The 143383-nt window shown below is 45.5% G+C and overlaps 3 protein-coding genes across 7 annotated transcripts in view; 1 reads left to right on the forward strand and 2 right to left on the reverse strand.

The window, feature by feature from the left end:
- Positions 1 to 23130: 23130 nt before the first annotated feature.
- Positions 23131 to 70518, forward strand: PLCD1 (phospholipase C, delta 1). The gene is made up of 15 exons (XM_010561133.1): positions 23131 to 23230; positions 28041 to 28205; positions 39057 to 39285; positions 44156 to 44285; positions 48618 to 48846; positions 49978 to 50179; positions 51935 to 52079; positions 53139 to 53288; positions 61059 to 61226; positions 63010 to 63166; positions 63486 to 63602; positions 65477 to 65655; positions 66195 to 66327; positions 69440 to 69589; positions 69971 to 70518. The coding sequence occupies exons 1-15, from the start codon at positions 23131 to 23133 to the stop codon at positions 70060 to 70062; spliced, it is 2346 nt and encodes a 781-aa protein (XP_010559435.1). The 3' UTR covers positions 70063 to 70518.
- A 3621-nt stretch (positions 70519 to 74139) lies between these two features.
- Positions 74140 to 111952, reverse strand: VILL (villin-like). Its single transcript, XM_010561146.1, has 20 exons — positions 111921 to 111952; positions 98822 to 98903; positions 97236 to 97310; positions 94387 to 94583; positions 92383 to 92491; positions 91946 to 92056; positions 90264 to 90463; positions 90099 to 90177; positions 88634 to 88732; positions 85578 to 85731; positions 84434 to 84534; positions 83615 to 83752; positions 82937 to 83095; positions 81888 to 82067; positions 80995 to 81140; positions 80136 to 80280; positions 79285 to 79473; positions 76929 to 76997; positions 75761 to 76012; positions 74140 to 74413 (listed from the first exon to the last, which is right to left on the reverse strand). The coding sequence occupies exons 2-20, from the start codon at positions 98888 to 98890 to the stop codon at positions 74300 to 74302; spliced, it is 2586 nt and encodes an 861-aa protein (XP_010559448.1). The 5' UTR covers positions 98891 to 98903; positions 111921 to 111952; the 3' UTR covers positions 74140 to 74299.
- A 19088-nt stretch (positions 111953 to 131040) lies between these two features.
- Positions 131041 to 143383, reverse strand: part of CTDSPL (CTD (carboxy-terminal domain, RNA polymerase II, polypeptide A) small phosphatase-like) — an 85647-nt gene continuing 73304 nt past the window's right edge. For 3 of the 5 annotated variants that reach the window (XM_010561176.1, XM_010561193.1, XM_010561185.1), the window contains 3 exons: positions 141092 to 141184; positions 139264 to 139449; positions 136907 to 137346 (listed from right to left, as the gene is read on the reverse strand). In XM_010561176.1, the coding sequence (XP_010559478.1) occupies positions 137221 to 137346; positions 139264 to 139449; positions 141092 to 141184 (405 nt within the window). In that variant the 3' untranslated portion in view covers positions 136907 to 137220. Of the gene's footprint in view, positions 131935 to 132947; positions 133046 to 136906; positions 137347 to 139263; positions 139450 to 141091; positions 141185 to 143383 lie in introns of those variants that run through there. The other 2 variants (XM_010561158.1, XM_010561168.1) reach the window with 2 other exon arrangements.

The raw sequence follows: 143383 nt of genomic DNA on the forward strand, positions 1-143383 counted from the left end.
CTTAGAAAATCTCCAGTTCTCTTGGAGACAGTTTGAAATAACCTGTGACTGGCAGTTCCACCTGGATATTCTTCGTTATTTTCTCTCTTACCATCTCGTGTGGTGTTATTTTGTAGCCGTGTCCTGATGTGAGTCAACCCTTTCACTTGCTTCCAGTTTACCCTTCCTGACTTTAGGCTTTTCTTTGTTTCTCACACATCTCTCCTGTATCCACAAATCTGTCCCTCACTAAAACATGTCAGTGGGTATTACCGTACTTCTGCAGAAATACTTACACTGTAATTTCACTCAAGCCGCATGGGATCCTACGAAGCAGACACACCCAACATGTAGGAGAAGCATGTGGGAAATGCATACACAAAGGAGCCAGTCATTCCTTTCCGACAGTGTCTGGGCAGATACATCGCTCTCTAATTAAGCTGGAAACAGGCTACGCCTCCACGCAGCGATCCAGCTGGAGGGTGCAGTGCTGGTGTGACACTGGGACTTTCAAGCAGAGCAGAACAAGGGGCTCATCCTCCACATTCACCAACATGTTCACAGGTCCCTGGGTCAGGGAGGGTTATTGGACTACAGAGTTTGACCTCCTTTTGTCAAAACCTATTACATTTAGCCTAAACCAGTTTACCCAGGAAAATGTTTTGTTAAAATTAGTGGGTTTCATTCTGTGCTCCATGACGAGCTGGGGATCCACCAATTATTTATAAGGAATCTATGAAAGCTAACAAGGAAAGCAGCCTCTGGTTAGATTCACAACCCAGTATTTGGCTTCTGCTTCTGGATATGTCTTTGTCCCCCAAATTAAAGAATATGGTTAGCATTTTCACACTCTGGATTTTTTTTTTCCTGTGGTCATAAAGGCTCTTCTCAGTGCTATTTTTGGTAAATGAATCCATTTCTTGGCACATCATCTGCATGGTGGTGGACCGCAGCTTTCATCTCTCCAGATCTTAAAGACTCTGCAGTCACAAAAAGATTTAACTGATGCTTGATAGTGTTATTCTACCCTTTAGGGACATCCCTGGGGAGATGTCTGTCCCCCATACCTACACTGCAGATTCCGGGTTTGCACAGATATATATATATACATGGACGAAGTTTGTGTGAGCCCTTTCTGTCCTGGAAGCAATCTAGCATGGCGTGGCAGAACTCCACAATAGCTAATTTATGCTGCTGCGAATAACTCACTGATTGACTCTTTTTTAGTAGGAAATACAGTTCTCTCTTCCCTTGATTCCCTTCTGGGGTTTCAGTTTCTTTTGGAAGTTCTTCTCCTTACACAGCAGCCAAGATTCCTATAAATGCAAAGAAACCTTGCAAGAGGAGAAACTTTCAGTCTGTTCCTCCTACTTTTCTCCCTACTCTTGGGAGCTCCTGTCTGAGATCACCCTACTACTTACTTTTTCCCCATTGTGACTGATCTGGCTGGGCTCATTCAGCCAAGCCATGGCTGTCAGAAAACCATGGCTTGGGCCTGTCTTGTGCTGTCCCAGTGCCTCAGTACTTTACCAGGCTTTCCCTCCTTGTCTTGAAATCTTTTGCAGAAGAAATTAAACACCTTTTTTTCTTGCCTTTATCTGGTAAGTTTTTTTCTCAGCCTCCTGTCAGCAAACTTTCAGACACATTTGTTTGCAGCTATTCCCCTGCTCTCCTGGTTTGTGCATTGGGTGAGTAAGTTAAAGGGAAAATGCAAATCATTCTTCCATGCCTGTCTGTGCTCTAGATGTCTGTAATGTGAAGATGTGCTGAGCAAAGCCCTTGCCTGGTAGAGGATGGGGCGAGGCCTGAATCTTTGGAGTAGAAGACGGAAAAGACCCACCATACACTTCCTGTATGGTGCAGTGCAATGAGGAACTGCCACCTAATTTGGAAGAAAAAGGAATCCGAACACCCCTACATTTAGGATTTTTCATCTGGATTTGTCCCCAGCTCTTGGTTCTGCTTTAATAAGAGCATGACCAAAAATGTGTTTGAAGTAGATGGTGCTCCTGACAGGCCCAGATTCAGGCAGCTTACATTTAGCGTAAACTGTTGAATCCAGTGTTCCTTCTTGGTCAGCACGCTGAGGTCTAGAGGCAGCCGCTTGAGAGCACTGGGGCTGAAGCTTACAGGAATGTCAGGCCAGGTGAGAGGGAAGTTTCTAAGATGAACCTCAGGAGAAATGCTTTTTAAATTTTACGTTAGCATTGAGTTATTTCTACCTCTCTGAAAGCTGCTAATTTAGGCCAAACTCCAAACAGTATCTTTCCTGGCTACATTGGTTCAGGGTGATGAATGGGGTGGGTTTAAATGTGTTTTTATCCCTTTATGCTCAGGAACTTGGGCATAGACAAATGACCCAGAAGGCCAGCTGAGTTAGAGCTTTGTAGCTGAACAAGAACATGCTTTAGTCCCAAAAGATCATCTCAAGGAGACTGTTCATTCTGGGACAACATGAATATGGAGTGCTAGAGCTACTTCCAAAGCTCTTGCAAGGGTAGGATGGGACATAAGTAAATTGATCACAGGCAACACAATGTCATCTGTTGCAAAGAGCTGGAGTGCAAGGAGAGGACATAGGCTGTGCTGTTGGAGGAGGGGTCTCTGACTGCCGTCTTCCAGAGAAACAAGAGGGCTCACAGCTGCTGCAACCTAGTGCTGTTGGCAGAAAGGCAAAGGAAGTGGCTTGGATTTTCTAAGGACAGCCTGGCCTCCTTTTTGATTCTTGCTGCCCAAGTTAGCTCCAAACTGTGCCCTAGCTCCTGCAGACTGGGAGGAATCTCACTGGAAATAGTGTCTGTAGGAGTATGGTCAGGGGAACTTGGTATGAAAGAAAGAATATCTGTCCCACTGGGATGGGAGAGTGCTAGAGGTGGTCGTGTCCTGAGGGCATGCAGAGTCTGTCATCAGAAAAATGTACAGCTGTGTTATCACTGCACTTTCCCAGTGTATTATTCCATTTTTGCTGGTAGGGAAAGACAAGACCGGCTCAGCCAAACCAGCAGGCTTGCGTATACTTTTCCATGTGAGCCCTGCAGTGGATCAAAGAAAGCAAGGAGGCAGCCTCCTTCACCAGCCAGATGAACTGGCACCTGCCTACAAAATCAGCATCTTCTTTTCTGCCCAGGCTAGCAGGGTACATTCAGTAGTACCCTTTACTGTGCCCAGGAAATCATGAAGCAAGGGGTGTGTTGTTTCCACTTACCTTCATGTATTGCCATCTAACTGGCCTTCACCTAAGGCACTGAGACAAGGGCAAGGAATTGCCCTAGTGGAGAGGTCCCAGAATGACTGTTTTTCTCCCCATTATGCCCTGCTGTAAACTGCACCTAGTAACTCTTCTATTAAACTTATTACTTGTGTCTGTGTTATAACATATCTCTAGGCAGGCTATTCTGGGGGCTAGTTATGTGATCTTTTAATATTTCAGGGCTTGTTTCTAACACAGGAGCTTCCTTAGGGTTCTGAGCAAGCAAATGTCTCCCAAGGGAAGGTTTTGCTCTTAGGACAGTGTTACCTACAGTTGCCTACATTTAGGTGCCTGTTGTGTAAGATGCCCAAGGATACCTAATACCTTTGCCGGGGACTGGCAGACATTGGTGCAGGATCTATCGGGTACTGACAGCCTTCTGGAGCAGAAGCAGAAGACCAGCTGGCACATCCTGCAGCACTTGAAATGACATGAAGATTTCTGTGTTAAGGCAGCCAAGTACTGTTTTTAAAGTCATTAAGTTCAAGGAGCAGCACTTTTCCCCCACAGGAGCACCCAGACACTATCAGTGACAGATTAACACAGTATGGCCTCAGTGCTACAGTTTAGTATGGAATCCATTACAGTGTTAATTTTGACCTTAAAACAACAAGTTTCCTAATGCAAGAAGAAATGCTTGCATTTTGGGGGCTTGACTGTATTTTTCGTATTCAGCAGAAAGGGTGAATTATTTTTTTAATTGCTCTTGGCCTTAAAAATATACACCCTTACATCTCCAAAATGCAGCCCAGAATTATCCCTGATGCATTAGAAAGTGAGCAAACCCCTTCAAAAGCTCATTTTAACCTGGGCTGCAGCGGGCACCTTGGAATTAAAAGCATCAGGTCTGCATCCTCATTGGGGTTGAGTATAAGGCATAAACCAGTGAGAACATGTGCCATCATGTCCTACCGGTGTGTTCTTGTGCTGAGACACCACACCGTTGCAGTCCTTTTAAGTGAAACTGTTCAATAAGCAGGCAAAGCTCGTTTGTTGTGTTGTCTTCTGTTTTGGCAGAGCAGCCCTTTTTACCTTTCATCTAAAGGAGATCCACCACTGATATAAGCAAACTGTGTCAGCTACGAGCACAATTTCTGTAGAAAAATAGATGTCCATGGGGATTCTCACCTTCTGCTCCATCAAGCAAGTGGCTAGAGGGAGTGATGAGGGTGAAGTTTTCAGGATTCAGGGATCAAACTCAATGGCAAGGCCCAGACCACAGCTTCAGGGTTTTCTTCTCTGGTTCTTGTACAGCCCACAAGCTTGTAGCTGGGATCCCACTAGTATATATTAATAGCAATCGGGTAGCTCTGTGTTTTAGTTTCCAGGTATTGTTTCCACAGGCACGTCTGCACACAGTTGCACAAACCAGGTCTCCTACAATCGGAGGGGATGCACGTCTGTGCAAAGGCTTTGCTGGTTTAGGTGCCCTACAGCAGGAGCAGGAAGGAAATGAGTCATTCAACCTTTTTGCTTTGGCTGCACCAGGTTTGCAGAACTGATGAGGAGGCACCAAAAAACAATAAAATACTTCCTCAATGGGCAACTTTTATGGTTCTTTCTGCACCCTGATATCGCTTTGGTGTTTTCTTTTCAAAAATCCAAATAACACTACAGGCCAGAGGAATGTGGCTGCATTTGATTCTATCAGGAGTATAAATGCATCATTTTGGAATTAGCAGTTGCACCTTTATATATAAACTTGAGTTCTACTTTGCACTTAAAGCAAAGTTTTATTATTCACTTTGTAATGAAGATAAAGCATGTGATCTCAGACTTAAAACACTACCTCTCTGAAGGGTATTCACTCTGTCTATTTTGAGATACTTCAGTATCTTAATTTGGTCCTCTTCATTCTTTTCAATTGCTCCTCTCTCTTCAGTGACAATTTATTGAACCGTGCTCCTAACTTTCATCTTATGAAATGAAACTACATACTAAAAGAAGCTAAATTAGAGTTTATGAATACTCTTTTTGAATACATTTGATGAGATTTTACCAGTTCATCCTTTTATTAATTTAGGAAATATGTTAATCTAAAAATTAATCTAGTAATAAATTGTCACCTTGTCTGATCTTTTTTTTTTTTTTTGGCCCTAAATGATTTCAGTATGTGTCTTTCTCTTCATCTCATGTCTGGCTTTTCAAAGAGCATGGCTGATTATAAATTAACACCAAAAATGCTGGCCATTCATTAGGACTCTGGGAGACACAGGAATTCCTTGCATACTTTCTGCATAAACATCTGCTCTGGAGATGTTAGCAGTTCAAGAACATTTTTGTACTCTGCATGAATTGTTCAGATGGGAGTGGAGGGAAGTCTGATGTCACTGAGCTTGTGCAAATTGTAGTTTTAACTCTTTAGGATCAGAAATAAAAATGTCTTATTTGTAACATCACTGACTACCTGTGTTGCACGCTCTGGTATCACAAGATCCTCATGTGCGGTTTAAACTTGTGGGGCAATCTTATACATAATAGGATTTTCTAAAATGTAGGTGTAATTCAGACTTTCTGTATTTTCTGCACATTTAAAATTCATAAGAATTTGCTACACTGAAAAAACCTGCAATTAGGTAATGATATGAACAACTGCATCTAATTATTGTGATTATCCCAGTTACAGAGAATTAAGCTGACAGATGAAGTATATTAAAAGGAACCATTATGACATTAATCATCAACCCTCCTCCATACTTAACTTGTATACCCCAGTGCTATTGGCTGTAAAGAGGCAACGGTGCAAGAAAGAAGAGATGCATGTCAAGCATTCCTGACAGCAGATGACTTGGCCTAATGACTGTGGTCTTTTGAGGTTAGAAATGTGCTTGCTAACCTGGACGTTAGTGTTTGTGAAGCTCAGTGTCTCAGTTCCATTGTAATCTAGGATATATCAGAAACAGCCATTAATGGATAAAAGTGGCAGGACCTTGGGACCAGTCTGCTACTGTTCCTCTTTTCTAACAGTGATAATCATGCCAAGTAATATTTTCATACCAGTAAGTCTAGTACGTTACTAGGTTCCCCACTTAGGTTATTATTTCTCATTCATGCAATGTTAACTTCATATTAATGGTCAGATTTATTAAATCATTCACACAGTTATAAATCATATGTAGTTGTCTAGCATTGTGTGGCTGATCCATGCTGTCTACTGATGCACTGAACTGTACGTGTGATATTTTCTTTGAGCTTCTCATCCACTGTTAATAGATGAGCTTTTCATAGCTTTAAAAGAAGTATCTGGGGTCTGTGTGTTTCCCCCCCTCCCCCCCAATCTTGCTAATAAGTATTTAAGACTAAATGTACTTTTCTGTACAGCTCTCTGGTAAAGACATTTTAATTATCCCAGAATCAAAATATTTAAAGTCGGGGAATTCAACATTAGAGACCTTACTTAAACCTAAATTTGTTAAAGCATAAAAATGCACAAAAATGACTCTCAGACACTCATAAATCTATGCTGTAGTGATTTAGGTACAGAAATTAGGTAAACAAATATGAAATAAAACTTTCAACACAAATTAAAATTAGTCTGAAGACAAAATTAGTGAGATGTCTAAATCATACCTAGTACCTGACCTTTGGACAGAGGTCAAATTCTTTAAGTGTCTCCTTTATACTGAAATTCCTAGTTATAATGAACTTTTTGGAATAACTAGAGAAACCTAGGTCTTTTATTCCCAAATCTTATGCATAATCTTGCTTTTTCCTCTATTTTCATATGATTTTTCAGTCTGAAATCAACGTGAGACTTCGTGAGCTGGTAACTCTTTAAGTCTTTAATTGTGACCAATACATTGATAGATGACTCTTTTGATTGTTTTATTGCTTTATGTGGTGGTTAGAGCTGTGCTTGGTTACTTAGTATAAGTGGAGGGAAAACCCCTCCAAATACTTAAGATATACAGAGTCAGGTAGGCATATTTCTGGCTTAGTTAGTTAGTCAAATTTATCTTCTGCTCAAGCAGAAATACCTCATTAATTTTAATGGGACATGTACGGGATTATTCCTGCAGCAGGTTTAGCTTTACACATCCCAGCATCTGTCGCTTCTTTTTCCTATGGCCATGTATTAGTCTTCTGAATGGGGTAACTGTTGCAATAAATGGTTTAAATGCAGATGGACACATCAACATCATTCAGTCTGAAGATATTTTGGCACAGCTGCCAGTGGTGATAAACAAGGCATCTGGCTGCCCTACCCGTTCTCTGAACTTTATGATACTGTGTTGTGTTAATTCCACTCCAGCCTAGTTTATAAACTACAGTGAATTACTTTGTCCAGTGTTGTCCACGAACCCAATAATCTCATTATTCTTGGAGAGTCATAAATCCCATCCCTGAGCTTCTTCCACTTTATCTCCTAAGGGAACCTGATTTCCAAAGGTGCTGAGCTCTGCCAGCTCCTGCCAAGCCATGACTGCTCTTCCCCACACTGCAACGTGCTTCTTGCAGGTGAAGGACCAGCAGCTGCCAGAAACCTGGAAGTGTTGGGAAAATTCACCAATAGGTAAATGTTGGGTGGAGCAGACTCAGTGGTAGCATCAGTCCTTTGAATCCCAGATCCTGCATAGGCAGGGAGTGCAATGTGTTATCAATAAGAACTACGTTCACCTAGTGAAAGACAGTACTGATAGCAAAACAGTAATGATACCTTTACAAAAGGTAAGTCATCAGGGTGACTGGAGCTGGCCTTCTGAATTCATATATAGACTGCTTCATAAGAGCCCTGAGCAGTTCCCAAAATGTAAAAGGCAATTGAGAATTTTACATTTTGCTGTCCATCTATTATTGACTTATTTACATGACAGTTGGATGTAGAGAGACCCGATGATCTGAGGATGATAAGACACCCCATCTAAAACAGTAAACAGACTGGGAAAAGACATGAAAAAACATTTCAGTGAACAGCCAGACTATAACAGAAGTGTCTGAAAAATTCCAGTCCCGCTTCTGCATTGATGTGAACTCTATTTAATACAACATTTTCTTTTGTGCTGGTTTCAGTAATTCTCCTGCTGACAAAAAAATAACACGTGGTTACCAAAGCTCCCTACTGGCCATATAACCCCCAAATGCTTCTTACTCCTGCTGTGTCACTGCAGCAGAAATCTTGAGTCCTTTTTCCAAAGCAAACAAAGCGCTTTGCTGTTATCTTTGGGAGAGGCGGTTGGGAACATTTTTGTGATGAGGAGGGTGTGTGTGAGAGTCTGAAAGGCAGAGGGAGCCAGGAGGCATCTTCTTCATAAGAAATGGGCGGTGTAGCATTCCTCTGAGATGAAAAGCTACTCCTTCCACTACGTACAATTAAATCAACACTTTAGTCATGCTTTCAGAGTGGAGACAGGTAAACTGCTTTGCTTTGGGTTTGCTGTGATTTACGGTTCACTGTTGAATTGAAACCTGCAAACGTTTTTGGCTTTGAACTCTGCAGATGCTCTTTGCTGCCTGGGCTGGGCTGCGTGTACACAAAGGAGGAGAATACAAAGGGGTGTATGTGTATGAGAAAAGGGTGCTCTCCTTGACTTTCCAGAACTCCAGTTCTGCTGAACATCTTGGTACCTCTGCATATGGATGAGTTGGAGGGTGTGTTACAGAGGGAGGCAGGCTCCTCACCCAGCCTGGCTGACATTTAACTCCTTCCAAGCTCACTTACATGGCTAGAGAGCAAGTGGGCTGATCAAGGTGCGTCCTGGCTTTAAGGACTTGTCCCTCAGTAAAATATCATGGCGCTGACCTTGTACTCTTTAGGTGGCAGCTTTGCTTTGGGAAGGCAGTGCCAACCCTACAGCCTGTCTCCAGGCCTAGAAATGCCCTGACTCTGCTTCTTGATGAGCTCAGAAAATGATGGTATAGACGAGAAAAAAGCAGGGTGCCCAAAGCAGGCTTTGAGGTTTTCTATTCATTTCAAATGTAATTGCTTTTGTCTGATGGTGTGCACTTTGGTGTTTGAGTGTCTTTGGCTGGAAGGTGAAGTGGTGCAATGAGTGCAATGAAAAGGCCTGTCTTAAACAGCCTCAGCAAAGAGCTGAGTGTGGCTCTTTCTTGCTGTCTTTGCTGGGAGGTCTTTGAGCCCAAGTCTGGGCTGTGGCTGAGCCAAATTAAAGCAGCTGTGAAGCAAAATGGGCTTTGTGAGGCCTTTGTGCCTCTTTTAATCAGGATCTGGGGGTACCAGAGTTGTCACTGACACAAGCCTGAAGCTCCAGACTGAGAAAAGGCCTTTTGTGATGTCTGGGAGGATGATACAAGTATTGCGATATGTCCCCTCTTCCCTTCTCCACCTCCCAGGAACCTCATCTCCCCACCCTGAGAGCAACTTGGGATCAGCAGCTGCTTAGCTCCTGCTGCCACAGGCATGTTTGTGCAGCAAATCCATATGCACATAGTCTGAAGAGAAACCCCAAGGATGGTCTCACAGCACCTCTGGCCTCTTGCTGTTCAGAGATTCCTGCTCAAGAAATGCATCCTCCCTCCACCCCTCTCCAGAAATGAGAAATGGGAGTCCTGCTCCCTCCTCTAGCCCTGAGAGCCTTCTTCTGTGGCCGAGGAGAGGGGAGATCTGGGAGCAGGATGGAGGAGCTGTGTTTTCCCTCCCTCCTGGGTGCCAGAGCCTCAAGGGATAATTTTCCTGGGAGGAGAAAGACTGAGGAGAAAGAAACAAAAAATATCAGGTTGCTTATTTCTTGAGTCATTGCCATGTCTATATTTCTTTCCACACTTGAGAAAATTTTGTGATGTCGACTTTGAGTCCTCTCCTATTCTCTCCCTCCTCTACTGGCATTTCTAAATATTCCCTTTAATGCATTATTCTGCATATGAGTCCCATCCTATAGCTCCTACCCATGCAAACAAGGAGAACAAACCCTGTGCATCAAGGCCAAGAAGTCCTACAACTGCCTGCTCCTCTCCTTGATCTACATGCCCTTATCCTATAATTTTAATTTTTATTGGTATTCAACTTTCTCATCCCAACCTTGCCTTCCTTTTGGGATGGTAGTGAGGAGGAGCTTAGGTTCAGGTACAGCTGTGGGCAGCCAGGATCCTGACTCCAAGGAACACTGGAAAGGTGGAGAACAGGAGCTGAACAAGCTGAGACGCCACAGGGAATTCCTCACATTCCTCTTCAGCTGGGCAAGACGGTTTGGGGATTAAAATCCATGACAACAATAGCAGGGAAATAAAGCGGCTTCCTAAATCTGGGGGAGCCATTAAATGTAATAACCTGCAGCCTGCGGAAAGCTGGGAGACACCAAGCTGGGCTCAGCGATGAAGTCACTGCTTGTGGGTGGTGCACACAGGAGTCAGAGGGAATAAATCCAGCCCTCCTTGTAATCTATAATGTATTTGTGGAATTCAGGAAAGCAGGTTTTTCTGTTAGGTTTTATCTTCATTGCTAAAAAAGGTATGTTCCTCCTGCGAAACAATCCGTCCATGTTAACTTGCCTGCTGTAAAATCCTGGAGGAGGCAATTTTATCAAGGAGTAAATAGAGCTAAGTCAGCATGGGCAGAGAGTATGCAGTCACCTCGCTCAGTTACCTTCCAATAAAAGAAAAGATTTTACAGTCCTGTTGTTACCTCACTGTAGAAGTTAATTTTTAAAGCACAGAAGACAAACCTGCAGTGCCTAGAAAAGCTATTGAAATGCCACGTTATGGATGTCGGGACCGATCTGCTCAGAATAAATTGTATGCCTTCTTTGACCCATAGCAACAGTATTACTGCTGTGAGTAGAGACAACATGCACAAAGGAATGCTGTTTCATTTTAATCATACTGAACTCTCCCCTTCGAATCCTGGTTTGATCTCGAAGATCAAGAGCCACAAAACTGGTTTTGAGTATGATGGTGGGTAGAGCTTAGGAGCTGTATTCAGAACAGGGAAGAAGCAGTCAGAAATTCAGACAGCTTTTAAAAAATAAGCAAAGATACAGTAACAGTCGACTGCAGCTACACATTAACTACACATTTGATTATAAAATTAATTGCTCTTTTAGGGCTTCCAGATGAACGCTGACTTTTTGCAGTTCTGTCACCAGTTTTAAACTTACCACTCAGCTGTGATGCTGGTTTAACTAGTTAGAGAGCAATCCCCCTTCACACCTTGCACCTTCTGGATCTTCTAAAATCCAGACCAGGATGGAATACAATAAGTGCAGTGCTCCAAAATGGGGCTCAGAGCCTTGATTCATATGACATTCTTAAACTGCTCTATTGTTCTTAGAATACTGTTTGTAAGTAGGATTTCTGCAGCTCACAGGAGCCCCGTAGCTCCTCATGTCACTTTGGTTTCATTGTTATTCTGGACATATATTGGTTTCAGCAATGCAAAGGAAGGAAGGGGAATTCAAGCGCATATGGTGTGCATGCAGAAATATAGCTAAAAGGACAGTTGCTTTCTGAAACAAGGCTCTTATGAGATCTGTGCTGTGCGATCTCAGCTTCTGGGTGTTTGCTGCAGGATATCACCGTCTCTTATGGTGACTGCTGTACTTTCTGATGAATGCAAGAAATGCAAGGCTGCCTGTGAGTACCAGACTTGCTCTGAGCACATATGCAATATCAAGCCCCTCAAGGATTTAGTGATGACTTAGCTTAGTGTGGCAGAAAGGTCCCACAGTGCTCAAGCAGCCTAAATAGTGATCTTCTGGATGTGTACAGAAGCAAAGAGAGTACGTGTAATGGGGAAAAGTGAAAAGTTAGGCAAGGTTTTGGGAATCCTCCTAACACACACCATTTCTGCTACCACTTCTGCTACCACCATGGAGAAGGCAGCACGACAAGAAGGAAGCACAAGAAGATACAAGTGGGCTGTCATGGAGGGGTAAATGCAGGGGATCATTTTCAAATCTAAAGGGATGATGGCAGAGAAACTGTCTCGCTCACTCAGTGGTGCTCTGTCCAGCCTGAGGCAGGCAGTGCAATCACAGTGGTGCTCACAGCAGTGCAGGGAAGCGATGGTCACGTCTTGGTGCCATCGTGCCCTACACTGCTGTGATGGGGTTCTATCCAGAGTATGGTCCTCATCATTTCTGGGACTAAAGTAGCTCTCTTACGTCTTCCCCCTTTGCCGCAGAGAGCATAGGGATACTGGCTGGTGTGTCTCTAAGTGAGGGGCTTGTGTTAGGCAATGTGGTGTGACATAGAGAAGAGCAAAGGAGTTACTATAATACCATTTCAGTCAGCACTTTCAAACTGTCCTTCTCTACTTTTCCTCCCTTGTGAAAACTGTAATGTCCTCATCACCTCAGCTTTATTGGAATTTCCAGTCTGGCTGACTCATCCACCAGCCTCTTGTACACTCCCTCCAGTACTCTTCCCCATCAGCTAAAAGGGCGACAGGTTTTGGTGGTGTCCTCTGGAAATCCCCCTGCCTTGAGGCTTTTAAGGCTGTACGAGGAATCTCTTAGGTGCCTCCAGCTGCTGTCCTGCCTGCCAGCAGCCAACCTAGCAGCCAAACAGTTTGCCCCTGTCTGAGTCAATGTTTCCTTGACTGTGGGTTTGCAAAAGGGATGCTCCTTCCTGGCTCCTTTGGAAAGTGTCTAGTGGGAGATGAGCCCCCCATGCCATGCTGGTGGCTGTGAGGTAGAAGAGTAGGCTTTTGAGGAGTCACAGGGTGAAATCTCTGCTCTTTTTTTTTCTCCACTTGTTTGGTTTTGTTAGTTTTGTACTAGCACAGGAGTTTTGCTATATTAGGGCAATTTTCCTTGGGTGGTGGCAGCAGCCTTATATTTGTGGACTGTAAAACTATCTGAGAGCAGCATCTGGTCTCTCAAAGGAGCAGCCCAGTTTCTGGCAGGGAGGGACAAACAGTCCTAGTCTCAAAGTATTTTTCACCATGTGTCTCCCAGATCAGTCACCATCAGAGAGGGACTTTTCCCTTCTGTCAGTGGAGCTGCTGGGTTTACAGCTGCTGAGGAACGAGGGCTTTGAATCTGCCAACAACTCCATCAATTGTTTGCATCAAAATAAACTAAATAACCAGAAATGGAAATAAACAACAGCAAAACAAGAACTGAAAACCTCTCCCAAGCATTCAAGTAGAGGGAAACTTTATTTTCCCGCGCTGGATTCCCTTTCTTTCCCCCTCCCTGTTTGTGGGCATTGTCTTTCTACCTTTAAAAAATATCTAATTCAAGAGTAGGGGACAGAGTGGAAGAAATCAGTTCCACTCAGTAAAAGCCTCGGGACAGTGCAGTTTTTTCTGCTTTCTGTCTCGCTGTCTCAAACGCAAAGCTTGTAACTTTTCTTCTGCTTTAAGCTCATGCCTCTGTGAGAGTCTGTGGTTACAGCTTCTATTTCTACATTGGTAATTTCTGCCCTGTTTGTTGGTTTTTTTTTTTTCCCTGTGGAAAGAAATATGCCCCCACCAGTGTCTAAAAGCTCTTTAGACCTAGACTCTTATCATTGGCATCTGTTTAAGGCCCTTTCCTTGATTTGGGGACCACGAAGGGCAGATTTGCAGTACTCGGTGTCTTCTGGAAGCCTTGCCCGGAAAGGAGCGGAACATGAAAACGTGCCAGCAACAGGAAAAGAGGCATCGTTGTCAAGCTGCAGCGGTAGCAAAATGCAGGAGGCTGGGCCAGCGGTGAAGACGCCAATTTTCAGCTGGGAGGAGCCAGGGCCAGCGCGGCGCTGGGGCTCGGGCGCTTGGCCTCAGTCGATGCACTGGGCAGGCGGTGGCGTGCGGATGCGGGAGAGAAATAAATGAGGAGTCATAGCGAAGACGCATTTCCAGCCAAGGGGAAGGAGCAGGCCTCTCCGAAGGGAGCTGACGTTGGGGATTACTGGAGCAGAGAGCAGGGGGAGCCTCACGGGTCTGGCTTCCACCCCAGGCCAGTGCTAACATCTGGGCACAGCTGTTTCCTGGAGCCCTTTCTGCTGCTGCACATCAGCTTGTTTTGCAGCAATGGAATCAAATGGCACTTTCCTCGCTTGCAACAGTAAGTCTGTACAAATGTCCTTGCATTTCAGCTCTCTTATCTTGTCCAAGAGCTTTGTTTTTCTTCTCTCTTCTCCTCCCTCTTTTGCCTCCCCATTCTCTCATTTGGAAGTAATGCAGCATTTAATCAGTGTAACAGAGAGAGATGGCAGATTTTTCTCTGTTGATAGGGTTAGCTGTGCTGGTAGGAAGGGTGTCTTGGCTGGATAAGTGTCTGCAAGTCCAGAAAAGTTGATTCAAATCTCCTCCCCTTTATGGTGAAACAGAGTGGGATGGATGCTTAACTGAGTAAACTCTCTGGGCTCTGGTGAAGACAGCAGAGCAGGATAAATCACCTCAGCTCAGGGTCTGTCCCCAAGACTCTATATAAATGTTAAGTACAAAATAAGGAATGTTTCTAAAAAAGAAGAAATCCTCTCTGCCCTTCCAGCAAGTGAGGTTTAAGAAGGTTCAATTGATACTGAGACTGTGAGGCTTGTCTGATAGACAGGGTAATGAAATATCTCTTATTCCCTTGTCTGACCTTAATATATTGCTTTGTTACCCCTTCATTGCATTTTACGTACTCTGATGAGCAGAAACAACTCAGGGCTGTGATAGCTACAGATTGAAATGGGATATTGTGATCGCACAGAAATGGGAAAAGTCTACAGTGCTTATTTTTATTTCATGAGATAGGTGCTTTCTTACTATAGACGAACTATAAACAAAAATAAACTAATAGAGCAATAAGTGACTGACAATAAATATAATCAGTTTAGCATTATCAGGAGAAATGTGAAAAGATTCCCCCAGGCTCAAGAAATCTTCCCTCTGATTTTCCCAGATGCTAGAAATCTGACAGGAAGGTGAAACAGAGGTTAATGTTATACTTTTTGTAGGTATCTCATTCATTATACAACCACTGGGGAAAGAAAGCTAAGAAATACATCTGGAACTATTAAAATATCTCCTATTCTGTCCTGTGGGTCATTTTTCAGTAAATATTTTTTAGTCTTCTGGGGTTAGGAACCAAGAAGAATTCAGTGGCTGTTTGTTAATCTACACAAGTGTTGAATGAGCCAAGCTTTTACAAAAATATTTACTGAAATTCCTTGACACATATCACACACAAGTGCCAAAGTGACTCTGAATGCCAGACTACTTAGACAAGAGATGTTGCTCACATGTTCGTTTGTTAGCCGTATCACACTTGTGCTATGTAGTTTGTCAGAAATTTCTCAGATACTATGGTTTATAGATATGTTTTGTGTATGGCTGTATGTTGAAATTCAGTTTCTTTCTTTCAATTTGTCTCTTTTTTTTTCCAACATAGATACAACAACAAGCTGTATTTACCATGTCAGAATTAATCACAGGCACATGATTCAGTCTCATTAAAATATCTGACAATCAGTAGGAGACACCTGAGATACATTCTGGTAGCAGAAGCAGGTATTACTGTAAATGACAGTTTCTGAAAACTTTGTATAGTTTTGTTTACTCTGCATTTGGATGGAGAACTGAGTCCCAGGAAGAAAATTGAGCACGCTCCCTTGTCCGCAGAGCCAGAGTAGCTGCTGTGATTTAGCAGTCTATGCCTTTTATTTTGAACGTGTTTAATTTGGCTGGATGGGTTTCTCATTGCTTATTTTATAAAGGGTCATCTACATATAGTATGCAATGGATCTGCTAGACTCTGTGGGCTATTAATAATCTTTCTCTTGCCTCATGAAGTTGGTTTGTTTCTGAACTGGGAGCCCTTGTGCTCGCACAGATTATAGAATAGCTAGTTTGTACTATGCCTTATTCTTATACACTGACTTTTTCATCCAAGACACTGTGTACATTGTGCATGGAATGCCACAGCCCCGTTATGGGAATGCCTTCTGCCGCAGCCCAGGATGAGAATCAGCAGGGAAGGGTTAGTAAAATCCTACAAAATAAGCCATTTCCTTATTTCTTCTGTCAGCTAGTCCTGATGATTAACTTCTAGATTTAAACTTCCAAATGAATCATCTCCACCTGCCCTTCTTAGCTGGGAGCACTGAGGAGGCTCCTTCTGGGCTTCAGCCTCCGTGGGTGGAGATAATGCTACTTCAGATCAGCTGGGATGTGCTCTGAAGCAGTTGGTGACTTTGGTCTCCTTTCCTACAAACAAAATTCTCCTAGCACACCCCATTTGATACAGGTTGTGCCTGATGCGTTATGTGGGAGTTTTTTGAGCCATACTGTTTCTAGCAGTGCAGAAGAATTTGCAATACTGACACTTCTCAGTACATTAAACAGGCAACTTGTCCCTTTTTCACACAGGACAAGTAAAACTCTTTTTTTGTTTTGTTTTGTTTTATTTTGACGCAAAAGCTGCTATATTTCCAATCTGAGCAATGTCTTCTAGTAAAACTAAAGCCTGCAGTTGGTTTTGAGATTATTGCCGTTGTGCAAAGCCCAAACATCAGGCCCAAAAGCAGATGAGTCAGGGCAAGAAGATGCTTGGGGAAAAATAGATTTTAATGAGGAAATGAAAGAGGAGGAAGGAGGAAATGCCATCGCTTGGAAAACTGCTGTAAGTAGTAGAGATGAAAGGATACAGCCAACTACAGGGAAAAGCAAGAGGGAGAGGTGTGTGGGGAAGAGATGGTTTGTGCAATATCCAGAAACTCAGCTGACTGGATAGGCGGCTCTTGGAGCCAAAGGTGTCATGATTTGGGAGCAAAGTATAGTTTCCTTTACAGGGAGATCAAAATATATAAATGTGTATTTATGAAGGAAAGCTACAGACAAATACTTGGTGACTTGATCATCCAGGGTGGGATTCAGCTGACTAAATGTAAGTATCTGCAAGAAATTTTAGGCTTATAGGGATCTAGACAGGTGAATTGTACCCTGTCTTCTGGCTTCTCGTTCCGTGCACTGTAGATATCTAAATACTGCAAGACTAACCCCCAGTCCATGGGTCTCCTAGGTCCTTACCATAGGTGGAGGGTTTCAGTCCTTACTTGGTCAAGCCCACCAGAATGGAAGGCTGCAGACTTTGGTCAAATACAGAGGTTTCTCTTTTTCTTTATGCAGGTAGAGAAGATTTTGGCACAGTTTCTTCCAAACTGAGATACTTCCACACTTTAAATGAGCCAGTTTAGACAATCTGTGTGGGGACATTGTCACACCTTGGGCTGCCCCTCACATGGGTACCTTTTAAAGCCCTGTATTGAGATACCAAACAACAAGTCTCGTTGGCTGTTTTTGGCTAAAGTTACAGGGTGCTGAAATTTCAGATAAATCACTTAAGGGAAAAAAAAGGATTTTTTCCCCTAGTTTTGCATAATTCAGTTGTGCAATTTAATTATTGCACAAATTTTGCCCGGCTACAGAATGGTGAGAGTGACCTGCATTTTGCCTGTAGAAGAAATTTCAGCTCCTGAAAAAAATGTCGAGAAAAGCTGTTTAAGTGGCCTTAAAAAAATGAAGCTGGGACCCACCTACAATTGACTTTGGTTTTATGAAGAGAACATCTTCATCAGCATGTGCCCAGAAATGTGTCTTAGGAGTTAGGCAACTAAGCTGCATGAGTGCTCCTGGCTGTTGGTGCTGGTCCTATCCATCAAGTTGATATCCTTCTTTTCAATTACTTTCTTCTCACTCTTCACACCAGCTACTGGAAAAGCTGTAATTTACTGCAAGCCAGTGTTTGTTTTAGTGCCTCTCACTGCAGCCAAATCTCTACGGGCTTTGTGGTGGAGGGACCAGTGGAAGGATGGAACCAAATCTTCAGTCTGGTTTTCAGTTCCTGAGTGCAACGAACTTTAGTTAGGTGTTTCACCTGGATTTCATCAAGAGCACAGGGCAGTAGCTTTTGGTGGGTCACAGACAGTGCTGTGCATAGATCCAAGCTCCCTTCAAGTGACCCAGACTGGCAGAAAGATTTATGAAGGTTTTCACAAATAAAGCTCACAATTTGAACTGTCTGTGAAATGTCTAAGCAGGCAGCCTGGCTTCATCTATACAAACCAGTGCCAGGGCTCTGCACTGTTTAACTGCTAGCACATTCCCCAGCATGGTTTTGATCCACAGCAAGCTAGCACGTAGCATGATCTGTGTGATGGCATGGGCCTGCAATCCTTCCCAGTAGGCAGTCTGGTTATAGCCAGCCTGATTTGAGGAAAGATGGCTGGGCTGCATGGATTGATCAGACAGAGCTGGAGAAGGGACCATTGTCCTCCCAGAAACCTTGCAGACAAGGCGAGACAGCCAAAGGATACAGAGAGAAAGTGGGGCTGAGAAATATTGGGCAGGGTGACAGTGCTGATCTCAGTGCCCAGAAACCTGCCCATCATACAGCTTCTTGCCAGCATGCCAGCAGAGGAAGGTTTTAGGCAGTGATTTGAAGGACAGCCACAAGATGATACTTGGGGAGAACTCCGATATGAAACTTCAAGGTCACCCTGCCCCGGCTCAGCAGGACCTCTCAAGCACCCTGGAAGGGAAGTAGAGTGGGCAAAAGCCAATGTAAGGAAGAGAATGAGGTTTGCTGATACTGCCACGGGCTTTGTGGAGAAGCCCATTCTCAGTGTCACCACAAGGTGGAACTTGGTACATACCACATGCACCGGAGATGCACCCACCGTCAACAAGCAGCAGCATCTTTGGCCAGAGATGCACCGATGCTTATGGTCTCAGCACCCACTCCCTGGACCCGCTCCCCGGGAGGGAGCAAGAAGGGGAGCACTGGTGTAGAGGAGCCATTGGCATTTTTTGTTGGTGGTGAGAAACTGGCTGTTCTCAAGCTGTGCTGTGCCAACAGCAAGGCTGGTCCTCAGAGGATGTGAGGCGTGACTGGGGACAATAAAGCTGCGAGCAGTGAGTGATGTCCTGGAGGTAGCAAGGAAGGAGGAAGGAATGAGGTTTCTACAGGTGGGATGTGAGAGGGCATGAATGAAGTGAAGAATGGACTCCAGAGGGAAAGGCAGGGCAGGTGGGACCCTGCAGACATGGAAGGATCCTTGCTGTCCTGTCCTTCCCACAGGGTCTCAGCTGGAAGACTACTCGCCATTGCTGGGACCACACTGATCCCAGGGCTGCTAAAGAGCTGATATAAAAGCCATGTTGGATATAACCATGGGGTGATGGCAGATGACAAAAGGGGCCTCTGCAGATGCACTTCACAAGTAACATCAGTGATTTGCAAAAGCACTGGAGAAACCAACTAAATCCTCATCACTTGACAGGTTTTCTGCTTTTCCAAACAGCAGCCACTGCCCAGTGCTGCAGCCACTTGTGCTCATTTCCAAGCAGCCGCTGCACTGAAAATACTCATACTAGGTGTGCAAAAGTAATCTTAAAACTTTATTTACCATGAGGAACTTCAGTTTCTGAGTGCTCCATCAACTTAACGAGTGATGGCAGGTTGTCATGTTACTACAGACCAGCTGAATACAGCTTTTCCAAACTCTCATTGATTCTGAGTTCACCTAGATTGAATGGTCTCACACTTGCTGAGGACTAGGAATATGTAGGGGCAGACATTACAGTTCCTTAATGAGCAGCAATACTCTGATTGCTCTATTACTCTTGTTAAAATAATTCTATTGAATTTCACTGTGAGGGAGCCTGGGAAGGAAGATGAAATTACAGTGTTCAAAGAACAGCATCATGTAAAATAGACCTAATTTTTTCTTCTTGGTAACAAATACAGAGCAAGGCACAACCTTTGGCCTCTTTTAGTGGGAAAATCTCCCCTTTACATGACATTTGTTATTTGTTATGTAACTGCCATAGGCATTACTAGTCATAATAGAGTAATTTACATCAGGTGTGTGATGCAGTGGGGAAGTAGTGAGGTCATCACCAGCACAGGTATTTTCATTCCAGTCCTAAATTATCACAAGTCTGGGCAAATCAGCAGCTGACTTCTGTCATGTCATTTGTGTCAGTGTGGTGTAAAGAGACTATAATCAGTATTAGGGTTGCACCACTTTTGGTGTTGCCCAAATGTGGTAGTGATGGGAGAACAGGTTCAGCCCCAAAGAGCTCAAAACCAACCTGCTTCTTCCTCTGTGAAGTGGTAATAGTGCTTCCTTAGCTCCTTTGTATAAGGATGTGACGGAGATTAATTAATTTTGGAAAATTGTCTGAAGAGCAGCCTGTGCATTAATAGTTTTCTCACATAGCCTGTTTCCTACCAGAATCTACAGTCTTTCTATCTCAAGTGCCTGTTTCCTGTGCATTAAAGCACTTTGCTAACTTTGGGACCATGTTCTGACATCCTCATTCACATTGATTTCCATTTGCTCTGTGAGTAATCCAGCTGGAATCGATAGGATGATTAGCACAGCCCCAATCCTGGGCATGGGGACATGAATAACTTCACTCATGTGACTAGTGCCATTTATTAAAGTGGGATTGGTCACATGGGTAATATTGCATGCTTGAGTGTTTGCAGGCTTCAGACCGAGTCAGGTGTTACCTGCAATGAATAAGGGTTGGAGAATTTTTCCCTAAGCCATTTGCAGGAATCACTTCCTCTAGCGCTGGAGTGTGATGCAGCATCATGTCACATCAATAACCAATGCCATGTAACCCACAGTGTCACACTTATCCATCAGGCTTCGTCTACAAGATGTGACATTGTCTTTGAATGACCTCAAGAACACAATACATCCAGAACTGTTGTTTCCCAAAGCAGGGTGTTTCTGGCCCAATGATCTCATCTTCATTTTCAAAACAAACTGATTTTAACTACCTTGCATCTCTGAAGCCCTCACAACAGCAAAACTCGCACACTGCTGTTCTGGAGAAGTATCTAAACTCAGTGAATGCTGATCCTGTGCTTTGTGTATGTGCAAACTTCAGGGATAAGTACAGTAAAATGTTCTCTGAGGGCCTGGAAAGCTCTGAGCGGTGCTGTCACTGGCACTGACTATTAGGAATTAATGAGAAAATGAAGCAGAGGGGCTCTCAGTGCTCCCAAATCAATCCCTATGGCACTCTGGCTGCTGCTGGATAGGAGAACTGGTGCACAGAAGCAAATTGTTTTGCTAAGGCAAGTACGGGAGACTACTCTCTTCCCCATTCCTGTAATTAGATCAGTCCTCTCCAGTACAATGTGAAATACAGGAAGTGCTCAGAGACTGCTAGCTAATAAATATCATCTAGCCATTACATCATGGTGCCCACCTCCTAGCCAGGGCAAAAGCAAAGCTCCCAGCTCCCAGGGGAGCACCACAGAGATTACGACTCTAACATCCAGCCCCTGTAGGTACAGGGGGCTCAGAAAAGGCTGGAGGTGTTTTCTCAAACACCTACTGACTGCCTGGCTAACATGTTCAGCAATGTCCCATCCAGAACATGTCTTTATTCTCCTTTGCTGTCTATGATTTATAGTTGCTATGTGTAAAAAAGGCGTTATTTGTTGTACTGCTGTTCAAGGCCATGCAATGGCTCTACCTTGTCCCCAGAGAGTTTCTTACATGCAGCATATGGCAGCGATTACTGACTCTGATCCTGTCCTTGTTCTGGTCAAATAAACCAGTCGTCTGTGCTTACCTGTGAGTGTTGGTAGGGCTTCCTTCAAAATGTGGAGAAAGAAAGGGAAAATGGCTGGATTGCCAGATACCAGAAATAGAGAATAAGTTTCTAAAACCTGTGTTGAATATGACAGGGCGCTGGTGATGGAAAGCCTTTGATTAGGACTCCAGCAGAAACAGTAACATGTGGTTTGCTGTCAAGTTTCTCAAGCATGTGCTGGTTCTGCAGTAAGGGACATTCACCCCAGCTTGACTCCATCTCCCAGCAGTATCTTCACCCTTGGCTTGCCTGGCAGGGCAGCAGCTAACAAAGGCAATAAAAAAACCAGCCTGTAACGAGGTCTATAAACTCACCTGGGATAGAACAGTTTAATAAGTATAGCTGCTGTGTTTCAACACAGAAGGGGTCATGGCTAGGGAATAGATGGATTTTAGTGCCAGCCATTGCCAGGACAATGGGCAATAGTCATGAGTTTCAGCAAAGGAAATTTATACTGGTCATAACGAACAAATTCTTCACTAAGAACATCTAAGCTCTTGCACAGGGATCTAGATTGGCTATGGAGTCTCCGTCCTTAGAGTTATCCAAAACTCACCTCGACAAGGCTGTGAGCAACCTGATCTACCTTTGAAGGTGACCCCACTTGGAGTGGGTGGTTGAACTAAAGAGCCCCAGAGGTCCATTCCAACCTTAATTATTCTCTGATTCTGTGTAATCAGTGACCTATTAAACCACCGATGGGGGCTTATTCCTGTACCAGACTGCAGGATAAATTTGAATTACAAAAATAAACGCAGAGCTAAGCAGAAACGCAGAGTAAGTGACTCACCCAAGTCACACAGGAAATCAGTGGCAGAGAAGATGCTCTCCAGAGTCTTGGGAAAATGCTCTTCTCTAGGCGGAAAAAGAAGGGCATTAAAACACAGTTTCCGAGCAGCTTTGGGGCTACGTCTGCCCTGGCTAAAAGGTGTTTTTAGCTTCCCGTTCGTTGCAAGTCAGTGGGAACAGCACGGAGCCGCTTTGCACAGAAGAGGAAGGGTGGAGGCAGGCTCCCTCCCATCCAGGCGTTTGCGGGCAGGCTGAGCTGACAAGCCCCAGGCACTGATTAGGAGCCACAAACAACGTTTGGGACTCCTCCAGCCCCTGGAGATGATGCATAAAAACCCACTGGCGTATGACTGTAGGAAAACTTGTTCCTTCTACCTAGGCAGCTGCCGGCAGGCTCCTCGGTCTAATTTTGCGTGCTGGTGAGCAAAGCAGGAGGAGAGACTTCCCACCGTCCCACCCCCGGCCGGACTCTGCCCTCCCCTGCCGTCCTCTGCCTCCGTTCCCTCCTCGGAGCCCCGTTTGACACCGAGCACGCCGGAGGCTCCTGGATGAGCAGGGATCCCTGCAGGGGTGGCGTGGCCCCCCCCCCGTCCTTCCCGACGCCTTTCCCCGAGCCCCAGGCTGGATGATGCAGTGCTTCCGAAGGCAGCCCAAGCGCAGCGTGTCCCAGGAAAACATCCTACGGGAGCAGAGTCGTAGAGTGGCCGCCTTGAACGGCATCAGGCTGGGTAAGGGACAAGTTGGTCAGACCCCCCGGCACTTCCACGCTCTGGCAGCCGCTTGATTTCTGCCTCTTTTCCCTGTGCAGAGGCAGTGCTCCACCCTAAAGGCAGCCCCACGGTTATTTTTAAACTCCCGAGGTTTCTTTTCCTTTCCTTTGCCTGTAACCACCCGCCAGATTTGTAAACCGCTCCGTTTGAGGCATCAAAGAAAGTGGGACCTCTTCGGCAAAGGGTCGGTTTCCAGATTTCTTGCTGGGCTTTCTGAACTGTCGCTGGTTGAGGTTGGTTGGGGAAGTCGGTGCCCTTTTCCTGCCTGATTTTAGGACTTCTCAGTGGTGTATTGCCAGTTGCTATATGAGCCCAAGGAACTACGCAGAGGTCTGCATTCACCAGATGAAAAGAAAGAGGAAACCCAGGGAGTTTCTGTGTCTGGCCATGAACTCGTTGCTGGCCAAGTGGATGCGAGTCCCTTGATTTCTGTGGCTACAGAGCAGGTGGAAATGGAAAATAGCCATTTACCCACCCAAGTTCTTTGGATTTTATCAGAAAGGCCTTCTGCCCTTTTAAACCAGAAAACCTGAGTTATGTCTGGCCTTAAACCAGGTGGGAGGGGGAGAGCAGGCAGGAGGAGGCTTGTATTGTAGCAGTTGTAATTAACGTGTTTATATCAGATCAGCAAATTTGCAAGTGAGCAATGCAGAAATACGGATTATTACTGTCTTCTATAGACATCATTCTATCTCCTTAGTGAACTCAAAGCCTCGCTTCTACCGTGACAGCTATCGTTTTATTGTGTTTCCTGCTTGCTGTAAACCTGAGATGGATAATACAAAGGTTAAGATTTTTGATGTCTTAGTGTCTAAACCTTCATAGTGCAGTATATTAACTTCATGGTTATTGCAGTGCGGTGTGTGCTTGAGGGACTCCTACCTTTGCCAAACATGATTTTCACTCTGAACATTACTGCACACTAAATATATCCCATTTAGAAAGATATATTTTTTTTTTAGATATTTTGCGAGATGGGGGGCCTGACCCTTGAAACACACTCTGCGATTTTGCATGCCAAGTATGTATTTGGTATTTCACAGAGGATGCTAAGAAAGACACAGTCCTGCCACATGTTTCAGGCAGGATTTGGACATCTATTTCAGTGTGGTGATTGTGCTTCTCATGCCTAGTGTTGTTATATAGTTGGAAACCAATATCCTTGTCCTGCTGCACAGTATTTTTTAATTTTTAAATGATGTGTGTGTATGACGACTCTGGTTTCTTTTACACAAGTTTCCATTGCTGTGAGATGGAGCTCTGGACTGCAAACCTCCTTAGCTCCATGGGGTTGTTGGGCAGAAATGCTCAGGAGCTGGTTCAGGCATAAAACCCAAAGTGAGGTTTCTGCTGGGAAAAGGTGTTTTTTTTTTCCGGAGAGCAATTCAAATGACCAGCTGAGAGTGATGTCCCACTGGCACATCAGGGGTGTGTTTGTGGTTCCTGTATCAGGAGATCAGAGCATCTTCTGCTCCATCTCTGGCCTAACAAAATGCTGGTGCTTTGTAAATAGGAATAGAGAAGCTAAGTGACTTACCCAAGGTCATTTAAAGAGTCTGTGGCAGTGCTTGGACTGGGCATAGGAGGCAGGGCCCAAAACACTGTCCCTCTTTCCTGGCCAGTTTAGCTGTCTGAGCTTGAACTGCTGCTAGACAGACGCAAAACAGGCTTGAAACAGGCTGTGCCCACCCAGCTAAGGGGATGGTCCTCCTTCTTCTGGGCCCACCATTGGGTGCTTCAGTCAGTACTTGGGGTCACCACCGGCAGCGATCAACTCTGGGTGACTGCTCTCTATCTGAAAGGCTTCCCACGTCAAAGCAATGACAGAGCTGTTAGACACCCATGATTAGCCCTCTCGCCCTTTCCTGGCCAAACCCGCTGTCTCCTATAGGCAAGCTTGTCCTCGTCCCCTCCCTGGCTTGTCTCACTGCCCTCTGACTGACGCTCCCTGCCATCTTTGATCTTTGCCATGCTTTCACCATGCACCATCCCTCTTCATCTTTCCCTCCTGCTCTTGTGAAGTGCAGTGGCCTCCTTTGCCAAGTCATTTAACCTGGCCTGGTCCTCAGGCACAGCGGCCAAGGGGGAGTGGGAGGGCTGCTCCCAACCTGTAGTCAGATCCTCTGAAGAGGAAGGGGAATTTTGACCCACGCTAATGCACTGACTGGGCTGTGCCGGTGAGCAGGATGAAGGGCTCTGAGCTCCAGCTTGTGTCTGACCTATGTGGATCACGCTTGGAGGAGAGGAATCTGCCCCTGACCACTGCTTGTGCCCATCCAGATTTGCCTATATTACATTGGTGCAGATCTTTGAGATGTCCAGGTAGCATGACAGGTTACACATGCTGTATGCAGTGTCTGTGTAACTAAACATGCCCCAGTTAACAGGGATTTCTCATTACACACTTATGCACATAGGCATTCAAATGATCTGATGGTTTTCCTGCTTTTCTCCTCATGTCACCCTAGGATGACATGTCTTCCTCCTAGTCCCATAACGATGCCTCGCATGGTTGGGATCTGAAGAAAGAGAAGGAATGAGGCTGGGAGCCAGAACAGAAATGTTGTGGGTGAATAGAGAGAAGGAAGAAGTTTGTTTCCTCTCCAGGAACCTTGAGGGTGCCACAGAGATGTTAGTGAGGCCTAAGTCTGTGGTATCTTCTCTGCACTTGGAAGACCTTTGCCTTGGAGGGAAAGACTTAACACCACAACTCAGGAGACCAAGGACCTGTAAAGCTGTTGTGGTGTCTGTCCTTCATCTGGATGGTCTGGCCTCTTGTCAACCCCTGGGCATGCTTGAACCTCAGCAAACCCAGGAGGTTGTCCCAGATCCCATAGCTGGGATCAATCTTTCACCCTGTGCTTTGCAGGAGATGGGTTTTTTTTAATTCCCTCCATGAGTTTCTTTCTGAGGTTTCCAGAGGAGGAGGCATTCAAATTCTCCTCTTGGGAACCTCCGGACCAGACATGAGCCAAGAGGCCCAGGGGATGCTGTAGCATGGGAAGACACTTAATTAATGAGATAGCTAATTGAATATAGAGGAAAGAGAGAGGCCACAGCCATCTTTTCAGGATCTCCAGCTCCCACTGTGATGCTTTCAACTCTGGATGCCTCAGCCAAGCTCAGCTCCGGGCATGCTCCTTGGCATCTGCACCAGTAAAATGATGTGAGTGGCTCACTGAGTGGACACTGGACACCCCTAATATTATCTCTGATGGATATCTCAGGCTTTCTTTGGCAAACTAAAATGCTCTCTTTAGGCCAATGTATCCTGGTTACAAACTCATGGTGCTGCTTTTTGCTGCAGCCACCATGACCCACCTTGGTGCTCTGCAGCATCTGGCACTTCAGTTTCCTGTATGAATTGTCAGGAGTCTGGGGATTTGGCCACTCGGATCTCATCCTAAGCTTTGTTTTTCAGGCAGGTCTGAAGTGATTCTTGGTAGTTTATTGCCTTGCCCTGTTTAAAAAACAATTCAAGGCAGCTGCGTCTTCCAGAAAAGAACAAACTCAATGTCACAGGGTAATGTCACACTGCAATATAAACGTTATTGCATAAATCACTTTTAACTTGGATTTCTGCTTTGTGAGACCCCATGTTATATTTATGTAGCATTGGGAAATTTCCCATGATGTGAGTGTCAGGTGGCTGCAAGTGGCCAAGTGGTTATCTGCATTGTCAAGATAAGGCTAGCAAAAATCCCATTGAGTTGGGATGCGCTTGGTCAGTACTACAGAGTTACATGCTGTTTCACCAGCTTTGAACCAGCCTTTCATGCAATGTCAGAGAGTTGCAAGGTGCCTATTACCGAAAGCCCAGGATGTGTTTCTCATGTTTCATGCTCTCACCCTCCCCAGCCCACACACTTCAGATCTGTAATTAATGGTTGTTTTGAGGGACAGATTCTCCAAGGTATTTAGGTATGTGGAAATCATATACTGCTGAGACATTCAAAACCATGTAGAATGCCAAATCTATATTTTCAAAGTCTCGGTAGATGCCTGTTGCCTCTTGAGATGTCTAAGTGCTTTCCTGAATCTAGGCTAAGATGTGAAATCTGAAGTTCCTGGAATCAGAAGGTCTGGTTATCATTACTTGGCATTGTGGTGGCCTAGTAGGGTAAGAAAGATAAAGGTCCTCTCGGATACTAGCTGGGCAATGAGGAGAGCATGGTTGTTACCTTATTGCTACGTTATTGATGTGATGCTGCCTGTCACCAAACTTATCTATGTATGTCCTAAGCTTCATGACACTGATCTTCAAAATTCCCATGTGGATGGAAGGGGACTGCTTGCCGGAGAAGGAAGAGAGATATCTTTGTGTATTCCTGTTTTCACAAAGGAAATTTGTCACAGAATAGATTTGAAATCACTTGAAAGTTCCTCACAGTACTCCAATTACAAGTTATACAACTTTCCTTCCTCTGCTTTTACTGTTATGTTGTTGTTTTTGTTGTAGTTTTTGCATCCTAACATTAGACTATATTTGCTGGGAAGAAGATATTTTATGTTTGTAAGCCACCTGAGAATTATAGTGCAAAAGTCTTTGGACTCAGATCTAAGAAATCTACAAGGCTCCAGCCTCTTTTGTGAGCATAAAGTGTGGCATGGCAGATTTCTGGGTCTCTGCTCTGCTGTCTTCCCCAGACCTGGCTGTACTGCAGTGGTCTATCTATGTCTGTGATTAGTGTCCTGTGGAAGGGAAGATCCTATGAGCATCATTTCTTGAGTTGACTCTTACAACATTACCACTACTGTTTCTCTGCAGGCCTGAAAGATGACAAGGATCTCAAGTTCCTCCTGAAAGGCAGCCAGCTGCTAAAAGTGAAGTCAGGCTCTTGGAGAAAGGAGAGGTTTTATAAGCTCCAGGAGGACTGCAAAACCATATGGCAGGAATCGAAGAAGGTGCTGAGGTCTCCAGAGTCGCAGATCTGTAAGTAAAGTTTGCTTCATCATAGGCATGGGGCGCTGTGGGCAGAGGTGCTTGGGGTGAACCAGGACCATTATGCTTGCGGTGTGGAGGTAGGGCTTGGACCAATGAGACCAGATCCTTCATACCTCCTGTAACACGCAAACTGGGTGATGCTGTCAGCTCCAGAGACAGCTGGGAGGAATCCACCATGTCAGGAATGGCCACATTTCCCAAGCTCATGAGCTACTGCTTAAAATCATTGTGGGGTGGGCCGTGCTGGTCTCGGCAGCCCTGCCTGGCTCGTTTCCTCCCCAAAGCAAGAGTTCAGGTTACTCAGGTGCCCGAGCCCTAATGCTCAGTGTGAGACATGGCTTGGGCATCTGCAGTGTGGTATGGTGCGCTTGGGCTGTTGGTCTGGGCTCTGCCAGGACACTTTTCTGCCTGCAGCCACTGAGAAAGCTGGCATTTAAGCCTCACAAGGGAACCACAGAGATGTGGAGACCCAAGGGCTGGCAGGAGATATCGCTGGGAAGGAAAGCCTGTTCCCATCCTTATCTTGGAAACTCAGAATCTGGCCCATTGTAAAACATCCAGATACAACAGTCACCATTATATGGACACAGGGAAAACCATTCTGTGCCAGCATTGCCCAGCTTGGGGCCATAATTGGGACGAGGAGCCCAATTGTTCAGTCAAAACAGGATCGGGCAGGGTGTGTAATATCTGTTTATATCTGTTTTTTCTTCTCATTTGGTATTTTTCTGACATATTTCTCTGTCACTAATCATCACAGTCTTCTAAAGCCAGGAGGTAAATTAATAACGTGGAATTTTATGGCATGTTGAAATGTAGAACATGCTGCCCATGTTAGCTACACATTTTTTTTTCGTAGCAATCACAATTAACTAAATGAAGGAGGGTGTTCCAGATTAATCCCCTTCCACAAGCAGTGATAAGATTTCCAGTAGGAGGGGTAAGGTAGCAGGGCAAAGTATGTTGTGTTTATAACCCTGATGGCCACACTCTTCTCACATGACCTTGGGCACCTCATTTAATCTCTTTGTGCATCCTTCCCCACACATTTCCTTTCTCCTCCTCTATCTAGCTATAAAAGGCCTTGGATTGGAGGCTGTCCCTTACTGTGTGTTTGCATGCCCAGCATGGCAGGGTCCTGAGCTCAGCTGGGCTGTTTAGGTACCAATGCAATAACCCATGATAACAAGAACAAATGCAGAGACCTTAGTGGATGTTTGCTCCCTAGGAATGCCTGCTCTGTTGAGCTCTGTCCCATATAAAAGCAAAGTCCTTTCCCAGGTAATGTCTTGCTATAAAGCAAAAAAGGATGTGAGTGGAGAAGAAAGACTTTCAGAGCTTTCTCTCCTGTGCTCTGAGCCAGCAGTTTCCAAATTATGGGGGCTGAGAGCATCTCCAGCAACAGTCTAGACCCCACCTAGTCCTCTGAAGTAAATGGGCGGGCGTCCTTGTGCTGTCGCTCCAGGACCTTGATGTCTGCTTGGAGAAGCACTGGTTGAACCCATTGCCTCCATTGCTGGGGCAGTGGTGTGGAGAGCTGTTGGAACTGTAACTTTTTTTTATATACTGAGCTGCAATAAGAGCCCTGCAGCAAGATTGAATCCTTTGAGCTGGGTGTTGGGCACAGGCTGGGAGTGTGTCTGCATGGGTGTGGATTTACAGCACTCAAGATACGCTTTGCTAACTGGGCACAACCAGCATTGCCACACTGCTGGAGACGGCGGCAGGAAGGAGAACTTGCTGTGCCCTGGGAGTGTCCTCAGTGCAAAGTAAAGATGGAGTAATACTGCCTACTGACTCACACCCACATGTATGCTCCATAAGGTCTCCATGCATGCACACCTTTCCCTGGAGATTCTTTTTTTTTGTCATCAGGATAGTAAGGAAGAGAGACAAGGCAGTCAAGGCAGAGCTTGTCCTTGCTGCTCTGAAAAAGTAAGCCCTGGCAGGGCTCCAGCTGGGCTGGCTTTGCACTCGTACACCCGGCAGGCTACGGGAGCATGCCTGGTGCCAGGCTGTCCTCCACACACTCCTGGGAGGATGTGAAGCTGTGCCAGCAGTTGTGGTGCAAGCTTTTGGGATGGTTGGAGGGCCACCTTGGGGCTGCTTTCGAAAGGTGCTGTGGATGCACCTGAAGCTGGAAGTCAACCAGAGAGATGAGTACTGGACTGACATCCGCCCAGTCCCCAGCCATAATGCCAAGGACATCTGTTTTCCCATGCCTTTCTCCTCTGTTGGTTCTCCGAGACCTTCCATCCCCAAGTTTTCAGAGTGATCACTGGGTTTGAGTTTCTTAAGCTTTTGACTTCAGCGGGCTGCTTTGGGTTTAGGTATAGAGACGATTACCCTTGGTTAGTGCTGTGTCCTCTGGCAGGCTCTATCACTACGGCTGCCTTCTCATTTGGTTCGGTGTGTGTAGGCAATCAAAAAGCAGAGGAAGAGTGCAGGGTCATGATTTGATACTCAAAATCAGGGACTTCAAGGCGAGTCTCCCCAGAGGGTCACCCTTCCTTGTTAACAGGCAGTAACTTTGCCCTCTAGTACAAAGCCTTTCTAAAACTGCAGATAAGCTGCCTTTTTTAGGAAGGAAAAAGAATGAGCAGAATGGAAACTCAGGTCTAATCTTATCTGCAGCATTGCTGAGAGCAAGCAGATGGAGGAGCCTCAGAGGAGCAAAGTCTGGGTACACTAAGGGTTATGTTTTTGTTTGGACAGTTTCCTGTTATTCCTGTTACTGTTCTTATAATCATGCAGAAAAGCTATTTGTAAACCCTTGTATGGTGGTGTCTAGTAGATAAAACTGGGGACTGCCAAGGTTAGACAGAAGAATCTCAGATACTTGAAGTTAAAAACCCCCAACATATCAGGGTTGTCACAGGCACAGATTTTGCCTGGATCAGATACATGGGGTACAAGCAGTACCTTCCTTTGTTGTCTTTATTTTAAACAACTGGAAATTTAGATTGGATGCTGTCTTGATAGCTGTATTACCCACAGGGCTTTTTTGGGGGTAGGCTGCCATTCCAATATGGTTTCTATGCAGGTAGCACCTAATCCATTTTTTCCTTATTATCCATAATCCAGTGTTCAGTATTTAGGCCCAAGGGAACAGTTTTTTTCCAAAAGTCCTTGAAGCATCTTAAGTGGTCAGTTTTCCAACAAATATGTTAGGCCCTGTGCGTACTCTCTTGTCGGCTCCCACAGAAACATAGTAATGCTGGACATGAAGGGTTGCACAAAAGCACCTTTAAGAATCCATTTTTCACCATAGCCTTCTGTGCATTCTGTGTCTGAGCTGCATACTGGGCCCTTAAAAACACTGCTGCTATCTGTTCTCTCTCTGTTATACCAATGGTCAGGGTGGATGCTTCTTTGGCCCATGAGGCTTTTACACATGGGACAGCTTTCTCCCTGGGGCCAAGACAACAGGGTTCAAATGGCAGGATTAACAGTTTTGGTGCAAAGAAAAGGTTTGTGCTAGGTGGACACTTAATCGGAGCCAGTTCACTCCTGAGTATCACTATGGTGCGAGGAAGGGGAGCCAAAGGAGGCAGAGGGGCTTGTGTTCAAAGAGCAGCAGCCTGTCCATAACACTGTCTTATTTAGCTGTGGTCAAATATCAGGTCTAATCTACCTGAAAAAGAGAGAAAAAAGGTATGTGCTGCTTTCAGCGAAATCAATTTTTTAAAAGTCTTTTCTTAAACCAGCTGAAATCCCTAGCGTGAGCTCACTTAAGCCACACTCAATCTCTTTAAAAACTCTCTGAACTTGGGGATTTGTAGGGATGGTTGAAAACTTTCCAGTGAAACATCCTTTTGAGCATTTGGTGGAGAAAGAGAATATTCGAAGCCAGAAGGAAAAGACTGAATGGGTTGTTTAGATTTAGGGGTGCTGCCATGGAGCCCTGGAGAAGCTGGTGCTCTGCTACCTCCTGCACACTTTCTCTGCTGGAGGCTCAGGGAGATGACGTTTCCCGTGACAGCCATGAGTGAGCTTCACACACTGCACCAAGCATGATGACTCACTGGGGGTGCGTCATTGAGTCACTAACTGTGTAGTCAAGAAAGAAGTTTAGGAGTTTTGGCTGAGGTATTTCAATTTCTGGCCAAAAGCTTTACATAAAAACTACTATTTTTGGTTTTTTTTCCTGCATTTTGGTTAAAAGAATTAGTTTTGGGAGCAATTTACAGAGGTGAGCTAAATTCAGGTGCATAACTAAATGTTGCAAGTGATGATTGTATTATTATTTAAAGTAATGTAATTGATATTTTGATCTAATGATTAATTATCCTTACTATTAAAAATGCACACAATTTGTTCCAGTTCCTCTGACTTCTAACCTAATTATAGGATATTTTTGCATGGTTTAAACATAGTACAAAAGCTTTATGTATAGCCTACTACCAGTGTTCAGCAGAAGGCTTTTTCCTTCATTTTTGAGTTCCTGTGAAATTTAGGAACACCCTTAAAATGCCATGCAATGAACATACCATGCCATTTTTGTGGAAGAATGAATGATTGTCTCTATTGAATTAATGCCCTGAACTTGCTTGCAGAAGAACGGAAAGGACGTGATATTGCTCTGTGCTTGCTGAAGTCAAAAAGTGAAAACTTTTAAATTGTTCCTGATAAGTGCCTGAAAGTCAACAGAAACTCTCAGCAGCCTGTACACACACCGCAGGCATTTGACTGCACCAACACCTTCCTTCTGGAGCTGGTTAGGCAGTTTCTTTAGGAATCATTGCTTCATGGTCAGACATGTATTTGTCCCTGGAAAAATATTTGCTGATGTGAGTGTGTTATGCAAGGCAGCCGTCAGCTGTGAAAACAAAACCGTCTGTCTGTTGGTCTCATTAGTTTTTATCAAAATCACTCAACCCATAAAACAAGTCATTTCAAATGCAGAGCTGCCTGTTTTTTCGATTTAATTTTGAATCAGGCTACCGCATGCGTTGCTGGGACAGTTTTCATCACAAACAGTGTGCTGACAAATATTGACCTTATTCTCCATAGTGTATGTTAAATGCAAAGACAGAAGTGTTGAGAGCCTTAGATCCAAATTTAGCAGCACTGTAATGGCAGGAGAAGTAGGAACTAGTTGCAGAAATAGTTTGCAGGGCTTTGGTTGTGATGTGTGGAAGGAATGTAAATAGAGATCACTCTATTTACATCAGTGCTCCAAGTGTTGATGGGTAGACAGAAAGATTGGGTAAAGACCTTATATTAAAAGGTATTTTGAAACAACCTGTAAAATCACATGTGCATTATATCACTGGTTGTCAGCTGGTGATACACACCAGCAATGCGGGCAGACTGCTGTGCAGCAGTTCTCAAGTTAAAACAACGTGCTGAGCAAGTCAGTGGAGGGGGAGAGAAGAGAATGGATGAGGAATCAGCAGCTGGGGCCTGCAGTAATTCACGCACAGGGAGATGAAAGAGCAATGCGGTCAGGGCTAAGAAGGCACAGCACAGTGGGGCTCATGCTAAACCCACCCTTGAATCATTATGTTGAAGCATCCCTCAGGGATGATGGTGATGGATAACCTTTGGTGTTCCCAGCTCAGGGAGTTGACAGTGCTCCAGCTCCTGCTGATTACAAAGGTCCTGATCCCAGCTGTGTTTGGCCATTAGCATCAGCAGCCTATGGTGAAACTGAAATCAACTAAACTGCTTTTTCTGGGGTGAAACCAAAGAGAGAAGCAGCTCGCAGTGCCAGTTTGCCCTACGTACTCAGTGTGTTGTGAAATTCATGTAGTCTCGCTGCAGCCATCCTGGCTGGCAGGGCAGTCCTGGGGTCAGGTAGCAGCTTTCATCTGTTCTTGACAAGATGCTAAGCCAGCCTGGCTGAGCTGCAGCTGGTGAAGGTCTGATCTCTCTGCAGACGTGCAGTATTGTGTGCAAATATGGTGCAAGCCATTAACAGCTGAGTACATTTCTCATCTGCATTTCCTGACAGTAAACAGAAGTGACTTATTGAGACAATTAGAGCGGGATGGAGTAATTCAGCGTGACTGAATGCCACATTGCAGAGATCACTTGTTAATGACAGGGAGGTAGGATAAGGAAAGGAAAGGATCTGAGGAGTATTTCCCCCAGAGCGAAAAAACTGCCCCCCTCCCCTCATGAGTAACTCAAGGACAGCTGTTCTGGCAGTGCCTCCAAGTGTCTGTACATGGACCCTCCTCTCCCTCTTTATCAGGAAAGGCACAAGGAAGGAGAAGCACCTTTTGGTCCTTGTCCTTCACATGCTCAGTGGTTTGCAGGAGATGCAGGTTAAATTCCTTGTTCTCTCTCTTTTCTGTAAGACTCTTGACAAAATATTTCCTCTCAAAGGGCTGCCTGTCAAACAGGAGGAAGGCAAAGGATGATTGTTCTCTGCTTTCGTTCCTCCTTTCCCTGTATTCTTTATTTACTGTCCATGCTCCCAGCACGGTCCGGACATTTCACCTGAGGAGCAGTGATGCGAGAAGAGATGGAGAGGCCAGTGGCCAGGGCTCATCTCTCAGACAAGTGCTCTAATCATTAAGCACATCATCAGGCTCGTCCTTCTGGCTCTTAAACACTTGTATTTTTGGCTGCCCAATGGCTCATGGTGCACGCATGTGACTCAGATGTGTGCCTGAAGACTCTGGGGTTACAGCTTGTAGGGTGATAGGGAGATTGAATTTATGTCCCTTTCCCTACTGCTTCCTGCAGGAATGGTTCTCACACGAACATCCATCCCCGCTCCACATGTGCGTAGGGCTGAAATCCTTGCACTGGGATGTGTTTGAGGGCACCTCGTGGAGGGTGGTCAGGCCAGCCCAGGTCCTGCTGGAGAGAGGTGGGAAGCCTTTTGTGCAGGGGCCACTTGAAGGAAGGAACTAACTTCTGGGGCACAGGGGAGCTTTTGGGTCAGGCAGAGGCACAGGTGAGGCTCTGCAGCTGCTCAGCAAGGTTTTGTGGGTCACGGTTTTGGACTTGGGTACTTGCAGACTCTCTAAGTCTGGTTACAGGCACAGCAGTGTGAATCACAGCTTTTGTTTTCCTTTGAGAGGTGTTTCTTTTCCTTCTGCATGAGGAGATGAGCTTGCAAGTGTAAGAGCAAGCTCCTTGAAAGCCATGAAGAGAGAAATCCAAGTCAAAAGATACATGTTGGTTGCTTGAAAACATCATGGCTGTCAAAACTGGCCTCCTGCATCCTGCATACCTGACTCATACCTGCCTGCTAAATGCCATGGGTGAAACAGGAGAAGGTCTGAGAATTAGCAGGGGAGGAGGACAAGGACAGTATCCAGTGGTGAAAATTGAAAGGAGGATTAAAAATAAAGTTCTCAACATCTCCCTGAGACTAGTTCAGACAGGAGTAATTTCACCGGCTCCAGGGAATGTTGCTGTATGTCCATGTCAGTGGGGAGCCTTCAGCTGTGGCACTGGCCAGGCGGCATCCACAGCAGCCAGGAAGGCTGACCAGGATGTAACCTGTTTGACTTGATGTCTGGAGGCCAGGAAGGACACAAGCTTCCTTGTGTTGTGCTTCATGTTTTGGGCTTTACACAAACCACCTCTTCAGCAGACATAAACACTCAGGAGAATTAGATGCAAACTTTCCAGATTCTCTTCTGCTTGTGGTTACCTCCCCATGGTGGCGTGATGGGGAAGGAACAGGGAGGTTGCAGGGATACGTGATTGATGGGTATTTGCTGGAAGTGTTCCTCTGCTGTGAAATGTCTCTGTCCCCCAGTTATTTCTGTTTTGTCCTTGCAGATAGCTCAGCTGAGCACACAGTTTGGGACTGCTAATACAGTATGCTCACTGGGAGCAGCTGATAATGTACTCATGCTGGGTTAAGATTTTCCAGAAAAGAGATAACATTTGCAGATGGCTTGGGCTGACTCCTTTAGCTTCAGCTTTTTTATTGATAGATGAAAGCAGTACACACGACCAAGCTATGGAAAGCTTTAAAAAGTGTCCTCCGTCACCCTGCTTTTTTAACAGTTCCTGTGTTGATAGTTTCTCTCCTTGTCTCTTGCGTGGCTACGGTAGACACCCAGCCTTCTTTGTACCTTTTCTGCATTGAGGAGCTCTGTGCCCTCTATCATCCTCTTCTCAGCATACCCCAAAGAGATCAAGCCAGCCCTTCCAGACACAGGTTTTCAATCTTTTTTTCCTCCCACACAGTTCTCTTTTCCAGTGGATTCACTTTGCCAGGTAATGGGTTCCAAAGAATCGTTCTAAATTTCCAATATTTAACATCAGATTTTCTAGTCTTGGAAACACTAGGTCGTTGCCAACCCAAAGTTTAGGGATTGATTGCACAAACAGACTAGCTAGCCATTCTGAAGGGGCAATAACTCTTACGAACCAAGCAGTAGTGAGCACCTGGCAGGTGATGAGGAACAACAGGATGATCCTTCCACTTGCATTGCCATAACCAGAAGAGACTGGGAGTGGAGGAGAATCACCTACTTATGAACTATTTGCATGGTACACATCTGCATCTGAGATGCTCAGCCTGGACTTCCTTTCTGACCAAGGGTCCATTGTAGCTGTGGATTAAGGGTATGATTTATCTTAGTCTAAAGTTTTCATCTAAATAGGACAGAACATTTGTGTTCCAAAAGCTTATTTTTTCCCATTGGCTCTAAAAGGAGCCTAACTAAACTTTAGGCTTTTTGACTGAACTGAATCTGTCCAGACATGATAGCATCCTTTACACTAAGGGTGTAGTTCTACTTGAGGCACAATCACTATTGTTTGCCCAATGTCCTAGTTAATGGGCAAAATCACTAGCAAGGCTCTCCATTAGCAGCCGAGCTGCAAGGGAATTGCAGCCTTTTTCTTTCAAGGATGGTTTTAGTACTCAAAACCATAAACTTTCACTCTACAGTAAATTGGCCAGATAACGTAATTCCACAGCAGCCCATTGCAACCCAACCTTTTCCTCCCCTCCGACTGATCAACCGTTGGCCTTTATGAACTGATAATAAAAGACCACACAAAGATAATTGCTTACAATTGTCAGGGAGGAGCTTTGCCAGCTCTAGGAAGGTCCTCACGGTATGCTCTTGTATAGGAACCAAACCAGCAAAGTGCTGTGGAAGATGTTTGACCACCCCAACATGTGGTGAGAATTTAAAGCAAATGTCAAGTGTTGGTTTTGGAAAGCCACTGATTTTTGAAGTTCTGGGTGGTTTTTGTTTTTTTTGGGGGGGGTGTTGTTTTTTTTTTTTTTCTCCCCCCTAGCAGCTGAGTATTATCATGACTGCTCTGGGAAAAAAGGAAAGTTTTCAAACTCTAATGAGCATCTGATGATTTTTGGATGATCCCAGGGCAGCTGTGCAAAAAACGTGCAGAGTGGATACTGAGTTGTGTTTTTCTGCAGTGTTGACTTTGAATGAACTGGGCACATGGTGAAATTACACCAATTTAAATGAAGGAGTGGATAAAATGGGTATTTAAAGGCAAGTTTTTCCTATTCAGCTAAAGAATGGGGATATTTTACACTCATGGACTGCTTTTCAACAAAGCTTGTTCAAGATAAGCACAAATAAAATCGATCTAATGCATCTGTGACACAGGAAATAATTTTTACCTGTAATTTACAGTTTGAGGTAGAGGAGAAGTTAAGCTAACTTTTTTTTTTTTCGAATTTCTGTGATTATATCTATTTTTTGGCATGCTTGTTATAGAAGATGGCTGAATATCTCTCAGATGCGTTGCCTTTTCTATGTGTGCCCCAAGATGGTATTGGTAGATGTTTGCAAAATGTTAACTGGTCTGTTTCCCACCCAAGAAAGTGCAATGAGACTTTCTTGGTTATGGACTCCAACACTGTTTTGCAAACATTTTTGCCATTTATTGTGTGTAGGTGCCATCCCTACTTGAGTGTTAAGTTTCTCAGCAGTCAAACGTGATTAAGCAGTTTCTGTCCTTTCCTCTCAGCCCTTTGTAGATGTATTAAGTGGCCCATGAAAGACAAAAAGAGGGTGTGCATACTGTTGGGAGCTTGCCTGATTTCAGCAGTTTGAGGGCACCTGCATGCTCTCAGGGGCAATGTAGGGGTGTCTCCATTACTTACATTTGTTTAATAACATAGTCTCTTGAATGCATCGCTCTTTCTGGATTGCCTTGTGTGTGCATTTTGCAAACTTGGTGTGACTTCAGGGCTCATTTCCACTAGCTGAGGGGCAGAGATGAAAATGAGCAAGGATGGTCTTGAAAGCAGTATTCTGCTTTCTTACAGCAAAGAGGATCAAGTCCACCCTTGACAGGGGTGAGAATGGCATACGGGTGACACTAAACTGCTCTGAAGCTTTGGTCTTTGCCTCCCTAATTTGCACTACTGTGACTGAGAAGAATAGATGTGATTTTAAATTTTACCTTTTCACTTTTTTGCAAATTAAAGAATAACTATTCTGGTCCCTGTCCTCCTTTTGCTAAAGTCACCTCTCATTTTCCTGTGAGGTGATGTTCACAGGGATGCACAGCTCCACTCTCCCCACTCTCAGATGGGGACAGAGATCAAGACAGGGATGCTCCAAGGACTGGAACCAAACTCTCAGCAGTGATTTGTATCTCAAACATGATATCGCAGTATGGCATCTAGTGCATATTCTGCTTCTTTGTTAAATAAAGAACATGGGGAAAGAGTTTTTCCTTTTAAAATTTCTCGCTCTTTCTGCTCCTTTTGATTTGAGCTTTCTTTAGTACCAAAGGTTGGGGAAGGGGGGAAAGGGAAGGGAATCCTCCAGAGGTTGCAGGAAAAGGAGAAAGAGTAATTTCTTAAATATCCCTTGCCAAGTAGAGATGAGACTGACTGAACCCCTGCTGACAGCAGGCTCTGCTTTCTTTCCACAGTCTCCATTGAAGATATTCGGGATGTGAGGTCAGGCCATAAAACAGAAGGTATGGAAAAATACGCCAAGGATGTCCCGGAGTATCGCTGCTTTTCCATCATTTTCAAAGACCAGCGGAAAAACCTGGACCTCATTGCAAGTTCAGAGGATGATGCCAACCACTGGATCTCTGGCCTTGGGAAAATCATAGCCCACAGCAACTCCATGAACCAGAAACAGAAACTCCAACAGTATCCTTTGCTTTATAAAGTGATTAATCGCAGACAAAGAAGCACTTGTCTTTGTGGGTGGAGATAGTAGACTAACCCCCTTTTTTCCTATTGGCCCTGGGCACTGAGTTTTCTCTCACACTGATTATGCACCCGGGCAAACTCCCTGGTTTCCAATGCTTTTTTCCCCCTGTTTTACAGTGATACAAGCAAGAGTGGATTCAGGCTTCACATAGCTCCTTAAGCAAAGAATTGCCTCTTTCAGGGAGCTCCAGATAAAACAATCATTATTTTTTGTATTCTTCAGGGGTCTGTTTCACTTGCATTGCAGTATACTCCAGGACAGGCACTTCTTGGCAAAGCATGAAAAGCCCGTACTGTTTGTCATGTTTCTCAGTAATACAAGGCGAGGGAACTGATTCTCCTCTTCTGACTGCCAAATCTACTCTGGGGTAGCTCCACTGACTTTAGTGAAATTACTTCTTATTTGCCTCAGCACGGGATGAAGTTTTGCCCTGAAAGAATTTGCAATTGCTCTAGTGACGCTGCAGACATCGGAAAGGAAAAGTAGCAGAGCAGGAAAGGAGAGTGAATTAGCTGTGAAATGGGAAGTGAGTTAGTTATTGGGTGAAATCCTGGCTCTGCTGAATTCACACGGAATTTTCCCCAGGGCTGCATTTTGCTCAATAAGTTGTGTTGTGACCACAGGTCTCACATCCAGGTGAAAAGAGAGGGTACCTGTGAGTGCAGGTTTTGATGGATTTTCTGCAGTCCCTGTGTGTCTGAGGCCCTGACTGTGACATATGAACCTGTTGGCTGATTTCACCCTGATTTGACGGAGCCACAGCAGTTATAAAATATGAAGTTCCATTAAGGCTCACAAAGATAGGCATCCAGCTATCAGCGAGGAAACCAGATAGTGCTCTCAGTGAGAGAAGGCTGCGTGAGCTTCATGCCTTGTTCAACATCAAAGCATCTGTGGAGAGGATGCAAAATCCTCAGCTGGGGAAAATCACAAAGCTGGAGTCTGAGCCTGAGCCAGCACCAGGGAGTCTTGCCCTCAGTAAAGGCTTCACTCCACGTGGGTTCCCTGCTGGGTAATAATGTACTGATGATGAAGGAGATGGCACATAAACGCTGAGCTTTCATCAGGCTTTACTCTTCTGTGGATTCTCTGAAGTCTAATAAGCACTTGCACAACCATAGCGCTGTTCGTTTAAAGGAATCAGACTCCGTTAGTTCTGATGTGCATGGGATGCTGTGTTTATCTCCTGCACTATGAGTGTCTTTTTGGATGTTTTTTTCAAGCTCTAGGCTGTAAAGTCATTCCTCAGCAGTGTTATCAGTTGTGTGTCCATGGTGGTAGGGAGCAGTCCGTAGACAAGTTGAAATCTTGAAACTTCGGTGCTGTTGGAAATGTTGCACCCTGGCAGTTTTCCTTTTAAATGTGAAGGCTTCCCCCACCCAACAGTGTGTGGGGAAAATCTGGGCTACAGAAAGTTGTCCCTGGAGTGTGTCAAATTGAATATATTGCTGAAAAACTTCCCCATAAGAAGAGACAAGATTGCTAAGGGGGGGAAAAATAACAATGACATTTGCAAGGGAAGAAGGCTGTAAATTTCCAGCATGGAAAAGTGCCTCTCTGTCTTTGGAAAGCAGAATCGAGGCTAAATAGGGTGGGTAGGCAAGCCGTATTTCTGGAAGAGTAATTACCGTGCAGTGCTGGCTTCCAATCTGGGATTGTCTCAGGCCATTTAACGTAACCTGGAATTACAGAACAGCATGATTTCTCATTTGAAATTTGATGAAGTTTAATTAAAGCCTGGGATTTTAAATTTAGTCTGTCTTCACTGGGTTTGCTTGGCAGCGTGGGCTTACTCAGATCTTCCTTAAACCTCACAAGTGTTCTCCACATCTGTGAGCACAGAAGGGGAAGAGTCAGTAGATGAGAAGTGTTGGGTCCCCTGCCTGTCCCCCATGACTGGAGAATTGCCTTGCAGTGTATCTTTTCCAGCCTCCAAAATGTTGCAAAGCAAGTAAGGAATGTGCAAGATTTTGAAAACAAGTATTGAAAGCAAAAACCTTGCTAGTTTCAGATGGGGTTTGTTCAGTTTATAACATGACAGAGTTGCCTGTGGTAGCAAGGGACTCTATTTAATGTCTTATGTGTCCTTTCCAGTCTTATATTCCCAGAAAGATAAAACTCCCACATGCTTGATGAGTACTTCTGATGTTCTTATACATACAGTACTGTTTTATTAAGCCTCAGATTCAACCCTGCAACAAGCTGGCATAGGTTATTTAGCAAATATTGCAGGTATGTGTGCAGGGAAGACTTTAGACCACAAAATACAGGGGACTTTTCATTTGAGTAGTGTGGCACCATCTGCTTCGATTCTGGGATTTATGTATGAGCTTTTCTTCTGATGGGAAAGGTCTTACCAGAAGTTTTGCAGCATTTCTGTTCTGAGCACATTCATGGGATATCTGCCAGATAGTTTCAGTCATCCCTCTTTGGTTTCTAATAGAAAGCTGGTAGCGCTGGAGCTGGCAGATCCTTTAAAAACAAGAGGCAGGAAGCAGGCTCTCTCTGGATGTATACAGGAATGGGAACAGCTTTTTCCTAATCCACCCAGGCCCAAATAAGTGCTTAAGGTGAAAGGAAGACCCACAACCAGGGCAGCAAAATGATGTTTGTATCAGATGAGAAGAATTTCAGCTGACGTGCTTAGTTCATCCAGCTCCCCTAAGCTCTTTCAAGCTTGAGGGGATCCAGATGCATGGGGAATTTGAGTGTTTTGGGGACTGAATGCTGCTGTTTGCTGAAACAACAGGCTGAGGCCCCAGTTGTCTGTAGTCTCCTTTTTCTCTCTTTGCTGCTTGTCCTTGCAGCGAGAGTGCCCACTGTGTGCCTGTGCTCTTGGTGGGCTCTCTGATTTCTCTCCTACATTGCTCAGCCTCCCTGGAAAGGATATAACAGGAAAGCATCCTCCATTTGCAGGCAGGACCTGGGCATACTCTTTTACAGATGCATTTGCTGCCCGCACATTGCCTTCCAGAGTCAACTTTGGATATGTGCATGACCTCTAGGTGCTCATGATCAGTGGAAATGACTGCAGACTTTTAAAAAAAGGTGGTTTTTTGCAGTGGTTAGAGCAAAAAGAGTAGTTTCTACACACAGTTAGTGTTATCCAACCGTGCTGCTCATCTCTGGCCATGACAGACTGGATTTCCTTTTGGCTCACTAGAGTTGCATGTTACTCCAGCCTGTTATTTTTAGGGGAGGCTATAAAGGGGAGCTGAAGTGCGGGGGACGAGCATGAATGGGTGGCACCACCATTGGCACCATGTTGACATGCTGAGCAGATGCTCTTTGGAGCACAGCTGGTGGAGGGGGTGTTCTCCACCTTGGAGTGGATGGTGTTATGCTCTCAGCAGAGCATCCTCTGTGCATGGCAGCTTCATGACTTGAACTTTGTTTTCTGGGAAGAATCAGTCCAAGCCAGAGCCTGGTTCAGGGCCCTGCTGTGTCCCTGGGAGCTGGGGAAATGTAGTCCCTCTTTATTTTGGTTTCCGTGTCTAAAGAATGGGAATATTAATATTGCCAGGCTAAGATGGATGTGGTTTGAGGTCATTGCGTAGCACCTGCCAAGATTTTTAAAGACCGAAAGTTCAACTTTCCATGAGACAAACAATACTTACAAACAGTTTACACATATCTCCATAGTTTGGAAATATTTGAATGCAGTGGTAACTGTGGTGAATACTCTGTTTCAGGGTTACATCTACAGTCCCTTAAGGCTGTCAGTTAATGCCCTTTTTGAGGGTTATTTTGAAAGGCCCAGTTAAAACATTATGGTACTATATGCCTCAGCTGGTATTTGCTAATCCTGAGGTTTATTCTGCTTAAAGATTTTTTTAGAATGAGTTTGAAGCAATGCTTCCTATGCAAGATGTGGAAGGTTACATTCGTGGAGATCAAATTGTTACTTTGATCATTTTTCTATTGAAAAATAGGAGATTTTTCTGGATGACCTTTCTTATTTGACAGTAAAGCAATGCAAAAAGCATATGTTTTGTTGTTTAAAACTGCAAGGTATCTCAACTGTCTAACATTATTTTCCCAAGAGACTGAGTTCAAATTATCTGGCATCACATTAAAAAGCTCATTTCTTTATAGTAATTACTCCAGATCCGTAGATATACTGAATTTATTATAAACCAAGCTCTTATGAACCATTATCACAGTATGATACAGTAACAGACCCTGTGCATCTCATGATGGGAAGCCAAGACCCACAAAGTTTGGTTTGATTCTGCTCACAACAAAGTTCTTAAGACATGTAAGCAAAAATCCCTAAAAAAATACGGAAGCTGAAGGTGAGCCCAAAAATTAACATTACTGCTTCTTTTGGAGAATCTCTGTTGAGTGTTCACCTTGATATACTGAATATTGATCAAATCTATAACAATGGGTTTACCAAGCTCCACTTGGGAGCTCTTTTCATCCTTCCTCTATCCCATTTTAACATTCTGGAGCAGAATGCACTTTCTGTCATAAAAGAGAAATCAGACTGTTTCTGGCTGTGGCCAGAAACTCCTGCAGGGTAAAGAGATCTGATCCGGCCTTGGCCAGATGGTGAAAAGCTTCTCCTGGGCCACGGTCACTTGTATTACAGCACATTTTGCTTGGGCCAAAGCACTGTTTTGCTCTTTCAGAGCAGAAGGTGAGATGATGTAAGCTGTTCAGTGGTAGCATGCTGATTTACAGCAGCTGGAGAGGTGGTTCTTTAGAAGATATTCTCCCCCCTCCCCCTCCGCCATGGGCAGCAGAAGGGTGGTATTTAGGCTAGGCACTGACCTGGAAAGATTTCCTTACATCATCCTGCAGCTGGATTCATACCTGCCTGCGGAAAGCTGATAAAAACAAAGACAACAAGATGAGCTTGAAAGAGCTCAAGAACTTCCTGAAAGAAGTGAACATTGAAGTTGATGACTATCATGCCAAGAAGATTTTCCAGGTAATGAGAGCAAGCAGATAAAGTATTTGCTGTTGGCTGAGGTCAAGGTTTCCCACAGCTTTCAGCTTTGGTTGGAGACCTAAGCTTAAAGTGAACTCCTAGCATCTTTTCTCATACCAAGAAAGGACTCTCGGTTTTTGGTGGTCAGCAGATTCCCACTAACAAATGAGTTAGGCCAGCACAATGCTTTTAATGAAGGTATGTTAAGGTCTTTCCTTACCATTGATGCCAAATTTTGCCAGGATTCAGAGAAGATGAGATGCAAACATGGATAATGTGAGAAAAAGGGAAAAGCAGAGTTCAAGTGCACTTTGAGTCCCAGATGTTTCAGGAGTTCTGTGTGCCACAACCACATGTCAATGCCTAAGTCTGGCTGAAATTGGTTTGGTTACAATTATGGATCCAGATCCTCACCTTCTCAGAGTAGGAGGGTGCCAAGTGACAGGTGTAAACAAAAAGAAAGTGCAAATTAGGAAAAAAACTCAGATTCATGATAGATACGTAACATTGCACCCAAGCCTGGACCAGTCTGGTTGATTTAATAGCCCAAGGCATATTTAATCTGGTCAGGGACATAAACTTCTAAATTCTCATGATTCAGCTTGCTGGCTGAGCCTATCAGAAGATAAGAAAGGGATGAAAATTTCTCAGTTGTTAAGCTTTTTCTTTTTCTCTAAAGAAGCCTTCCTGCTGAGGTGAGATAAAACATCTGGATAATTTCCAAACTTCCATCCTGTCTGAAGGAGGATTTGAATTCATGGGTGTGCAGTTTCAGAAATGCTTTTTCTGATCAGCAGTAAATGTGTGGGTGGTGTTGGGCACCAGGCAGTAGTTCTCCTGCTCCTTCCTGTAAGCAGATAGCAGGGAAGGTTGGCAAGATCTCACTAGGACCTTCCCCCAAAGGAGGAACGAGTTTCCTAATCCTTGCTTTAGGGAAGTCTCTCTGTCTCTGGTACCTCTGCAAGAATTGGGGGAAGGTCATCAGCAGATCTTAAAGAATTTCAGCTTGCAAAGTCTTCCAGATGTACTGCCTGCTCTGGCTGGCATATCCCATGCTTTACTCCCTGCTCAGGAAGACCCTGGAAAAATAACAATAAGACTAGGATTCCTCTGATTGTGTTAGATGTCTCCAGTGCAGACATCTACACTGGAAGTAGTCGCCAACACTTAAACTTCCTTTGCAGTCTGTGTAGGTCAAGCCAGTAATGGAGACAGGGGTGCAATTCACCTCATCCTAAACGATACATCTCACATATGTCAGATGAATCACTCCCTACATCTTCAAAAATCAAGAATCTGAAAAGACACCCTTTTTTTTTTTTAAGAGGCGCAGTCTCCTCTTCATTCAAAGAGCCTCTTTTGCTATTGCAGTAGTTACAAGGGATCTCTAGGAGTGGAAACTTGATGAAGTTCAATTCTCTTTTTGCTTAAGGACTCTAAGTAATTACTAAACCTTGATTCAACCCATCTAAATGCAAGCAGTTAGTTGAAGTACCCTTATTAGGCATGTAATTGTTATAAGTTTCCTGTATAGCCACTGGAAAGAGAGGCTTTTCAGAGGTTAATTCAGATCTCTTGTGGGCTGAATTGCCTCCAGGAAGAGTCTGTCTTGGTCCTAAAGCAATTACATTTTCAGTTTACATATTGCCTAAACTTAGATGGACTGAGAGACATTACAGCATATTAAAAGGGTGATCTTTTCTGTCTTAGTGAGTTTTTCTTCATTTAATCACAGGAAGGAAGGGTCATCAAGGATTTAAGAGAGAGCTACACGGCATGTTCTCACATTATTCTTGCTTTTCATTACATAACTCTATGTCCTCATCTAGGTTTTAGACACGCCTAAGTAAGACATATGCAATGCAACCAGAAACTGTGCAAATCTTCTCTAATTGCTTACTTCATTTCAACCTGAATATTCATTCTGGTGCATCAGAAAGGTTCTGACTTTTTCTGACAGGCCAAGGTTCATTCAGGACTCACGGTTCATGATCTATACAAGTGAGGTAAAACACAGTATTTTGGGTTGAGATTCTCTTTCTAATTTGGAGCTCTTGTAGCCCAAGCAGAAGGAGCTCGCTTTTATACTGTGCATCTGCTCTGTCCTGGAATATGACTATGATGCCAATGCTATTGTCCTATTTCCATCACAATCTTCAATGGCCACTAATGAACAAACCTCCCAAGGCACATCACTTATAATGCCAGTTTTCTAGAAGTAATATCATGTCATTTTCCTTGCTATGTCTTAAAGAAAAGAACATCTGTCATTCACGGCATCCCTGCAGTCTCTACCAGTTGGTTTCCCTCTTTATATTCCTTTTAAAATTGCTAAGCATCATGCTCAGCTTAGCTTGTGAGATCTGCTAAAGCCATAGCACAAGATCATAGACAAGGAAGGCAGCAAGGAAAAGACAGTTCCTGGACTGCTCAAACCTAATTTGAAGGTGTCTGTAGTACCAAGCATTTCACAGGTTGTCCCATCCCTGACATGAGCCCATAGCTTCTACCCAGCAGATTCTGAAGTCAGGACAAGTTGAACTTTTTGCTATCGGTTCAGTTTGTGAAATGCTGTGTATCACCATCATTTTGTTTGGTTTTATATGTGCACCATAAACAGATAGTGAAGGACTCCAGTGGAGGATTTTCAGGGGATGAAAGTCCCTCATTATCATCTTGCCTGGGGCACTGCCAAAGCCACCGTGGCCATCACTGAGATCATTAGCAGAGTTAGGTTGAGATTAGTATGATGACTGGTTAAACTGAGACATGCATTTTGATCATAAATCTCAGGACAATAGCTCTATCTGTCATAAGAAATTGAAGATGGAAAGCAATTTAATTCCTCTGATTTGACAAGTTACCATCTGTAGGCTAAGCCATAGTAACTGATAGCAACTTGTCCATAGCAAGGGTGAAATGTAATGCACCATAACCTCCTCTGAGTGGCCTGGAGCACACTTTCTGTTCTGAGTTCAGGCCTGAAGAAGAGAAGGTTTTAGGCCAAAGACTAAGTAAGGCAAGCCATATCCTGCAGGGGTTTTGATGTCCATGCCAAAAATGACATTTTTCAGGCTTACCTGAAATATAAGATGTGAGTGGGCTGTATGAGGTTAGGACACCACTGTTAAGGGTCTATTTGCTTGCTTTAGATATTGAGAAAGAGGCAATCATCATAATAACAAGGCATTAACTAGAAGTGGGTTGATGGCTGAAATCTGCAGGGAAAAACACTTGGAAGTGGTATAATGCTCCATGCCGTAAGTGATTCCTCTGAGATAGGCTCTTGCTTTCCATTGCAGCTTGTTTTGCTCAGCCCACATTTAATGTAGAGGTTTACATCCCAGAGATGACTGAAAAAGAGTTGTTCACCTCCCCATGAAGAATTCTGCTAGGAACAAACCACAGAATTAGTATCAGGATTTGCCACAGAAAAATGGTAATGTCTGATAAAAAATTGAACCCAGGAATATTTTAAATAAACTGGAAATATTTGATGTTGGAGTAGCTGTTGTCCTTCATGGAGAAACTAGCTTGCATATCTTAAACTCCTAATCCTTCACAGTCAAACAAGTCCTTGACTGTGGTGATCTGTCAGAGCTGCTATCTAGTAGAGAAGTTCAAACCACAGAGGAACATGGGGGCATGAAGAATTTGAATTGCAGCTCCTTGAGAAGCTGATATCTGATTTGAAATTGTTACTTGGTGGGTTTTGGATGAGAATGGAAAATTTCCATGGAAAGAGGGATTTTTTCATACCTAAATGTGCACATGTTTAGCAGGATTTTTTTAAAGTTGGTTTTGATGCCATCTTTGCAACCAGCCCTACTACTAGCCTTGACAGTCTCTTGAGGCCTGGGCTCAGACCCATTAAGGTCAAGGGGAAGGCCCTTTTCACTTTACTTGCTGGATTTTAGGCCATGGTCTTTATCCGTAGTTTAAGATGCATTGAGTTAATTGTTTCCCTATTTTCCTCCACCACTTGAGATCAAGAGTTACATTTCTCTTGAGCCTTGATTTGTACTTAGATTGTCTTGAGCTGTCCTTCTAACTTCTGGTTCGCACAGTACACAGTGCAGTGAAGCTCAAGGCCATGCCTGGTGCTTTTTGGCACACTGATAATATGAGTAAATAATAATAATTGTAACTGTTATATGACTGTTGGCCTTGTCAATGAGAACCATTGTCATGGACCAAGTGCTTCTCATTCACTGGCCAGTAACCATTTCCAATTATTTTGTGTTCTGCGTTGTGTAGCCCTGGTGCAGATTACGGCTGGCATATGCCAGAAGGAAAGAAGGTTTTCACTCCTTCTCCCCTCTACGTTTACAGCACTGTGACAAGTCCAAAACAGAGGCTCTGGAGGATGATGAGATAGAGGAGTTTTACAAGATACTGACAGAGAGAAAGGAAATAGACAAGATCTTCCAAAAATACTCAGATGCAGAAGGGTTCATGTCCTGCCAGAACCTGGTGAGGTTCCTCTATGAGACACAGCAAGAAGAAGACGCTGTTGTTGCTGCCCCTGCCTTAATTCAGAGATATGAGCCAAATGAAAGAGGTAGGTTGGAAACCCTGGCTGGTTTGGTTCAAAATCTTGCTTGCTTGATGAACTATGAATTGCTTTGCTGCTGCTTTCTTCTGCAGCCATGTGTGTCATTTTCTCTTCACAGCTGCTTCTAAAACACCAGTCTTCTAGAGGAACATTAGCAGCACTAGGAGAGGAGGGTACAGGAGAGCCTGGGAAATAGTTCCCTTCAATTTTGGCTTGGGCATGCTGAGCAGTTGGAGAGGGGTTTATATAGAGTAGGCTAGAGGGTGATGAAATTCCTGAGGGAAAGGTTCTGACAGCTTATTCAAGTGCCAAGACCTCACATGGCTGTGCAAGGTTAAGAATGTAGCAATATTTCTGTTCTCCAGAAGCAGGAATGGAGGCAGATGTTTTTGAATGTGGGCACCTGAAAAGCCATCGGGTGATGAGATCTATGTATGAGTAGAGGGCCAAGAAGGTGACAGCTGTTTAGGAGAGCAATCACAGAACTCTTTCTGCTCAGAAATTAAGTGAATCTCCAGTCTGGAGCACCTTGAAGGACACGTTCAAGAAACAGACACAGGATCATAGGCTTTTTTTACACTATCCTGGTATATCTTCAGGAGAGAAACAGTGCTTTGCAGATGTCAGACTTGGGGATTAGACTGAGATCTAGCTCAGTCCCTCAATACAGAGAGATCTCAATTTCTCCCCAAAGTTGGGTAATTTTGTATTTACTCTTTGCAAATCATGTATTCATTGGATAATCTAGACAGGATTTATCTGGCTATGTTTAGACATCTGACAAGTTCTCTGTATTGGCATGAAGGAAGCTTGAAGTGCTCAAATGGAGATTTTTATACTGTAGATCTCTAGAGACAGGTGAGGTAAGGGCTGTCTTTGACACTTTTAAGGTATTATCAAGGACAGTAAGTGCCATAAAAAGCCATGCTTGTGAAGGGGTTTTAAAAGCATTTTCAGGCAGATGAAGCTGTCATTGTCTGAACAGCATCAATATCTTTACTTAATTAGCTGAATGCCTAGGGAGCGTGTTTTGCCTTTGAGATCCTCTGGAGAGCAGCAGGCATCATGGTGAAGATGATGGCACAACCTGGTGGTGTCCGATTTTCAGTATGGGGTTTCTGTCTATTTATCTGGCAGCCAAGAGGGGTAATGCCATGACCAAAGATGGTTTCCTGATGTACCTGCTGTCCGATGATGGAAATATATTCAACTCCTCCCACCGTAAAGTTTATCAGGACATGACTCAACCTCTCAGTCACTACTTGGTGTCATCCTCACACAATACGTATCTTATGGAAGACCAGCTCACAGGTCCAAGCAGCACAGAAGCCTATATCAGGTAATGTATGTGTGTGTATTTATGTGTGTGAGAGGTTGACCTCTTTCTTACAGAAGACATAGGGTGCATCTATACCACTAGATGCAAGAGGACCAATCTCCTGCCCTGAGACGAGGTAATGTGGACTGGCCCATGTTCACATCAGGGTGAGCTGTTTCTAAACCAGGTTAGCCATGCCCCACTTTTCATAGCACTTTGACCTGGGTTTCTGCTGGGCCCCATGTGGTGTCCACCTGACTGTAAGATGTGTAATTACCACATTTGGGAGTAGTTTAAAATATCTGCAATCATGTAGAGGCTGGATTGCAGCCCTCTAGCATGGTGTTTTCAAAGCATGATGCTGAGGGGATATGTTGCATTCCCCAGAATATGGCATGAGAGAGTGCAAGAAGCTTATAAGGTGCAAAGATTTCTGGGACAGAGCTGCAGGACTGTGTGGGGACTGGAAGGAGCTGAAATGATGCATACTGTTGTGATGTTTATGATCTGTACTGCCTTTTGGGAGTAGCCCCTGGCATGGACTATCCCTAGAACCATGCTGGGGTTTATTTTGGAGAGACCTAGTTGGAGCGGTGCAAAAAAAGAGGTGGCACATAAGCTAATGAAGCAGTGCGGGTGATCAGGACACTTATGTCTGGTCCCTCTTTAGCAGCTCAGATACTCCCACAGCGTCCCTGGACAGAACATGAGGTATTGACTACTTCTGCCTTTAACGACTGCTGTCTGATGTGTCATGGCCAGATCTTTGCAGTCGCCTTTACTAATTTGCACAACCACCTTACATTACTTCTGCTATGACCTGTACTTTTTTCAAGTGAGACAGTGTTTCCTTATAAGCAAGCCAATGACTGCAATTCTGTCTTTGTTTATTACTTATCTGATCCTCAGTGAACAGTGGCTGTCTAGAGTCACAATCTCAAAAGAGTAGAGAGTGAAATCTGGCACAAGTTGCTTTTCAGTAGCTGTTCGAATGTCTCTTGCAGAATGTTTTGGTAGTAAAAAGAAAAATAATCCCATGATTCTTATTGCAATGAGTTAAAGGAGTTGTGTTATCTGAAATGTATAGGGAGTTACTGTAAGAGAGACAAGATCACTTCCTAGACAGATAAGTCTGTACAGGGGGAACCTACATTTTAAAGTAAATTAAAATGAGAGTATGGATATATAGAGGCAGGAATTTCAAGTGGAAATTCAGTCTGTAGACTCAGTTTGGGAAACTGGCCCTCACTGGTCTCCCCAGCTATGCTGGAGTTCCCACAGCTGTCTGCTTGACAGCTCTGAGGATTCATCTCTCATGTCTTATCAGATCTAGATGAAGAAGTCACATCATCCAGGCTTTGTGACCTAGCTTCTAAGGCTGACTGTCTTACTGTCTTTCTTCCAATGCAGCCACTCTTGATTTTCTCTTCACCATCTTTGGGAGAAGACTTGGGGCACAGTCATGAGTGTCCTTTCTCATCTGGCACTCACTATGTCTTTTTCTCTGGATAATTCTTACCTTGGACTTTCACTGCCTCCTTTCTCAGATCCCACTGTGTTTCCCTTGCTCAACCTTGAGCTCTCTTTGCTGACCCTGAGCTCTCCTGATCCCATCCTTTCTCCATCTGCTTTCCCATTTTTCCAAGCTCCTCTTTTCTCCCTTGCACCCTAAACTTCCCATCAGCCTTCCCAGGCAAATACCTGTGCCTGATCCACCCTCATTTTGAGATGGAGCAGAAGGATTAGAACCCAACCAGGTCCCTTCTTTGTTTCCAGAGCCCTCACCAAAGGCTGCCGCTGTGTGGAACTGGATTGCTGGGATGGCCCTAACTCAGAGCCCATCATTTATCATGGCTACACTCTCACCTCCAAGATCCTCTTCAGTGATGTCATTAAGGCCATCAAGAACTATGCTTTCAAAGTAAGGACGAGGGACCCTCTGAGATTTCTCATATTGCACAATCCAATACTGATAGTAGGTCTGTGCCCTCCCAGCAGAGAGCATAAACAATGAAGACTTCACCTTAGCATTTCTCATGGGTACAAGATGTGTCCTTCTGTCTGGGCATACATGTTCTGCTTTCTGCAGAGATCCATTCCTGGGAGTTGCTGGATGGGCAGAGCACTATCTGAGGATGAATTTGAATCTATACCAGCACAGCTGCATCCTGGACCCCACTACATGAAAATAATTCCCAATATCTTGAGCACACCTGGTGGGAAATACAAACAAGCCCATGGTTTGTGTGGCTTTTATGTCTCAGGGTCTGTTCCTAGTTTAGAGGAACTCACGTGCATGTATTTTGGAGGGACTAATGCGAAGGACTGCTATTCTGCTTTAAACAGAATGAGCAGGTCTGGATTCTTGTATGGCAGTGCTGGGCCAGCAGCCTTTAAAAAACCTTGGGTCTGTCCAGGCTCACTGGACTTTCTGCTATTTTCCTTCAGTGCACTTGAGAGCTAGTACCAAGTTTCCTTTGGGGCTAAAAAGTAGTGAAAATGCCAATGCCTTCGGCACACAAACTGACCGGGGGGGGCACAGGGAACCAGATCAGGCCTGTGCATGAATGGAGGAAGGATTCATGCCACCTAAGGACTTAAGCAAACCCAGTGATTTCAAAGCCTCCTTTCCCAGTCCTTCCTGTGAGGTAGGAAAGTGCTCTGACCCACAGTGCAAGTGGAGAATGGAGGCACAGGGAGCCTCAACAAAGTGCCCCAGCAAGTCTGTGGGAGGCATCCTGACCCAGCCTGGTGCCCTGTCCATTGGATCATCATTTCTAGAAGGCATCAGCAGAGATCTGAGTAGCTACTGCACGGTTAAATTCGTCCTTTTTTAACAAATGCTCATTTTAGCAGAATACTAGACCCTGTTGTTGATACACTCATTTCCAGAGAAAACAGCACTGACGTTTATATCAATTGCTATAGACTGGTGAAATTGCAGAATTCACTGATGATGTATGTTGCTCTCTTGTTCTAGACCTCGCCATACCCTGTCATCATCTCCCTGGAGAACCACTGCAGCGTCGACCAGCAGAAGGTCATGGCTCAGCACATGACGACGATCCTGCAGGACATGCTCTTGGTTGCCCCAGTTGATGGAAACAAATCCCAGTTCCCCTCCCCAGAGGTAAGCAAGGCCACTCTAGCACTTTCTGCCTTCTGAGGGTAGGACAAGGGAGAGGTCTATCTTGCTGGGTGCCAAGCCATGGACAATAGTCTTGAGGACTGGTGGGAACTGCACTTACTGAGGAACAGAAATTGTCTGTGGGCAATGGTGTGTCCTGGTTTCAGCTGGGATAGAGTTAATTGTCTTCCTAGTAGCTCGTACAGTGCTATGTTTTTGAGTTAGGTATGGGAAGAATGTTGATAACGCTGATGTTTTCAGTTGTTGCTAAGTAATGTTTAGACTAAAGTCAAGGATTGTTCAGCTTCTGATGCCCAGCCAGCAAGAAAGCTGGAGGGACACAAGAAGTTGGGAGGGGACACAGCCAGGACAGCTGACCCAAACTGGCCAGAGGGGTATTCCATACGAAGTGACATCACATCTAGTATATAAGCTGGGGGGAGTGCGGGGTGGGGGGGATCGCCGCTCAGGGACTTACTGGGCGTCGATCAGTGGGTGGTGAGCAATTGCACTGCACATCATTTGTACATTCCAATCCTTTTATTATTACTGTTGTCACTTTATTAGTGTTATCATTATCATTACTAGTTTCTTCTTTTCTGTTCTATTTAACCGTTCTTATCTCAACCCATGAGTTTTACTTCTTTTCCGAATTTTCTCCCCCATCCCACTGAGTGGGGGGGCAGTGAGTGAGTCGTGCTTAGTTGCTGGCTGGGGTTAAACCACGACAGGTGGAATGAGAAATAGGAGTATCTAGAAGTAGCCTGTGCACATCAAGCACAAAATGCCCCATTGCTCCTTGTTTTGTCTAAGGTCTCAGAGGAGACATCCCTCCCGGACTGAGGACATTCCTGGTCCATTTACCAAGGCCAGGGAATGTCCTTCATCCCACGAGGAGGTTGCTTTTCTGGCTTGTCCTAGAGGAGCTGAATGCTGAGGGTCTGTCTTGTGTCTGCTCACCACACTCCAAAGCCGAATATGACCTTCTTCAGGCTAATCCTCTGAAGCACTGTTAGGTTGCTGGACATGCAGGAAAGATTAGCACCACAAGGAGTGACTATAAGGTGTCTCTGTGTTTTTAATCCAGCAAGACTGGACACTGCCTGATTTCATGGTAGGTGAGATGTTTTGCTCTCTGCTGAGGGATGTAACATAGGCTCCCCTCCTCCTTTAATGCCTTGGTGCTCTACTGTGGAATCCAGATTGCTGATTAGGAAGTGATGAGGGCTGGAAGGACAACTGTGATTGTTTGCCCCTCAAAACTCAAGGGGAAAACCGGTACAGGTAGCCTAAAACTGTATCAAGCACGAAGTGTCCTCCCACTGAGAATGGCCTGGGGTGGTGGGGATGGAGATGTCTATGGAGGACAAAGGGAGGCAGGTGGCTGCATAGAGATGCCCCTTTGATTCCCATGAATCAGGGCAGCCATGAAGCTGGGAGCTGAGCTTGGACCCTGCAGGGGGAAGGAGATACACAGTCCTCAACAGTGGATCACAACTATAAAATCATTAGCTGACAATTAGAAAAAATTGGAAATGGAATCTTGGTATGAAAAAAAAAAAAATTGTTTCTAAAACAGAAGCCAAAATGGAACATTCATCTGTTTCCACGCTTTGGGTTTGTGTTTTTCTTTCTTTTCTCTTAAGCACTTTGCAGAAACCGAGTTCTGTGTGGATAGCTGCAGTTCCCTTTAAACTGCATTTCTTTGCTAAAGAAATAATTTGCCAAAAATTGGATGAGCATGCCTAGCCAGAGCTGGAAGGAGTTTGTGGGTGGGATAAAGCTGGCAGTCAGCAGGGGAGAAAGGAGAGGAAGATGATCCACCCAAAATATCTTCTATATTTGTTCTCCCTCTCCCTTTTTCTCTTTTCCCTTTCTGACTTTCCCCTTTCGTTTGGGAGTGTCATGCCTCACTTGATACAATGCCTAGCACAGAGGGAAGCTGATCTGGGTTGGTCCCTAGACACTAGTGCAATAAATTAGGATGAATAATAATTTTTAATGCTGCTGCTTCAGCAGGACCTTTGCACTGGCACAGACAAGGTGCCTCCATTTAAGAAGTGACTCTCCCAGGATGAGGATACACCCAGCATGAAGGCAGATCTCTGCAGGCTGTTACTGGGTTGGAAGAATGAAAGTCTTCAGTGTCACCTCCTGGCTTGCTATTTATCCCCAGTGCAGGATCAGGAAAGCTGCTGATGGCTTTTCAAAACACTGCCTTGTGACCAGGGGAATGATAAGAAGAAAGAAAGGAGAAACACCAGGGAAAGAAATGTGTGATGTGTGTGTAAGGGAATGACCCCAGCTTCCCAAAGATGGTTTTCCCATTCCTGTGCTCATCTAACCTCCTGCTAACATCCTGCCCAGATGGACACATGGCCCCAGCTGGAACAAAACAGCCCAGATCTACCTTAGTGAATGGATTTGGGCTGATATGCTCCATTGGAGGGACTGATCCATTTAGTTTAAAGGGAGAAAAATTGCCAATGTAGCAAAACCTATCCTTTTCTCTGTGGTACTTTTCCTCTGCCTTCCTGCTACATGAACTAGGAGAGTACAAAGGGCTGAACTGCTGATTTTTTTGGTGGAAAATTCTTTGAAGCTGAAACATTAAAGAAAAGAAAACCAAACCAGAAACCTCTTGGATTATCCAATTCCTTGTGAAGCTGACATGGGGAAGCCCGGGACAACGTAGTATTTTTTATATTAGAAAAAGGGTAGGATCTGTCACTGGGAAGAGGGCTGAAAGGCTGTAAATAAAAGCAGGCGAAGCATTGCTGCAGATTATGTTAGCAGGGAAATGTCAGTAATTAAAGGAAGATCGACACAGTTTGAATTCATGCTAATGATTCATACCTCAGCCCTGGGCAGGCATCTGATTTATTAGGCTCCATTCAGGAACAGTGTTGGGCTACACAGAGCATCTAAATATCTCCCTCAAGCTGCTGTCTTTGGGTCCCAATAGTAAATTAAAGGCCTGTAGGATGAAAGGCCAAAACCCGCATAAAAGCTTCAGGCAGTGCCAGGGTTGTAGGGAAGAGCTGATCCAGTCTCTGCTGCTGATTGCTTGTTGCAGGCCTTTCTGCCCCATCTCTGTCTGCACAGGGGTCTGCCAGGGCTCATTCCCCCGTCCCTGCATCCCAGCTAGAAATGCTGCAAAACCCCAGCCCTGGAATGAGACTAAAACAGCTGCCAACATTGCATGCAGCTGTTCAGCCTATTAGGCACATCTGAAACCCCTCCAACTTTTTGTTCCTGGACTTCCTTGTTTGCAACGACAGTGGCTTTGGGCTTAACAGACCTGTCTTGGTGGGTGACCCTCAGGAACATGAGCCCCCCGAGTTGGGAGGCCCAGTGCAGTGGCAGGGGCCTCTGCCATCCCATGCTGTCCCATCAGTCACACCCATTGCTGTGTCCAGTGCCCCCATTCAATCACTTTGAGCCATGCAGCTCAGGAACCACTTCGAGTATAGCAGCGGCAATGCAGGGCTCAGCACAACTTATCTGAATAGCAGGGTGGCTGACGTGCTCTGCCATGTGCTCATGGCAAGGCAGCAAACACCTCTAGATTTGGCTCAGCTAAATCCAGACCAGGTTCAGCCAAAGGTCTCTTAAGTCAGCAGGGGACCCCAGGAACCGTCTGCCCACGAGGATTACTTTTGCACTGTATACTTAACGTGAATGTGGCTTCAAGTCCTTCTGCCTTCTGCCTAACTGCATATCTGTGTGTTTCTCCAACGTTAGCCCAGCTTGTGTCAGTCTTGTCTGCAGTGCATCTTCTTGGCTGAAGTTGTTGAGCTGAGTTTCCCTCAAATCCTTCAAAACCTCCTTTGACAATGTGTTTCTTCCCCTTTTCTGGAGACTCTCTTCGTCCTCTGGTGCCACTCATTGCTAAACCCTGCAACACTTCAGTTTACAACTAGGCTGAAAGCCATATACAGATGGAGATGTGATATCAATTAGTGCAGCTGGTCTGCACATCTCCTCATGAATGTGAATACGTTATTCCTCACAGATTCTCAGAAATCTGGGGAGATGGATATCTTCAACCTGAGAGCGGGATGTAAGGTGGCAGTGCTCAGACCCTCTATATCCATGTACATGAGCACTTCACTTAGGGGTCCATTTGAGAAATAATTAATACAGTCAGGGGAGCTGGAGGTGTGGTCCACCTCCTAGTAAGTGTTTGTCTAAATAGACAAGAAGAATCACACCCTGGGAGTGTTTAGTTCTCTCTGTTGACTCTAAAGGAGGTGTCAAAGGCACAGAAAATTTGATGAGGTGGATTGCTTTACAAATCTTCCACTCTCACTGAGATGAAAACTGGAAATTGGACCTTGCCATGGCTTTCAGGTTGCTATTAGGGGCAGAAAAGGTTCAGGTAAGATAAACATGGGTATGCAGATCTTTTAAAATCCTCTGCTCTTTGCAGCTTTGCTCCTTCTGATAAAATCAACAGTGCTTTCATTTAAGATGGTTGCCATGTCCCAATTCACAGACTCCAAAAGGAAGAAAAGCTGTGTGTCAGAACTATTTCATTTGCAGAGCTGAGCTTATTCAGCATGCAGTGGAAAAGGTGGGAAAGCAGGGGAGCTCCACTTGTGGAGAACTAAGGCAATGCCATTTACAGGGCACGTGAGGAAGGGAAAGAGTTGCAGGTATTCCAGCAGCCACTCCACTGTATGTTCTCAGTAGTCCAGTGTCCTTGTAGCCTTTTCTTAACTTGTATTCAGCCTTGGGCTTTCCACAGGCAGTTGGAATAGCTTTATGGTCTACTTGGAGAATATTTATTGAGTATTTCAGCTAATGCTTCTTCCTAAGACAAGGGATCTGCTCAACAGAGCAGAACTGATGAGCTGAGTGTCTTTCGCCTCAGGCTAGAAATACTTAATATCACATGAAGGGGAACCAAGAGAGATGGAACAAGTGCATTTGTGTGTTTTTGTCTGTGTGTACCAGCTTATTTAAAACCTTGTTAAAGAAGATAAGCACTCAAATTTAGGGCTTTGCTTCCTAGCACCCATGTTAAATGAAGGAAGACAATGTTTGGGACCGGCAGCTTCTGCAAGGTGGATTCCGTGCAATGCTGCAATAGAATAGCACTTTCTGCAGGAAATGGAGATGAAAATGCTCTTGTTTTGGGGTGACTCTCACCCCTCATTGTGGACCAATAAGCTAATGCATCTCCTGTGGAGTTGGGTGGCACATGGGCTGCTCTCCCTTGTAGGCACGATGGAAGTTACCTGCATAGGGAGATACTAAACCTCTGCAATGCAACAGGACTCCAGAAGGGAGCCAGCCTGGTAGATTTCAAGGCCAAAGGGGACCACCATAATTGCCCTATGGAGAGTCTTGTACAACACAGTCTGGGCTGACCAGTGTCCCTGTGCCCATGGGGAGCATCTGCAGCATATCCAAGGTTTCCCGGCGTAACCACAGTCTAGACAGGATAACAGCGGCACCGAGGACCCACTGCTGGCAGCCTTGCTATGGGGTGTGATGAAGAGACAAGGTGGAGGCCATGTTGCTGTGACTTCACTGCTGATGATATTCAGCCATGTAGGATGGGTTTGTGCCAGAAATAACACCTCCCAGTTGCTGGACAGGCTGTCCTGAACTGGAGAATCTTAAAAAGGGTTAGTAGCCCTACTGGTAATTAAGAATCAAGCAATCTGCCCCAAATCCCTTATCCCTGGTTCTCTACTGTTGAGCTGTGAGATGAGGTGGTAACATTTGTTATGGGATGTTAGAAAGCAGAGGCAGATAATATATTATATAGCAGGTTGCTATCTGCAGCCTGTAAAGGACAAGAGGGGCTTCTCTGAGCCCCTCCTCACTGTCCCCAGTGCAATCCCTCCAGGCTTGTCCATTCAAAGTGTGAACTGGAGTCTAAAAACTCACAGAACTGGATTTCACCTGCTGCCAGTAAGTGTTGTGGAAGAACAGCGAAGAGCTGGATGTTGAGGCAGGAGGGTGGGCAGAGACATGTGAGCAGCAGACTGAAGTGAGACTCTGAAGATGAGCCCATTCATGTCCCAGCTATGGGTGTGAAGTAGCAGGTCACAGCTCTGCCTGGAAGAAGGCTGAGGGGCTGGGAGGATGAGGGATATGGTCTGAGGATGGGGAGGAGGATACTGCTGTGCTCTGACTGCTCCTTTGGGCCAGTTATTCCCAGTAACTGGTACATTCCTTCGGCTGCCTTGCTTTTGAGTGACGAGGAAAGTGCCCCAATGTAAACAGATCATTTGTGGTAGCTGAAGAAAAACACTCCTGGCTGCTGCATCGGGTGCCAGTGTCAAATTTCAGCTCAAACCAAGCTTCATCCACAGCTTAGCGGGGTGGGGTGGTGAGGAGTTGGGCTGGTCTCTGTAAAGACGTGATGCAATTTGCTTGCACCCACAAAGGGGGAATTGTGTTCTTTGAAAATGCCTGTGTTGCTTTATAAAAGATCCTTGGTTTTCCACAGTCCTGTCATTTGAGAATGGTGGGGTTTGTTGCTTTTGCTGTTGTGGAAGGGGCAAATATAGGGTGTCACTCAGAAAGGGGAACATGCTACGTGGATTGAGGGGTTGTATTGACTAATTCCGAGATTGCATTTTTCTGGAGTAACTAACACCCTCCAAAGGACTACTGAACACGTCCAGGTGGCAGCAAATCTCCCACTGACCTCCCTGGAAGCTGCAGGGTCTAGGGGTGCTCCTAATTTTAAGGCATAACCTGCACACTTAGAGATTGCACCCAGGCAGTCACCCTTCTCAGTACTGCTTCCTGCTGCCAGCATCGCTGCTGCCTTGTTGGCGTTCAAAGTCAGCCCTCTCCAGGCTTCAGCCTTCCTCCATGGTCAAGAGATACGTAAGAGAGACATCAGTGGTATGGTGGCCTGCGAGCAACCATGTGCTGTTGGTGTGTTCCTTCACCTGAGGGTTTTACGTGGACTTTGAAAGAGGCTGGAGAGAGTTGATTCAGCACAAGAAATGTGCTCCTTGGATTAGCTCAGCTGTCAGCTGTGTTATATTGGCACATGCTTCTGGTTATGATTAATGTTGTACCATGGTAGCAGTCCCAGGAGAAGCTCTTTTCAGAAGAGGAGGTATCTTTGGGAAGTGTTTGGGAACTCTTCCTTAGGCTGTCATCACCTGCAGGATCCCTTACATATTAAAATCCCATGTCTGCTATGCACGAGGCACCTGTCCAGAACTTAATAGACCTCTCTCCCCGTTAAAATGTCTAGAGGAGCAGAAGGCTGCACTGCTTCAGTCGCTGCATGGATCTCATGCCGTTTCCCAAGTTGTGCATGTGTTTATAACCATACATTGCAGAGACTGGGGTAGATTAAGTAACGGGGCCACACAGAGAGGCAGAAGCAGTGCTGCAAATAGCTCCCATGAGCCCCGACCTCCAGGCTTGGCCTTGTTTGCTGAGCCACATTCAGTTTTGAAAAAAATTGTGTATTTTTATTGCCTCTAACAGCACAACAGTTTAAGTTGTCTAGTTGAGGGGTTGGTCAGCTCTGTATCAGAGGGGAATCAGTGAGCTATCTGCAGTTTTCAGACCCGTGGCTTGTGGTCTCATGGGCGGGCTAGAGGGAGGGCAAGGCCTCAGTGGAAAAAGACTTATTTTTACCTGTATCTGTGGATAATAACCAGTGACTGATGCAACTCTAAAAGGCCCTGGTGCTGGTTGCAGCTGAGGAGCTGTTATATCCTTGCTCCTTCAGGGTGGGCCAGAACCTTTTCTAATCACCAGCTATTTTGTCCACTTTTCCTTGTGCAGCAATTGAAAGGGAAGATCCTTGTGAAAGGCAAGAAGCTGAGCAGGCGGGAGGACCCCACTGGAACAAATGGGAACAACAACCTGGAGGCTGAGGATGTCTCTGATGAAGATGAAGCAGCTGAAATTGAAGATGAATCTGTAAAGACTGAGATACAGCAGAAGGGGAAAGTAAGTAAAAGAAGTAACTGAGGCCCAAAAAGGGGCAGACCTGGAGAGGCAGAAAAGCTATAAACAAGATCTTTGCCTATTGCAGAAGGCTCTGAAGTCCTGCATCAGGAAATCCTGTCCTGTTAGCCTATCCCATGACTCATGCTGGGAAACCACTTTCTAGGTGGGTTTTGTACCATGCCTAAAAAACAAGAAAAAAGAAAAGCAGTTGAAATACACTTTTAATATGTTCCCAGCTAACACAGTTCTCAGTGTGGTTTCAGCTACTCATCTGGGGATATGTAAGGGTGAATTGTTGAAATTGCTGGAGCTAAGGATCCTAGTGCTTTCTCAGCTTAATGATCTCTGTCCCAAGCACAGAGATCTTGCAGAGCCAGCCAAGCATGAAGGTTGGCTTCTTTCCGAAAATGAGGCTGGAGGACCCTGCAGCTGGGACAGATCATGTAGCATTTATGGAAGCAGTGGAAGGGTACATGTTCAATCTATCTATGATTTCCAGAAATCTATTTGTCATGGGACCATAATGACTTCCTTTATTACCAGAGACTGGTGCTTTTCTAGTCACATTTTGTGACATACCTGCACCCTCACTGGCCAGAGGAGGGAGGGAGGGAAGAGCTAGAGATCTATGGCGAAGGGGTGGCCACTTACCAAAGCAATTGGGATGACTGTTTCTGGGAGGAAAAGGCTGGCCTTTACACCAGTGTTTTGCTCCCTCATGTGAGGACATTCATTTTTCCAGACTGCAGGTCATTGTGAAGGTCATATCCCTTACAGACCAGGTTCATAGGTGATATAAATACATTCAGTCCCACTGATGGCAAAGCTGACATTGCCTCTGGATCTGGTCTGGTCTATGCTTCCCCTTGCTGATTTGCTCACTCTTTGAGAGTCTTAATTCTTTCTCTGAACTGTAGTCAATAATGTGTATAATTTTGAAGTCTGTCATTTTCTTTTCTTGCCTCTGATGGGAGCTGGTGGCTCTCACTTCACCCTTGCACCAATGAATGTGGCTGTGTAGTAGGAGGCATCAAAGCATTATGACAGCTTCCTAGTTCAAGGGAAAAAAGCCCATGGAGGCCAAAACATCCTTCCCTTTTCCTTACTTCCAGGTTTGCATGCTTGGGACCAGGACAGGAAAACTCATTGCTAAGGCTCTGTTGTAAAGTTTAGCAGCTGGAGACAGCTATTGATGCTGAAATACGAGTGATCATGCAGAGAGCAGCAGAAAGGGTATCCCACCAACAAAGAGAGAATCCATTTGGAGAATATCATGTAACAAGGGTGCTGGGACAGCAAAGCATCTGTTGTGTAAAATCCTCTCTTAGCTCACCAGTACAGGCTGATTGGGTTAGTTGCTACTGCGTATGTAGCCCTAATCACTTGTGAGTTGTGATAGCCAAGCTGAAATACTCATTCACATAATAGCATGCAAATAAATGCAGAAGGAGGGATGGCCCAGATGAAATTAAATATTCTTGGTAGTAACACTTGGGAAGTCAGTGATATCATTGGACAGGCCAGGATGGGCCTGAGAGGGCAGTGATGCTCTGAGAGGAGGGATTAGCACTCTCCACCCAGGGCAAGGGACATGGCAAGGCCAGCCTGCCCCTTTTCCACCTGCTCTCTGCAAAGGGGTGCCACTGAGTGTTGATAGTGTGCATGCTTTTCATGTGAAGATGGTGGAGAAGAGAAGCCCCAGGGGTCCTAGACAAAACATGATTACTACTTTTGAGTATGACTGCAGAAACTCCCCACAAACCTCTTGCTCTCCTGCTTTTAGAGTGACACCTTGAAGCTGGCCAAGGAGCTCTCAGACACAGTTGTCTACTGCAAGAGTGTCCATTTTAATGGCTTTGAGGACCCCAGCCATCCTCGGGCTTTCTATGAGATGTCATCATTCACGGAGAGCAAAGCTCTGAAACTAGCCCAGGAGTCTGGTATGTATGTTCTGCCCTGGCAAAAGGCCATCCTCTGTCCCAGCTAGTGGTGACACAGGACAGCTAGTGGTGGTTAAGCACAAGGAAAAGGCATCCTGAAAGATGTGGGTTATGATCTTTTTGGTCATGCATGTCACTGAGAAACAGTGGGAATAACTTCATATCATAGAGGCTGTTACCAAGAAGGGCATTTTATGCAGGTAGTTCACATTCAGCCAGACTCACTAAGCAGAGAAGCAGTGTATACAGCAGCATCAAGAAGAGATAAAAGTAGCTCCCATCTCTGAAAGAGTAATTTTCTTCTTTTTTTTTTCTGTAGGAACCAGTTTTATTCATCACAACATCAGGCACCTGAGCCGGATCTACCCTGCAGGCTGGAGGACAGATTCTTCCAACTACAACCCCATCGACTTGTGGAACGTCGGCTGCCAGATCGGTGGGTGCAACTGGGAGGTCAGAGAGGGTCAGCCTGGCTGGGTCGCCCATGAGCTGTCTATGGAGGGTCTTCCAATTGAGGTAGATGTGCGATCTTAAGCCATTTGCAGGCAGAGAGGCTCAGTGGTCACTGGGAGAGATCAGCTCTTCAGCCAATGCTCAGTGAGTTTTCATAGAACATTTTCTGGCCCACCTCAAAACCATTAGAAGAGCCTTTCCTGTACATTAATGTGTGCATCCCTGCAATTTCACTGGAAGCAGAGTTGTTGCCATTTAACAAAGGAGGAGAGAGCCAGGAGTTACAGTCACTTACTGAAAAGTGTGCTGAAATCTCTGGCAGAGATGTAAATCAAACTCAGCTCTCTTGAGCCCTAGAGCAAGGCCATAACCATAAGGGCCAAGCCATGGCCTGAGCTGTTAGCTGTAGTCAAAGTAGCCCATCATACCTACTCCCAGGGCATTGAGGCCTCTGATAGTATATTGATGTCTCAGAGATTTGATGAAAACAAGGGTCCCAGAGCCTGTTAAGTGAATTATGTTATAGCTCTCATCCAGGAAACCTGGTGTAGTGGTAAATGGGCAGGCTGGTGATGACGTGCTGGGCTCTCTTGGTGATGCTGGATGTTGGAGATGTCCCAGTTGTGTCTATGTGGCGCAGCCAGACAGGAGAAGCTGCAGATGCAGGGCTTCGTGGCCCCCAGCCGTGTAGACCTGTGTGGGCTGGATGTGCCTGGCAACATATGGACTCGCTAGGTCCTGCAGCCCCTGTGGGGGGCACAGGTAGAACCCATTGGCCTGTCTCCCCAGCACTGAGTCTGGCCTCAGGAGAGTCTCTGGCAGGCAACATTAAGTCCCTTGGGGTACTCTAAAGCCAGACCTGCGTGCCTTATCTGATCCAAATTCAGCATTTGGGCACCCAAATTAAGATTTTTCAGAAGCCCCGAGTACTTGCAGCTCCTAGTCAAACTGGTATACTGCAGTTATTAAAGTCTTCCTTGCAAGTGGAAAAACGGGAGTGCCTTAAAATGCTTTTGGCCTTCCAGTATTACAGGGTTGTAGGACCCAGGACCAGGATAAATTGCCATCTGTCCTAGAGCTGTCTTAGAAGTTGCTAAAGAGGTTGGCATCACCCTTGAGAAATCAGTGGAGTACTGAGGAGGTGCTGGGGTCCATGTGCACTCCCTATGTGGTATTGGTGAGACTGTTCACAGAGACTGCTTCCAGATTTGACATTAATGCTTTTTAAAAAATGATGGCAAATTGGAAAGAATACAAGAAATCTGCCTGGTGTTAGGACACTAGTGAGGCTTGATCTGTTTTGGGCAGGAGACAATAAAGAAATGATTTGATCACAGCTTCTGTACTCCTACATGAAGAGTTCAGACAGTGAGGAGCTCTCTAGTCTAACCAACAGAGGCATCAATGCCCCTCAGGATGGCAAATGGAAGTAGGCATATCTGAGCTGGAAAGGAGGTTTTATAATGAGGCTAAGTAGCCAGAGAAACAATCTGAGAAGGATTTGCTGGCTTCACTGGAGGAGATAACTCCTTCAGCGTAGAAATGAATAGGTTTATCTAAAAGATGCAGTTGCTCAACCAGGTGACATAAATTCAATGCAGGACACTTTTTCATGCTGTGGAAGGCAGGAGAACAAATGAGATGGCTGTAATGGGTCCTCCTGTCTCTAACATCTCTGAATGCAAGAAATCCTCGGGGGTAGCAGGCTGGGAGGGTCAGAGTTTATCACTGCTGTTTGAAGCGTGGAAAAGCCGATGTTTATGTCCATGAAGTGCAATTTCATGTGAAAAGAATTAGTATAAAAAGATACCCATTGATTTATCTGAAAGTGACTGGATTTATTTATTTATGTTGCAGTTGCCCTAAATTTCCAGACAGCAGGCACAGAAATGGATGTCTACCAGGGTCGGTTCCAGGACAATGGGTTTTCTGGGTATGTCTTAAAGCCGGAATTCCTCCGGGATGAGCAAACCAAATTCAATCCAAAATCCATCACAGAAGGAACATGGGGGACAAAGAAGAAGCTTCTGCTTAAAGTAAGAATAGAAATCAGAAAATGTCTCAGTAGCATCCACCTGCAGGGGGGGTGTGTAGGTTGTCCCTTCTCCTTCTCCTGTCCCACCTGGGCAATGTTATCCTAACCCTACTCATTTCCCACTGCTGGGGTCTCTGCTTCAGTCCTGCATGGGGCCTCATCCTCCAGGGACTTACTCACATGTTTAATGTTTGGCAGTAGGAGAGGTTAATGACAATATTCGCTGTTGTTACAGAAACATACAGGCAGACATGCAGTCAACAGTCACCACTGTTGTTTCCAAGTATCTTCTGATCACTGTGGGGACAGTTAGAAAAGTTGCCTGCCCCCTACCTAGCCAGCTGGCTGGGCTTGGAGCAATGTTCATTAGGTGCTTTGCCTCATGACAACTTCCTCTGAAGCATGTCACAACACTGGCTCTGAAAGACCAGCACCAGCTTGTCACAGCAGGTCCTGCACTCCTGGAGAAGGAGAGGAAAGTTTGCCAGGGACCCCCCTCTTCTAATGATGTCCTGACCTCTTCCTTTGTTTCCTCCGCAGATCATCTCTGGTCAGCAGCTGCCCAAGGTGAACAAAAGCAAAAACTCCATCGTTGATCCTAAGGTAACAGTAGAGATCCACGGCGTCCAACAGGATAACAACAAGAAGCAGACCAAAGTCATTGAAAACAATGGTAAGGGGTTTTCTTCCATGCTGTGCTCCCATGGGGCAGTAACCCTTTTGTTTCATGTAGCAGAGTGTTCCTTGCCAGACCTGCCCACACTAAGCAGATACATGAGGTGCTGTTGGCCTACTTCAGTGCAGAGACCCTGGTTCTAGACTCCTGGTGGCATGAACTAGCCCCACAGATTGATGTCCCTATGGAGCATTACTTTCAGGGGTTCTTTCCTTTCTTCTCTCTCTAAGATGTTTGGAGACAGAAATTCCCTGCAAAACGACATCAGCCATATGAGTTGTTTTGAGGCTGGCTGCCAGATTTGCAGAGCTAGAGATTTGGAAATGCTCTTTACCTCCATGCAGTTGGACTTGACCTGGGATGCACGGGTCCCCACCAAGATCTTCCCAAAGAAGGCTTATTGTAAGCCTGATTTTATCCTGAAAGTGTCACAAACTCACAAAAGACTGAGGTTGCAAGCGATTTCGGAGGTGTCTGTTTCAACCCCTATCCAAAGCAGGACCATTCAAAGTTAACTCAAGTTGCTCAGGGTATTGCCCAGATGGATTTTGAATATCTCAAAAGATGAAGATTCCCCAGACTCTCTGGGGTCTCTCAAGTGATCCAGTCATTGACTGACCTTATGATAAAGTACAATATCCCTATTCTTAACCAGAAATTCCCCTGTTGCAGTTTGTGCCCATTATGCATCCAGCTTTTGCTGTGCACCTGTAAGAAGAACCTGGCTCTATCTTCTCTTTAAGGAGGTAGTGGAGGATGGCAATAATAACCCCCTTAGCGTTCTCCAGGTTGGATAACTGGACCTCTCTCAGCCTCTTTTTATATGTAACATAGTCTGTGTAAAAGGAGACTGTTTCCTGTAGCTCAGAGCCTCCTCACAAGGCAGGGACACTGCATCTGCTCATCCTCTTGGCCAAAGCGGCACTGGTGCTAAATTAATGCGCACCACAGCAATGTTACAGGTGAGGCGTGAAAGCCATAAGCCCCTGTCTCCAAAGAGCCAGGCTCAAGCCTTACCCAGCACTGACCTCAAGAGATCTCACAGACATTTCACCTTCCTGTGGGCCATTTCTCATTGGTCAAACATGGCTGTGATTTCCCTCCATGCAGTGAGGGTCTGAATATTGTGGCCTTCTGGGTTTGCAGAGGGCAAGTTCAGCCCTCTCTCCTGTGGGAGTAATGAGGGAGTAGGAATCTGAAAAATCAGTCCTCACCCTCCTGCTGACAAATACACAGGTACACACATACACATACACACTACTTTTCTGTGTGGACTAAGAGCCAAGCTCTAGAAAGCCAACGCATATTTTCCTCCCTGCTAACAATGTTTCCCTTTTCCTCTTTCCTGTTTGAGTAAATCTGGCCTGGCTCCCAAAGCTCACGGCCATTTCCGTCACCTACAATAATTTTTATAATGTCTGGAGTGAAAGCTGTGTAGGGAACATTCCAGACCTGCCAGGCCTGTTCCTTGGGGCTGCTCAGCACACCCGGCCCCACGGCCAGCCCTTGGCTGGCTGGAGTGATACTGGAGTGATGCTGGAGGGAGCGTTGCCCAATGGAAAGTGAATCAAACAATGAAAACATTGATGTTGGAAAGGGGCAGCTGCAGAGACGGGGTTGCCTTTCATGGGCTGAGGTTTCAGATAGGTGACCACGCTTCAGCAGCTCACTTGGTTTGGCATTTTATGGTTGGACTCAATGATCTTAAGGGTCTTTTCCAACCTAAATGATTTTATGATTCTCTGTTGGTGGGACTGAAGCAGGGGCTGTGGGCACAGGTCAGATCACGGCGGTGCAGCTGTGGAGCTTGAGAGGCTGTGGGAACCTGCTGGCTCAGCAGCTCAGAGCATCTCACTGTGGCTCTGAGGTGGGTTGAAAATCCCCCCCCAAGATGTCAGTACAGTGAAACTTACTGTCCTAGGATTGATGTCTTTCAACCTTCAACTGATGACCTCAACTTTCATGGTTTCTGCTCCCATGGGATCAGCAACACTGGTTTTTTTTTTCCCAAGGATGAAGGAGGTCAGAGGCAGATGTGTGTTATCTGAACAGCCCAGTTGATTTAATCCTATGAAAGTCCAAATAAAGTGCACCAACCCAGCACGGGTAGTTTGCTATGGCACTATCCACAGGCCCATCTCAGCACCTTCAGGGCCAGCTGAAATATCCCTGCCTCCTGCCTAATCGTCCGCAGACCCTCCATGACCAGCAGGCTTGAGCTGATGTTTTGCTGTCCTTGGGCTTCTGCTCTGCACAGGCTGGGCCGATGGCAGCAGGGTTTCAAACAGGTTGTCTTCTCCTGTTTGTTTCTGGGGAGTGGTTTATTGATACTGCGGAGAGCACCTGCCGTGACCTGGAGAGAGAGCACTGAGCTTGCTCTTCAACTCTCATCTGATGTGACAATCTGGGTTTTGTTTGCTTTGTGAGGCCGGACCACGAGATCCTTACCCATAACAGAAGTAGGGCTAGTCTGGCTGTCTCAGACACTGCCCTTATGCAGGGAGACATAAAACATTTTGTCCACAGACTTGATGATGCTTTATGTAATCAGACACTCCTCATTAACCTTTCTCACAGATAGGGAAACGGAGGCACAGAGTGGTGACAGATGGGTGTACCTCGAGCTCTCAGCGAGGCTTAAGGCCCCAGAAGGCTGTCACAACACAAAGACACAGCTCTCCTCTCTGCTCACCCCTGGTTTAGGGCTGTAAAAATTTGCAGCTGGTCCCCTGGCAACCAAAGACATCCATGTATCAGCCAGTGAGAGCCTGTGGAGCAGAGCTGAGTTCATCTCCCTCCTGCTTCTCGCTGCCTTCTGGGACCATGGTGCTGAGGTCTGCACTAAGCAGCCTCAGCTGAAGGATTTTATTAATACCAGGTAGCAAATCAGTATCAGAGCTGGGAACAATGGTCTCAGCACCTCCTAAGACCTTTGGCCTGGGTCAGATTAGGTTGGCAGTCAGGCAAAGTCTATGTCCATTTGCAAGCATCTCTGATTGCCATCCTTGTCTGCCAACATCTTTGACCTCCATCTTTGCTTGTGAGCATCTCTCACTTCCTTCCTTGTTTGTGAGCAGCTCTGATCTCCATCCTTGTCTATGTTGCCCAGGCTTTAACCCGAAATGGGATGAAGAGTTTACATTTGACATAGAGATCCCTGCACTTGCCCTGGTCCGGTTTGTGGTAGAAGACTTTGACATGTCGACCAAGAATGACTTCATCGGGCAGTACACCCTTCCCTTCACTAGCCTGAAGCAAGGTAAGGCCCTGCTCCCAGTTCCTCACAACCACTGAGCCCGCTGGGAAACTCCAGTGTCCTAGGTGAGAGGTCCAGATCCATCATACTTCGGGTCAGAACAGGTCCTCTCTCTGGGGTATGATAATGACCAAGATGATAAACGGTTTATTGGGCAGCTGTTAATTCTGTCTGTGAAGAAGGGATCCCCTTGTCACCAGTGGCCTTGGGCACGATATGTTACCAATGCTCAAAGCCATGCCTCTCAGACCTGCCTGTTCTGTGGGTAACAGGGAGCAAAACGCTCTGAGGCAGGGAGATGTTTTTGCAGGGTCTTGGCAAATGTTAGCAAATATTTTTCCAGTCGGACTAAAGGCCACTTTCCATCTGTGTCTCTGCTTCCAGGTTATCGCCACATCCATCTTCTAACCAAGAATGGAGATCCGTACTCCTCCTCCACCCTTTTTGTGTACATCAATATCCAGGACTGTGATTAGCAGCTCAGCTCTTTCATGGCACAGTGAACCTCGTTACAGACCTAGAAGAAATTCAGCATGTGAAGTCTGTCAACATCAGGGTCCCGGCAAATCCCCAGTGCCTTCTCTGGAGTAGCACATGGTGCTCCACAGGAGCCCTGATGTGAAATAGCCATTGACCTTCTCCATTCTGCGTGCTGGAAATCCTGATGCTGCTGTTGAGATTAATCCTTTTGTACCTGTTCGACCAATCCAGCTGTGTTTTTAGTTCACTTCATTTAGTGTGTTTTTTTTAAATTTTGCTTTTAGCAAGAGGATAGGGACTTGTTTTTAGCAAAGTACAGCTCTTGGGCTGGGTTTGATCAGACATCTGGACAAAACACCCAACATCTGTGCAAGAAAAAAATCCACCTCACCACTGAAATCAGTGACCAGAAGCCAGGTGACTTCTTGCAACTTCAGATGTTAGCCATCTTTCACTAAATGAAGTCTTAAATGGGGACACAATTCTGCTCTTTTCTGTTACAGATTAAAAAAGAAAGCTGCACTACAAAGGCTCATGTTATATAACTCGACTTTCCTTTTGTATTATAATAAAAAATACATGAACACTACTCTGCCTCTGTGCCTGGCTCTCAGCCAGGTCGCTTTGCATTCAAAGCCTGCCTCTCATCCTGTGAAGGAGAAAGAAGCTGCCGAACGGCAGATTTTCCTCTGACCCAAAGTGAAACCCACTCAAAGGGACCTCGGAGAATGTCTTTTGCTGATGACAGTGGAAATACGCTCAACTGACAGTAGGGCTTTTTTGTAATGCAGTAAAACTTTCTTTGTTTGTGTTTTTATAGAAAAATGTCATTTTTAACACAGAAGAAGTGGCAGTAGAAACTGTTGTAAATGTTAGTCTGGTCACACTTGCACTGTAGAGGTAACCTAGCACAAACAGGCAAGAGTGTTTTGAACAGCAACACAGTATTTATGGCAACAAGTGATTTTTCTTCAAGTACAACTACAGAGTTAAGGGAATATTGTTGAAATAAAATAATATATAATTTGAAGTGCTAACTGTGTTACTAACAATGTGTTAGACTATTGTTAGACTATTAAAAGTAAACAAATCTGGAAAAGTCCAATTACTTGTCACTATATGCCTCTTTGTCTTACTTGAATGCAACACACATGAAGTTGGAGATAGACAGACCTGCTTAATTTCTTAAAGCTGTCAGTCTTTCTGGAGCTTTTCGTGCTTGGTTGTGGAGGGGATGGGCTGATACCAAAGAGGTTAATGTCCTGTTAAACAAATTCCAGTCCACTCACTCCTCCACCTGTTTTTGACTCCAAAATAGCCTGGATTTAGTGATCCTTGGGCCCATTGCAAAACTGGATTTCATTTACTCCTATCTGGAGTTTATTATGCTGCAGTAATCATTGCTGAACACATTGATTTTTTCCTCTTGACTATAATATTGTGTGATGTTGTAAACCATTGCCAGATTAAATGTGAATTATATCCACAACTCAAAGGCTCATACTGAATTAACAACCAGTGGCTGAATGAGTTCAAGAGCGGCAGAGGCCACCAAGTCAGAACAGGGTGTCCTGCAGTGACGTGGCTCTCTCTTAGCTCACCTCTGGGCTGGGACATGTTGTATCAGGAGATGCATTTGAAGGCCAAGGCTGGAGCATCCTTGACTCCAACTCAGGGACATCCTGCTCCCAGGATGCTCTGAGCATTTTGTTTTAAGGAGACATGGGATAAAATCATGAATGAAGGATAGCCAGGACTGCCCTGTTCCACACAGGGAGCTTGCACCGTGTGGCCTGAGCACGATCAGAGGCATTCCTGCCCCTTGGCTTGTGCCAGCACCAGCTCTTGTGGGGTGAGTCGGGTCAGCCCCCTGAGTTGGCTGAGAACAAATTATTTGCATTTTTGGTGTTGCAGGATTAAATTTCAGTTGGATTATTGAGGTAAACCAGCCCTCACCTGTCTGCTGTGGTCAGCACTAGCGAAGAGGGGGACAGGGAGAACTAGAAAACCAACTAGTTGGTTGGAAAACCAACTCTCCCCATGAGAAGAGGAGAGCAGCAGCAGTTTCCAACAGGCCCAAATATCAGAAGGATCTATTATCTGTAAAATCCCGTGCTGGTTTCTGAGTCCTGTCAGGAGCGCTCCACTCGTGCGTTGGTGAGCATCGTGGCAGCAGGAATTAAAGCAATTTGTAGCAAACTGGCCTAATCTCCCTAATCCAACTATATTTCCACTGGTCTCTATTTCACTGCATGATGCCCGTCAGGCCCACAGTCAGGGCTGATGATAGGTGGCATTGCTGCGTTTTCTTCAGGAGCACATGCAATTCGTTAATTTAGGAGCTGGCAGGAGGATGCCGCAGCAGGGTGGTGCAAATATTGTTGCTTCCAGCAGTGGCAGTAGAGGCTGAAACAGGGATAATGTGCACTGTTTGTATCTAGTGTGAACACAACAGGAGCGATCATGCACGTAATTCGGCCAATTTACAGCTCTGCTTTACTCTTACCTTATTTTGCACGGGGGGGTTTAAATGGGTTTGGGGCTGGCCCCTCAAGCAGAAATGGGACGAAATGGTGGCAGGAGTGTGGAGGTAATGATGGGGTTGTGGCTTATTTGAAGTAACCACCAATTCTTAAACATAAAGATCTGTCCAGAAGACCCCATCACCTGGAGGTCCCTGCCTCCAGCCCAGCCAGATGGTGACACTTCCCACCTACTGCATGGTCCCGGGTGTTGTATGAGAGCTCCTAGCTCCTCAACCAACAGCCGCCTGCAGCTTCTCAGCTCCATCCCCACATCCCTGCAGCAAGGGTGGGCACTCAGGCCAACTGCTGAAGAGCCACGTTCCCACCATGGGCAATGGGGGGGGTGTCTTCAAGAACAGGGTACCTGGGCATAGGGAGACAAATGGTCCTGGCTATGTGGTGTTTGGGAACAGAGAGGGACCCCACCTTCTCAGTTTTTTCTTTTGTTTAAAAAAAAAATCCCAAATCCCATTAGAGACCAGATGTTTGAAGGATCTCTGGCCCTGCAGAGCTTTTCTCTACTGCCATTGTACCCCACACGCTGATCAAGGACACTTTCAGTGCTGCTGGTTGGCTGTTTATTTGGAATCACCGATCAGGCTGGAAATGGAGTAAAGCTGCAAAACCACACCTCTGAGTCTTTAAACATACATGTTTCTTCCTTTTGTTGCTATATCCCTTAATCACTGATCGCTCACATTTCCCCCTCCCCTCCCCAATCAGACTGAGCTTGCAGCGTGGAACGGGCACTCTCAGCCCAAAGGACATCACAGGGATGAAGCCCTGACAAAACCCTCCGTGGGACACACTCTGCCTCAGGTCATACCCAAATCCCTCCTGGCTTCTTCAAGCCTCTCGTCTGCAGGCAGGTGGACTCTTATGATCACCTGCACATGCCAGTTGTGCACATGGAGGCTAGGTGAGATTGGAGATGCTATATCTGAATGAGAAAAAAAGAGAGTCAAAATCAACAGCTATGTCCAGCCCTAAATCTCATCATCCGCTTGAAATAGACTGGCTAATAAATATGTTCTAAATAAGTGGGTTTTTTCCAAGCCAGGTTCTCATTTGTTTTACCTGCACTGGGCTAGCCATGTTAGTCTACAACTGATTCTTGCTGTTCTTTGGTGAGTAGTTTTTCTGCAAGGTAAGAAGGGGCAGAACTGGCTGGTGTTATGCCATGGGCTACCCCATCACACATCTGGATACTCCATTACCTTTTTCCTGAACTCAGGGCTCCCCCTCTGTCCTTCTAGGGCTTCCCCCTCTTCTCCCCACCCAGAATTTACATAGCAGCTGCAAGCAGCCTTTGTCTTGCCTAATTTTAAACTTCTACAAATGAAGGAAGATCATGACCTTGTGCACGGGGCAATTTGCGAAATGGAGAGGAAAGAAGAGGCTACAGTACAGTTGTGTGACACACACTTGTCTTCATGGCTGTCAGCAATAAAGTGTCAAAAAAGAGGCAAAAACATCCTGCAAAGTCATTCCTGCAGAAGAAACATTCCTGCCTCCTTAGGGTCAGGGTTTGCAGGGAGAAAGGAGCAGTCCCCTGAACAGTGGCTGCTGGAATAACTGCATTGGAGCTTGGCCTGATTGAGGTGTTGGGTTGGGTTCACTGAGCAAATGTCTGTACTTCTTCCCTGCAGCTCCTAAGAGAGCAAGGGCTGGTCCCAGAGTCACTGGAAGCTGGATGGCCCCTGCGGTCTCAGAAGAGTCCACACTGCTTCTTCTCATTCTGCTGCTTCCATTTGGGCATCTGGTAGAACTCATCCTTGGACTTCCCAAAGATATCGTGGAAATCAGCATCAGAGAGATAGTACTGCAGCGGGAGGAGAGAGCAAAAAAAGGTCAGCTTTGGCTTTTGCAGAGGCTGGGACACCCCCATCGGCTGCATCCCTTCCTCTCTGTGTCAGTGCTGACCCCCGATTCCAGGCCAACAGCTCCTGTCCTACTGCCTGTCCTCACGGTGGGAAATGGAACGTCCCAGCAACTGTTCCTCATCCCGCTTCCCAAAGTAACAGGGGAATAAAAGCCCACCAGCCCAAAGGAATGCTCTGGTTTTGAGGGGTTAGCATGCTCTGGCTGGAACTTGGTGCCTGCTAATCATATGGAGGACAGGACAATTCATGGTGCATCGGTGATGTTCTGCTGGCCAAAGTTTTGGGTGGTTTCTTAGGTAGTGATTCACAGTGAAAGCATCTCCCCCTTGCTCAGTTCCACCCCCCAAATATTCCACTGGAAATAGTCACTCCCACTGCTAGAACGACAGAAGGTTTTGTAGATAATGGGCTCATCAGTGATACTGAGAAAGACCCTGTGGGAAATAGAGGTTTAGTTTTCCCCGGCATTTTGGGTAGAAGAAAGCGCTCATGTACATCCCAGCTGAAATACAATCATCAGCACGTGGGCATGGCCGTGGGGCAGAGCTGCTGGCCCAGCTGTGGATCAGCTCTCTGGCTGCGGGTGTTTGCCTTTGCCAGGAGATCTGCTGGGACAAGACATTGGTCAAACACGGGTCATAGAGAGGAGAGGGAATCAGCCCCCTTTGTCCCTCCCATCGGCTTGCTTGGACTCAGCTACAGACGTTGCCAAAATCCTTGGGTTGATCGGAAATCTGAGATGTGGCATTCCTCCCTGTCCCTGGATGGGATTTACTGAAATGCAAGCTTTCTGACAAAAAAAAAAACCCAAAAAACCCAACAACAAAAAAAACAACAAAAAAAGAGATCTCTTCTGGAAGGAGTTTCAAATGAAAACAAACACCCACAGCCCAGGCAAAATGCAAGTCCTGGCTTCATTCTCAGCTGTGTCACTTTGTCTTGCAGGACCTGCACTTTTCATTCTCTGTCCCTCCAAGGACAGAGGTTGGGTGGCAGAATTAAACAACTCTAGCAGAAGAAAATAGTTTGAAAAGTAGCTATTTAAAACTCATTTTTCTCCCCCCACTCCCCTAAAAAAAAAAAAAAAAAGAGAAATACATTAAGTAGGGTAAAACTACTACAATTTCCTCTCACGTGAAGCTCCTGCTTTTTGATGAGACCTATGTGTCCAGCTGGTATCTCCTTGAACCTTAAGCAGGACTTAATAGTCTAAAGTACTAGTGCACTTAGCCAGTGACTAAGTTCCAGGTTAAGCTACAAAGGCATCAAACCAGCAATGCTGTCACCTCTTTTTTAGTAGGATCCACGCCTTCTGGAAGTTCATCCACCGTCTTGTTCATCAGCACCTCTCGGGAGTAAATTCCTTCGCCGTTGGGCACCATGGAAGGGCTGCTGTTGTAGGTGCTGCTATTGCTGTAGCTGTTGCTGTCACTGTGGTTCAAGTGCGATTTATACTCAGGGGAAGCACTTGCTATACTTGAACCTGCCAAGCTGGTCATGCTGAGGGTTTTCTTGTTCAGGCTGATGTTATTAAGGTCCTGCCAAAGGTAGGAAAACATGTCAAGACAAGAAGCTCTGGCAGAGCAACTTGGGGGTCATCCCAGGACCTTTCTCTCTGTTGGGGTTGGGGGGACTGTTTCTGGCACAGACTATCTGTTGGTTTGTTGCTCCAAAGCAGCAAAGGGAAAGTCTGAGCTAAAACATTAGTCCAGCACCTCCATCAACGTTACATTGTGATGTTAGGACTGCCAAAAGCACAGCACTAATGAGAGCCCTTAGAAATAACTGAAAATACTCACTGTAGTCTCATTCTTCTCATGGTAACAGCAGGGGAAGGTGCATGTGGGAGGACAGAAGGTGAGATTAGATATGTACCATGCCTAAAACTTCTAAATTACCTGCATACCCTCCCTGATATGCCATCTCTCCTGGTTCAAAGCCCCTGCCACTTCCTTCAAGCCTTCCTCCTGCCCCTGTCCAGGGCAGAACTGATCCCGTGTGACAGTCACGTTTGGGACTCTTGGGATCTGGTTTCCTCTGTGCTTTGTAGGATCTCCCACTGGGCTCTGCCCTCCCTGACCAGGGGCTCCTTGTCTGGGGTCTTGTCTAGTGGCCCCACCACTGCAAACTACTTATACAACGCTTAACTGCACACTCTTATAGCTGCACGCACTTTTATTTGCGTGTGTAGTTTAGAAAGCAGCTGGCCAATCTCCTGCTCACCGATGCCTCTGCACAGGACTGGAAAAGCCCCAGGAGATCTGGGTGTATTTATGAGTTATTAATCACGTCTCCCTCTGCTTTCCACGGAGGAGCACAGCTCTGATCCTGACAGCCTGAGGTCCCCACGCCTGCCCTGATCATTATGTCCTCTCCTTCGTGCGAACAGGCTGGGGGACGCGGTGGGGTTTAAACCCAGGCGTTTCCCACCCATATGGTCGAGAAGCAACTCACCACTTTGATCTCGGATATAGCCGACATCTCTCCTAAGCTGTTCTTCATCTCCTCATAAGACTTGCCATCCTAAAGGTAAAGAGAGTTGTAAGAAGCACAGGCTGCCTTTAATTAGCACATGCTCCTGTTCTCTATCGGGGTCAGGACATCATATGAATTTTAAAGCGAAGTGGTGCCCATGCAGGTGGCAGCTGGTGCCTCCTGCAAATCCCAGCTCGTGGAATCAGGAGACTGTGCCAGAATCTGAGCTTTCACTTGAAAACAAAGAAACAAATGGACTTTAGCCTTTGCAGTTGTACAGTAACGGGTGAAACCAGGAAATTTAAAGACTTCAGAGAGCAGAAGGCAAATGAAGAGAAATCATATTTACTACAGGATTGAAATATCTTAGATTTTAAATGAATCTTGCAATGCATGAAAATTTGGGATAATATAATATTCCTTTTTTCCCTTCCCTGATTCATTTAGCTAAAGCAATCGATTTTTCAAAGCCTCAGTCCCTGACTTCTTGTAATTTGGTGCCATGTATTACCAGCTACCTCTTATTTCCTAAAAAAAATGGAATATACTAGATATATTAGCAAAGCTCATGACTGTGTTTTCCTAAGCAGCCAGGAGATGTCAGTTCTTAACAGAATCATTGAGCGAAGTTCCCCAACAAGAACAAACAACATAAACACATGGACTGCAGAGCAAACAAATTTAGACCCAAAACTGAGCAATGAACACACACACCAGATGTTTCTGGGATGTCAACAGTTTGGATTGCTTGTCTGTAGTTGCTGGAGCTGCCTACAGGGGATATTTTTAGAGGCACATATTTTATGAGCTGTATCCTTGTTTTTCAGCGGTTGCTCAGAAACAAACAAGGTTTGACCTTTGTTCTAAGCATCAACATTGTTTTACAGGTCATTGCTCTGGGAGTTGCTGTCTTATCTGTCCAAACCCGGCTGTCAAGACAGGCTCTCTACCACCACACTGGTTGCAAAGAAAGACGATGCAAACCCAGCTACAGGAAATAAAATATCTCTGTATGAGTTTTCCTGCAGTGTGAAGCCCCCTGGGGACCTTCACGCCATTGCCCTGGCTGTCCCACCTGCAGGCTCCAGCATGGGAATTCACTCACAGCCCTTTGGGCAACTAGAAGACTGGATTGCTTGTGAACAGGCTGACCGCCCATGTTCATAGAAAAAACCAGGAGCGAGAAGGGACAATCAGTAGCAGCCCACCGGGGAAAGCTCTGGGAATACACCCTCTGGGAGCTGAGCTTTTCCCAACTGCCCATCATCTTCTGCCTTGGGGTTTTTTTTTGCTTGTTTTGTTTTGTTTAAGCCGTGAACACCAGTGCCATCAGCTGGCAGGAATTTAGGTGCACAGCCTGGCAGCATTGCTTCCACCTGGCTGTTTGCTATAAACCAATACTCTGGCTCTATTAATCACCAAAGCCCCTCCAAGATTGTTCTTTATTCCCAATATATTCTGTGCTGTAGCACAAAGTCCCCAGGCTGGCTGGACCGGCTGGTGCGTGGTCTGCGTGGAGTTAAGTGCACCTCTCCTTCTTCTGTCCAACCATGCTGTGCCCAACCAAGGTTGGAGACTGGGTCCTGACAGTGCACCATGGGGTTTTGTGCGCTGGCCACAACAGCAAATCTCTGCTCCGCATTATACTCCTGAAATGATTTGAAGCCCATGTGTTTGAAAGAGGAGAAAAAGGACTTCTTTCTTTCCCAGGCACCTCCTCAGGCACGTTTCCATTGCTATATAGCGAAGAACTGGTATTTCTAAATCAGCTTTTGAGAAGGCTTGTATGTAGGGACCAAGGGTGACCTTGCTCAGGAGCTCCTGGGCTCTGATGGGCAGCCTGCAAACCTGAACACGAGACCTGTCTGCTCGCATCTTTCATTTCGCCAGAGTTTGCCCTTCAAGCTGGGCCATAAATTTTTCTCTGTGACTGCATTTTGAAAAAAATGAACTTTTTTTTTCAATTTTCTTTATGATGTGGGGTGCTTCTGTTTTCACCCTGAACTTGGTTTTACTACTAGCAGTCCCAACCCATTTTTGGCTGAAATCACAAACCTGATTTGGGACCTAATCTTTTTTAAAATAAAAATGTGAATATTGTGAATTCAAGCACATTTACTTATATTTGCAAAGGCCTCAGTTTCACCAAAACCAGCTACTTTTTGCTGGCGAAGGAGTAGAAGCTGCTCAGGTAGCACCAGGAAGGCATGAAGCTCAGGGCATGTCCTAGCTAGGTTTTGCCCCATGCACCACAGAGGATATGGTCACTGATGATAACACCCTTTAAGCACCGCTGAGCACACGTGCACACCACAGGGCTTTTCCAGAAACTTACGCTCCATTTGTAGGGGTCCCAAGCGTTGAACCATCCTGTGAAGTTGAGGGGTTCGTAGCCCTGCTTCACCAGTATTATCGGAGTTGCCAAGTCTCTCCCTGCCGGATGGGTCTTGAGAAACTCCTTAGCTGAAGCAACTGCTTCATTCCTCTCGTATGTGTTGGAGGCTTTGCCAACCCAAAGGAAAATCTGCAAGGAGAGAATGTGTTGAAGATCATTGAGTACTTAAGACCTGTGCAGACATGGCTGTTTGCTCTCCCCTGCCAACTGGAGCGGAGATAAGACTGGAAATATTGTTTCCCAATAGTTCCCTGGGATTTTGATCCCAGATTTACTCCCAGCCAAGACAGATTTTGCTTTTGAGACAGGCACAAAGCATAAACATTTCAGGAAACAGTTCTTGTACGTTTCAAGGTAGCTAAACTCAGATCCTTGCATGGGCCAAAACTCCAATGGCCTCAGAAAGCAAAGCCCCCAGAGACAGTTTCTGATGGTCTAAAGCAAGTTGTCACCATTGGTGCTGGGAAACAAGGGGGAAGGTTTCTGGGTGCCACCTCCTTATAGGAGCTGGCAAAGACTGGAGCAGGTTCAGCTCTTCTTAACTTGGAGCAAGGCAGGGACCAGGTGTCTTGGTTTCCTCCTTTCTGAAACAGGGCTAGCAATACTACCTCACTCACGTGTTTTGTGAAGGACTGGACATGCGCCTGCTTGTCTGCCCAAGCATCATGAAGGGTTTGGAGATGGGGCAGAAGGGATATTACCCTTGGTTTCACCTTGAAGGATGGATTCAAACCAATTAAGCCATAACCTGTTTGAAAATACGTCTGGGAAGAAGGGGAGTCTGTGCTGACCTCTTCCCATGTGTCTAGCAGCATGACGTCATCTTCATCCAAGTCTTCCTGGCAGAAGCCCACCACCTCTGTCATGATGAATCGACCCGTCTGGTTGGAGCACTCAAAGAGGCGAGGTTGGTAGTGTGTGATCTGCTCTTGAAACCTTCCTCATGCATGGGAGGGAAAGAAAAAGCAAGAGAGGTGGAAACCTTTCCCTTGTGGTTTACTGCAGGGCCCTGCCACTACTTGTCATGACCTTGATGGAAGAGGTGGGAACATGGCAACACTCATCTGAGGGCCTGAAAGTCAGCAAAGTCAGGTCTCGGGATTCTTGGACCATTTTAACAATTTTTAAAGGTAACTTTTTCTCCACCCAAAGAGGGCAAAAGCAGAACCCTTCTCTCATTGTGGAGATGAGCCTGATGTCAGGTGAAAGCCATATCAGATTGTTTGGTTGCAGAGGAACCCATCACCTGCCCAGAGGCCTGGAGAAATCCAGGTTGTTCAAAAGCAGATTTAGTTTCATGAATCTTCTGGGGCTGCCCATAAACCTAATAATAGCTGGAAATGGAGCATGTGGTTCATGCAGCCCTTATGACAAGATGTGGGATGGATTTACTGTGGAAAAGGAGGATGTAGCACACCCTTGCCTGCAGGGTTTGGATCTGCAGCTCCTACTTCACAGAAGGCCTGACCCAAAACCTAGGAAAGAGACATCTTGGTGTAGTTTCTGACCAAGCTTTTGGTGATATTCTGACCTCGTTCTCCCTTTAGTGAGGACACAGTATCAGAGTGCTTACTCACCTTCCTGCAAAGTTTTGATCCCTTGCTTAATGTTGCCTGGCCAAGCCCAGAGGAACAAGCAGGTCACTATTACCTCTTTTCACTGGCGTAAGGTGCTTTGCCTCCCAAGGCTTCCCAGAACTCTGCGGGCTCTTGTCCTTCCAAAATGGTGAGCTTGTCCCGTTTGGAAACGATGTCAGCTACCATTTTTGCCATCTCCCTCTCATCTCCGCTGCACCCCTGTGTTCAGAACATAAGATTGAGGTGGAGTTAGGGACAGCCTGGCAAAACTTATCTGTGGGGAAAACTTGGCTTGGTCCTACCCTCCTCTGGAGAGTTTTAGACCTGCTTGAATGCTTTTGAGGGTCTCATCTGAGCTGGTCACTCAGAATCCATTTCTAGTCCTTGAAGGGACATTCAGTGCAGCCAATGGCATCTAGACCAAAACTCATATAATCACAGAATGGTTTGGGTTGGAAGGGACCTTAAAGATCATGTAGTCCAACCCCCCTACCATGGGCAGGGACACCTTCCACTAGACCAGGTTGCTCAAAGCCCCATCCAACCTGGCCTTGAATACTTGAAATGATGGGGCATCTGCAACTTCTTTGGGCAACCCTTCTGCTTCGGTTTGATCTACGATCTCATCCTGAAACACTCGACTAAACCAGGATAAATGAATATGCTCTAATGCTGGCTAATTTCTTACAGCTGGAGAACTTGGGGTGCTTTATTCAGCTGAAACTTGTATGTACATCTAAAATGAGGTGAGGTGAATCCCAAAATGGGTTACTTCTGTAGAGAGAGGGCTGTGCTCCTGCTGATCCTCTACAGACAGAGCCTTCTCCTGGGTGGACCTCGCTCTATCGAAATTAATGGGCTACCTGCCCAAAGATACCCCTCCACAGTGGTGGTCGGAGGGTCCATCCCCACATCAGCCATTTTGGGTCCCTTCAGCTGCCTTCCCTGGACTCCCTGCAGTCTCACCTTCCCGCACCACAGGTAGCAGACTTGGCTGGTCGACAGCAGGAAGACGTCGTTGGAGTTGAGCGAGGAGGCCCGGGCTGGCACCTCTGTGGCCTTCGTGTTCATCTCGTCCGTGCCCCTCACCTGGAAGAGGCGGATCGCCGGCTCGGGCGTGATTTTCTGAGCCCGGCTCGTGCCGCCCTGCAAGGACACAGAGGGAAGGATGGTATTGGGAGGTGAGGAGGGCAGGCAAACCCAGGGTGCAGCTGGTTTGGGGCCACAACCTTCCATGCTGCTGCAGCGATGGACCATGGTCCACAGAACAGGTGAGGAAATCCAAATACCTTCTGGTTCCAGGTCAGAATAAAACCCACATGTCATAACTTCCGTATTTCTCCCTGGTTATTCCGAGTCTCTCCCACCTCCCATCAAGATGTTCAAGTTCAACGTGAACAGGTCTCAGTGTCTGCAAAGCATTTGCCATGTAAACTGGGCAAGGCAGCTGGACTTGTATTTCCAGCTGCACTCGAACATCTGCCATAGAAGTTGTATGGTGCGACTAACACTGAGAGCTGAGGGCAAACTCCCTCTTCCCCAGCCATTTGCAATGTCTCCACCACTGATGCTGACAGCCAAAGCAGCAAGTGAAGTGGGTTAGTAGTTAACGTGATATAATTCAGGCAGGGACAACTCAAATCATGTAACTGTTTGTAGGATATTTTGGAGGACCCTTTCTTGATAGTCGTATCTGTAATTTAGAGGATGATTGTCGTATTATAACTCTGCAAAATATTTTGGGATAGAGTTGGAAAAAACATCACACATTAACGCTGGAGCTCGGGGTGGACAGCTGAGTCTGGGTCAGTCCAGGACTGTGTTTACACATATGGTGTTCAGACTACTTGGGAAGTAGTAGAAATGTTCCACCACTTCCATCTGCCAGCCCATGTAGTCCTGGCAGGCTCCTTTCCTGAATACAAGCCCATTTTCCTGGACTGTTTCCATTGCAACTGCCAAGCCATCGATGGTTCTTGCACCTTCCATTGCCCATGCGCACGAAGCTACATTACCTCGTAAATGACCAGCTTGCCCTTGAAGATTGCCAGGAAGTGTGTGGGCTCCTTGCCCATCGTCACGCGCACCTGCACGGCCTCGTCCCCGTGCTTTTTGTCCAGCTCGATGGCATTGAGGGCACAGGCGGTGATTTCATCCACAGAGGCATGGCGACCCTGGGGAAGAAAGAGAGGCTGCATGTAACGTGATGAGGTGAAGGGTGTAAAGCTCTGCACGGTGTAACATCTTGTCAGTCCCAAGCCCTGCATATGATATCGTGAGATCAGAGTTAAAACGACCAGAGGTTTAAATTTCACTTGCATTCTGGTTTTGGAGGCTTTAGCATCCCATTTTCAAAGCTTCTCTTTGCATTCCAGGGGAGGTAAATATACTTTAAAAAGGAAAGCAGAGATATTCATATACTCAGGTGTCTCCAGGAGCTCAGGCTTTAAGGGACGATCTGAAAGACTGCAAAGTTTGACCTCAGCACTATAAGCCACATCATCCTTCACTATTTCTGTCTGACATTGCTGGCTCTCAGTCTGATGCCAGCTTGGGCTCAGAGTGTCCATGCTGCCTACAAAGCACAGCTTGGGCTATTTGCAATGGACAACTAATGAGCAAAGGACGTGTGAGTTCTTCTGGATGGGAAGAACTGGATTGGGAACAGCCCCTTCTGCTTTGGCTTGACCTACCTGCCACATGTAGAGGACATAGTGAGGCCTGCCTGATCTCAGGTAGGTGTACAGGACCAGGTAGCAATCACCCCCGTAGAACTGCCCATATGTCTTGGGATTCACTGGCTGCATTTGCAAGTCCTCAATCCTCCACACCTAGTGAAAGAAACATCTCGGTGAGCAGCAGTGGAATCAACATGAAGACGGAGCGCAGCCCCTTTGCCAGCAGACCACTGAAGTTCAGGTCTTCAGTTGGAAAGATAAACCTTCCCCTCTCCTCCAGATGCCAGCCTATGTTCCCCCAGCTTGACTAAGTGCTTGCTGGCAAAGTCTGGTCTCTCCAATGACCACCACAATACATGTGTCATTAATGGACTTTCGGCAGTTGGTAGCCCTCAAGGAGGAGCAGCCTCCAGATCCCTTTCAGCCCCACAGTCCCTCTCTCAACCAGCTCCATCTTCCATGGGAGGCCACAAGAATGGGAGAGGGGCCTCTGCTCTGCACAAGTTTGGTTGATATGGACCTAACTGAGAGACAGGGTGAGAAGGGAATCGACTGTATCACCTCATGACCCATCCACATGGCAGGAGAGGGGTCAGCTTGGTGACTGCTTTGCTCCACAGGCCATGGGTTGGAGGAGAAATGCCCCCGAGCTACTGTAACTGCTGTGTAAGTTAAAGCTGGCAAGCAGGTTGCTCTGGCTGAAGCCATGCTTTCTTGGGGAGGATAGGTGGGCACATCTCCACAGCTCCATACAGCTGCTGCGTGTGAAAAGGCAGAGGCGTTTGGAAACGCTCTGGTAAGTGCATCGTCTGTCAGCGAAAGGAGCTCTCTCACCTCTATCTCCCCAGAGGCATCATCGACCATTCTCTGCTCAGCAGCTAGCTCCGGTCTGGCGTGGAGCTGAGTGGTGTCAAACTTCACCTGCTCCACCTTGGCTGCATGCACCAGCAGGAAAAAAACCAAGAACCCAGTGAATGCACAGTTACATACAAACCCTCTGCGTCACCCTCACGCACACACACAATCGTTATAGACGCGAGAAAAGCCTGGTCCGCCGTTGCAAGAAGTTAGTCGTGCCACCAGTAAGCCAATGTTGATTTTGGAATATGCAAGAGCTCACACACTCCAGTGTTGATCTGTTACAGGCTGGCAACTGGCCATATAGCACGTTCCAGTAATGATTGGCTGGTAAGGATATTAGTTGTCTCCTGACTGAAAATTCATAATTGTTTTCCAAATCTATACATATTTACCTCCTTTTAAAATGTTGCTTTCAGAAATAAAATGGCTACATTTCTCCAGCTCATGATAAAGAGAGAAAGTATTTATGGACAGCACAGAGAAAGACAGAGGTCGAGAAAAAAGAAAGAACTTGCAAAGCCAAGAGATTTGCGGCTCTCAGGGTATTATTGATGGAGACATTCAGCATCTCTGTCACCATCCCACCATTCATCAGCAAGTTCTCTCTCTTTGGTATTGTTTACTCTTTGGGGTTAATGCATTGTAATATTCACTTCAGCAGCGTGATAAATTGAGGCACCGTTTACACCTGGTGTAAATACAGAATAATTCCATTGATGTCAGGAGGGTCTTGGATGGATGCCAGTGTAAATGAAAGCAGAATGTTGTTCAACACTTCCTTATCAGGTTCAGTATTAGCCCTTTATAAAGAAAATGAGGAAGTTCTGCATGTGTGAAGTTTTACATACAATTTTTCAGATGAAAGTGATCTTCTGCTAACATTTACATTTGGAATAAGTGGCAGTTTAGTTCATATAAGAAGCCTCAGCAGTTCTGAATGCTGTTCAGTTCCTGAATCCCTTGCATCTACTGAAGAAGGTGGAAAATACAAGGTGTGACAAGAATGTGCACTAGATTTTCAGGATACTGAAGGCAGGAGACAGTTAATGTGAATGATGTTCCCTCAGCTGTGGCTTAGCACAGGTAGGAAAGCCAAATCCAGGACAAACATGCTCACCAATTTTGCCAGTAGTGTAGACTTTGCCCAGTCCTTGCGTTTCATCCTTTTCTGTCCACCTCTGGAAGAGCTGTTTAAACATGGCTGACTCTGCTCCATCACTGATCACTTCAATGTTGGTGGATGAAGGATAGCCTTTGGCTTGGATAAAACCCTAGTGGGGTTGAAAAAGGACATTAGTGGGGACACACCGAGCTTTTTACACACATGGGAAGAGGGATGTGGACCTGAAACAGCCCAAAGAGTGAACATCCTCCAGTGAACACATGACCAAGGGGCAGGATTCACCCCAAGACTTGCGTTCAGACTTACAGAGATGTCTACAAGCTCTCACTGTAGTATCTATGTTTATTTCTGTGTTTAGGGGACTGAACCCTAACCCTAGAGGCTGGTCACCTGGATCACATCCTACACTTAATCTCTACATGGCACCTTAATCTTGAAAAGAATCTCACTCAATGGGTCTAATGAAAATCTTCCTCCTCTATCTCAGACAGCTCCATTGATGGCTTCTGGGGATGGATCTAGGACTGGAGGGAGCAGTGATGGGGTGTGCTCATGACCCAAGTGCCTAGTTCAGTTCTTTGTTTTTCTCCAACCTTTTTGTCCCTTTCTAAAACAAGGAGACTGTCCTCCCTGTAGTAGGATAGAGAGCATGCATGCCAGGGTAGTGAAGGGATGGAGCCAGCTAAGTACCCCAGAGCATGGTGTGTGTTCTGAAAGGACTAAACACTCACAAATCTCTATTTTTTTTTTCTTTATTTTTTTTCTAAAACCACATTATTTCTTTGCAATAGAACTACTATTGAGATAAAAGACTACTTCAAAAGAGGTGCTTGATACAATATGAGAGGGAAGAAAATTATCTGTGTTCTGCCACAATGCCAAAGTCATTGCTCGTTTTTCTGGGAACTGCTCTCATGTTTATCTCTGCAGGCTCCAGGATGACCTGGAGGTACAGTGCTGACAGCCGTGGTTCAGGAAAGGAGCCTGACTGTGGGCTTCTGAGCATTCATCTTCTGCTGTAAATACTGCAGCCACACACTACCCCCAGGGAGAAGCAGAGCAGATGGTCTTCCCATCCCTCCCACCTGCCACACTGAAAGAAAGAGATATCTTTTGTTCTACATGTGTAGCTCAGGGCCAGAATTTGCAGAGCTGATTGATTGCCTACTAAAAAGCATCCGAGTTAGTTAAGCTTTTGAAAGGAGCACAGAGGACTGCGAGATAAGTTTTAAGGCAAAATTTGTCTAAGCTTTTCTTCTCCAAGACAATAGGTGCAATTGGTATTGAAGCTGGGTGTCTCCCTGGCTGGGTTCTCAACCTGGCTGGTTGAAGTTGGGGCCACTGAAGTTCAGTATCTCCTAGTAAGAGCTCATTGAAGATGAGGCTGTTTATGGTCTTGACGTAAGTGAACAGATGAATTAAAAGCTAAGTTAAGTTCCCTTGTAGCATTTACTTCAACGTGCCAACTTGTGAAAAAACCCTACCAAATGCCTTACTTGCTCAGGCTCCCTTGAGGCTAATTTTTTTCTGAAAGGAAGAGTTGAGGCATGCTCTGCCAGAAAAGAACTGCATGGCAGCTCATCTGGAGGAGCGGCATAGGTGCCAGGGCACTATGCTGGTGTACTCTACCTTAATGTGAGCCCTGTGCTTGCCTCAGGTTGGCCAATCTGAATTAATAGCAGTTAATAACAGATATCCTTCTACCCAGTGGAAGAGCCCTGTATCATCTTCAAATTCACAGGCTGTCGCGGTTTAACCCCAGTCAGCTACTAGGCACCACACAGCTGCTCGCTCACTCCCCCCCCACCCAGTGGGATGGGGGAGAGAATCGGGAAAGAAAAGTAAAACTCATGGGCTGAGATAAAGACAGTTTAATATGACAAAAAGGAAGAAAATAATAATGATGATGATAATAATAATAATAATAATTAAAGAATTGGAATATACAAAACAAGTGATGCACAATGCAATTGCTCACCACTCGCTGACTGATGCTCAGTTAGTTCCCGAGCAGTGATTCCCCCCCAGGCCAGCTCCCCCCAGTTTATATACTGGACATGATGTCACAAGGTATGGAATACCCCTTTGGCCAGTTTGGGTCAGCTGCCCTGGCTGTGTCCCCTCCCAACTTCTTGTACCCCTCCGGCCTTCTTGCTGGCTGGGCATCAGAAGCTGAACAATCCTTGACTTAGTCTAAACACTACTTAGCAACAACTGAAAACATCAGTGTGTTATCAAAATTCTTCTCATATTAAATCCCAAACATAACACTATACCAGCTACTAGAAAGAAAATTAACTCTATCCCAGCCGACACCAGGACACATGCAGAACCTGGGCCCAGATCCATTGGTGCTGTGAAAAAGACTTGTTGCCTGTAATGGACTTGCAGTGGAGGCCTGTAGCACCCACATAAAAGGTCTGGCTTTTCCAGAGACCCCAAGTAATCGAGTTCCCCACTGACTTGCACAAGGCATTACTCTTGGTTGGGAACACAAGAGATGCCTTTCAGGGCCAGAGCAGTGGTCCGTGCTGCCTGGGACAGTGGCAGTAAGAGATGCTGTTTAGTGACACATGAGCTTGGTGGCTGTTTTCGCTGTGATCCCTTCACTCTCCCCAACATCTACAATAATGGGTCACGGATGTTAGAGAGAATGTAAGAGCCCCTTTAATATCTGTTTATGGACCTCTTGATCATGAATTTGTCTAATCCCATCTCGACCCTGATGATACTCTCTGCCTCCAGCATCTCTTGAATCAACAAATTCCAGAAATCCATCATATACTGCATAACAAAGTATTTTCTTTTATTCTTTCTTTTCTTTAACAAATTTCTTCACAGTTTTAGTGGCAGGTCTTAGTTCTAATGCAATTTGGTGACTAACAATTTTGTGTTTACGTCATCACGCCTCCGTTAGATGTTTAACTTCTCTCTCTGCTATTACACAGGCCAGCTCCTCAAGACCTACACTTAATTGTAATTAGTGGTCAGATCTAGATTAGCACTTAGTCAACCTCCCACGACATTGTTTGCACTATATTACCACTCACCACAGCTCGAGTGAAGCCTGCTTTTTTCTCTTCCAGGCTGGAGGCTTTTCCTCTCCAGACGTAAATCTTAAACCCACCTTGGTCTAAAATGTAGCAGTCCTGAGGTGAAACAGAAAAAAACAGACATAAAAAAACTCTGTGCAGGAAAAAGTCCTAATTTGTAGCCTACTCGGGTTGGATCCTTCTGGAAGATTTAGATTAGATATAGATATAGCTCATTTCCTTGCCTTGCAGAGCTCTAACCCTGGTGCAATCATCAGCAGAGGCAAGAGAGGATGGATTTACTGTGGTTCATAAATGGACTACAACTACCATCAACCCTACAGTGCAAGGGTTCATGAGTATGCTGACTTTGTGAGCACACCTGACCCAGGCAGCTGCCCTTTAACTGTAATGAGTTAAAATATGTGTTTTTCTTAGGCATTGCTCAAAACTGGCCATTACCATCTCATGAGAGATTTTCCCAAACCAATGGAAACACCAGCTCCAAAAGGCTCCAGGGGAAGTGTATGCTGAAATATCATCCTCAGTCTGCTGATGGTGGTGCTCATTTATGCCAAAACTGCTACTAAAGGAGCAGGAAAAGTCCAAATTAGACATCTTCTGCATGACTGTTTTGTGTCCCCGATCTGGAGCTAAAAGTGTTGCATTACTGTGGATGCAGCGGGATCCCAAACCCAAAGGGGATGAGATGGCTGCCGAGCAGCCTGTCTCCACTGCAGAGAGTTGGTGCTCCAAACTGACAAACCACTGCGTGACCAAAGGCTTCTCATTTTTCAGACTGAACTTTGGCAAGAAAAGCAAAAGCTTCACATGCCTGTAGGAGGAGACTGAGATTTAACAAGGCTGACACCAGGGTGAATAAGGGAGCTGGAGCCTTGCAGCACAACGCTGTTTTGGAACAGGCTGCTTCGCACTGCAGAGAATTAAGGATGAGCAATTCTCTGACAAATTCTAGCCAGAAGGATATTATTCTGTTTTCTGAAAGCCTTTGAACAGAGGGTCTGTAAGGAATCTCCTTGCAGGGTGGGTCACTGAAACCAGCCACTTGCTACAGCAGGAAAACGTATCTTCATGATTTTGTAAGCAGAGTATTTATTTGCTCTGAATTCTGCAGATAGAGGGCTATCCCCGAACGTGAGGTGCTGAGAAGCCTTATTTCCGTCTGGAATATATTGCTGGCCCACAGCAATCCTTGACTCTGATTGCCAAGCTAATGTCATCTTTGGCTGAGAGGGTCAATTTGCCATCTCCCGTTAGAGCAGCTTCAACGCACCACCTACTTGTGGCCACTTAGTAGGGGTAAGCTGTCCTGTTTTCAGAGGACACCTGATAAACCTGAATGGTTGGAAGGGCTGATAATTTTCAGGAAAACAGGGTATACCACTGAAACAGGTGCTCAGCTGAAAATACAGCAAGCCACAGCATCCTTTTCTCGCTGTAAGGACTGATGGCTTTCTCTCACCTCGTGCTGGAGCAGATCCTGCGTCAGGGGTCGGGTGGCTATCTCCTGTACCACCAGGTCGTTGTCCTTCTCATAGACACTGAAAGACAGAGTCACCGAGCAGAGTCAGCTTCTCAGCACTCGCCGTGAGAAAGGAGAGGGTTTGCAGCCCATCCCTGCACTTACTGGTAGAGCCGGACATTTGCTTTCTGCAGCTCATCTGCTTTCGCATCAGGGATGGCGTCTCGGAGCTCCCCGTGCCTCTCACCCAGCACCATCTTCATGATCTGCATGAGGTCCGGGGAGTCTTTCTCGTTGTCAATAATGCCGATCTGAGCGCGGCCACCTCTTTCGCTGTCCCTGATGCTGCGAGCCAGCACGAGACCCTGCACAAGGATCACCAGGGGTAAGTCTTGATCCAGACAACAAATTCAGCATGACTCACACCTACAGCAATGACTAAGCACCAATAGTCCAACACAGATTACCACAGATCTATGAAGCTTCTAGTGTCCTCCAAGTTCAGCTATTAAAAAAGAGGATGTCTATAATGACTGCTTATTAACTAACTCTCAGGAAAATATTGCTTATTACAGTCACTCCGGGTGCTCGCTCCTGCAGGGCACAGGCACACAGTAGCCACAGCAGGCGTTGCCTATGAGTGACTGTACATGAGCAGGTCCAAATATCTTCTGAGATGGTCTGGAGAGAGATGCATGCATGCTGAGGACAACAAGGCTGGATCCTGCAGAGCTGCAGGACCCTGGGTGCCCTGTGGTGACATTTTACATTTAAACCTTTCAAGTATTCAAAAACCGTGGATGTTTTCAGTAAAAAAAGCAGCGTGAAATGCCAAGCATCTAAGTAGACTGAAATTTCCATTTTTCCATTGAATTCTTTTTTCCATGCCTCTTACTGCAACAGCTTTGAAAGGGGCCCCTCTTTGTTAGACCTGGGAAACGACCTGCTTGATTGCCAGGCCTGAGATGAACCACGGCCTCTTCCTCAAAGCAGCCTCCTTCTACCTTCTCCCCCTTCTCTGTGTCCTGAGAGTTTCTTTGTCTATTCTCCACCCTCCATTGGATCTTCTCTAGCCATTGAGTCCTGGAAAAGTGCCTTCCCTGAGAAGCTTCCCCATCTCCTAGCTCATCAGGCACTATCATGTAAAGAGCAGTCCCACCTGTCTTTTAATATGTATAATGACTGGCTACAAATTAGGCCACCAACTTTGCTGATGACCCACTAATATATCTTGCTTTATTACATCTCTGCATCTCAGTTCCATCAGTAAAATAAGGATAATGACCCCTTTGCAAAGCGCCTTAAGAGCTATGGATCTGACCTATCAACACGTGGGTTATGTATTCCTGCTTGTCTCATACTGACCAAGCTGGAATTCCCTGTGATTCTGTAAAAGAAAAAAAATAATAAAAAAAATATTCATCTACCTATGGGGTAGTTACTGCAGCTAAACCTACTGGTGCTGCTGACTTTTTAGTCCCACATCATGCAAACTACAGGGCACAGGGGGATGGAGATGGACCTCCCCAGAAGCAGAGGAGCTGGATGCCTTTCTGGAGCTGGAGCTACTGATGTGCTCATGGCCATCCATGAAACCCAAGCTGAGGCCAGGTCTGAACTGGAGCAAAGCAGTTTGTTGGCCCTCTGTTACCAGCAGATGGGCAAGTAGATGATTTACCATGATCTTCTCTGTTTATCTGTGTATTGCTGATTTTACTGAGATTTTCCCTGTGCAAACACTGAGTGCTGTGGGATTTTTTGTTTTGTTTGTTTTGTTTGTTTGGTTGGTTTTTTTTCCCCTCCAGGCATCACAAAATACTGCTAGTAAACCAAAGGTCTGTACTCACCCTGGATTTCTCAGCAATGCTGCAGCTGGGGCCGTTCCACTGAATCAGCACTTTCCCGAGGTCCAGCAAGAAAACATCACCCTTATTGAAACTGTCCCAGGAAAGTGCTACCTGTCATGAGGAAATTAAAGCATTTGGCAAACCAGAGGGGACAACAAGAGCTGCAGGAGACAAGTCACAGCCATTGCAAACTTGCCCCTGGGGATGTGAGAACTGGTCTGCAATGATATGCTCATTTTTGTAGCACTCAGCTATTCCGACCTCAATGGCTTCTCTCGTGATAATACCAAACTCCCAAGCAAGGTCTTGAAAACAATCCTGTAGTAGGGGTTCTTGAGCAGAGATGAGCTGTTTAGCAGGCAAACCTGGTTGAAAATGGGTGTAGGAGGAGAGGCAAGGAGAAGTGATCCATAAGAAGAGAGGGCTTTTCTTTTTACCTCTGTGGCTGACACATGCTTCTTCCCCTTGACATGAAGAAGACGTTTGATGTTGTACATATTGGTCTCCACATGCTTAAATCCTGAAGCCACTCCACCCTTCTTGTAGCTGTTGTGTAGCAGGGAATAAAGAGTCAAAGCTGGTTAGAAAATGCCTTTCCCTCTACCCTCTGAGAACATCTCAAGCTTTTGGTGACAACTAAAAAACTTAGAGCCAATATAATCTCAAAGTCCTAAAAATGGAATGTCAAATGCTGTATTGCCTCACGCTACTGTTTATGGTCCCTGGTCAAACCATGACTCCTCACATTGTTCATCCACCTGTTATGGGTGTTGTGTTGCTTTTGTGCATCTTGGGAGAAGGTGTGTAGATGAACAGGTAGGTCAGGGATGGCAATGGAAACGCAACACAACCGAACTGAAAATCTCATTAACCATGGCAGTGGCATCTCAGAATTGAAATATGCTGTAAACATGCAATTAAAAAATGAAACATATTTTGCAGAAAACAGACTTTTTGCTAAAATCTGGTTTTGTTCAAAATAGTTATTCTTTTAAAAGTAGCTTAGATAGGAAATTGTTGCCATAAGTAGAACAAAATGCTATTGTAAAAAGGTATAGGACACTGTCCTTCTCTCAGATTTAATCTACCAATTTTGTTCTTCCATCCTTGAACACACACTTTGCAATAGCTGCTGTTACCACTGTATTGCCTCACTGCATGATGCCATCCCCTCCTTTTCATGCAACTTTGCAAGGAAGACACAATCACATCATGAGAGGACACGGTCCCCCAGGGAAGTCCCAGAGCCTTTTTACTGGGTTTTGGGGCAAGGCTAACCCACTTCCACATATCCCATACCATTTTAGAAAACAGATCCAATGTTCATACTATAGTAATAATTGACAGAGTATAATTGCCGTTAATGGGAAAAAGCGACAATTACTAAGAGTCTTATAATTTTGCCACGTGGGTAATACATGTATTTTATCATAGCATGGAAGAGATTGGCAAATGTGGTCAGGCGTGTGAGTGATTCACAGTACTTTAGACTTGTTTGGCCCAGTTGAACATACCCACAGAAGGATGGTCTGGTGATTAGTCCACCTGCCAAGGTGTGGAAAGAGCCTGGTTTAATTTCTAATTCTGCCTCAGACTTCCTGCTTGACCTTAGGGATGTGGTTTAGACCAAGAAGTCATCTAACTCATACTGATTTCAGAGGCAGATAAGTTTCCAAATAGACTTCCAAATCTACATGCTTTTGAAGGTCTGAAGTTTAGTCCTTCATTGCCCCTTACTCATCTTTATGATGAGGATAAAAGCACTTTTTTGCCTCACAAAAGTCCTGAGGAAACTCATGAAAGGTTGTAGAGATGCACAATACAGAGGTATCAAAAAACAGATTGGGATACAGGGTATTAACTGAGGATGGGTTTTCATCCTGAGCTTTCTTCAGCTGTTTAAAAGCAAGGCACTTAGGCTGTTCATTGCCAGTGAAGGTTCTCCAGGAGGACAGCTGTTGGAGTCACCTTCCGAAGACCCCAAAAGGAGCAAAGACCACAGAATTGGATTCAACAGTATCTTTTAGACGGCAGAAGTTCAGAGTCAAACTTTCCTCCCACTACAGGAATATTACTCCCAGAGTGAGCCAAATCAGCACTTCTTTTCCCGGTGGATATTAGTCTGAACTGCCCTGAATGGACATATTTATCTAAAGTGTGTAGAGGAGAGGAAGGAATACCCCAAGGTGAACAAAAGGGAGGTGCAATCACAGCAAACATCTGGGAAAATGATCAGTAGAACAGAATGACATGGTTCCAGACTCAGTGCTTACAACTAAAATTTTCAAAATAGAAAATTTTTCTTCTGAATTTTGACCGACTTCAGTGCTGATCCATATTTTTCAGATTTTTGGAATGCTGATAGCTCTGAGATGTGGAGAAGCAGAGGGAACCCCGGGGACCATAACCCACCTCGTTGCAGGGTATTTTATGCTACTCACATAATGCCGTTGCGGAAATAACTTTGGAAGGTCTCAGACTCATGTCCCTGCACTTCTCGGTGCTGCACGGGGTTCCCGCTGAGCACATTGTCCATCTGGGTGACGTACAGGGCCGCAGCCCCTTGCTCATCCTGAGATGAATCCTTGCCAATCCAGTAATGCAAATCCACAGCAGAGCCATGAGAGGTTCTTTTGGTCTGGAAGAGTTGGGAAAGACAAGTCAGGATGAAGACACAGCCCATATGTGTGTTTCAAACAATATTGCTGGCCAGTGAGACCTGCCAAAACCAAGTAACCATGGAGCCCTATCTCAGGACCTTTCCCAGTTCCGCCTTTCTCCTGGGGAAGGGGAGAAAGGACAGAGCCTTAGGATAATCCCTGAGAGCTTCAGCCTGGAGCCAGGGACCTGATTTGGGAAAGCATTTATGTGGCTTATGTACATATTGCACTGAAGCATGGTTGTGTCTTATGGTCTTACGTGCTTTTATAACTCTTGTTATCAAGGAAAACTGAGCACATCTGCAATTACAAAGATCAATGCGTTCAACCTGTCCTACTTTTGTAGAGTTTGATATTAAAATTTAAAAGAGACTAGGGAAGTGATTGTCCTGTGTCCAGTGTACTCGGCACTGGTGAGGCCGCACCTCGAGTACTATGTTCAGTTTTGGGCCCCTCGCTACAGGAAAGACACTGAAGTGCTGGAGCATGTCCAGAGAAGGGCAACAAAGCTGGGGAAGAGTCTAGAGCACAAGTCTTATGAATAGTGGCTGAGGGAACTGGGGTTGTTTAGCCTGGAGAAAAGGAGGCTGAGGGAGACCTTATCGCTCCCTACAACTACCTGAAAGGAGGTTGTAACGAGGTGGGGGTCGGTCTCTTCTCCTAAGTAACAAGCGATAGGACAAGAGAAGATGGCCTCAAGTTGCACCAGGGGAGGTTTGGATTGAATATTAGGAAAAATTCCTTCACAGAAAAGATTGTCAAGCATTGGAACAGGCTGCCCAGGGAAGTGGTTGAGTCACCATCCCTGGAGGTATTTAAAAGACATGTAGATGTGGCGCTTAGGGACGTGGTTTAGCGGTGGACTTGGCAGTACTAGGTTAACAGTTGGACTTGATGATCTTAAAGTCTTTTCCAACCTAAATGATTCTACGATTCATAGATCACCTTTTTAAATGTAATGTACACTGCTATTTATTTGCCTGGAGATACTATCCTTTCTTTCCCATTCTCTTTCTCATATCACACTACATAGTAACACAAACTGCCTCTGAATTCCTGCTGACTTGCAAAACAGACATAACTCCAATGGAGCTGAACCTGCGTGTGCATGCTGTGATTCATCTTATTACAGAAAAACCTAATAGCCTAGAAAGAGGAGGCAAGGGATCTGAGAACAGGTGCACTTATTGTTATGTGAGTTGTGCCAGTTATTTTTCAGCACCTACTGTGTTAAACCCTATCATGGACACCTGGGAAAGGTAATAAAAGCTCATTTTATAAACTGGATTTGACACTAAGTTCTGTTTATTTGCTTTGTGCAGTGATACCACAGCAAAACACACTAGAAGAAGTTGAATAAAATACAGCTCAGTTCCTCTAGGCACAGCTAATTAATTTGTTGCAAAATCACTCAGTTTAATACCCTGTTATTGAAGATGATCAAAGTCCCATTGTCTTGTGGACTATCTTTGTTTGGAGAGGCTCCAGTCAAGATGCAGAATGCATAGATGAGTATTTTTACCCTCCCATCTGCAGGGGGAAAGGAGAGTTGTGGGCTGATTAAGGGCTTTTCTACCTGGGGAAGCTATTGCAACATAAGCTGAGCCTGTGAGCATCAAAATCTATACTGATATCTGTAGTCAGCTCCTTGCAAGAACACTCATATTCTGCTCTAAGCATGTCTTTGGGTAGCTGCTACCAAATCAATTCAGCACTCGAAAGGTAGCATAAAGGCATGTGGAGGGTGAATTAGAGCAGGAGACCCATTCTCTATTGCTATCTCAGCCTGATTTCCTAGCTTGACGTATAGTGGATGTGCCTTTGGTTCCTGCGGGATAGTGGAGGCTTTGCTATCTCTTGACTGATGGAGATGTTTGCAGGAGGGACACTCAGACCCAGGAATTGGGAAACGCTTCTGGTTTCCCCTGTATGGACATTGTTAGATGCAATGGGGCCTGGATTGCTCTGTGAAGATGAAGAGGTTTGGAAGGAAGTTTGGGAGCTGAGTGCAACACATCAGCCTCCCACAGAGCTTCAGGAACACAAGGCACTTTGTACAGTCCACAGAGTCGAGGTGGTTCTCAGAAATTCCTCAAGCTTCTGGCTAGCCTGGCTTCAGCTGGTTGCAAGTGGGTCTGGACCAAATTTGGGAGGAACAGATGAAGTGTCCTAATGGGGACATGAGAAGGGCTGCAGAGCCTCTCGGCTGTTTGTGTGACACAGAGTAAGTGGCACACCTCCATAACCCACATCATCTGCTGCAAATAAGACCCTCCAGTCAGCCAACTCTCACACCCCCAAAAGACTCCCGTAAGTCATGCAAATGTAGGCCTTTATTTAGTTTGCCAGGAACGTACTGGATATTTTGCCATGTCTGGGTATGACTCAGTTAAATAATTTTAATGTATTAGTAAGTTAATGGTTCCTCTGGACTTCTGATTTACTAAACACACATTGTTGTTGCAACAGCCACGTTAAATTCAGGTGCCTGATTAGATAGTGAACGTACATGTACAACCACTTTTACCCACAGTGCTGCTCTTGCCAGTGAGGGTGACTAGGATCCAAGTCAGAGCTAAACAAAAACCAGTTGCCTACCAAAGAGACCAATGTTTGCTAGCCTTACTTACGTGCAGAATTATGTAGCAGTCTCCTTCAAAAAAAGTCCCATAAGCCTTTTCAGGTACAGGAACCATCTTCATATTCTGCAAGGAAATGAGTGTTTGGGTCATTGCTAGAACTTCAGAGGCAGAAGTTGATGTGTGTGAAAAAGGACAGCTGGGGTGAACGAAACACTAAGGTGACAATCAGGGTTTGGAGAAGGAAAAATCAAGGCTGTGCTTGTGAGCTGGGAAAAGCCACTTCTGGGGGATATCCCAAAAGTACTAAGGGGTGAGAAGGGGCGAAGGATAATGCTTCTTGGACAAATTGACAAGTATTTTTTAGTTTCCTTGACCTTCTGCAATCCTGTAGGTCTGGAGCAAGAAGACCTGGAGGTCAGGCTGAAGTGCTCCAGAGCTTGCATTTGTAGGGAATTTCCCAGGGGACTGAGCACATCTCATCCTAGGTTTAGTTTTGGGGCGCGGTTTTTACTCAGTACCCATAAGTTCAAGGGTAACTTTCAGAGCTTTGTTAGGATAACCACTTTGCCAGGGATTCATAGCAACCAGCAGTGCTGACAAAAGACAGACTTGAGGACACTGATGTGTCCCTCACCCCTCCAGGCCCTAATGGCACACTTCATCTGGTGCAAGTGCACAATTAACCAGCCATGCCTGCCCAGCGTAGGTGCCTGGATGTGCCACCCACCAGTATACATGCAGCTCCTGGGCTTGAACTGGCTCTGTGGTTCCCTGGAATTAGAGACATGCATTCTTCTGGTGGCCTAACTGGTTTCCCAGCATACCAGCTTGACCCTTGTGAACTGACTTGTCTCTAATTACAGATTCTCTGGAAAGAAGCTTAGTACAGTGCTTCTGAGAGAAATGGAAAGGCAAAGATCCTGTGATGTTTGGAACACAGCTGGGACCTGTGGAGGGCCACCACCATTTGGAGACGTGCTGGAGCCCTGTCCCACTGCTCCCGAGTGGATTCTGCACCTCAGTCTACGCCCCCTCTCATTGCAGGGGAACGTTCTTGGCAAATTAGGTCAGAAAAAGGCAGAATTGAGCACAGCCCAGCTCCACTCCAAAACCAAATATCACTACAAGCAGAAGGTGACCTCGCAGGCTGCAGTATCTCCTTGCAGTGACCCATTGATCAGAGTGGGAAAGACAAGGATGAAGTGCAAATAGACTCCATGGGATGCCTTTGCTCCAAAAATGTGTGCTTTCCCCACAGGAGCTGGTATAGACTAAGGTCACCTATGCGTAAACCCTCTTCCTGGTGAAACAGGGAATTAATTTCTGGTGTGCTAAAGCAGCCCTGCATTGGTTTCCAAAGGGGTGGGAAAGCCTCCAGTGCTGGAGGAACAGCTTCAGTCCCACCGCATTCATGTTTCCTTAGTCAAGATTATCCCTGTTTTGCAGAGCAGGAAACCAAAGCAATAGCATGTTGAAAGTTGCACAGGGAGATGCTGGGTCTCCTGTTTCCCACTGTATCTTACCTGTGAGACCCTCTTTTCCCACCCAGATTACTTCAAGATAGATATCTCTTTCTTGAAACATATATACACACACATGCAGAAGACATATGCCATCATTGCCTCTTGTCATACCTCTATGCCCCATATCTGCAGTCCCAGCTTTCTCTCAATAGTTGGGAGATTTGTGTCACTGTCTGTCATCCTGCAGTCTGACCTAGAAGGGAAAGGAAGAAGAAAAAACAAAATATCTATATAATTGGATACCACAGTAAGTGTGCTAGTCAGGTGGGTTCCTCTTACTGTCAGTGGAGGTTTAATATAGATAATCACACCTTGAAGTGTCTCTATCTCTCTGCTGACTATGAAGAGAGCACAGCTGTACTTATCAACAGTTAGGTGGGATGAACCTACATTCCCAGGCTATCCATGCTCATGGGGGACCAAGCAAAGTGTGGGAATCACAGCCCAGCAAAGCCTGGATAGGATACTGTTGTTCTGGTGCGGGATTATTTTCCCCCTATTTGAATAGGTGGAAAGGATTTGTCAGGGTGTTGGACCTGACATCAGTACTGCTTTGTTCCCACCATGGCATGAGGGGTGGCAGAGACAATGGTGAACCTCCAGGAGACCCGTGCCCTCCTGGAACAGCCACTGGAGGTCAGGTCAGGTACCCTGGGGCACTGGGAGCCTGAGGAATGAAGGATGAGGTTCAGGTCTAAATTAAGACACCTGCAAGGTATCTCAGGGCAGGGCACCAGGCTCTCAGCTCCGTAAAGGTCAATGGAGACTTAGCCAGCACAGTCAGCAGAGCATATGGAGCCATCCAACTGATGACCCAGACGTCTTCTTTACACATAGCCAAGCAGCAACCTAGACTCTGCTGCCTGTATGGGGAAGAGGTAGGTTTCAGGTTTCAGTTGCCCACACAAAGGTGTCTGGGGACATTTGAGATGTTTTTGGTATCTCCAGCTGGCCCTTTATTGGGAGAACATGTCCCATCTACCATCGATAGTATCTACCAGCCGTGAAAAGAAAAAATGACCACCCTTAGATATGCTCCCTGTTCCTACTGCTTGGATAGCTGAGGTTTTGCTCAAGAAGCAACTTCTGAACCCCGCTTGTTTACAGGGCAACCTCCTGAAGCAAATCATACCTAAACCCGATGCATATGAAAACAGTGGGTTACATCCCAGCAGAGCTGGGGGGCCCATGGGGGACGGCCGGTGCCTCCTGAGCAGCTCAGGTCTGCTGGCACAGGACAGACTGTCCTTGCATAGGGGCAAGGCCCATATCAACCTTCACCGTATGAGTCACAAATCAAGGTCCAGCTTCGAGAGAGAGCACAGCTCACTGATTTCTGCGTTTTGCATTCATTTGCTTCGCCAGCGTGCTCCCCCGATTTGCATTTGCTCATGACAGACTGAACAATTGTACTATGTTAAAAACAACAACTTGATTGACTGCATTTTATTCTCTGTCTCCGGATGAAAAGGCTGCACTGATTGTAGGCCACAGCCTCTCCTGCGCTCCTCTGCTCAGCTGTAGGAAACCGCCTACGAGAAGGAATGGTGCCATGGCTGCCTCAACTCAGCACAACAGCTGAGCCGTGGTAAGATGAAAAATAAAGAAGCTATTGCACAAATCCATGGAAGAAGCTTCTTCTGAAGAAAGAAAAGAACAAAGACAGATAATCCCTGGCCAAAAGGCATGGGATTTATTGCTCATGTTCTGAGAGCATGGAGAGACGTGCTGCACTTGGCACCATAAAATCATAAGAAGCGATGGTCCATCTCCTGAAGGGTTTGCACACTGAGTAAGAGCACAAAAATTGCTGTTCTAGGTGGGAACATTGGTCCATCCAGATCTCCCACAGCCCAGAGCTGCCAGTCCCTGGCTCCTTGCACAGGCAGTAGAGAGATGCAGGTACCTCCAGGGGTGTTTTGAGCGCAGCCCCAACACCTCTCGACTAACTGAGCAGGCACCCACGGTCCGTCAGCACTCGGTAGCAGGAGTCAGACACGCTCACTTGTTCCTGAACGCAGTCTGAAGAACTGTGGAAGACTGAGTCCATGTAGCCTCATGAACCTAGCAGGAGCACATTCACCAACCTTCATCTCCCTCTCAGGTCCTCCAAAGAGCTTCCAGACAAGAAGACAAACAGCATGGAGGAAAAAAAGACATTTTTCATCTCAGTTCCCAGACAGGTAATTGAGATGCACACAGATTAAAAGGCAGTTCCAGGAAGATATTTCAGTGTCTACAGAGGAGCTAGACACTTTCTGAATGGGGTCCTGACTCACCTACTGTGAAGTCCAGGTCTATCAGGAACTGAAGCCAAAAACATGATCCAGGTTCAGATCTTTAACCAAAAGACCTTTCCTTTCTTTTAATACAGCATTCAAAAGGTCCCTATCAAAGAAAAACCCAAGTGAAGCCTCCTTCCCTCAGTTATCTTTTTAATTTATTTAGAGTTTTTCCTTCCAGCATCAAAACAGGAACAACCTGAAAACAAATCTAGTAGAGACATTTGTATGTGAGCAGACTTCAGGGGGAGAAATTTTTTAGCAAAACTGACACTGCTCCCTGTGGAAGGCAGCAGGCGTCTTGCTCTCCTGCTAACAGCGCAGGAAACCGGCAGCTGTGAGACACAGCTGGCTCCCTGCTTCTCCCAGCATCCCCACCTCTCCCATCAGAAAAGTTAACCCAAAGAATGCTGAGATTCCTCTGAGCGCAGACAGCCGTGTTGGACAAAACCCTCCGAAAGCCAGCAACGCTCTACCGATTCCCACCCAAAGCTCTTTGACTCAAAATGGGGATCTTGGATCTCCTCTGCTCCTGGAGCTCCTTTCTCCATCTGAAACCTGCCCATTAGTGCTGGTCCCCACTTTTCTGAGAAATGCTGCCTCTCCCTTCCTCCTTAGTCATTAAGCTGGGGGGGAGTGTGAAGCACAGACAAGGTTGGCTGTTTCTTTGGACTTTCCAGCTTCTTTCGGCTGTTAGCCAAGTCAGAAATAATAGGAATATGACTTATGTAATCAGACAGCTCATTTCATTAATGATTTAATGTGGGTTTTTAATTAGATGATCCCATAATTCAACTCCTGCCCAGACACAAAATCCAGTATTTATGGAGTGAGAACTTCCCATCTGTGCTGAAACCAGGAAGGGCAGAAACTTTTCTAACATTTTTTTTTTAAAAAGGGGATGTTAAGAGGCTTGGGTTCATTGTGGGGTTTGAACAGAGATGTCCGGGTCAGTTCCTATCTCAGTCAAACCAGTTTTGCCCAGCGCTGGGTGAAATGCAAATTAGCAAGAAACATGAGTCAACTGCCTCTGGGGCAGGAATTCACTGGAAAAAAAACTGGTTATGGGGATGGACATTTGCTTCCTTGTACACAGACACAACTTTACCTCTGAAGGGGGAAGAGAGGCACTAAAGCAGCTGTAGCTCCCCTCTTTGCCTCCACATTAGTAATACGCGACTACCCAATTTCCACTTCCAGGGCCAGCAACTCTATTTCCACCATTTCGCAACCATGGAAAGAGGAGACAAGTTGACACCATGAGCGCGGGCTGAGGTGGCCACTGCGTAGCAAAGACAACTGCTGGCTTGAGGCTGCTCTGCTGCGTCATCCCCACTCGGTTAAGATACTACAGATTAAACTGCAAAGAGCAAATGGTGCTGTTGGTTGAGGGCAGAGGACCTGGAAACCAAACGTCAGTGGCTGGCATCTTGGCTGGATGTCACAGTGGGAACAACCTGGAGCCTCCAGAGCTAAAAACAAAGCCTTCCCTAAAGCGATCTAGGTAACAAAGCTGGTGGGTGAGGGCAGATGGGTCTCTGTTACACCCGCTCCCCTTTACGTGCTGCCAAAATCACAGCAACGCTCCTGCTTGCTGAATATGATCCCCCATCCCCTCTCTAATCAGCACAGTGTAGAGAAAAGCTTGGCCTTCAGGAAGGACTGGATGACTAATTAAGTGTCAAGGTCACTCCCAAGATTGGTTAATGAATAACAGTTGGGGTGGAAGTGCCAACAATCACTACTTCATTTTGGTCAACCCGGTACGTGTTGAGAAAGCAGACCTAGCAGGACATTTCTTCAGGCAGACTCAGGCTGTTTGGGTGGGGAGGGAAAATAAGGACTCAGAAGGGGGATAGGAGATCATTTCAAACTCCTAAAGTACGTTCTGAATTAAGCCTGATTTGGCGTGTCTGGGTTTTGGCGGCACACTTACTGGGCTGTAGTCACGGTAATAAAAAAACCCCAGTGAAATGACTAATGCTCTGTACAGCTTCGGGAAAATAGGAAGCAGCTGTGGCTCCAGCCTTTCTAGGCTGAAAGGCCTAATTATTGGGAATACTTGGACTGGCATTAGATGAGGTAAACCAGGGCTGTTGAATTGCTTTCATTGTCTCCATTATAGTTGGGCATCTGGGCCCAAGTAGGTGCCATTTTACGTTTGCAGAGAGGACAGCAGTTAACTCTTGTTTTGCCCAGAGGAATGAAATTCAACATTGAGTTACCTTGTGCGGCTCACCAGCTACTGCTCAGGACCGTTGCTTTGAACGGTGACTGTCCAGAAGTACAGCACTCAACCAACATAAGCTGTCTTTTATTTTCATGTAGCAGGAGGAAAAAAAGTGGCTTTTATCTCACATGGAAATGATAGGTAGGGAGGTCCAGCAGTGGGACTTGTCTTCTCTCTCATGCTGTCACACAATCCGTCACATAATATCCTCCTCCAATTTTTTTGGCAGGAAGGCAAAGGTTGCATAGGTGAGAGCACCTGCGACATACATAACCGTGTGTGTCGGTGACAGCTCCTATCCTCTTGCACAATCGCAGGAAGGGTTGCAATCAGAGAAGCTGAATCACGTTACCCATGTTGGATGTGCTGGGACATGGTGATGAGGCAGGGAATGGGATATGTGTTTTGGGGGGATGGCAAAAAAGGAAAAAATACAGCTTGGCTCACCCTCCTCCTCTCAGTCCCGTGAGGTCCAGGTTCAGGAGCTCAGTGTGGCCAGCATGCCAAGGAGAAGGCTCTGCACCAACACGCCCGGCTGACCACAGAGAGCACTTCAGCCTTCTTGGAAAGAGCTGTTGCCTGGCAGCTAAAATTACGTAAAACAGGCCTTGAAATAAGATGCTATTTCTGATCATGGTGGGCAATTAAATATTGGAACAGCTTATTAGGGAAGCTGGCAGGCTCGTCTTTGCTTAATGTCTTTGAAATGAGACGGCTAAATGGCTGGGATGTGCTCTCTGGGCTCGGCTCCTCGGGGTCTGTGACCGTAAGCCCCTCTTCAGGTGCTGCGCTGTCGTGGTTTAACCCCAGCCAGCAACTGAGCACCACGCAGCCGCTCACTCACTCCCCCCACCCAGTGGGATGGGGGAGAAAATCCGGAAAAGAGGTAAAACTCGTGGGTTGAGATAAGAAAACGGTTTAATAGAACAGAAAAGAAGAAACTAATAATGATAATGATAACACTAATAAAATGACAACAGTAGTAATAAAAGGATTGGAATATACAAATGATGCGCAGTGCAATTGCTCACCACCCACCGATCGACACCCAGTTAGTCCCCGAACAGCGATCCCCCCGCCCCCAGTCCCCCCAGTTCCTAAACTAGATGGAACGTCACACGGTATGGAATACCCTGTTGGCCAGTTTGGGTCAGGTGCCCTGGCTGTGTCCTGTGCCAAGTCCTTGTGCCCCTCCAGCTTTCTTGCTGGCTGGGGATGAGAAGCTGAAAAATCCTCGACTTTAGTCTAAACACTACTTAGCAACAAGTGAAAACATCAGCGTTATCAACATTCTTCGCATACTGAACTCAAAACATAGCACTGTACCAGCTACTAGGAAGACAGTTAACTCTATCCCAGCTGAAACCAGGACATGCACTTTCAGCAAAGCTGTGCCTTCCCGTCAGTTTGACATTAAGGCAGTAACATGGATTGACCCTCATGTCAGCCACCTCCACCAGTCAGAAAAGATCCCCTATCCGTGCTACCAAATCATCTGGGTGGATCATAAAAGGGGTCGAAGGGCTTTTTTGGTCTTCTTTTAAGTAGAGATGGATCAAAACTTGAGACGGGCATTGGACAGGATGAACTAAGATTGTGAAGAAGCTTCTTGCTCACCTTCTCAGTATCAATGGCTCTGGAGCTAAGAAGGGACTTCACTGCATTCCGATGGGCAGGTTTTCCCTTTTTCCATGCATGGCTGCCAGGGATCACCAGACCACGTCTCGTCCGAACAGCTACCTGCCATCACAGGTGACTGGTCTTTTTTGTTCTTTGCTCATGGGGCAAGTGCTGGGATGCTGAGGACTGAGATGCTAAAGTCTGTTCAGGGTTAATGTGAGTAACAATTTAAGAGCCTGGGACGAAGAAGAGAACCACTGAGATGATTTTATGTTACTGATGGCCTCTCAAACTGGAAGTGGTTTGTAGAGGTTTGAATTCCCTGTTCACTGAATTCAAAGGATGCACAAATGTGGATCCACCTAGCCAAGTAATTGCTCAGGTTCTGCAAGAGACATAACCAGTTTGCCTTGTCTGACAAAAGCTGACCAGTCTGCCCAGGACCCAGTTGCTGTGTCTCTTGAACCCTGGAAATTTACCCCATCTCCAACGACCATCCCAGGCATTACCAAGAAGTAGACCTTCAGCTTAATGTGTCTTCCTATAACCCGTGCCTCCACCCCCTGTCCATTTCTGGCATCTCTGACTTAGTAGCTTATACATAGTCTTTCCCAGAAACCCACTGGTGCTGTGAGCCTTTATCTTTCATCCTGTTGTGAGCCACATGCAGATGGGCTTCGCACTAATTCTCCAATCCTACTATTGATCTTTACTTAAAAGCAAGGAGAACAAGGAAATAGTAGGTTACGGGGAAATAACCACCTTCCCAGTTGCAACAGCCCTCAATCTCTATCTCAACTGTCTCTTCAAATTCCTCAGAGGACATCTGATTTAGAATGGCAGGCAACTCACGATTTATCTCTTCTGACTTTGACTAGCCCCTGCAGCTGCCTCATTTCCACTTGCCATAAATTCTAGCTCAACACCTCGCTCCATCCAGAAAAACTTGCTCATCTCTCCACATCTTTCTTTATGATCTCCTTTGTCCTATTTATCTCACTGCTGGTAGCTTTCCAGCAGTCTGATCTTCAAGCAGATGGTCTTGGGAAATTGATTTGTAGGAGCAGATTTTTCCTAAACTGTTGCTATTTCTGAACCCTCCCTCTAAAATTTTAACAACTGACTCTTTGTCCTGGGAACAGTAGAGCTGTATTGTCCCAGCAAAGTTCTCAACAATGTAAGAACAATGTACTGACAATTAAATCAGAAAGCCTTAACCCCAGCCACAACTCCCAAGTCATGCAGTCTGATTTTCCACATTCATCACGCTGGATGCAGAGCCTAGTGCTCAGCAGTGACTGGCACTGGAAAATGGAGAGCAAATTGGCTGAATGTGCAGGCTGGCAGTCCTTGCCTTGGTGTCCTATAGAGAAGGCCAGAGCACCCACGCAGGTTTTGACTGACTGTTTTCCTGGGAAGTCCTTCCCCAGGATGTCTTTGAAAGCAGCAGGCTCTCCCGGGGAAGGCAGCATCTCCGCAGGGGGAGGGCAGCCCTATTAGACTCAAAGCTTTCAGAAGCAGCAGCAGAGTCTGAGCTGCGGTAAATTCCCTGAGATCAGTCCCAGTGCCTGATAACAAACTCTTTTGGTGCAAACCCACCTTTCTCTGAAGATCTGTGAGAAAAAAAACCACAGTGGCACAAGAAGCTGTTAAAAGCCTTCTGCGTGCAAGCGCCTTGCAGCAGCATTGCCCCTGGTATGGTGCCAGGTGCATTATTTTCAAATAATAAAAGGCAGCTCGGCACACACCTACTTCAGAGGTATCCGTTCCACCCCTGGCTCCTCTTGGTGAGGTTACTGAGTCAGTAACGGTACAGAGCCGTCCCAAGGGAAAGGCGAGCACGTCGCTTGCCAATTCGTTACGAACAAATCTCTCCTTTCTTTCAGCTCTTTCTCCCCTAGTGAAAGGGAGAGATCACTGGCTGGGGACCAGCACTGAACCCGAAAGCAGGGCTTTGTCCCACAGCGAGGGCGGGAGATGCACGCAGGAGGAAAACAAAGCTGAAGCCGTTTCAATTGCTCTTCCTGGTTTCCAGAGAAGTGGTTCAGGTTAGAAACGCTCTCACAAACTAACTTCTAATTACTCACCACCTCCGAGAAAAAAGTGACGATCCTCTCCCGCAGCAGCATTTTAACAGAGCATTATTTAACCTAATGACTGCAGGTAAGTAAAACCAGAGCTGAGACATCAAAGAGAAGAGAGCATGTGTTTGGTCACCTGTGCAAGACCTCCCTGAGCCCTGGGGAGCAGCTGCACTTCAAAAGTTTATGGGAAGGGTATGACAGCTGGAAGATCAGGAGAGACCCTCAAAAGAAGGCACTTTCCCAGCTGAAACTGAGGAAAGGCCACCGTGTCCTATGCAGGGTTAAAATTGCCTGGAGGAAGGTGAGGAGCGGGGGTTAGAGGCTGGGATTCATCCACCCTCACTGGATGTCTGTGTTTTGGGTGCTTAAGTCTGAGGAGAACTCTCTGTGGGTGGTTCCTCTCATCCTGACACTGGGTCTAGGGCAGCTCCAGTGAATCTTGGTCAGAAGGGACTTACTGTCCCCTTGGCCTACGGGGAAAACCGCCGAGTGGAGAGCCCAGCTGGCCACGCTGCCCTTCACCTCTCTTAGAGCATGGGAGCTCCGTCCCATCCACCGTGCCCTGAGACTCTGCTTGCCAGATCTGTCAGTGTGAACCGACCCAAATACTGTAAATAAAACCCAAGTACCAGTGCCCACCTGGCCCATCCTTCTCAAAAACCCAAGTCTAAGAGTTATGATTTTTGCTGCTGCATATAACAGCTTTATATTTATTGCAAGACTGTGCACGTGCATATATGTGCATACATGTATGTGTGCAAGATAAAGAGCAGGTTTTCCGTGGTGCACAGTTTAACTAGTGCAGTTGAATAAGCCCTTGCTATCAGCACCTTTGATGGTGATGGAGCAGGGGTGCTGGTCTGGCTCCACTCAGACTGCCTGGAGAACTGGTTCCCAGAGCACTGGCTTTCCAGTGGAAAGCGGCAAGATTAATATTAACTATCAAAAGGAAGGGACCAGTCCAGTTTTGCTTTAGTTCACACCTGCAAGCATCACATCAAACTTGGGAAGAGAAACCGAGGACTGTTGGGAAAAAAACAGGTTTACCTTTCAGATTTCAAATGAAATGACCTGGACCTAAGCATGGTGCTCCGTGGGTGACTGTGCCTTTCCATCGCTTGCCTGATGAGATGCAACGGATTTACTCAGGCGAAAGGTTTGTTTCTCGAGCTGCAAAGGAAAGCTCGCCCTTTGTGTATGTTGGCTGACACACCTCTGCTGAATAACACCTAGCTTCTGTCAAAAAAAGCAGGCACCAGCCAACCCAACCCAACCCAGGCTTCCACATTTAAGGATGGGGTGCTAAGCCAAGGTGTGAGTTAGCTTATATGAGCTTTAAAGTCTTTGAAACGGAGACAGACCTTCACGGGGTCTTCTCTCAAGGGAACACCAGCAACACCTGCCTTTTTGGTACCGGTCATCCATACTAGCATCATTCTCTAGGCTTGTGTGAAACCAGAGGGATGTTCAGAGCCACATATGTGGTGTGTTTATCACTGTTTCATCCAGCTCTTGCAACCCAGGGTGTGCTACAAGGTCACGCTTGGCCTTCCTGTGACTTTGTGGGTGCCACTCAGTCTCCACCTGCATCTCCCCGCTTTAAGCAATTGCTCCTTGAGGAACCACCTCCCCACCATCCCACCCTCAAGAGACCCCCGTGGTTGCGCCTCCTTCCCGAGATGGCTTTTGGTGGGTAGTCTCTGTTGTGGTAGGAAGAGGGTTCGGGGGAAAATGGGGCAAATGGAGATGGGGTGGATTACTGGGACCGAGAGGAACATGGGGCAATAAGGAGGGATAACTTTGCCCCTGTGCTATCGCGTGCTGTGTGATAGATGGTGTTGGTGCATCGTGATTCTGTGAGCTAAACCCCGCGCTGCCCAGCTCTGGGGCTCCTGCCTGCCTAAGCACAGCTCTCTGCCAACACGGCATGGCAAGGAGCAAAGCCCCAGCCCACGGGGCCGTGCATCTGGCACTTGCTTGGCATAAAAAAGCGAAACCCAGCCCACGCAGGAGCACGGCACGCGAGCGCGGGAGTGGTGGGCAATCCCCTCTTGGCAGAAATGAAGGCCAGCTTTGAGAGAGTAGCACATCAACTGCATAAAGCCAAATGAATAAAACATCCCTGCAAATACTGAAAACAGCTTTAGAAAGAGTCATTCATCCAGGACTGCCTTTTGCACCCAGAGCTGCCAATGGGAGTTTTGTCTGAGCGCAGGGAAGGGAACGAGGCATCTGAAAGACTGGGATGGGTGGGATTTGCTCAAACCCAGGCAGCTATTTTGTAAACAGCAACAGAGTACAGTAGTTCAGGCTCTAGCACCCTCCCAAAGGGAAGGTGGGTATCTTGATAGTCTCTATCACCCAGAAAGAATATGATTTCTAGCCCTGCCTGTTTCTTATCCTGTTTTGTAAGAGCAGTTTTAAATAGAGGGCCAGCCAGAAACCTATTCTTTCATCCCGGGGCATGGCAATAGGACATTTTTAGGTAGGAGAGGTCAGCCGCTCTGAATAGCTCATTCCACAGGAACCACCCAGGATGGAGCTCAACCATGCAATTTAGCATCCCCTATGTCTCCTGTCTTTGACGTGGATATAAGGTAATAACAAGTTTCACTGTTACTCTGCCTAGCACTGCCTGAGATAAGCATGAATAGGCTCAGCTAAAGATGGATAACAAATGGTAGGATTTCTTTTTCAAGCAGAGGTCCTTGGAAATCAAGGCAACTGAAGCAAAAGCACACTATCCGATGTCAGAAATTAACATAGATCTCAGAGGACTTTTTGGACTGAAGGATGCCAAAGACTTAGCAACAATATTCACCCCTTCCTGCATTCCTTTTACACCCAGAATGAGTGGAAAGACAGTGGAAATGTATACTCATCCAGGATAAATCATAATTAGGCCCATTTCCAGGGTTGTATTATGTGGAAAGGGAGAGCACGAGAAGAGAGGCTTTAATGAGTCGCAGGAGCGTGTATCCCCTTGTGACTGCACGATCTGTTTCTCCGAGGGGCCAACACAAGCTGAAGAACATAGGTGGATAAACAAAGAGCTAGAGCAGAGATATTTTGGGTGTGATGCGTCCACACTGGAGTCCTTCCTTGTGCAGTTGGACATTTCATACATAGAAAGCCCAACCTGTGGATTTGTGTCAGTCCAGAGCGAATTTCGGAAGGCTGCCGAAGAGCCCATCCCTTGTGACGAAGGAGGGACCTTGAGGAGGAGCGGTGGTGGCACGTGTGTTCCCCAGGGCTGGCTAAAATGCAGCTGGGCCAGGTAGCACAAAGGTTTTAATTGTGCCCCGAGCTCCCCTTCACTGCACAGGGCATTTCAGGGCTCTGCTTGCACGTGGGCTACCATGTATTTAGCTCTTTTAAAATTGAGGGAAAGCTTTTGGTCCAGCAGGACGTGCCCGGCACAGAGCAGAGCCCCAGCATCTTCCAAGCACGGGGCAGGTGTCTGAGCCGGTGTCCTCCTTGGCTGGGGTCAAATGACCACAGCATGGCTGGTGCTGGAGGACTGGGCTGCAGGACAGATCCAGCCTGAAGTCACAGAGTCCATGGTGCATCTCCTCCATGTCACACGTCCCACACCTCCCCAGAGGGGTCCAGAGCAGAAGAGGTAGCAACCTCAATGCTCAAAGCCCAGAAAAACTTGTGCAGCTCCATGGAAAAGATCAGGAGACACCGTGAGCATCTTCAGCATCCCTGGCCATGCAAGAGCAGGAATTTATTGTCTCAACCTAACCAGGGGCCCCAAGATACAGGGGGAGGCAGGAGACCAGGTTGACACCGTTTGTGGCCATGGCACGAAACCTTTGCTCCCAGCTGGGAGACCTTGGCAACTGTTGCCACAAAGTCCTGCCTGGGAAATAACGTCATGAGACCTACGTGTCTGCCGGTGGGAAGGGAGCTGGAGGAGGAAGAGGGCAGCCTGTTTGTACAGGGAGGAGGAGAGGGGAGGCTCACCTCACTCTGCTAAGGAGAAAGGCGAGGGAAGATGGTCACGGCTTTCCTCATCTGCACTGCATTGGCTAGTGCCCGTCCTCCCATTTGCTTCGACCCGGCATCTCAGCCCGCGTGGCAGGGAATAGTAAAACTCCACCGAAAAGGAAGGCCGATGCTCTGTGATTGCCTAATCTCTATTTTGCAGGCTCTAATCTGCCCATTTAGCAGCGGTGTGTGAAGAGCACCTGGATGATTCACGGTCTAAGCGCTGCTCTGGTGAGGCCACTTTGCTTCAGCTGTTATAACATTTGTTTACATCTATGCTAGGGTAGCCTTGAATAAGTGCGAACCTCCCACAGATGCTAATTCATATCGGTTCTCCTTTGTGTTAAATATTTATGTTCTTAATAGGCACGCCTAAGAAAAATACTGGCAAGTAAGCCTGCAGCTCAACTCCATTACAACTCAATTTTATCTCAGCACAATTTGCATCTCAAATGAACAGGATGAGAAAAAACTCTGTAGTTACAGAGCAAAACAGCCCAGCAGTTCAGCCATTAGCAGATCTATGGACGAGACGACAACAAGACCTATCGATGAGAACTTACAGCGACTTTTTGTCACTGCCTGGACCTGTAACCACGCTGCAAAGGCAGGCGAGCTTTAAGCAAATCCCCACAGCAGCAAAGCATAAAACAAACCAGGCCAAAACAAAAAGCCATTAATTGCTCATTGCGTGAAATCAAAGCCAGTATGTGCAGAGAGCTAAACGAAAAGCATGTGTCCTCGGAGCTGATACGTAGCCTGGCCGGGTTCTCAGGGAGCTGAGATAGCTGCGTGTTCCAACCCCAACCGGTGCTAATCAGGATGGGCTCATTGCTTTCAGTAAAGACATCCCGGCTTACACCAGCTGAGCGATTTTTAAAAAAATATGAACTCCATTAAATTTTTTTTGGGGTGTTTCTTACTATCCCACAGAGCAAAAGTCATCAAACAGTTCTGGCCTTTAGAAATAGAACTAAGAGGGGTGCAGGGAAGCTGCTTACCTTGCTGGAAAGCACGCGGCGTCCTCACAGGTCTCCCTTCTCCTCCGAAGCCAGCACTTTCCTCTTTCGCCAGCTAGTTTCGAGGCACTTTTGTTTGCTGTTCTGCTACCTTGTCAGCTCGGGAACAGCAGCGTTCAGTAATTCAATCCTCTACTTAACTGCAGAGACACTCCTACTCGGAGATCACACCCATTCCCAGGCTCACGGAGGGACAAAGAGGGAGCCGGTGTGAGAGAGTTTCAACCAACTCACTGTTTGCATCAAATATCCACCAGCCCTGCATTCGCCGGCCAATAATGATTAAGCGCTGCTTTAATTAGAAACCTGTTTTGTCCAGATTTAGAAGGGCAGGGGAGGACTTTTTTCCCCCTTTTCTCTGTCTCTGCTGGACAAAGCGAGGTGCGGTGCTGCTCAGCGCCACGTTAATGCTTGGGCCCAAGAGTGACAGCTCCAGTCCCTGACTCGGACTGTCCCAAATTTTGGCACGGTTGGTCCAAGGGGAGAGGTTCTCGGGGCAGACAGCCTGCTCCTGCGCTCCCGGCGAGGCCGAGCCGGGTCTCCCTGTGCTCGCAGGCTGGAGCCCTGGGTGCGTTGCAGCCCAGGGTGATGGTGAGCAGGGGTGAGGAGGATTGCCATGAAGGTTACTGGGTGAAATGGGGACGTAACAGAGCATTGGAGCGTGCAACCGGGCTGCCCTCCCAGCAGAAATGTAATGATAAACCAGAAAACCCCAGCGAAGCTGGCGGTGTTTGCTGTAGCCACCTTCTGCAGCAGAAAGCCGTGTCTGCGGATCATCGTTGCGCTACCATTAAGAAAAAAGTATCTGTAAAGGGTGGCCATAATACGCAGCCACCCCCTCCAAAAGCTGCCCTGATGCCACTGGCTGTGGATGACCTGAAGACAAACCATCTCCTCTCATTCCCAGCTGCTTTTTTCTGGCATCTGCATGGTGCTGCTCGCTGCTGGTGGAGGGAACATCCCTCACTTGAGAGGGATGGAGGCACCACTCCGTACCCCATCATCAGCCAGTGGCTCTGCTTTTGGGGGAGCCAGGACTGTGTCCAGCTGTGCGTTGAATATCTCCAAGGATGGAGACTACACAACCTTTCTGGACTGGGAACCATCCACGTCCTTCCCTTCCTACACATCAAGCTTCTTTTGCCATTTCCTTAATTTTTTTGATTAACCCACACAAACTGAAAATAGATATGGATGAGCTCATCAGCTAAACCAGGTGTCAGAATGGGTTTAAGCCAACAGTTTCCACAGATGTCATCTGCTGACCGCTCTTAGACCTAAGGGACCTGTAATGGGAAGAGCACCCAAAATACCTGTGACATTAGACCGCTGTACCACTAATCACAGATAGCTGCAACTCAGGGCGCAAGATGAACCTGCTCGTTTGGCCTGGGCGTGCCCATACCCGAGAGGAACACTTCAGAGATCTTAGTTTCATGGTTGAAGATGCAAAACTGACTCTTAGCAAGCAATTTATCCCTTAATATCAGCAGGCTGCAGCTCATAAAACCCGTAACAGCCTTTGCCTTTCATTTTTCATTCTTTTCATTTCATCATGCTCACTGTCTTCCTCTGTTGCAGGGAACAGAGGAACCATCTTTTGTGTCTTCCTCCAGTCCACAGAAGACGGGGACCTGTGCCAGGGTCTACTTTTATCTTTGGAGCCAATCTCCAGCCCACTGCTGGCCCAGCGGTGAGGGTCGTGCAGTGGCAGCTCTGGTGGGAGGTGTTAGAAGATGGGGTGAAGATACCTGGAGATCTCAGAGGATCGGCACCAAAGTCCGTCATGCTCCGGTTCCCCTTTTGCCACGTGAAATCATTAATAGCTGCTGTGTGTCTGGGTCCTTTTGAGTGCTGATATATGCTGATGTAAACCAACCCGTTTCCATGGCTGCAGCTACACAAATTTGAGCTCTGGGATGAAGCATGTCATTCCTATACCCACGGCTTTGGGTAATGCACATCGGGCTCATGCACAGGTGATGTTTGGGCTGCCTGAACCCACTCCTTTCCATTGCCACAGTGGAAAAATAGTAAACAATCCTGTTGAGCTTTTAAGGAGCCCAAATCCGTAGCAATACATGTAAAGCAGTTTAGAATAGTCAATGCGAAGAGAAAACAAAATGTTGGTTATAAAACATGGGCTCATTTAGTGCTGAGCTGTAGGCACTTTTGCTTCCTGCTAATTGTGGCCATGCCATGGGGTTACAGAGCAGAAAACATTATTTCCGAGCAGTTTAACTCAGTACTGGTGGAAAATAGAATAGCCTGACTTTCATAATTGAAACATGATCTGAGATGTTCCTGTTCCAGCTATTTTTCTCATGTGCATGACCTGATGCACTCATATTCTGGTCCTAAGCCTTGACTTGGTATTCCCAGAGCTCACAGACTTTGTGGTTTAATTTTTTTTCATGCATACAGATGGCAGATGAGGCTGTTTTCAGTGTCCCAGTGGAAGCCTAGGACACTGAGGACATTGTCACAGGCTGATGCTGGGGTAAATCAGAAGCTGCTGGGAGGAAGACTCTCCTGAAGTGCAAAGCAAAGTTTGGCAGTGCAATGGCCCACATCTGCCTCAGCCTTGCCCATCCCACATGCCTGTGGACAAGGTTAACATTGTGCATGGGGAAACAGGCTCTGCCAAGGATGTATTTGCAAAATGACACGTTGCAAAGGTATTTCCACTCTGCTTTTGGGTATGGAGCTTGGGGAGGAAGAGGGAAGGGCCAAACCCTGCAGATGAGATAACACAGCAGGGGCCTCACGGTTTGGAAAAGCAAGGGAAGGAGGCAAAAATCCCCGCAAGCTACTCAAGATATCAGTGCAAAGACCCATCGCTACTTACGTGAGGTTAAATGTCCTGGCTAGTAGCAGCCAAAGCATTGCATGAATTTCTGAGAACATTTCGGGCAGCTTTCCTTGACCCACAACCAAAGCATGTGACGTTTTACGACACATTCCTCATGTAGCCTCACTCAGGCACTTCTCTGCCCTACAAAATCATCATGTCCAAATGAAAATCTACATAGTGCCTCTTATAGGCAGATCCCTACAGATTTGATAGAGGAGGATTGGGCTATAATTTACTGCTCTCCCATCTGCTGTACTCCTGGGTATGGGGAAAAAGATGAGAAAGCAATATATATGCATGTATATCGACCGTAATAGATGCAAGGACCTCACTTGTTGGGGCTTATAACTTACTGAAGCAAAAGACCCCTCGAGAAGTACGTCTCGGCCAGCCATGACCCCTAAGCTGTGAGCAGGGCAGGGATGACCGGCAGCCATAAGGGACTGAGCACCAGCCTCAGGATTTGCCCCAGCTCCTGCAAGGGGAGTTTTGATGTGGGAAAATGAACACAGCTTTAGTCTTTGGCCTGGCAGGCTCGGACTGGTGGAGGTTGGGGCTTCACAGCGCAGTGCTCTGCGAGCACCAGCTGACCGAGCAGCACAGAGCTGCCTTTGACAGGTAAGAGTGTGCTGGTTAATGGTTAATGGCAGCAAATGGAAATGTCTTGGGACAAGGGAAGGTGCCCGGGCAGTGGGGCGAGGAGTGCTCCCCTGCTGCAGTGCCACGGTACAAGGCTGCGCTGCACCGATGGAGACACAATCGTCTTGAGCTGTAGGGAGCCGTTGCATCCTCCTCTGATCGGCTCGTGTCGGTCAATGGCTCTCAGCATCCAGAGAAGACTCGATCCTGCAAACAAGCCCTTTCAGCACAGCTCTTGGGCAACGCAGTGCAGGGAGCCGTGCGAACGGCGGATCCCGCGCGGGCAGGAGTAGGACGGGCCAAATCCTCTTCTCCCAATTCAGAAGAAAGGAGTGGCCTTGGCAAGCCAAGGACACAAGGGTGAATGCTGATATTAGCTGGAATAGCTTTGGCGAGAGTTCTAGAGATGCAGTTCCCCTTCCCGGAGACAACAGCTTGCAGCAGGTTAAGACAGGAGCAGTCTCTCTGGCAAAAGGGTTACAACATTGAGGCAGAAGAAACCTATACCTGTTTCTCCAATTTATTGCTTGGCAATCTCAATGCATTTTAAACTATCTATGTTGGGCTGTGAACTGGGGCTATGGGGCTCATGTTTTCTCAGACTTATGGGAAAAAGTACTCCCCCTCCAAAAGAAAAGGAGAGAGGGTCAGAGATTATGACATTTTGTAGCATGACAGCAAGGTCTCCCAGGGCTTCTGGCCAATCTTGAACCCCTCTTCTATGTCCTAAAATGTCTATAACCCATCCTTGAAGGTGGGAGGCACCACTCTTAAGTCTCTGCTAGCAAGGAGAAATACTGCAGTGAGTGTTAACTGCACTGACGACAATGATGGGATATAACAACACTGATGGAAATGGACATTCCACGCCAGACCTCCCTTGGTTTTTCTGCATGAGCTCTGGCTGCTACTGAAGGCTTTGCAGTGATATACTGCAGCATGTTTTCTTTTCCAAAATTACATTTGGGGTAATGTGGAGGAAAATCCTCGGGGAGGGTGTTTCTTCCAGATTTCCACTGGCAAATGACTCCTGTCTTGGAGCAAAAGAGCTACTGTCACCTTTCGGGAGGTTAATCTGCAACTTGCCCAAGCGCAGGGCCAGCCGGGGAGGTGGTAATCTCCGCGGGCGGCTGGCCGTGCCTGTGTGCACTGCGGGCGTGGGTTCCTCTGCACCTCTCTCCGTTTGCTCTCGTGCTCTGCCGCCAAGAATTAGCTGGTGCACTGAGAAAACAGGATAGCCGAGGTGGGACCGTGACGTGGCATGGGCAAACAGCAGCCCTGGCTGCCTTCCAGCCAGAGGAGGAATGCGGCACAGGGGCTCCAGTTTGGATCTGGATGTATTCAGATCATTGTTTTATCTGGGGAGACTTCCAGAAGGACCCAAGTCCGCCAAACCCATCACCTCAAGGTCACCATCAAACCTGACTCCTAACGCTGATGCCAGAGATTGGGCACCCGGTGTTCTTTGGGTTATTGGCTGACTATCTGCTAGGATGAATGAGGTTTGTGCTAGAAAAGCTTAGATTTGGTACTACTTACTTCAGGTAATTAGCCTGTTTTTCCAGAATGCCAAAAAGCTTCAGGGAAGTACTGTGTGGCAATGAAGGCTCAGCAAGACTTGGTCCTTTAGGTAAAGAGATGGAGAGTCTAATGGGGTGAGCTTTAAGGAGACATGGTGGGCTTCACAAAATCTAACCATGGGGGAACAACATGCAGGAAAACAAAACTATTGTGTTCCTGTTCCTGAGTGTTTTTCTCATTTTTACATAAGCCACAACCAGCTGAGCTGAGGACCCAGACTATCAGCCGCTGATTACTGTTATTAAATTACACTCTTCTTCTAGAGATCTTAAATCCCAATTCAGCCCTTTGCAAAGCAAATACAGATGACTTACAGACTTAATCCCAGGGTAAGGCACCGTGGGAGCCTTGCACTGAGATGTTTACCTGTCTCATATCTGTCTTAATACGGTAGCAGGGATTATCAGTTGCTGTTGTAGGGATGATACCAGGGAGATGGATAAGGTTTCCCAACCAGTATCACTGCAGGAACTGGGTAGTAAAGACAAGAACAAACCTAAGCACCAGCCTGGCAGCTTGATAGTGAAGACAAACCTCCTCCTGAGCATCCTGTCACCACCCTGTCCTCAGTCCTCAGCCGTGGTTTGGACCAGGTGTTTCCCCTAGGTAGAGCAGCACACGAATCTTGAAGAGGAAGAAGACAAAGAATGAGGAGAAGAGGACAAAAAGCAGAGAGGATCAGTAAAAACAAACATCCCTACAAGCGAGGCGGTTTTGCAAACTGCTGTACAGATAGTTTTGGAGTTTCACAAAACCTCAGGGGCTCTCTCTCAGCCCTAATGAAAACCTTATGAAACCCAGCAAATTCCAGCACGCTTTGGTCAGGGTCATCGAGCAAAGCCTCTGCGATTTCCAGCATCAGCTGAATCCGGTAGAAAGGAGACATTTTGCAGCAAAGGCTGCCCAGGCAGGGGACGCTCAGCCGCACCGGCACTGGTAAATGGGCGTACGAGCCTGGCAAAGGTTATCCAGCCGCAGCCCTGGGGCAGCAGAGGAGTAACTCACTTGTGCCATGGTGGTGACAACCCCCCGAGGTCCAGGCTCCTTGGGATTGTCCTTTCATGAAAATCACACCACAAGCAAGTGAGATGAAAGATTAATGTCTTCTTGTCATGTGGGAGCTCAAGCGAACAGAGGTTATTTATACCTTTTGGACAAGATTAAACAGGATGTCCGTGCAAGAACAAGAAAGTCGACTCAGGTCTCCAACAGCTCACCCCAACCCTGCAGGAGATCTGACCTGGGTTTCTCTCCTGTGGGGTACAAGGCTGGTCCTTTAGCACTCAGTAAAGCCAACTGGTCCCAATGGTTTTAAAGTGTGCTAGCATCACTGGATGCTGAAAGGTGTCATTGCAGGACATGCTGGCTTTACTGGCAAAGGCTGCTGGAGCTCTCGCCCTCACTGTTTATTTTTTTTTTTAGCATTCAGGCAGACCAGCAGCTTTCACAACTGTGGGAAACCTGATTGCTCACATTGGTGACCATACCTGAGTGCCCACAAAACAACTCCACCCTTCCTTGCAAACTTCATTTTTAACCCATCTCATTTCAGTGACCCAGCTGCACCTGTGACTACAGAAAGTCACTTTCTGATAAGGGCTGGTGTGGGGGATGAAATCCTGAAGCCCTGCCCTGCTGCCGACGCACTCCAGCCTCCTCCGCGAAATTAGTGCTATAGCAGCTGCCAGGCTGTGGTGCCCAGATACGGAGAGGGTAGGGGACGTCCATGTACCGTGTCAGATGGGAACTGTGCCCTGGGAGAGGATCTGGATTTTTCTTGGGGACTTTTGAGTTTGTTCCCCAGAGTCTTTCCCCAAAACAGAGCAAAAATTTCCCCAGGACAGGTAGTCCGGTAGCTGAGCTGAGCTTACCATCCCCTGTTGCTCGCATCTGCTAAACAGAGCTAATGAATTCCAAATCTTAGGACGCGAAGGGGTGGGAGGACAAACCACACAAGCTGCTGAGCCGAGGGACCTTCAGGCAGAGCCAAGATCTTGCCTACAGGGCTGATGATACAGCAGGTAGCCGGGGCTGGGGCCAGCCCGGAGGCGAGCTATTGTTTGCAGGAATGCAGCCCTGCCTGTGCCAACCAGGAAGGAGCAAGAAAAATCAATCACCCTAAAGGCTGGGAAATTGTCATCCTGCTACACGTTGCCTCTCCCTGTTTTCCAGGGTCCCCAAAGGGCGCAGAGCACTGTCTACGTCTGACTGCATGCTTGGTCCATTACCCCCCCCAACATCAGATGTCACGTCAGGCTGCTGGAAGGAGCTCCCCTACTGCTGCTGTGAGGATGAGGAGGGCAGCGATACCCATCACAGCCTTGGTCCGGCTGATGAATGAAGATCAGGCACTTTGCTGGGTGCTGTATGCACTTCCCCACGTTGTCTCCACCTACTTCTTGTAGACCAGCCCAAGGACGACACGTAGAAGATCACATGTAGGGTGGGCTGGAGAAGGTTGGGTTAACTAGGACCCATAGAGCTTCTCTGAGAAAGGAAGAGGAAGGGCTGTTTGAGGGAAACAACTTGTTTTTCATTATTACAGATGTTTCAGTGATTGAAGAATTCATGCAGCCACTTTTTAGGCAACATCACTGTCTAGAGAGTTAAGTTGCCTTGTCAGAACTGATCTCCAGAAAGTCAAAGCCAGAGCTGAAACCCAGGTTTCTTGTTTCCCCTAAACTACCCACTGGGCCATACGTCCTACCATGTTGCATTTAGATCTAAAAAGCCAGCTATGAGTTTGGGTGCCAACAAGTAACGGTGTCCCCCCAGCCGCCATCAAGCTCTGCATGAGAGGCTGGTGAGGAATGGTGGTACTTCCTAAAACCCTCTCATTTTCAGGCAAAAGATTGCCCTAAGGCTGATACACCCCATTCCTCCTGAGAGCCTTTTGGTGGTTAGTCAGTGAAAACACTGAAGCTGCCCGCTCTTAACAGGTTGGAGCAATGACACTGGTGAGGAGCTCAAATGAGCCAAGAACCTTTTCCTGGGCAGTTCTGGTTACCGTGTTTGAACACTAAAGAAGAAACTCACGTTACTTCTGTGCGGGATGGAACTCCTAATACAAGCGAGAGGTTGTGCTCGGGGCATCCTTGTGCCACTCCCCTGTTTCTCCTTCTTATGTTTCCTGAACAATAGCCCACATAAATAGCCCATGCTGCAAAGGGCAGTATTACCTTAGCAATTTTTGGCATGCAGGGGAAAGCATCAGAAGTCACAGAATTGCGTCTTTTATGCCCAGGGCTTGGCTTATTAGGCTTAAACATATTATCCAACAGAGCGAATGGACACCGGCTCTACCCGTAGGCATCCGCACAACACAACGAGCGATTTCACTTCTTACCAAAACTGCTTGGGGACGGACGATAACGAGATGCCAGGGACATCGCCGCGTACGTGATGGCATCAACGCGCACTCACCCACGGGCTTTCTGGCCATGTTCGCACGTGTTTTGCCTCGCCTGGAGTGCGAAGCATCGCTCCCTTTGCAAACGGGGAGGAGGAGGAGGGTGATACTGAGGCTCACCAGCCTCGGGAGGAGGGAAGGGCAGGGCACTCGCACCCCGCATCCTGGCCGTCAGGGTGGATCTGCTGCACCCGTCTTCAGTTTTAGGATGTTTTCTGTCCCTGGTGAGGATCTGGATGAGACTGGGACTCGACTCCTCTTTGCTCAAGGAATTACTGGGGAGGACTTTTCCAGACCACATTCCTTCCACACAGAAATCCAGCTCTAGAAGAGCATTTTGGGAGAGGACCGCAAACGATGCCTCCAGGGTTGCATTCCTGGGCTGGTGGATGAATCATTTTTCCAGTCCCACAAGGGAAAAGCCCATCTCTAAGGCGCTGAAGGCCAGGAACCAGTTGAGGGAGGGGATTTGAACAGGATGGACTGGTTTCCAAGTTCCAGGCAGCGCGAGTGAAGCTGGAGGCGAGCAGTTAGCACCGAGCAATGTGCGTGTTTGCACATCTCTGCTGGTCCTGGCAGCTGCAATCTTTGCTTCCTCAGCAGGAGGCTGGGTGCAGCACAGGGACTGCTGCTCCGATAACCTGCCTGGGAAGCAAAGGACCTGCCATTTTCAAAAGACTGCACTTTACACGTAGGAAGTGCATGGTCCAGAGTTGCTTTTTTGCAAGAACGACTGAAAAATTAGAGATTTCTTAGGAACATTTTCCACTTTACCCAGAAAGTGGCGATTATTCAATAAAAACCCACACCCGAGCTCTCAGCCATTTCAGCCAAACTCCAAAACGCTTCAAATCTCCGATGACACAGGCTTGAAGCTATTTCCTTACATCCCCTTTCTCTTCTCCTAAACCAGCCTTCCCAGCCGGATTACACTTCCCAAAGGCTCCTCTAAGGCTGCTTCGCTGGGTGCTTTGCACCTCATGCTCCCCAAAAGCAAAGCAGCAGCAGGTAAGCATCCTGCCCAGCCACTGGGAGCTTTCACAACACTTACTTTTGAAGTGAGTCCAGATGAATTCATGCCAGAAAATCCCAGTTGCAGATACTAGCCTACGGAAATGCAGGGTTCCTCATGGTCCCAGAGACTCTTGGGGGGGGTCAAGGGAAAGAAGCATCACCCGCAGCATGGTGATGGTGGCAGGGTGCATGCTATGTTTGTCCAGATGAGGGGTGTCCCCACTTACACAAGGGAAATATGAAATGTGAAGGATGCTGAAGAGGCCACACAGCTTGTGCCCAGCCATGTTTGAAGCCTGCAGACTCGTACGCTGCCAGAGTGTTGTGGTTGGATTTGAGGAGAGAAAGAGAAAAGAAGATTAGATTAGATTTCAGTTGGAAGGGACCTACAACAATCATCTACTCCAACCGCATCGTGCTCACTTATAGCTAGGATGTAGCTGTACAGTAGTCCTAATACATTGCTGAAATCTTTGTTGTTGAAAATTAAGCCATTTTCTAGATGTGACACAAATCTGACATCCTGCTGAAAACCAGGCATTTATCCCGACACAACTTTTTCTTTCTTCTAGAAAAACCTCTCTGTGTGCTGTTTTCCTATGGGCCATGCTTTCTGTACTCTCCCTTCTGTGGCTCTGCCAGCCCACTTTATCTATAATTTCTGCCTTAGAGCACACTGGCACTGACCACAGCTCCAACTGAAGTCTCTCTGGCATCCAGTAGAGCAGCAGCAATTATTTCCCAGATTTTACATAACTCTCCTTTTGAATATATTCCTCGAATTAGACTTTTTTTTTTTTTGGCAATGGTTTGTTATTTTAAACTTGTGGTTGTTTTTTCTTCCGAAGCACGGTGTAAGTGATCCAGACCTTGTCATCCATCACATCTCCCTGCTCACTTTCTGCAGCATGGCTCCCTACAATGCAGTCTTCTGGTCTCTATTTGTATATTTGATCTGCTTGGATTTATCATGAAGGAAGAAGTCCCTGCTGACATCTCTAATTTTAATCATCACTGGGAAGGCTCACCTCTACTCCTCACGGTGTCTGGCCTGCAGATAGCTCCTCCATGGCTTCAGAAACCCATCACAAACACTGCTTCCCCGGTTCGGCTGGGAGACCATCAGTCACCTGTGACTGTATCCACAGCCCTGCTGACAACAACGTAATTTTGCATGGAGCTTCCCTAAAACAACAGCGGTGTTTAAAATAGTGCCTCTCTTTTATCTTCCCCTAGCATGATAATTCGATTCACTCAAGGCAGTAACCAAAACCATGCGGGAAATGGTTCTCCCTGGGGGAAACTGCATTAAGAAATGATCTTTGGAAAGCCCCACCAAGTCCACTGAGCTTAAGAAGATGACTTTGAGACAGGAGGGTTTAGTTCTTTCTATGGAGCTTTGGGCATGACTAAAGCAATTTTTGCCCAAATTTCCTGTAAGCAATGTGCTTCGGATCAGGCTGGGGGAGCTGAAGGATGAGCAAAGCTATGTTACATACCCTGGACAGGCAACTGATGGAGACAAACATCACCCGGAGCAGGTAACTGCAGGGAAAACACCGACCTCAAGAGAATATGACTTTTTGACTATTGCCACCCAGTGACTGGGGCTGACCTGCAATGAGGGAGACTTCTCCCACGACCATTTTTCCCAGCAAGAAGCATCTGACGTTATTTTTCCCCGATCTTGCACGTTTTCCAACTCAGACAGCGAGCGTTTTGTTGAAGTGCTTTGAAGTTGCTTACAGATCTGAAGGCAGCTCTGGTACCTGACAGCTTGTGCTTCCCATCCTCCCACTTACCTTAGCCTGATAAAGTCATTCTCCCTTCCTACCTTGCCACTGTGCATTTTTAAATAGAGCATCAGGATACGCTCTGAACAGACATTTAGGAAAACAGGACTATGCCTTCATACAATTTCCAGGCTTGGAGTGGGACCATTTAGAAATCAGCATCTCTCTCCTCTTCTTTTCCTTGAATAGTGGTTTAGGCCAGCTGCAACTTCAAATTGAATGTTCAGAGGCCAAACAGAGCTCACCTGTACTGTAGCAGCCTTTGTTTTCCCATCTCTGTGTTTCTTTCATTACAGCAGTGCAGCTTATTTATAACAGACCTTAGACCAGCTCTTGAGGCTGTTAGCAGATAAAATTAACTAGGCTGTAGTTGCTGTTCATTTAAGGAAAAAATGGGAAATAAGAATCACAGAACTGTTTTGAACTTCAAAAATGCTATTAAGAAATTTGACATTTTTTCATTGCTCTACAGCTGGCTGTAAAACAGGAGAGGTGAGCAGAAGGTTTGTAGGAATGGACAAGTTTGTGGTTTGTTTTGGTAAAAGACTGGCATTTAAAAAAGCAACTCAGAGCACTTTCACCCACCTCTAATCACGGTCACGATGGAAGAACCAGCTGTCCAGAGCATGGAGTACAGCAGTGGGAGGACACAGCACAGAAAATCCTGCTCCACGTCACACCTTTCCTGGCAGGGTTTTCTCAGCGGTGCCATGGCAGGCGGGATCTTTTCTCCTACACTGAAATCTCTGATGTCCCAGAATGAAGTTAGAAGTCTCTGGGAGCAAACATGCATCCCCCCTCCACCAAAATGACCTGCTAGTGCTCACCACGCACTTACTAATCCTCTCCTTTTGCAGGAGAGATGCTTCCCTACAGCAAATTTCACCTTAACTATCATACTACGTCAAGACGATTTTATAAGCTATAGCTGATGCTCAACCATGACTTGAATTTACTCCAGACATTACTCTGCTGTTCCAGATTGCCAGCTTCTGCTGAAAATAATTTGTCAAGAACAAGCTCCTACCATGAGGCAAGGGATGGGAGGTTTGTAAAGCCTGGTGGACGGGCTACCTCGAGGTGATGTGCTGCGTCTGGAGTCCATACCTGTGGGGAACCAGAGACAGGAGATGGTTTGTGGTTTTATACCAGGATGCAAAGCATTTATTTTGATCAGTGAACCCAAGTTGTTCTAGCACTTGGCTGTTACATCAGCACAGCCTGGGTGACTCAGATCCAAACCAAAGCTGATGCAACGGCAGGATATAGAGACACAAGCAAGATTAGGCTTTTAAGAATGCTCTTCCCACTTCAGTCCTTCAGCTTTACCAAGGCATAGGGCACTGCATTGGATGTGGTTTCTTGTAGCCCATCTGGCCCCCCACCACAGCAAACATCAGGGGGGCTGGACAGATGTGCTGCAGAGCCGAGAGGGTGATGGTCTCCCATGGAGATGGGGAAGGGTTGCCTACGGTTGGAGGTGTCCTTCCTCCCCCAGCCAGGGTTAGGTGGTTTGGGCTTCAAGTCTGTATGGACCAGTAAATCAAACACGCCTCAGTCCAGTAAAGACTGACAGTATTTCATCACCAACAGCCTCTGAGTACCTGGGTGGTGAGCTTGTGGGGAGGGGACAATGTTGTGAGCCACGGAGTGGGACGGAGAGGACCCAGATCCAATATCCAAGCTCTGCCACAGGTGACTTACATGGTCTGGGGTGGCCTCTCCTCTTCCCTCCTACACCTCCACTTCCCATCTGTAAAATGGGTACGTTGCCTCTCAATGGAGCGCTCCCCCTTCTACTACCATGTTTCTTACAAGGCTGCTGAGGAACATGAAACGGTGACTACTTTCTTCCACTCTGAAGGCAGAGACCCATAAACCACTCTGGTTTCTTGTTCCACCGTCTGCCTTGGCAGCTAACCTGTGTTTCACTTCCCTCTGGGCTAAGTTTCATCAGATCCCAAACCGCTTCATTTGCTGGAGCCCTTCTCTACATTTATCAAACCACTCGTCTCGCTGGAGGATGAGCTGCTATTCTCTTTAATTACGGAGGTTCATAATGATCCAATTCCTGCTTGGCTATTATCATGCAATAGTTCTTGGGGTATATCTGCTCTAGAGCTGAAAAAGATATTAGGGAAGGGAACCTGCTATTATGACTAAGTAGTCGCTGTGCTTCAACAATTCTGTATCCACGATGGAGCTGATACCCATTTTGGTTGCGAGATCCCTAAAAATGGGTGAGAACACACAAACCCAGTGCCTGTGCAATCCAGCCTGTCAGAGAGCACATCAAATTCATTATTTTAAAAATGTACCACGAAAGCATCAGAGCTGACAACCTGGTTACAAAGAAGAAGTTAAAGAAGAACTTGATTTTCTTTAAAGTTAAAATTTAGAAAATCTAAAGCAGACAGAAAAACCAATTCCCTTTGCTGCCTGTAGCTGACTCACTGCAGGCAGTTGAAAGGCGTTTCTCCCCCAGCTCCCAATTTTCAGGAGAGTCAGGGTGATACAGAATCAAATGAGATGAGGCTGCAGTCTTTACAGAAGATACAAGAAAACATATTATTTGTAGATTTTTTTTTTTTTTTTTACCCCTCAGATGATGGGAACTCAGATAATTTCCATCGGTGTGGAGCTGAGGAGCCTGTGCCCCCAACAGCATCCAAGCAACAGAAACGATTCAAAGAGAAACAGGATCTTGGGGAGATCAGAGCCACTTTTAACATCAAGTCATTAACTGGAGCTGACCTTTTCCCTGGCACAGGGTATATATCACTGTAAAGGTTGGGAGATGCCTCTCAAGGAATTTTTCTCCTTTTAATTTAAATTCTCTGTATTGGCTGGGTTACACTAACCGAGTTGCACCTTTATTCTGCATCTCATGGGGAATGCGTATTCGCAGATAATCTGATTTTTGCAGCACAGAGAACGTCTTTGTTTTGCTAACAGAGATGCAGGCGTTCCTTGCAGTAGGGTCCCATTAGCTCCAGCACCCCCCGGGGCCCCGTGCAGCTGGAGGCTGCCCACGATGGGCAAAGCTGTCACCTAGAAAAGCCAGGAATTCGGCCCAGGCATGGATCCCAGCCTGGGATTTAACTTTCAAGGCAGCCTCCCCCTCACCACAGGAAGGCAGGAAAACCTGTGGTGCTTATTTAAATCCACAAGAACGACCTTTTTCACTCTTTGCAAGGGCAGCTTATATTAATAAACACACTGATTTGAGGCTGGAGCTGTGCCTTGTCGAAATATTTGGATGGCTGTAAGAGGATGAATGAACCTTCAGGTTAAATTAGCAATTCACCCCATGGTGCATCATGTTCCTGGTGAAGCCAGATGGGTTTTGCTTCTCCCATACGTGTCTGGAAACACCCATCAGCATCTCTTGGCCCCATGTTGTCTCATTGGTGAACACTCATCTTTCCTTCTAGTAACGATGTTTCTCTACTCAAATGGCAATATGTGCAAAATAAAAATATTCTAACTGAATGAGAAGAGCGGTTTTGCTCCCCAGAATTAACGAGGAGCAGGATTGCAAGGGGTTTAGTGACCTCCAGTCCAGATGTTTTGCAGTTGGAGAAGTAAAACAACGAACGCTCAAGGAAATCTGTTCATTCGTCTAAAAGCAGGGGCAAAAGAGGGGGGAACAACTGAGCCAGAAGCGTGTCCAAGATAAGCTGGAGGGTTTGTAGCAGAGCTGGGGGTGATACCCTGGTTGGATGAATCCTCATTGGCTGCTGGAGCAGCTGAGCCCTCCTCCTTCACCAGGACGGGTGGCCACCCCATTCCTGGGGACAGCCTGCCAGGAGGTGGAAGAAGACACGTGGGAGTCGTAGAATCAAAGAACAGCCCAGGTTGGAATGGATCTCGAAAGATCATCTGGTCCAAACCTTCACAGGAAGGGGAGCCTAGATGACGTTATCTAGCACCCCGTCCAAACTCTTCTTGAAAACGTCCAGCGATGGGGACTCCACCACGTCCTTGGAGAGGTTGTTCCAGTGATTGACTGTTCTCACTGTAGAAAATGTCTTTCTTTTGTCAAGATAAAACCTCTCCCGGTGCAACTTGTACCCATTGGCCCTTGTCTTCTCCATGACTTCTTGTAAAGAGAGAGCCTCTGTCCTCTTTGTAGACACCTTTTAAGTACTGGAAAGCTGTGATGAGGTCCCCTCGAGCCTTCTCTTCTCCAGGGAGGAAAGACCTAACTCCTTCAGTCTCCCCTCAGAGGGCAGGTTCTCCAGGTGGGAAGCAGCACGCAACCGAATGCACAATGAGAGCAGAAAGCCAGGGAGATGGGCTGCAAGGGAGGCTTATGGGTTGCAAAACCAACCTTCTTGCAGTGAACAAGAGCGTGTGCTGGGCACGTGAAACCAGACAATGTGCTAACTGCTGGCAGAAAAAGACCTGGGGGTGCTGGTCGACAGCCGGCTGAATATGAGCCAGCAGTGTGCCGAGGTGGCCAAGAAGGCCAACGGCATCCTGGCCTGTATCAGAAATAGTGTGGCCAGCAGGAGCAGGGAGGTGATTGTTCCCCTGTATTTGGCACTGGTGAGGTTGCACCTCGAGTCCTGTGTTCAGTTTTGGGCCCCTCGCTACAGGAAAGACATGGAGGTGCTGGAGCGTGTCCAGAGAAGGGCAACGAAGCTGGGGAAGGGTCTAGAGCACAAGTCTTATGAGGAGCGGCTGAGGGAACTGGGGTTGTTTAGCCGGGAGAAAAGGAGGCTGAGGGGAGACCTGATCGCTCTACAACTACCTGAAAGGAGAGTGTAGTGAGGTGGGGGTCGGTCTCTTCTCCCAAGTAACAAGCGATAGGACGAGAGGACATGGCCTCTAGTTGCACCAGGGGAGGTTTAGACTGGATATTAGGAAAAAATTTCTTTACCGAAAGGGTTGTCAGGCATTGGAACAGGCTGCCCAGGGAAGTGGTGGTGTCACCACCCCTGGAGGTATTCAAAAAGCATGTAGACAAAGCACTTCAGGACATGGTTTAGTGGGCATGGCGGCATTGGGTTGACGGTTGGACTTGATGATCTCAGAGACCTTTTCCAAACTCAATGATTTGATTTGATTTCAGGGGGAGACGCAGCCCTCCAAGCCTGTTCCACCCCCCAGAAGAGGCTGCCTTTCTGGCCCGGCTGCCGTCCCCCCTCGCCCCCGCGCTGGCTCTGGTCTCGGCCGCGCCGCGGGCATCACGCACGGCTCAGTGCGCTCGCACCGGTGGGGAATCGGAACAGGCGCGGGAGCGATGCCTCGTTACACACCTGCCAGCTTGGCACCTGACTTATTTCTTTGTTTTTTTTTTTTTTCCCCCGCCCCCTGGAGACTTAACATTTGTCCACGGTTCTCGTGATGTACGTCAGCCAAATCCCAAACAATTTAAAATCTTGTTGCTTTAAAAAAAAAAAAAAAAGAAGAAAAAGGTTAGCAGCAAAGCTTTTTGAAGAAACAAGGTTTACACAGTAGGGCAAGGTGTAACAACTCAACTATTTGAGAGATACCAATTTCTCTATTTTTTTATGTGCTTATCATACAATTCTGCATTTTCATGGAAAAAAAAAATAATCAGTAACTAAAATTATCGTGAGTACTTACCTGCCCTGCATTCAGTGGTGAAGACACCCGTTCCTTTTGCAAAGGAAACTGAACATTCATTGGGCAAATGAAGAAATTGCCTCTGAAATACTAAGAGATATTTTTAACTGAAGGAAGACGTTATCCGTGGACCTGCGGAGCGCAACCCTGGCAGGAGATTCAGATAGCAAAGTTCTGGTGATGCTTTTACTCGAGATAGTATCTTTTAAATTTCCTTTACGGCGCCTTTAAAAGCCAATGCTGCACAGCTGCACCATCTCGTGGTGTGACCAAGCCCTGCATGTCCCGAGCCTTTAAAACCCTCTCATTTTCATAAAACTTTGATCACAGATGTATAAAAGCCAAGTACACCCACTGCCAGACCATGTCACAGCTTGGCCCACCACAGTTCAGTGCCACAAAGTCACCCCAGACCTCCCCCAGCTCCCATCCTTTCTGCCTACTCATCCTCTTCTCCGGGATGCAGGAGTCCAAGCATTTTCCAACTGCAACCATCATCATCCCAAATACTTGCCTGTACCCCTCCAGTTATTATTTCAAGATCTGTTCAGCAGATTAAGAGATCAGGCCAGTGAACTACTATTCATCTGAACCTGCCTTAACTGAATTACTAAGGTGTGTTACAGAGGGTTCAGACGACATCAAGGCTCCACGCACTATTTAGAGAAAACATTGAAAGGAAAATTAAGGGCCACGGAGCTACCTGGCCCCGTGATGCAGAGCCAAGGGCAGGAACCTGGACGTGCTCAGTCTTACCTCTACTCTTACACAGCATGTGGCCCCACTAAGCTAGAAATGGGCTCAGGTCTCAACAAAAATCCTCCTCTCTTCTCACAAACACATTTGCTCATGAAGGAACAAAGTGGCACAAGACACCAGATATCATGCCCCAAAACTTCAGGCACATAAAAACACGTATGAATTTTACATGTATCTATGGTTCTCAACCTCTCATAGTATGGCACGTGGTAACCAGGTGATTAGTTAGAGATTAGGAAAAAAAAAATATCTGAAAAACATTTATAAGATGATTTTCCTATTAAAAACACAAACACAAAAATATGTCAGGCTTTCATATTTCTGTGGGCTAACCTGCTAGCGCATGCTTAACTTACACCAAACTTCTTTAGCATGATACTTAGATGCTACTGCCTGAAGACCCAAGCCCGAGACTTGTGCCAGCTGAAAGGCAGCTTCACATGGTCACCTTGAACCAATTCAAGTAAAAGGCAGCTCCCCCAGTTCCCTCCAGTTTGCTTAGAGTATAAATGTTGTGTGAGCATAGACTGGTCGTCACTGGTTAACCCAAGACCAGTGTCAGGTCACCTGCTCAAAATCACCACTGATGGACGTACTCAGGACAGGCACTGCCAAGTGCAACAGAGACAGACGCCGCTGCAGCCTGGAAGAAAATGCAGCGACGTGCCTCCTGATCCGCTCTCAGGTTCCCGTTTATCTGTGCAAACCAAGGGCAGCCAGGTGGGGAATCAACTGTCTGCTTCAGGGGGTGCCCTGAACGCAACGTAAGGGATGGTGCACGCAGGAACTAAACCAGGGTCGTATAGGAAACCCCACCAGTCTGCACCATCTGTTTTCTCCCACCACCTTATTCCCCTCCCAGAATCCAGAATCTTGCTCCTTTCTCATCTCCAGCTTGTGTACAGGCTTCAGTGGCTTTGGAAGCAGCAAGATTGTTTAATTCAAATCTCAGCAGGTTAACAGAAAAAGAGTGGGAACTGAACCTACCTGCCAAATATGCTGCTAGAGGAAGAAGCCCTTGATGCTTAGCAGTCATGGCTTTAATCTTTATTAAAGCCCAGCAAGTCCAAAAAGTTGGGACAGGAATGGAATGAGGAGAACCTTCTGGCCTGATTCTATAAAGTCTTTGCTTTCCTCCCCCAGTATTTCCCCCAAGGAGAATGGCATGCAGAGGGAGAGGGGGAGTTCTGGGGGCAGACCTCAACTATATGCATTATCAGACATGAAGAGGATGAAAAAAATAACACAGATAGTTTATTGTCAAACTGAATCAAAGCATGAAAAAAAAATCCCACAAAGTTACACTGTAAAGAAATTTGGCTTTCACCACAAAAGCTCATTAAAATCCAACAAAGAAAACAACCCATTGTCAAGCCAGTTAACTTCAACAACCCTCAGACTCTTCCGAATGCAACATTTACTGAAAAGCTGGGAATTCAGAGGTGGTGTACATTGCATTGGTATGAACAAAACGATCAACCCTCATTATCTAGAAGAACGGTGGTTCTCAGAGGGGGTGACATGTTTCTGGCTTAACGGTGACTCCTCTGTTCGCCTTCAAGTAGCAACAGCCTTGTCCTAGCTGGAGTCCAGCCCGAGACGATGGCTAAGGCTGACGGGGGCCAGCTGTGTTTCATTTCTTTGTCCAGCATTTTCCTGCAATTTACATCCCAATCAAATGTGTCTACATCACTAAATTAAAAGGCGGTTGCAAAATTAAACGATGCCAGTTGCACAGAGAAGACCGGTGGGACGTACGATTGCAGCACAGGGTCCAGCAAGGTCCAGGGGATACAGCTAAGCTGACACCGCCATCACCTCAAAAATTCAGTTTGCTTCTGATTTAAGCAATGACCAAATCTAACCTTTTTAAAATGCTGTTTGGGAAGGTGTCTAGTTGCAGATGCAGACTTACTTTACTGAATCAAATCGATCTCTATTAAGTCCAAGATGTTAGTGTATGTCCTGTGCTTCAGAAAAGCTGATTAACGAGGCATTAGGCAATTACAGGACAACCTGCTCCTCAGCGCAGCTCCCTTTGAAACAGCACTTGAGAAGCCTTTAAACAAAACATGCCTGGAAGCTTTTCAAGTTTGAGTTTGCCAACCTGTCCAAACCAATATATTACCCAAAGATCATTTATTTTCCAGTAGCTCCAGCAGAACCAACAGAGGAGTCCAGGAGAACTTCGCCTGGTCTCCTGCCAGCAGAGCTGGGTTGGTAGGAAGTCTGGATGGCGAAAGTCGCTTGCCAGGAAAACTGCTGGAGTCTGCAGGATCCCCTGGAGCTGCAGCCCACCTGGAAGAGCCCTTTCCCATCTTGCAGGGAATTCCAGAGCAGTTGGCTTTCCTTCTGAGTCAGAACACAATAAAAAGGGGGAAAAAAAAATATTGGAAGGCATATACGTATAGAGACTATCGTATATTCAGTTTTGCAGACACTTGGTTTCAATCAGTCAGGACAGAACAACAGTATTGTTCTCAACACTGTAAATGAGCTGTTTTATTAATGTGACATACTTGTTTTACTGAGTGAAAGGCATCTTTATCCTAAGTAGCAGCTAAGGAGACTGGTAAAACTAAAAAAAAAACCCCAACAAAAACAACCACCACCAAAAAACAACCTTAAACAAAAAAATCAAAAACCCCAACCTACCAGTACAAATTAAAGGCAGTCTAGGTCATTCCAACTGATCACAGGAATAACTAAAAAATATTTTTAATTGCAACTAACGTGCTATCTTGAGCCAGCTGCTTATTCTAACAGGCCTGAGGTTTTCTGCTCACAAAGCACTAATAATATGTGCCTTTTCCTAGAAAGGAAGGCTCTGCCTAAGTCTTACTATGTCAGATAAAAAGTCCCAAAATAGACTTTCCAACCAAATAAGTGTTTTATTCAGATATTCATTTGGATATGGCAGTGATGTTAAGAACAGCTATTCAAGTAGCTGAAGTAAGCCCTTCAAAAGAAGTCACACAGCTTTGAGACTTGAACAAATTATTGTATGATCTCATCCAAGAGATCTAAATAGCTGGAACATCTGCCAGAGTCACCACCAATTTACTTAGCAGAGTTCATCAGTAGTTCATCAGCTCTGTTTGCACAAGCAGGTGCCAGGGCAGTCAATAAGGAGTCCTATACATGACTTAAAAAGAGGAGATGGGGAGGAGGGTGGAACAGAGAAGGGTGATTTTACTATCTAACACGGAAGTGCATTAGCAGAAGTGAAGTCCCTGTCAAGTTAGGGCAGTGACTATTACTGAAGGAGAAGTGCAGAAATTCTTTTTCCCAGAGAAGTATTACATGCACAAGTAACTATATGGTTAAAATTTTTTATTTGTGACAGTAAAGAAACCATTCAATACCTGATTGACAACACTTCTCTCTCCTGAAAACACTCATATGGTATCTGTAGTGTTTCTCAAGTATCGCTGGATTGTTCATTGCATTAAAGTGTAAACAGCTCCATTATTAGAGAAAAAAAAGAAAAAAGAAAGAAACATTGCCATTGCTTACTCCTCTGTTACGAAGTTCCCAACAGATCTTTAACAAGAAAGAAAGTCAGCTGGATTTTTACAATATAATGTGAAACAGAAAACTGACAGCTGGTTTTGCATAGTTAGCCCAGAGATTTTCAAGCAATTGCCCCACGCAAGTCTCACCTGCCCTGCTCGCCCCACAAAGGCAAAACATCACAGCACCTTGGAAATCAGAGGCACAAACTTGTTTCTGTTTTACAAATAGGGCTGTGCGGTACTGTGTTTTATTAGTTTAAAAAGAATCTGTAAAACATAGGATTATGTGTTTGTAAATTATATAGCTACAGATTTTTTTACACTGAAATTTCAAAAGCTGCAACATCAGTACACACCAGTGTCATTTAGATACTTTATTGTCCCCAACCAGTCTAATCAAAATCATGCTGTGATAAAGTGATTGCATACACTGATAACCAAATCTCTCCAGGTGTTGAGTTTCTTCCATGTATAACTTTGCTGTTTAAAAAAGATTAAAGGGCAAAACAAATAGACAAATTATTCTTCCAAAGCTACCTAAATGAACACAGCAATATTGTACATTTGCTACGATCTTCCATTCAAAACCTGCCACGCTTCCTGGTGGTTAACAAGTATTCTGCGCACAGCCCTAGTTTACAAATGGCAATTTAATCGTAACACTTCAGTTGAATTTCAAGAATCTAAGGCATTCTGCCTTACAGCTTAATTTAAAAATACCTATACAGGCAAAAAACCTTTTTTAACCCGACATAAAAAGGACAACAGAACTTCAGGCCAGGCAGCATTTCTTTAGCTGAACAGAATGACCAATGGGAGAAGACTTTTTAATACTTCTATAATATCCAGAAATAGATTTGAAAACCAGGGTTTATAACAGCCCTGCTGACCAGCATGCATTAACTGCACTTCAAAATATGCAAGAGATTTAGGAAACAAGTATTTTTTCCTATTTTAACTTTTAAAATCTTGTATTTAAAATACAATCAAATACCCGTATTGCAAATTTTACAAACATTCCACTCATTATCTGACTTTATGGACAGAACTATATTGCTTTGTTAAAATCTAGAAACTCTAAATATATAGCGTATGTATATTCACGCAAACTTAACACTTGAAATTTCAAGTACAATGATAGTGTCAAAATAAACAACTACGACAGTTTGATCCCTTTGGCCAAATCTGAATACCCAGGGAAGTCCAAACCTGACTGCAGAGTGCTCCAAGTTTTATTTCAATGGGAATGAGTTAAAAAAATTTTTTTTCATCAGAAGTTATAGAAAATACTCTTAAGATACTAGCAAAGATCAAAAATGTTGCTAAGTTTTTCACCTTTGTATTACCACCAAGTGTCACTTTAGTGCTGTACTAAGTTAAAATATTTTTTCTTTCTTTTTTTAAAATTTGTGGATTTCAGGAGCCAAAATAAACAATACAGAACATGTATGGTTGTACGGAACATCATCAGAACCATTCTTCCAGAAGCTGGTGCAGAAGTTCAGTTGTCCATTATATGCGGATTTTAAAACAATACAAGACACTTTAATAATCAACATTCATTCACAGACTTAAGGCAACTGGTTCATGAAATCGCTGCTTTCATAAATGCAAACTAATGACATGGTTTGTCTCACGTACAACAGGTCACAACCGTTAAATGGCAATGTCTCGGTGGGGTTATTTATTGTCTAATTGAAAGATTGTTTGGTCTAATGCTAGTGAGAAAGTCTTTGAATTTTTTCAGCCATTCCTATCATACCTGCACAATTAACTACAACCTGAATACTTCCCTGCAAACTGTATTTGAAGCCTAGAAGCTACAAACACAGTTGAAAATACTGCTCAGAGAACAACTTTTTGGCAGCTTACAGTTTCATTACTCTGAAGTCAAATACAAAATTAAACAATCTTAAACTGAAAGTAAACGTTAATGGACTAACCAGAATCCATACGTCCTTTTTTTTTCATTTTTTAAACAACATAGGTTGTTTGTTTTTTGTTTTTTTTTTGTTTTTTTTTAAAATTTGACAGTTTTGTCTTTTGTTGTGGCACAGAATTATACAGTACGAAGGTAATGCCAACCAGTAAGAAAACAAAACGGTGATGCCGTACAGACTCATGAGCGTCATGGGACTGCCTCCAACATCCCTCGCTACGAGACAGAGCAAGCAGCTGGAGCACAGCTGCACTGCAAGGGGGCAAGTCATCTTTCAGTTTTATACTGCACCTATGACAATCTACTCACTGCCTGTGTAGGCTGGCCTGCCCTTCTATGAATGAATTTGTTAAGCTGCTTCACCAATGCGTTAGACAAGGATGACAATCCAAGTCCATTACAATTATTTTTTCAAAGTCGTCAAGACTTTTTGAGAAAAACAGAAAAGACAAAGGGGATCTACTATTCAGGATTTAGCACTAGGCTAATTAGAAGCACCAACAACTCCATTTAGTTTTCTCTGATGACAGCCAAACATAGCTGTGATTTTTACGTTTGCAGACTTACGGTGTGGGTAATAATGAAAAGGTGACACTGGAAAGGGGAAAAAACCAACAAATCCTGGGCCTTGTTCTTCAAAGGCTTAAAATATTTAAAAGTTATTTGTTTGAAAGGGCACCTATGACACTACAGAAGATGCTAAGCAGGTTCTCAGATTCAGAGATGAGACTTACTCAACTCCAAAGCCGGAGGACCAATTTTAGTCTAGGCTAGTAACTTCTGCCCTTCCAGCAAGACTCAATAAAGGTCCTAATCTGTACATTACACCCTGGGGAAGAAGAAATACAAATCAGAGATGTGGGAAAAATACTTTTTTCATTTTTATACACCAAAGAAAGGAGAGGGCTTCATCCCAATTGAAGAAAAATAATTAAAAAAAAAATAAAGTCCTTTACAGGTCACCTTTAACTGAGTTCTCTGGTATATCAAGATACCATAGGATTAATACCTAGGGGTGGGCTATGAAGCCTACACTTTATTTATTGCCCAAGTTTGCAGCTTACAGAACATGTTTCATAGCACAGGCACAGTGGCAAAAACAGTATAACAGCCGATGGTCAACTCCATTTGGTGAGTATACAGTAGCAGCAATGAAAAGAAAAAAAGTACTCCAAACAGCTCAATACAGATCCAGCTTACCCAGATGGGTTTTTTAAAGAAAAGAATCTTAAACTAATAAATAGATCTCCTCCCCATTCTCCCAAGATAATGGTTTTCCAAAAAATAAGAGGCATGGCAGTTGTGCGTAAGCAGAGACAATAGAACTTCATCTGTCTAGAATAAAAGGTGCTTTAGATCTATTAGCCACCTTACTTTCTCAATTCCATCATTCTATAATACTCAAACAACTGCAGATATGTTCAAAACTGTGCCCAAAATTGTATCAGTGAAACAACCATGTAATTAACCCAAATCACCCCTCCCACAAACGCTTAAACCTTCTGAGCATGACAAAATGTAATACAACTTAATGTCATTGTGGAGACAAGAACCCAGCATCTTTGTTTCAACTTTTTCCTTTGTTATATATTACAGTGCTCTATAAAATTTTTCCTTTTTCCTTTTAAAGCATTTAGACAATACAAGACTAAAAGATGTCTGGAAATACGTCTTATACAAAAATGAATTTTTATCTTAAAATAACATTCAAAAAGGCACTTCATTCTGTAAGAAAAAATTCAGAGTCAGGTCAACTGCTCTAAGCAGGGGGGTAAAATTGTCTGCATAGTGGGAGGGGAAGAAAGGGAGAGAAATTCAACTGCTGAAATACAAGCTTCTTTTTTGGCATGTTTTAAGAAAAGCTGATCCAGTAAAAGATGTCCATTTATGAAATTCATTAAAAGAGTCCCATTTAAAATAGCTTTTTTTTTTTTTTCTTTTTTTTTTTTTTTTTCTTTTTTCCTTTAAAAAAGTAGTCTGAACACATGACCTTAGGAGTCAGGCTTCTGAAGGCTTAATAGCATCACTCATGATTGTCCTTCGTGTCCAATGTAACAGGAAGATCAAGAGTAGCACTTCTGACAGGGGTGACCTCCCCAAAGCTTACATTTGAAAGAGCTGAAAAAGATGGAGACAGCCTCTAGCAACTGCAATCTAGTAGCAGAAGTCAGTCAAAGTTAAGGGCTACCTGTTGCAGAGTTTATGAAGCATACTGTAAACTTCTTCCTCTTTGCTTAGTCCTTCAAAGAAAGGAATAAGATCTAGCAGCTCTGTGTCTGTCATGTCATCAAACCAGGACTGCACAGGCACCTGAAACAAAGCAACCAACAAATACTAAGACGACTTCATGATGTGAAGAACATGCAAGTTTTGCTTATGTAAATGTCATGTAATACTCACTGCCATCACAGTAAGGCAAATTGCTAGTTGTTAGCATTCAAGCAGAGTACCACGTTCAAGTCCGCATTTTCTATTATGCAACATCAATCCCAAATCCAACTATAAAACATTTGACATGCAGCTGACCTTCTCCTACAGGTAACCTACATGACCAACACTGGGCAGCTCAATTTGCTCTGCCTCCTTGATATTCAGAATGGACTGGAAGAAACATACAGGTTATGAAGATGTACTGACACTTTATTTATGGGCAAGTCTTTTTTTCCCCTCTAAGTATTATCAGTGTGAGTCACTAAACATAGGCATGCAGCAACAACCCTTTCTGGCATGAGGTTGCAGAGCAAATATTTAAACAGTGAGTACAGAACAGTTCTCTGATTAAAATATAAGACCTTGAGAGCAGGTTCAGAAAATAATGCATATAATAACATAATAACACTTCTTAAATATGTGGGCTGGGTTTAGTGAAGGAGTTTTGTGTATCTTCACTATGGAAGTATACTGAGGTCTTTTAAAGACTATCTTGGATCTTGTTACAAGCTCTGGTTTCTGCAGAGACTCGAATATCAGTTAGCTAGCAGCACTTTTCTATACATGATTAAACCACTCTGACAAGGCCTTTAATTTCATCTCCCAAATTTCTACAGCTCATTATTTTCTTGGCACTGAATTCCGAGATACCAAATGATGATCTGGATCAGGTTTTTAATTTTAACCATGAACATAAATTAGAGCTACAGCTCCTGGTTATTATAAATAGCAACTTTAAACCATGTGTGGCACCAACCAGAAAAATGTTTTCACCCAATCAGTTAGACCATTGCAGTATTGAGATGTGAATTTAAAAGCTGAATGCTGCAAGATAAATGGCTCATGTCAAAAAAAACCCCAAAAAACTAAACATGCTATCCTGGAGAGGCAGGACCATGCAAAACAGCGTCCCTAATAAAAATTTCGTACGTTAATTTTAACAGCTCACAAAAAAGGCAGCCTAAAAACATCAAAGAAAACATTGCACAGCCTGATTGTTTAGAAGTCAGTAGATCTAAGGGGAGTTCCAGCTTGCTATCCTGGCAGCTACAAAACGGATGCGAGCACCTGTACTGATTGCAGCAATGGATGGAGCAATTCCATCATAGCTACTGGAGCCAATATGAAACACACAGTGAAAATGCGTATTGCTCCTAATTATTCTCCCTTGAAGTACTGTTGCCTGGCTTTTATCCTTATTCCTAAAACCTGGTGAACTTGTTGACCAACATTTCTAATTGTGAAGTGAGTTATCACAAAAATACTTAAAAGGAGAAGCATAACAACACAATAGGATCTTGATTTTTTTCTTCCCCTTAGCCACGGATACAGAACTCAGATAGTAACCAGTAAAGCATTAATTATCTTGTCTAATAAAATATTTTCATTCACACAATGAAAAAAGATGGAGTACCAAAAACAGTTAAAGTCAACCACCCTTTCTGTAATCACCACTCCAAAGAACAGAAACTGTGCTGGAGGGCAGCTTTGCTTTTAGAGCTAGGTTGGTTATGCAGGTTCTACACCACTCGGTATTTCTCAAAACTGATGGACTTCATGCCAAAAGCTAAAACTGAAAGCAGATGAACGGTCACGACTACGACACGTTGTCGAGATCAGTTTGCCCTAGTCCTTCACCATTTGGCAGTGAATACCCAAACCTACCTGCAGTCTAAGAAAACACAGAAACTAATGCTAGTTAGCGTTCTGAAAGGCTATTTTCTGAAAGAGAAAGTCTGGGCAAGGACCAGAAAAATAAAGTTACACTTGAATACTTTGAATACTAAGAATACTTACTGCATTTTCAGGATGGAAGATGTAAGATGCAGGAGAATTATCTACTATAATAACTTTACTCAGCTCACGTCCCAGTCGACTCAGATCCTTCACATAATTTCCTCGGTGGAAAACACAGGATTCTCTAAAGAGCCTTGCCCTGAACACACCCCAGCGATCCAGTAAGTCAGCTACTGGGTCTGCGTACTTAAAAATACAAGTCAGAAACATGAAGTTAGCAATGTGCAGATAAGGCTACTTCACAGAACTATACAAAGAAGGGACCCAAAATAATTTCAGATAAAATGCCCTTTCTTCATTTTCTTCCCTGCTCCTTGTTAATTAACTTACATGCCTGCAAACCTGAAGTAATTAATAGATAACACAAAAGTAGGATGGTTATCTTTCTATGGAAGGCTAACTTGCACTCTAATGTTTTCTGTGATTTATCAATTACGTTTTATTCTTAGGGCCAACTTATAGTTACCCTAGGAGTTACCTATAAGTTGATGGATCCAGGGATCTCACCTAACATTACCATAAAACCAGCCACTGCTAACAGAAAATCTATATGAAGCCATTTCCACAGCTGATTCATTTCCATGTGCCTCTGAAGATAAACTGCAATAAACGCATGTGAGCTCAATGTAGCTTTTTCAAATGATGCCCTTGGAGTGACTGGGTCAGTAAGAATCTTAAGATTACCAAACTGCATAATTGGGCCATAAAAGATCAGACAAAGATGTTATTAGGAAAAATACCCACATACAATACTGGGAAATTCTTATTTTATATATAAGATGATACTTTAAGTGAGGCACAGCTTAGAATCCAACAATTGATATAAACTGTCCAAGGAAAAGTATCCAAATAAACTAGAACATGAAATAACCACGTACTTGGAAATGGTAGTTGTAATTTATTTTTGCAGGATAGGAGTTACCATTTTCCTATATTTTAAACTGAGAAATGAAACTGATGTTGAAATCAATCATCCTTTGACTATGAAAACCGCTAGACATCTAAGTGCAGTATGAAATTGTTCCATTGTTTAGGATTTTCACAATGTGACTGAACAGAACATGGTAAACAGAGCGCAGGGAAGAATCCTCTGATAAGAGGGCACTAGTGCAGATCAAACAGGGTCCTGTCCCCTTCCACCATCTCTACCCTAGGTTGGAGTAAAAGCTTACTATGCTGGAGTATTATTTAGAAATAATCAGTGTATTTTACAAACAAGACACCACAAATACAGTACATTGAAAGAAGTGAAGAATTTAAGATGTCTACTACTGTAATGTCTACCACAAAACTACCTACGAGGTACTACTGCTACTGGAGACCAGAGGGCACAAAATATTCCTGTTGATGTTTCAAGCTTTACAAAATGTCTAATTTTCTAACTCCAGATTGCAACTGCACCTTGACAGAACAAAAACGTGTTCCCAATTTTCAGATGCAGTAAATTTCTGAATTGCTGGCTGATCATGTTGATAGCGTTAAATACAGTGTATTTTATTTCATGCCCAGCTTTAATATACAGCTTTACTTGCACGCTATTTGTTCTAATTTCTCACTATAACCATGGTAACTTGTAAGCCTTTCATATTGGCATTATGAGCAATGCATGGAGGCTACATTATGAGACAAGCCCATATGTGATGGTGTTACCATGGAAACACTTACCCACACACTAGCAGACAAAGTACACACTGTCAGACAAAGAAGCAGAAAAGAAGGGGAAAAATTAAGATAGTACCAACTGTGGAAATAATTATCCATAGAAAACCCAACCAAAAGTCCACTGACCAGCACTGTAAGGGCTAACGAGATGAAGAGAGGAACAAACCTTGGCTAGACTGGCTGTGAAGAGTACACATTCAAAAAGCTCTCCCATCCTCTGAAGAAACTCATCCACATGTGGTCGTTTCAATACATAAACCTGGAATGATAATGACTATTTAGGTTTAAATGGTATTTAAGGTAACAGGAAAGGGAAAAAAAACAACCCCAAACGCTCCTGTAATCCTAACGCTTGAAGAAATAAAAGTTAACATGGAAACAGTTCAAACGGAATACTGAAGGGAGAAAAAAAGTATACAAGATAAAAGTAGACATCCAATAATGAGAAATTTGAATGCATGGGCTGCCAAGACCCATGCTGATTATGCAATTGCAAATACTGTGCATCATCTGGAGAGATGCTTCTTGAAAAATCTCATTAAAGGCAAAGAGAGACAGTAGGGCTTCTCAAGAAGTGAGGATTCCGATCTCTTGACCGAAATGATTTTGGTGCTGCTGTCTTCAGTCCTGAAGAGCTTCACAGAAGGAATAAATCTGATGAAACCTCTATGATGACAGCAATTGCACAACAGGAAACTGTTTTCTTCCTGTGGCTAATTCTTTCATTTTTTAAATTCCAGGTGCTAAGTACCATATCTTACTATGGATAGTTATCAGTCATCTGGATCTGCAGACAGCTTTCACCAAAAATCTTCATAGCACCATGCAAAATGTCTAGCAAATGCTGCTTTCAAAATCTGGTGGCAAAGTCTACAGCATCTTCTACCGTGACCTTGCATAAAGATGGCAAATACTCAGGATCTCTCTCCTCTTGAGCAGCTTGGTTTCAGCAACGCTATATTGCCTGCTTGCACTGACAACCATACAGGCAAGCTTGGCTGCCTACTGTCAACAACCTGATTAATAGGTATTAGAGCCTCCTTGCCTCTCTTTTCAGAGCGAGGAAGATGATTTCATTCACAGAAAATACCAAGATAAGATAACTGCTGCTCAGAAAGCTTACAAGTAGTTCATAATATACTGTGAAGCTGAAGAGGGGAGTCTGCTTGAAAAATATTTTTCTATCTTGTTTGCACTTAGATTAAAAGTTTGAGAGTAAACACTGGCAGCACTTTATCTTCTTCATTTGGCAAATAATCCTTAATTCTGGTAAAATTCAAGCGGAACAGTCTGGCATGTAACTGAATTCAGGAAGAACTGCAAGACTGATGCAATTTCAGGAATTTCTTTGATATATAGAACTAGATTAACTGTATGTATTTTTCTAAATTCATATTAATAAGGAAGTAAAAAAACATAAGGCACCCAGAAAAAAAGCCTGAAGGAGAAAAATACGGAAATGGCAGCTTGAACTGAAGTGTAACAATTAAAGCCTTTAGGAAAAGAAAAAAAAAAAGTTGTATAATAGGGACTTGAAATTGAAAACCTAAATCTGAAAGCAAAGTTTTATTAAAAACATGTATGATGGAGCTGTACCTTAATGACCAAAGCAGAAATGTTAATTACTTTTCCACTTCAGCTCATAGCATGAATACATGATCTGCTTTAAGTTATTTCTATGAAGTTTAACTAAACTACCTCTGGCCCCTCAAATTCAAGCAATACATTCAAACTTTGATACAGATAACAATTTGTAACCCAGATTTTTTATTTTTTTTAAACAACCACAGCAGCACTTAACCAATCAATTAAATAAATGTGACAATTTATGAATTAAAGACAGTTCATAGATGTACTTCAACACCACTGTTTCCACAAAACTACAGCAAAGTTTCCCGTATTACACTAGGCATAAACCAAGTAATTTCCTCTCCTACAAAAATGCAGTTTAGTTTTTCACTTAAATCTTACTACATGAAGTTGTTCTGTAGTATTTCCTTTCCAAATTATATCTTCAAATTTTTAAAGACACAGGTCAAAAGACAGTTGCAGTCCCTCTGCGTCTGGGTATGCAGAAAGAGACTATCCCACTTGCCAGTTATAAGAGGAAAGATAGCAGGATGCGAGTTACTCCTTAACTCTACAGTTCATAAGAAGTTTTTAATTCTTTAGCCTTAAATTATAATCCTACACTTATTTTTGAGGGCACAAAAGGGACGCCCCAAAGTCTTAAATTCATTCTTAGATAATTAGTGATGGAATCTAGTATTAGTTTCCCGTTTAAAACCTAGTGTTTTCAGCCACAGCAAAGGAAGTCTCCTCTTCACTCTCAATCCCTATCTACGCCTGTGTCGGTCAAGTATTTCCACTTGGAATGTAATTACAAACTCCAAGCCAAGGATATGAACTTTGCTGCTTGCAACATAACCCACCTCCTCCATAAAGAGAGCATACAGTA

This window comes from Haliaeetus leucocephalus, unplaced genomic scaffold (genome assembly GCF_000737465.1).
Source record: "Haliaeetus leucocephalus isolate CR32 unplaced genomic scaffold, Haliaeetus_leucocephalus-4.0 Scaffold0, whole genome shotgun sequence".
NCBI classification, from domain to species: Eukaryota; Metazoa; Chordata; class Aves; order Accipitriformes; family Accipitridae; genus Haliaeetus; species Haliaeetus leucocephalus.

Bases quoted from the DNA above. Each gene is read 5' to 3' on its own strand.
- PLCD1 (XM_010561133.1), top strand. From the start codon at position 23,131: ATGCAGTGCTTCCGAAGGCAGCCCAAGCGCAGCGTGTCCCAGGAAAAC. The intron at 50,180-51,934 runs GTAATGTATGTG...CTTTGTTTCCAG, and splicing joins AGCACAGAAGCCTATATCAG to AGCCCTCACCAAAGGCTGCC. The intron at 52,080-53,138 runs GTAAGGACGAGG...CTCTTGTTCTAG, and splicing joins TCAAGAACTATGCTTTCAAA to ACCTCGCCATACCCTGTCAT.
- VILL (XM_010561146.1), bottom strand. From the start codon at position 98,890: ATGACAGACAGTGACACAAATCTCCCAACTATTGAGAGAAAGCTGGGA. The intron at 90,178-90,263 runs GTAAGTGCAGGG...TCTGTCTTTCAG, and splicing joins GCAAATGTCCGGCTCTACCA to TGTCTATGAGAAGGACAACG. The intron at 83,753-84,433 runs GTGAGAGAGCTC...TTCTTTCACTAG, and splicing joins ATGCCTCTGGGGAGATAGAG to GTGTGGAGGATTGAGGACTT.